General features: G+C 38.2%; 6 protein-coding genes across 9 annotated transcripts; 2 read left to right on the forward strand and 4 right to left on the reverse strand.

Moving 5' to 3' along the window:
• Positions 1–513: 513 nt before the first annotated feature.
• Positions 514–36486, forward strand: Kdm2 (Lysine demethylase 2). Of its 3 annotated transcripts, none has more exons than XM_019058725.2 (14): positions 514–673; positions 22884–23028; positions 23791–23916; positions 24475–24647; positions 25363–25563; positions 26557–26826; positions 27644–27802; positions 28651–28842; positions 29247–29504; positions 30183–30344; positions 30889–30981; positions 31841–31930; positions 34274–34393; positions 35098–36486. In XM_019058725.2, the coding sequence occupies exons 1-14, from the start codon at positions 521–523 to the stop codon at positions 36172–36174; spliced, it is 3219 nt and encodes a 1072-aa protein (XP_018914270.2). In that variant the 5' UTR covers positions 514–520; the 3' UTR covers positions 36175–36486. The 3 variants fall into 3 exon arrangements, with proteins under 3 accessions (XP_018914270.2, XP_072158101.1, XP_018914262.2); XM_072302000.1 differs by lacking the exon at positions 514–673 and adding an exon at positions 812–921; XM_019058717.2 differs by lacking the exon at positions 514–673 and adding an exon at positions 12810–13129.
• A 180-nt stretch (positions 36487–36666) lies between these two features.
• On the reverse strand, positions 36667–43927 carry LOC109042151 (1,5-anhydro-D-fructose reductase). Of its 2 annotated transcripts, none has more exons than XM_019058747.2 (7): positions 43774–43927; positions 42519–42604; positions 41337–41504; positions 40272–40469; positions 38617–38873; positions 37948–38107; positions 36667–37395 (listed from the first exon to the last, which is right to left on the reverse strand). In XM_019058747.2, the coding sequence occupies exons 2-7, from the start codon at positions 42594–42596 to the stop codon at positions 37255–37257; spliced, it is 1002 nt and encodes a 333-aa protein (XP_018914292.2). In that variant the 5' UTR covers positions 42597–42604; positions 43774–43927; the 3' UTR covers positions 36667–37254. The 2 variants fall into 2 exon arrangements, with proteins under 2 accessions (XP_018914292.2, XP_018914283.2); XM_019058738.2 differs by having other exon boundaries at positions 43590–43917.
• Positions 43928–45721: 1794 nt separating this feature from the next.
• On the reverse strand, positions 45722–50047 carry LOC109043577 (oxysterol-binding protein-related protein 11). Its single transcript, XM_019060826.2, has 5 exons — positions 49791–50047; positions 48584–48710; positions 47573–47782; positions 46988–47183; positions 45722–46057 (listed from the first exon to the last, which is right to left on the reverse strand). The coding sequence occupies exons 1-5, from the start codon at positions 49886–49888 to the stop codon at positions 45876–45878; spliced, it is 813 nt and encodes a 270-aa protein (XP_018916371.1). The 5' UTR covers positions 49889–50047; the 3' UTR covers positions 45722–45875.
• Positions 50048–53037: 2990 nt separating this feature from the next.
• Positions 53038–91115, forward strand: nAChRbeta1 (nicotinic acetylcholine receptor beta1). The gene is made up of 8 exons (XM_019060400.2): positions 53038–56389; positions 69754–69915; positions 76615–76751; positions 77379–77423; positions 78941–79050; positions 82028–82118; positions 86471–87391; positions 89140–91115. Exons 2-8 carry the CDS (start codon positions 69858–69860, stop codon positions 89302–89304), a joined length of 1527 nt encoding a protein of 508 aa, XP_018915945.1. The 5' UTR covers positions 53038–56389; positions 69754–69857; the 3' UTR covers positions 89305–91115.
• A 939-nt stretch (positions 91116–92054) lies between these two features.
• Positions 92055–96334, reverse strand: LOC109040535 (uncharacterized protein C15orf61 homolog). Its single transcript, XM_019056514.2, has 2 exons — positions 95957–96334; positions 92055–92690 (listed from the first exon to the last, which is right to left on the reverse strand). The coding sequence occupies exons 1-2, from the start codon at positions 96234–96236 to the stop codon at positions 92563–92565; spliced, it is 408 nt and encodes a 135-aa protein (XP_018912059.2). The 5' UTR covers positions 96237–96334; the 3' UTR covers positions 92055–92562.
• Positions 96335–97581: 1247 nt separating this feature from the next.
• LOC109043693 (ejaculatory bulb-specific protein 3) lies at positions 97582–101554 on the reverse strand. Its single transcript, XM_019060992.2, has 2 exons — positions 101194–101554; positions 97582–97782 (listed from the first exon to the last, which is right to left on the reverse strand). Exons 1-2 carry the CDS (start codon positions 101408–101410, stop codon positions 97589–97591), a joined length of 411 nt encoding a protein of 136 aa, XP_018916537.1. The 5' UTR covers positions 101411–101554; the 3' UTR covers positions 97582–97588.
• Between the last annotated feature and the right edge of the window lie 1821 nt (positions 101555–103375).

Below are 103375 nucleotides of genomic sequence, written 5' to 3' on the forward strand. Positions count from 1 at the left end.
CGGGACTGTGAAATTTGGATACTGTTAGGTCGATTTCAATTCAATTCAATTCAATTTATTCAAAATCTTCAATTTACAATATACAAACAATAATAAAAATTAACTTCCCTCATCCATGAGTTCACTCCGCGTGGATGAGTCAGTTATATCTACATATTTAATTTAAATTTAAATTTTCAAAACAATAACAATGTTAAATACAATAAAGAAGTTTTTATCAATTTTAATTATATATAAAAAAAAAAAAAAAATTATCAAATTATCTTGATAGATTCAAGGGTTGGATTCCTAAAGGATTTCCTATTCAATCCCGCTGTCCTTAACTTCGTAAGACCCGTAACAGCCAAGAATGAAGCCTGATACGGGCAGTCTGGAACACCCTGTATAATACTTGCGGAATATTTCGTCAGATAGAGCTAGCATAGCTCGCCACCTGCCATGCAGTTTCAATAGCAACAATACCGCACTCTAGTGGGAGTACCCGGAAACTACATCCCCAGCTGCTAATGCTGTGTGTTGTATGTTGCGTACTTTTCAGTCGCCTGTGGTTCCAGCGGCGAGGAATGTCTGTGCTCTGTGGGTCTGTGTTTTCTCATTGTTATTTCGCGTATTTTTGTTTTTGCTGAAAATGAGTGGCCAACACAGCTCTAGTCCCAGGCCCGCGAGGAAATTGGTAAGTCCAAACACTGAAATCATTTTTTGGCTAAGCTTACGGAATCGAACTTTATTGCCCTGCTTTTATAGGGTGAACGAAGACCATCGCGTCGCCATAATCTTTCGGTGTTTATGTCACGTAAATCCTTGATATCGTCTCTCCAGTCGGTTCTCGCTTTCATTAGCAAAATTACCACCCAGGTGAACATTAATTAATTTGAAATGAAGTGTTTCGGGATTCTCAACGTTGCGTAGCTCTTACTTTCGGTATATTTTTCACATTTTACTTTCACTTAGTCGTGTGTTATATGTGTGTGCAGTGTCCTGATTCTCATAAATACCTCTGAATACCTACTCAATCCCTTGTAATATTTTGCCATCCGAGAGGAAATGGTAAAATCCCGACCATCGAATCTTCTAACCAAAGGTACTGGTCGGGAAGAGTGCTAGGAATTTCCTATTGCAAGTATATCATGTTTTTCTAGCTCTGCAAGCACACATGCACTGAAGGAGCTTTTAATTGACCCCACCTGAGTGGCAACTGGTGGGTCTGCATTTCACCATCATTCTACCTCCCACTGGGAAAAGGAATCAGCTAAGAGATCATTACACCTCTAAACGGCTGTACATGTTTCACTGTGCTGTGTTGAGATTTTCAGCACCTTCTGTGCATCATTTAGCAACGTATCTTAATTTTATTCCACCCGCTGACAAGCACCTCCGAAAGTTAGTTATTGGTTCTTACATGAATTTTCCAGCCCAGTTTTCCGATAACATTCTATATTCATCTACACTGAAGTCACGTCTCCAAGTTTTTGGGAGTTGTCATACCACTTGAAATTTTGCCGCATTCATTGAAATTGACCGGGGATGCTAATTTTGCGTTGTGTAGGTTCAACCTTGATTTTGAAGATCACAGTTAACCACCTGAGTTCTAAGACAGGAAGGTTTATTTTGAAGGTTTAGAAGCTTAAAGACCCAGTGACGGGAAAGTTGTGACAACCTCATTATTTGAGTAATAGGTACCTACCCAGATTCTTTCTCGGAGGATGAGAGTTGTTATTCAAATTGCTGTGTACTCTCTGCATACTTTTGTTCCTCATAAGATTTCCACTTCAATGGGCCTAATCTAAGGATGGAAACAAAAATTAACAGTGCTGAACATGTGTAAATCATATCACTGTATTATGCCTTTGCATCACTTTGGCACTGAGTCCTTGAAATAGCGTTTAACTGCCAAGGTGGCTTCTACGCAAGCAAGACGTAAAGCTCTCAAAATTGCGCCCGAGTTACTTCAAACATGATCCTGCAGTATACTTTTTCGAGCGATTCAAATGGGTGTTTAGCTCATTCGGTTCTCTCAAAGTGGCTGCATCTTTTAAGGTGGTTGAACGCGCTATTTTATTATGTGTTTAAATGTTTGCATCTTAAGTGTTGATAAAAACAGCCTTTGACTTATTGAAAATAGCAAGAAATTCTCCTCTCTCAATTGATTCTATTGAATGGTAGGTTATGCTAGTATAATATGTAATTTGACTCGAGGCGTGGAATCAGAAATTGGGCCATAGAAATATTTCTGTCACCCGCGTATTTTTTCTTTGAAGTCGTGTTGGGCACCTACCTGTGATTTAGTCATGAGCAAGCTAGAACAAGTCTATGGGAGCCAAGGGTCTACTGATTTGAAGCCACTGCTTATGAGTACATCGTTTTGGGAAGTAGCCCCCCTACCCCCTTCCCTGGCTACGCCCATAGATTTAGTCTTTGATTCACTAAGTTTATGTGAAAAAGGTAGCTGCACATGGAGTCTGATTTTTTTTTACTTCTGCATAAGAGCCACATATGCCAGAAAAGACGAAAGTACTCAAGTAGCAATGACCCTTTAAAATATTCCTCAAAAACTCCTAAAAAAACTGTTAACATTTTCGTATCAGGAAACCCTTTTTGGCCATTTAGTAAAATTTACTAAAGGTAAAATTAAAGGGAAAAAGTGTTAAAAACAACTCTTAAAATATCTCTGTAGTTTTTTAAAAACATTTTCAAACATTTTTAGGGTTGACAAACTACAGTTGATATTTTGAGAGTTTTTCAATATTTTGTTTACTTAAGTTTTAATTGAAAATGCTTACTTAAAAAGGATTTCTCAATAAGAGAATTTTAAGAGTTTTTTTTTTAAAGAGTTGTCTTTTTGAAATTTCAAAGTATTTTATAAGTTTTTTTTTAACAGTCATTGCTGCCAGGGTATTGCTTTTAATTTCGATATTTAATGACAGCAGTTAGCTTTTTCTCCTTTTCTGCTTTTTTTTCGTCTCCAGCGAATCCTCTAATCAAAACCTTAAATTAAGCAAAAACGATCGAGAAGTCTTTGATCCTACAGTTTTCAAAACGGAACATTTCCTTCATCCAACGAGTTGCAAAGTCTATGAGCACACTAGTTATCATTGAACAGTAAATTGTCAGAGAAGGGAAGCGAAGGATTTACTTGGTATTTAGAAATCTCAAATTGCATACTTAAGTTCGTATGACACTCTTAAGATTCGTAAAGTAACAGGTGTATAATAATACTACCATCTCGGAATAAATCAGTAAATCGTGTCTCCTCAATTTCGGAAATCTTTCATATTGTCGTAAGTGTGAAGAAATACCCCTGGAGTGAACTTTTAACTCTCGTAATTATTTTAAAATTCAATTTTTCAATTTAAATCACTGTTGTCAAAGGTAATTCTGAAGAATCCCTTAGTTTTACAAGTACGTAGGATCATGCCTAGGAGCAGGCCCTCAATTTTGATTCTCTTTCTTAATTTCCAAGAGGACGTCAAAAATTACGTTAAATTTTCATTTTCGGTCGACCAGATGTGAGCACTTGAAGATTATTTGTGAAAAAAATTTGAGAGGTTCATGTATGTTTTAGGAAATAGATTCCGCAAGTCTTGATAATATTCATAAGATGAGAACAAGAGCAGAGTTTTCCCATGATGTTTAGTAGGTATGATTTCCTGTCAAGCTCGAGACTTGCAGAACACAGAAAATAGTTGCCTATGTAATATTGTTTCCAAAAGTTTTGAAAAGTTCAACGTCTGAAATAATTTACTGATTCTAAAATTTTCTCCAGATTATCTGTCGATCCGGATGACAGTGATAAATTCTGTGAAAATTCATAGAAAATTTTCACAATAAGCTGTTGTTTAGTTTTATTCCAGAAATGATAAAATATGAGCTGAAAGTAACGTTGCAATTAGAGCTGCGTCCTTTTTCAACTTACGCCATCACAGAAATTTCCATCCCAAAATGCAAACCGTCTTGGTGAAGGACAGGAACTGTACCTATTAGGGAAACGTTGGTCGGACAAGAATTCATGTATCTACATCTTCATTTTTATCCCTTTTGTCTCTTTCATTAGGTACAAGATAGTAGTTTATAAACCATACTTTTATATGAAATATGTTTTGCCCATGATGTATGGTTACATTGGTTTGAAAATCCAAGTTCGCGATCCTTCACGAACTTTAAGCTCCTTATTTTCGAGATCAATTTTATCTTTCGCCTCCTATCAAGTTGGTGTTGCCCAACGTTTAGATGACTTTGAAACCTCGGTAAATACCTCCTCAATACTTTTTGGGTGCTTACCAGGCGAGAATGATGGAAATCTAGAAAATCAGACGGAACCTTTAAAATAAAGCGTCCTTACTCCTCGTCTTATTAGGATGCGTGACATCTAGAAAAATTGTTGCTCTATCACTGTATGTACAGCCTTGATAGTAGGCTGAAGTAGGCGAAAATTTCCTCGGAAATCCTTGATTTTACTAAGTAATTATAACTCCTTGAAAAGCACTTGGATTTTGGTCTTGAAGAACTAACCCCGCCTATTCAGCTAAGTTTACCATCCTAGGAGCAGGACTCCCCCCCCCCCTCCCCTTTATTGGACTATTTGAGATTTTCCAAGTGAAAAAACACGCCAGGCTACAAAAAGCTCCCGCATACAGTGTGCGTCGTTTATACCGCACAGTCGCCAAAATTTTTATCATGGATTTTCCATTCAAGCGTTCGTAGACATTAGAGCCATGACGCAGCACATTTTTGTGTAAATGAGCGAAAGCCATCGGTGCCCTCTATATGTAGACAGCCCAGACATTTCAGCTTCGTATTTCTTTCGTTTTGTAAGAAACACGTAAAAAAATATGCCAATAATGGAAAAATACCTGAAACATCCGTCAGAACTTTCTAAAGTCTGAGATTAGCACACCTTTTCTTTAGAATCTAAATGCTAAACTATGCAATTATACCAGGATGGTCTCAATCTTTTTTTTTTACGGTAAAGTAATCTCCTGTCTCGTAATCCACCTCGTCAAGGAAGAACGCTCTATGAAAATTTGAACTTTGCCTGCAATGTCTCCGAATAAAATGCTTTCTTAAAGCTTTTTAAGGAAAACGAAAATTCTCGCACACCCACAATAGATTAAATTGGGAAGAAATGTCTTTACAAAATTTGAAGGAAGATATTCACAATGTTTGCCGAAAAATTTGTATTTTATGAGATAGAAGGCATTTGACGTTTTTCCTCAGCAAAGGAGCATTTTTTTTTTTCATTTTTTATGCGCCAGTGGCGATTTTTTGAGTTGGCCACACTGCTTTCTGCCATTTAAATCCATTAAAATCTCGATTTAAGTGAGGCAAGCTTATTGTGTGAGCAACCCGCTTCTTAATAGTCGGCAGCTATGGTTAGAACCGTTAATCAAACTTCTCATTTTTGTATAGGTAATTTTTCGTAAGCATGTGTCGTTAAGTTTTGGTTTTGTAACCAGATCCTCAGCTAAAAGAGAGCAGATATTAATGGACCACATCAAGCAGAAAAGGAACTAAGCCACATTAGCTATTGCCCTATTCAACTGGACGATTAAATTTTTCACGTGAAAACGGTTGTGCGGATTTTTGTGCAAATTTCGGTGAAATTTCCGCTTAATACGATGCAGATTCCTTAAACATTTTTAAGGAATCTGCAGAAACGTTCTCTTGTAAAAAATCAAATTGCTCGGTTAATTTGGCAGTAGCTGATGTGGCTTGGTTCCTTTCTGCTAAACGCGGTCCCAATATTAGTGGCTACAGGAGTTAGCAACAGGAACAATACTGCCGTGCTAAGGAGGAACGCCGTTTGAACATTCGAGAGTTGCCAAATTTCTTTCGATAAAATGTTTCTAATTGAGGAAAGTTATGAATATTTTTCCTTGAAACTTTCAGGAACTTTAGGTGAAATTACGAACAAAATAATCTGAAAAATTGGAAGGAAAATATTTATAAGTTTACCAGGAAATTCGCGTTTTATCAAAGAAAATTTGGCAACGCCTGAAGGTTTATACGGCTTTTTTCCTTAGCATGGCAGAACAGTAACAAGCAGTGGCGAGTCGTGAATGATCGATTATGGATTTTTCCCCATTTGAAGCTATGGTATAGAATCGAATTTTTAAGGTGTTCGTTGCGAACACACTGTTTATCGATCCTTTTCCATAGGTTCAAATGGCAGATCAATCGACATATCGCAAAGCATGCCACGTCACCGCTGATTATACATGTAGCTACGTTTACCAACCAGGTGATGAGCATTGTCAGAAATCTAGCACTAGCTACTAGATTTCCTGAGGATCGTATATAATGAGGAACTTATTTAAAGTGATTATAGTTTTGCGGTTTTTTTTTAAACGAACCTTTCGTTCGCGATGTAAATCGAACGGCGACCATGTTCTTGGCTTCGCAGTGGTTGAAACCAATGATCGTCGCTTCACTCGACGTCTTAAGCTTCAGGCCAATGTATTTTATCATTACAACTTTAAGCCCCTTTTTTACAAACTGATCGTAGTAGACGCACGATGCGCATAGACAGAAAGTTGGAAATGCGTAACTAATGTTGCACCAAACAGCATATCTCTTTGAGGGAAAATTGTGCTCCAATGAGCTTCTTCCCCTCTGTATTGAGATTTTCAGTTTACTGAAGAGTAACGCACCTTGGCTACATTTCCAACTCTCTGTCCCTTTTTTTAAGTCGAAAAAGCTGTCTTGAACTCCCTTTATTATCTCATAAAATGCGTTTCTCGCTTAAGTCATCCATCTATCACTTGCTCTCAACCAGTGTTTCTAACCCTCTGGCGCCATTGCGCCAAAGTCGTTTAAAAAATCGGTGTATGCCCTTAAAAATTGATGCAATCTTAATTTCTCTGATTGGTGATTTTTCTTGAATCAGCATAAAACTCAACTCGCATAGCAAGCAGGTGCCCTCGTACCCACATAATTGTTACTTTAAATGCGCGTATAACTATTTACTGAACCAGGTAGCAAAATAGTGCTGGGTCCACACTATTTTGCGGGGAAAGGAAGAGAAAAAGCTCAAAAATTTCAAATTTTGCTTGAAGCCCAAATTTTGTAAGAAATTGAGGGCCCTCCACATTGAAATCTTCATATTCGTGCCCCGAGTTGGGTTACGATGGGCTAGGCAACTAAACTAACTCCGAGGTGGAGCGTGGAGTATCACTGGAATTGAAGGCGCTTCTAGCCGAATTTGTGCGAACGTTGTTCGTTCTCCTTTACCAATCAATCCTTCCCTATGAGCTCATCATCACGGAACATTCGCAAATTATTTTATTCACGTTATTTCTTTCGCCTCCTTAAAAATCCTCAATGCCAGAATTAATTTAGTGCCTACCAGATAAGCTTTTTACCCCTGGCTGAGAATCGCTCTTGTTCGCTTTCATAATAAGGTTGAGAAAGCTGCAGCTCTGAATCCGTGATACGTTTTCTCAATTTTATTCTCTGCGGATCTAAAACGTACATTATTTTTTAATGACTTTCAGTAGGTGCCAAGAAATGGCTTTAATTATCCGTAATTTATACCCGCGCGAGGAAGAATTGAGCCTAAACGCTCCACTTCAAAAATTTCAAATTTTGCTTTAAGCCCAAATTTTTAACTCGAATTGAATATTTGAACTTTTTGGCCTTGCTTCCCCCGTTAAATAGTGTGGACCAAACACTATTCAACCACCTTGGTACGTATGGTTCGGGCCACATTTTTTAGTGTTTTTCTCGTTCTTTTTACTAAATGCACCGTGATGTCAGCAAACATTCAATTTGGCCCAAAAAAATTGAGCTTAAGAGGCAGATACCGCCTGAAACTCACAGGTAATTTTGAAACCCTGGCTTCAAGGCAAAACCTGGATCATACTTAAATAATTTCCCGGAAACATTGACCTAATATTGCCTAAATACTTTTCTCCTAACTGCGGACTGATTGGTGAAATTGATAGACAAAGCTATGAGACAAAGGAGGCAAAAAGGATATGGAGCGATCCCGTTGTTTGAAATGGGTGGTTCTTATAGACAAAGAGGGTAAATGATGGACTAACTGTAGGGTCTCTCGTAGGTTACCTTTAGTTAGTCTATCACCTACCGCCTTTGTCCATTGCAGCCACCTGATTCCACCAATAGGATCCCTCCATATTCCTTTGTCCTCTTGTCCATAGCTTTGTCTAGAGTACCTTTATAAGGAGAGTATGAACAACTCGAAATATGTAGCTCTTAGGGCCCAAAAGGGTAGGTAACCTTTGAAAACGAAAAATGTCACTGTCAATCTTCAGACTCCAATATCAAACGAAAATGACAAGGAAATTCATAAATAAGCATTCTTCCGCAAAAATGAGTAAGTTTATGCAAAAACCAAGTCAAGTACGTGCTTTACCAACGACTGTTCCCAACAATGGGCCTGTTGCAAACTTTTGCTAGAGCAAAAATAAGAGTTGTTTCTTATAGATAATGCCTCAAAAATCACGATGAGCGCATCGGCAAAGTCTGAAATGCACTCATAACTTCACAGTCTGCGTAAGAAATTTGCGGTTTTTTGAGCTTCCCGCTTCAAAAACGATACTACGGCACAGGTGAACATTTTGTAAGAGGAGTCGTTCCATCGTCGGCAATAATCATCATGGCCGACGCCAATCCGCCAAAACACGTTTGATGGGACGAGATAACACCTGAACTGGATTAGACCAGATAACAATCGGTGTGTTAACGTTCATATTTTCCACGCCCGAATTGATTGACCTTGAACTCTCCTCGAATTACGCGCGGAACTGCGCGCAGGCGTCGGCCATGATGAATATCGCCGACGATGGAGCGACTCCTCTAACAAAATGTTCACCTGTGCCGTAGTATCGTTTTTGAAGCGGGAAGCTTAAAAAAACGCAAATTTCTTACGCAGATTGTGAAGTTATGAGTGCATTTCAGACTTTGCCGATGCGCTCATCGTGATTTTTGAGGCATTATCTACAGAAACAACTCTTATTTTTGCTCTAGCAAAGTTTGCAACAGGCCCAATCATAGATTGCCTACCATTTTGGGGTCTGAGAGCTCATCACCTAACCTCCAAATTTTCGACATGTTCATACTCTCTCTATATAGGCACTCTAGCTTTGTCTATCAATTTCAACAATCAGCCCGCAGGTCAGGTTTTGAGTGTTCCTCTCTTCAATCGGTAAGGCTCTTCGTCGACGTAGGTGTAAAGGCAGCTTCGCTAGGGGGTCCTCGAAACGACAACGCTGGAGCCAAAGGAGTAGGAAAAAAAAGTGGGACGGAAGGGGAGCCCTGAAAGACGGCCGGGCGACCAGTAACAATAGGTCTTTTGTCGCCTTTTTCCGCATGGATTAGGGCACAGGTAAAGCCACCTTCTTCGCGTGTCTTATCACCGGGGACCGGCAGACACTTTTTTTAAATGCTTCGACAAGGAGCAAGTGCTAGAAGATCGCTCTTGGCTCTTGCTATGAGCAGCTCCACTGAGAGCTCTGCCGTGCTAAGGAAAAACGCCGTATGAACCTCCAGGCGTCGCCGAATTTCTTTAGATAAAATACGAATTTCTTGAGAAAGTTATTGATATTTTTCTTTCAATTTTTCAGATAATTTTGCTAGTCATTCAATCTGTAATATCTGAAAATATCAAAGGAAAGTATGCATAACTTTCTTACAAAATAATTGTTTTGTCAGGAGGTATTTGGCAACATTCAAATGTGCATACGGTGTTTTTCCTTAGCACAGCAGAGGTGACAAAAAGCTCCGCGCCGCGCCAAGGAGAATCAGACTTCCGTGCTGAAGAAAAACTCCCTATGAACATCCAGATGTTGCCATAAGGTTTTCTGAAATTCCGTGTTCGAATATCTCGTAGAATGACTCTTTAAAATTTCGAAATCGGTGCAAGGGTGCAGAAAAAAAACAAACTTTTAATCTCTAAAACCGACCGGAGAAACGGTAGTTTTTTAACGCTTACCAATAGTTTTAAGGACATTTAGAGCTCATCAGTTTTTAGGAGTCGAACCCTCTCAAAAATAAAAGTTCCAGTTAAAAATGTTTGCGATATCAAACCTGCTGCATCTTTGTTGGACTAATGATATCCACTAAACTAAATTTTTTGAAAAATGTATAGGTCTAGCTCTAATATCTCGGTTTTTTCATAGCATTTATTCAAATTTTATATATTAGAAGTGAAACGATCATGTTTGCAAGATTTACGGTGGAAAAGAGAGGAGATAAAATAATTAATTATCTCGCGAAAGGATCGATCAGTTTTTTTTTACTTAGTTTCTCCGAAGACGCAAGCCAGTCAATAGAACAGTCATAAATCAAGGCTGGAAATGAGATGATAGCTTACAATTAGTGCATTCGCTCGGATGGATTCGCCTTCATTTGACAAAGTAGGCAAAATGAGCTCCCAGGAGCAGTAATATTTGTATCTAAATGATGTGGGCGCTATTACGAGCCACTTTCACACTCAAGGCGCCGATACCACTATTCCGCCGCTTAAGAAGCCGCTTTTGCCTATTCTATTAAATGAAGGCGAATCTGTTTGCTTTCAGGATTCAAAGTTCTCCTCATTTCTTAGTATCGTTGTGTATTGTCTCTTTCTCTTTCCTGTCCCACTCGAAATATTTGAATTGTATTCTCTCGTGTGGTTTCTTAACCGCATAGCTATGAAACCTCTCGGTTACGTAATTGACACTACGTGTCAAGACCTTAAGGTCTTAATGTTGGCCACTATCAGGTCCTCATATGTTTTTTGCATGAATTAATCTATGCAAGTCAGAAATTCAAACGGTTTGAAACGATACCCGAGTATTCTTTTCAATTTATCTGTTCTGAATCTTTGAACACTCCGAAAACTACCTCTTCAAAAATCTCTGATCGTGAGTTGAATCCAGAGTGCCTCCTACTCCGTTGTCTAACAACGAGTAGTCCAAGGGATGTGTGTGCGGAGCAGAATTTCCTTTTTTTGCAGCGTGAATTTCGCCTTTAAGGAGCAGTTTTCATTCCTTATTCATGTCGGAGGCTATAATCAAATTGCAAAGACATGTATTGAAGAGCCTTTTATCTTCATGTCTCGATTTTTTTTTTTTTTTTTTCGAAAATCAAGAAAACTCTTAGAATTTCAATGGAAGATAGAATTATTGAATAGTGTTCAGAAGAAATGTCAAGCTTCACAGGTGATTCAGAAGTCCCGCACCACCTAGGCATCAGACATCGCCCCTGTAACTTTTAAAGGAATTGAGATAGAGAATCGTTTGTAAGTGCCCCGCAGTCAAAGGTGGGTAAGGACCGGATTTTTTTTAAATTCCAAATCCTCCTAGGGTCCTCGGAATCTAAAGACAGATCTACTGAGAGGCCCCGAGCCTAAAATTTTGAGCTCATGGGGCCCCTAAATTTTACGATTTAGGGCTTCCATCATCCAGCACCTCGGGTCCCCGAGTGCTCATCCAGCCTGGTTGTGCCCTATGGACACCCCCCCCCCCCCATTTGTAGGAATCGTTCTATAAGGGGCAATAACCCTAGGGGTTATAGAATGACCCGGAACTTTCGGATAATTCTAGTTCTCTGGGAGTGTAACAGGCTTCGAGGCGAAATTTACTCCGAAACACGGTGAATGGAGAATTTGCACGCAAGTTTTTTATTGCTTCATCTGGAAGTGTCTAAAGAGCTGATTTTGCAGTATTTTTTATAATCTGTTTTGGTCATGGGAAATAGTATCAAAATAGATTTAAAAGTGAGAAAATGCGCCGCCTAGTGACGTCATCTGGCGGCATTTCCTATTTAAACGCATGTATTTTAGCAGATTAGATCATTTTGTCATATCTCCTCCAAAAATCGTTCAATAATGAACCAAGGGTATCCTCGTGTTCAGCTCACTTGTTAGCGTCCGTTCAAACATGGAATTAATCAATTTCAGACACCTGCAAATCCCCTATTGAGTCAATGGGAGAAAAATTGAAAATGTGACGATTCAAACATCAAACTTCGTAGTTTTTGTTGAAAATTTCATGTCTGACCTCTCTGATTGACTCGATCGCAATGTGCGACATTTCTAATTGAATCAGTGAGAACGAAAACACACCAATTCGGTAACTTGAAAATGCTCACTTTTCACTAAGGACAGTACAATTTTCATAAAGGTCATTGAAGTTAGCGCATCTGTTCCAACTTGGACCTTTAAAGTATCCTTTAGTAACTGACTCACTTCTTGACACCAATAATTCTTCATTCTCAGACAATTCTTGACTAAATTAACTGTCAGTTTTAGCGTAGTATCTTAGATTATTATTGATTTTTTCAGAAAGATCTCACGGATGTGTCTTTCGGCACCAAAAATCCTTGTTTCGTGCTAACTTCTTCAACTACTGTGCAGTTTCGCGTGTGTCTTATTTTCATTTTTTCGAGTTTGTGTGTTTTCGTTCTCACCGATTCAATTGTGTTCAGACCTGTCGATCGTGAAATCACCTCACGATCAATCGGAAAAATCCTCTCTCTCCGTCTCTCGACCGCCAAAGCGAGGATATTCCGGGGCGATATCCAGGATCGGAACCTCGGAGTGTAATACGCGTGGCGGCGTTCGAGTCCGGAGACGAGAACGAGAGTACAGACGACGACGGTGGAATGGGATCGACAACGAGGATGGGAACTCGGTGCAGCTCGGCCTGACTCGCCAGCCGAGACTGAGAGCCGGGCCTGACTCACCCGCTCCGACTCCACGCTCCTCGCCGAGGCCCCGGTCCCGCAGTGCGAGCCGCTCGCTCCGCGGCCGTGGCGGTGGCATGGCGCTCCGCTCGGCCACGCCGCCGTCTTGCCGAGTCGATATTCCGCCGCCGTTGTCATGCGCCCCGGCCCGGCCCGGCTCGGCGGAGAGATGCGTGTCTGGATATCCGCCGTCGTCGTCGAGTGTCGAGTGCGAAGGAGGGAGGGTCGCCCCGCCGATGCACGGGGCAGGCACAACTTGGGGCCCGGCGCGCGTCGGCAGTGTCGGCTCGGTGGCTTTGCTGGGGAGTTGCAGCGTGCTTTCGGACCGAGCGCCGCGATCGCGAACGAACGCGCCCGCCCGCGAGAAATGGCGTCTTTCGTCGAGAAACGCCGGAAAAAGTGCCGCGTCGTGCCCATCCATGATTGTATTTCGAGGCCGGCTATGGTATGTTTATTCTAGTGTTTGGTTTACAAGTAATTTTTTTCGATTTTTACGCGTTTTTGTAGATTTTTTTCCCCACGTTTGATCGCGTCAAATAAGGGTTTTGACGATAGGTTTTACTTTTGGGGGGAAAAACTATGATAAATGGACTGCATTTTGCAATTTGGAACTATAGATTCTTACTCTTCTGGAAAACCACTTATGTGCGTAGGGAAACTAATGGCACATAAGTTGTTTTTAAACCGGGCCAGAATTTATAGTTCCAAATTGCAAAATGTAGTCCTGATGATTGTATCTCTAGGCCGGCTATGGTATATTTATTCTAGTGTTTAGTTTTTAAATATTTTCTTAAATTTTTACGCGTTTTTGTTGACTCCTTTTTCCACGTTTGATTGCGTCAATTAGGGTTTCTACGCTACGATTGGCTCTTCTTTTTTGGAGGGGGAGGGGGGGGGGGATAAATGATAAATGAGAAATGAACAAACCGGCTTTGGTATGTTTATTCTCATGGTTTGCCCTTTCGTGATTGTTTGAATTTTTACGCGTTTTTGTAATTTTTTTTTTGCTCGTTTGATCGCGTCGAATAGGGTTACTAAGGATTGGTTTTTCTTTTGGGGGGACAACTGTGAAAAATCTGAGAAAATTTGGGTGAACAAAGCTTATAAATAACTGGGAATTTGGCGCCCAACAAGTATTTTTGACGGTCGAAAATTTTAATGTTTTGTTTCGTTAGATCGCGTGATTTTGGGTTCCTAGAGATTGGTGTGGGTTTTTTTTTCTGTGGGAAAAATGACGAGAAATTTTTGGAAATTTGGGTGGAAAAATGCTGAAAAACAAATGGAAATTGAATACTTAATAAGTACCTATGGCTGTGGAAAATTTTAAAGTCTCGTCTTGTTGAACCGCGTGAAATAAGGCCTCTAGTGATTATAGGTATACCGAGAAAACTTGTCATTTTTTTGGGTAGGAAAAGCTGTAGAATATTTTAGGAAACTTGGGTAAACAAAGCTTACAAACGAATTGAAATTCGGCATCCAACAAGCACAAATGACAGTCGAAACTTTTTAAGTCTCGTTTCGTTTGGCCGCGGGGAATAGGGCTTTTGGCGATTGGATGTACCGATCGGGAAAACATTGAATTTAATTTGGTGGGAAAATCTGTGAAAAATCTCAACAAATTTGGGTAGGAATAATCCTATGACTACAGAGAATTTTGCTACTCGAGTTTCATGACGACGGTAGAAAACTTCCTAGTCGGAGAGAAACATTTTCGAAAAAATAGGGCATTTTGGCACTCGACAGTCATGTTAGTCAAAAAATTCGAGTCCTGGCCGTTCAACTTGTCTTAATGCTGAATCTCATCCTCCTTAATCTAAAGACGAACACATGCCGAAAGCCATTTTGAAAAATTCCGGAAAAACAAATAATTTTGAAATTATAACACTCTGAATTTTAGTCAAAGTTTCTTACAAAAGCATTCTCTGAACTTTGGCTTTTTGTTTTGTCTAAGAAAAAAAAAATGCAATCGACGCTTTTAATTTAGCTTCTATAGGTACGAGGGAAAAGCTCTCATGATTTTCCGAAGGGCACAAGATCTCACCTTTCTCGAAGCCGGAAAGAGCGGGAAAGAAGAAATGAGAGCATGTGCGCGAAGCTAAGAATAATCTGCACTCGATGTGGAGGGGTTACAGAGTGGCTAATCTCTTAGTAATGAATAAAAATCGCAATTTCATCTCGTCATTTTCACAACTTTTCAGGGTAATAACGCTCCTCCTCCCCTCCCCTATAGTTCTGCCATTGATGTGCAGAAATAAATTCCAATAGCTGAAACACTAAAAAAGAGATGAAAGAAAGAATATAACACTGATATGAGCAAACGTTGGGAGAATCATGAGGAGCCGCTCAAATATCGCGTAAGACATTTTATTAGCCGACTTTTTAACCCCCTTCCACCTTTTAGAGAATCCGTGCGACACCCTCTCAACCCCCGCCCCCCTTCCCCAATTAGAATTCCCAATGACCAATTCGACACCCCCTCCCCCCTCCCATGTACAGAAAATGACGTTGATAGCTTGAAAATTATCTGGATGAAATCTTTTTATCATAAAATGGACCGCGTTTAGCAGAAAGGAACCAAGTCACATCAGCTATTGCCAAATTTAACTGAACAATTTAATGTTTTACAAGAGAACGTTTGTGCGAATTCCTTTGAAAATTTTAAGGAGTTCGATTCGTACTGTGCAGAAAATTCATTGTAATTTGTACGAAAATCCGCACAACCGTTTTCATGATTGCCCAACGTTTGGCAAAATAAGATGTGGCTTGGTTGCTTTCTGCTGAACGCGGTTCAAATATACTTTTATGTATACATTTTTTTCGAGCGGGGGGCTTTTGTTAGGTAAGGTTAGGATTTGCCTTTCCTCCTCTCTCGTAAAATCCGGTAAGGCAAGCTTAGCCTCCTCCCCCAAGGAGCCCACTGTTATCACTTGAAGGTCTCCATTTTCAGCCGAAAATATTTAAAGGTGTTCTAATTTGCAAAACATTGGGGAACTTTTTCCATTTTTACATGCTATATTCCCCTGAAGTTTGTACCATTATTCAGAGAAATTACTGACGTCTACAATTTTCTATTAGAAATTGATTCATCTTCACGTAAGTAAAGAAACAAGGATTGTCCAAGTTTCGTACCTGGACGCTCAGCCTTCCAATAGGTCACTGTCCATCTCCGGCTCCACCAACGGAAAAATCCGGTTTTACCGGCCGCCAACCGTGAGCATAAATTTTCTCCTACAAAGTTTCCAGTGACGAGGCGCGAATGATCGATTATCTATATTTCCCCATTTGAAACCATGGTGAAGAATCGATTATTAAGGTTCCCCTGTTTATCGATCCTTTTCCATTGGTTTAAATGACAGAGCAATCGATATATCTCAAAGAAAGGTTCCCGCCCCCAAGATCGGAACTTGCATTATGCATTTTAATCTGTTAGAACGCAACACGGGTCTTTCTCTCAGTGTATCAGTCTTGTCTTTACTCATAAATTTTTCGTATAACAGCGTTATGGTCCGGAAAGGAAATTGCTCTTTACGATAAATGGTTCTGAGCATCCAAGTGTTTGCGCTCAACTTTGTGAGCGTTATTGGAAAACCCTCGCAGCTTTCGTGGGACCAAATCTTCAGAACTTCACTTCCGCGAATCGTAAAATGCTTTTACCGCAATATCTCTTTCTTTTTCTTTTTTGCCCCTGGCTTGATGAAGCGTCTGCCACTAGATCTGACGTAACTTTCCTCTCGGTCAACAAATTCAAACCAATGCCCCATTACAGACTATCGACATTCATTGACTTATCTAATTGCTCGTTAATGTTCCAGCATTACAAATCGGACAGATGCTGAAATTGTTATATCGCTCTTCGAGGAAATTAAAATTTTCGCGCCTTATTCGTTCGTGTTCGATGTGGGATATTAATAGTTAATGCTTGCAAACGGCAACATCTTACGTTTTATTTTTGCAAGCCTAAGATTTCAAATTCCTAATCAGGGTTACTACAGTCAGGGAATACTGGGAAATGTCAGGGAATATTGTTAAAGTCGTCATATTTATTTGCTTTCTAGAACGGATTTGATGTTTCGAACAACAAATTTTGTCTTAAAAATATTTCTAATTATGTATATTTAACCACTTGGCATTCCTGCTTTAATTGTCCGGGGATTTCGCCAAAATGTGTCAAGGAAATCAAGGAAATGTCAAGGAAGCTTATTTTCTAAATTCTGCCGTAACCTTGCCCTGCACATAATCTCTCTCGTTTATCAAATGACTCGAAGCGTCTTGAACTTACTGGGTATGTAATTGTCTCCCAGCCTCCCTGATGAAGTTTTATCCAATCCGCACAACTGAAGATGGTGTTAGGCAGGGCCGGATTAAGGGGGTGACCACATGGGCCGCGGCCCATGGCGACAAAATTAGGGGGCGGCAAATTTTGCAATTTTTTTAAATGCAGGTACAAAAAAATCGGATTCAGAATAAAAATTACAAACAAGAAAAAGTGACAAAATCTCTCATTTCCTGAGAGCTCATTAATTTCTAATTTTGTCGTATTTCGGTGATACAAAAGACTGCGCACCTTTAATTAGTTGAGTTAAGAGAGACACCAAACACGTAATTTGGCCTGGAGCGGCGCGGCGCAGAGAGAAATGATGACGTGGACTTGAGATGAAAAGAAGAAGCCCTCGGCAGTAGGCACGTAACACATATTAGCGCCTACGAGACTGCATGAATACTTCACGCATTGCGTCAAACACAGTACGGTCAACAGCGGTCGGCGCGGCGTGAAACGCACAGTGCCTACAAGACTACATGAATACTTCACGCATTGCACCAAACACAGTGTGGTCAGCGCGGCACGGCGGCGCCGGCGGCGGAAGTTAAAATTATTAAACCACATTTATGTTTGTTCTTTCTTAATTTTTTAGTTCATTCCCTACAAATGAAAGACCTTTGCCACACAGAGATAGGTTTACGGAACTGAACTTTCGCGCGAAGTTCCGTGAACTTTTGCTAGTAGTGTTGACAGGGCTTACGCAAAAAATGTGTCCAACACGAGTGAACGCGTCTTATGCACCCTTCTCCCTCCGGCACGTTCAATTGATGGTTTTTATTGATGTTTCAAAATGAATGAGAAGAGGGCGGCAAAGTACAGGCGGCCCATGGGCGGCAAGTAGGTAAATCCGGCCATGGTGTTAGGGGATTTTTCTGGAGTATTTTATTTGGAGTCGTTTTTTGCCGGTCACAACCGACCGTTGTTTTGATCTCTCTCTTTTAGGTTATCTAATCCTCGCGCTGTCACTGTTGTTCCAAAAATTGTTTTGGTTACGATAGGTAATGTGATTAGAATCTTGGTTGATCTAACTGATCATTTAGATGGAGCGTATTTGGGTTTTTTTCTACTCGAAACCCGACTTTCACCACCACCCGATGGTGAAAAATGCTCAGAATTCCAAACAATGCCGTTTTTTGGCTACTAAAGGATCTAAAGTTTCATAGTTTTGGCCACGAGGCCCTTTTTGGGATATTAACAACATGCACCAAAAGCATTCTCCAATCATAGAAAATTATCGTCTAAATTTCGTTTTTTCGTTTTCCCAATTCTTTTTTTTTCTTTCTCGGAGTTGGTCCTTTTCTAAATTGAGAGCTTCCATAGAGCTTTCGTCTAGAACGAACTCCAACGGAAGTTGGTCATCAATTGAACTCAATTAACTTCTGGTTTTGAGCCAGCATAACCTAGCTGGTGTAATTATTGCACACTGGCCGAACTGCCTCTCTTGGCAACAGTGGCAAAAATTCTGAAGATCAGTTTTGTGTCTTACAATTAGCGTCTCTTCTATATCACCGGAAGTTGAGAGCGTGGTTGGTGTCTGTGAATCTATGATATGGTATCCAAACGATGAAGTTCCTCTTTTCTTGAATATGACACAACACAGCTGACATTCCCCTTGACTCTGGTGGCATATTAACTCCCGCTCGTATATGCGACACAGGGGTGAGAAACTTTCTGAAGCGAAAACAGTGATCGGTTGCGTGAAAAATAAGAAGAATCCGAAACATGGGAAGGTTTTGCGAAGAGTGGGTAGGCCTCTTATGCCTGTGGGTGGGGTGCTCTTATTGCCAGCATGAAAAATCGCGGTAGTTTGTTGATTAAGATCAAACCAAGTCATCACTTTGAAAACTATGAGGGAAATGGAGTTTTTTAGACAAGGAAAGCCAATTTGAAAAAAAAAATGAAACGAAATTTCACGTAAATTATTAAAATCCCCCTTAATACAAGGGACTTTTTTTTTTTTTTTTTTTTTTTTTTTTTTTTTTTTTTTTTAAAGGAATTCTTCTTTGCTCTCTTTTAAACTCGGAAAAACCTCGTGTGCCGTTTTAAACGTAATGGCTCTCTTTATTTTTGCAATACTTTTTGCTGTGTTAGTTCCAATCCATGAACATTTTTATCTCGTCAAAAGTTCAGCAAGTAAATGTTGTAGGCAAGAACTACCGCCACGTTGATTTTTAAAACACTGCCAAGGGAGTCGCATGTAAAATTGAAGTTGACCCAACCGCCGGGATCATCGCCGGGATTAAAAACCTCATCGCGCCGGGTTTAGGTCCATTAGGCAACTGAACTAACCTCGGTGAAGCGTCAAGTATCTTGCGAGTTGAAGGCGCTTCACATACGACAAAATCGTGTCTCTCTACGAGGACCTGTCACATTGAAATCTTTATTTCGGTGCCTCAAATTGGGTTACGATGGACTAGGCAAGTAAACTAACTGCGAGGCGAAACGTGGAGTATCAGTAGAATTGAAGGCGTTTCAAGCCGACTTCGTACGTTCATTTCTCCCAACCAATGAAACCTTCACAATAAGCTCATCATCACAGAACATTCGCAAATTATTTTATTCTCGTTATTACTTTTGCCTCCTTAAAAATCCCCAATGCCAGAATTAATTACGTACCAGATAAGCTTTTTACCCATTGCTGAGAATCGCTTATGTTCGCTTTCATAATGAGGTTGCGAAAGCTGCAGCTCTGAGTCCGTGATAAGTTTTCTCAATTGAATTCCCTGCGGATTTGGAACGTACATTATTTTTTAATGGCTTTCAGTGAGTGCCAAAAAATGGCTTTTAATAATCCGTAATTTATATCCGCGTGAGGAAGAATTGCACTCCAATGCTCCACCGAGCGAAGTGAAGAACTTTTTTATGTTTCCCAACTTCTACATGGCTATTTAACCAGCTTCATCTACCAATCCATCGCTGAACTAATTTTTAAAGTTTTTGATTGGCGATTTAGCACTGAGGTCGTGCCGCGCCAGCCGTAATAATGTTGCTAAAGTGACGATTATTTGACTCTGTGTAATTTATTTCGGGCTGATAATAATTTTTTTCCTCTTCTTTTTAAATAAGCACCTGTATTTTCGAAAACAGATGCATTTTTGTTTGACTTGCTACGCAAAGGCCCGGGCGACATTTGCTTTCAGCCGTAAAGAGAGCTGCCCCATAATTGAGGAGCTTGGAGGACATTCTCAGGACAAAGCGTTCAAGTGCAGTTTTTGCTATTTCGATAAATACGTGTTTGAAGTTTCGAAATTACATGGATCCTTAAGGCGGACAGAAAATTCAAACTGACTTTTTGATGCTTATATATTGGATTCTGGGAGCGAATTTTCCACAGAATATGCATTACGACTAGTTTTACATGAAATCATTAAAATCTCAATTTTTTCAAAAACTGATTTAATGCTCCTTGTCCTCCAAGCCCCTCAATTTAGCGTTCAAGTTCTCTCCTCGTCTCCGAGTTGGAGAATGGAAGGAGGAAGGGTTGATGGAGGACCGTCCATACACGCCCCCTAAAACCGGAAGTTCCAGTCATATTTTCCGAAACATCCGACCGATGAAGCCGTCAAACTGGACTCGGGCCGGCAAAACGAAAGCTTCCGGTCTGAAGCGCCGCACAGTGGAGCCAGTCAATCAGAGAGGTCGGACATGAAATTTTCAACTAAAACTACAAATTTTGATGTTTATTTGGTCTCATTTTTAATTTCAAAGACTGCTTCTAGAAGAAAATTTCACGAGAAAACCAACGGAACCACTTTTAGAACCTCAAAGTTTGATATAAACGGAGTTATGAGCGTTTAAAGTTTCCAAATTTTGTCCGACCGCTCCTATTGGCTCGATCCATTGTGCGTCGCGTCAAGGCTCACATAGTCTGGACATGCGGTTCCTCAACCCACCGAGACCGCAAGACTTATAACAATAAGTACACTTTTCGCAAAAACCCGTCAATTTTCTCGACTCCTTTCAAATGATTTTAATCATTCATAAGCCCCCTGAAAAAAAGGGGAGAAGTGTAGGCTCGAAGACAGTCACCTAATATTGTCGAGTTTACATCGGAAATGGTTCAACTTCGAAGTTAAAACGCAGCCTGCTGTGGAATTCGAACTTTTTATTGTTTTGTAGAGTGCAAAAAACGCAGCAAAATGTCGATCAACCTCGAAATGAGGAAAACCAGCAACTCAAGCAGGCTTCAAGTTTTTTTTTTTTTTCTTTTTTCTTCTCATTAATTGCACTCGGCTGCGATTAAAACCCCATTCGAAGTATAATCGAGTATCACCACTCTGTCACCTCCTCCCATCCGTTTTTAAAGCCATATCATGAAGTCTGGAATGACAGCAAAATTTGGGAAGCTATAGTAACATCGGCGGAAAATTTTCCTAACGCTTCATTTCAGCAAATTATTATGGTGTTGCGGCTCTCAAGAATGAAAAAGCTTTTGAAACCCCGTATTTGAAAGGAAAGGTAGTTCGCCGAAGAGGCTAAAAACGCTGTGCTTCTGTTCATGAGAGGCTGCAAAAATTACGCTGAAGATCGCGGAGAGAAATAGGAATACTTCAAGGGAGTAGTGCCTTAATTTGTCAGGGTAGGCAACACCCCCCACGTATTGATAATAGTCACCTATCTAGCATTCCTTGCTCCAGGGCGTGAGGCAGCGCGGCTGCGATTATCGGCCAATGACCTTCTTGTCTCAAAATTAGGTACTCTTTAAAGTACGTTATTCATTCTGGTGAGTAAAAGATGTGTTCAAATTAAACAAAATTGACAGGAACATACTTACCTATATTTAGGAATGCGAGGTAGGAATGTTTTACCTAGTCAGATTCCAGGCACTGAATTTGGTAGATACGTCGAATTGAGCCAAAAAATCCATGAGAGCAGTATTTGAGGACCCTTGGAAATTTAGAAGGGGCCAAAAATATCCGCTGCTAAAGAATCGATCTGTCGCAGGCAAATAGTGAAATCAGGCATATTGGCAAATGCCTAGGCAGATAGTCAAATTTTGACGGTCCACAAAATTTTGTGAATTTATGGCGAAGAGCTCACAATTTTTCGCTATTTGTGGAAAAATAACTCGTCAACCTACGAACTCTTTTTGTCTCTTGCTCTTCAATTGCTTCTCATATTTTTAAATGTTGAAATTCCAAAAATTCTGTATTTTAAGACATGCTGAAAATTTCAAGATCAGTGTTTCTTCAGAAGCTTAAAATTGTTTAAAATACTATTATGTGTGCGAATTTTTGCTGAGAATTTTTTCTTGCAGGAACAATGAATTATTTTGTCTGAAATCAGGAAAAGAATCAGGATTTCAATCTAAGTTAGAATTTTTGACTATTTGCCTGGGCATTTGACAAAATGCCTGATTTTACTATTTGCCTGCGACAGATCCAACCGCTTTTCAACGCTTCGACTAGGTTTTTAAGACTCGCCGTGTCCCCCCTCCCTTCCCCCTACCTCCATTCATTTTGAGTTATTGTAAAATGCGTTTTAGAAGTACTTGGCCGTTTAAATCATCGTTACTGATCGGTATCTGTTGTTTTTCTTAATCAAACTTCGTGCTATTTTTTCAAACAAGTTTAAAGTTTTTTGCGTCCCTACCACACATCCTTATTTTCAACGCCATGAAGCATGTTCCTGGTGAGCTACCAGCAAGAAAGAGGCTTACTCGACGTCTTTGAACAAAATGTAGAGGTTTTGAATGCAAACCCTCTACTAATTGACTTTTCATTGACTGTTTCATTTTCAAAATGAATTTTTCAGATATTATGAGTGTTTTATTTCCTCTCATATATCTTATTTTTATGTCAACTTATATTCGTGTAAATCTATTACTTATGTGTTGATCAAACTTCATGTTACATTTCTCTTCTTCTTTCATTTACAGAGGGACAGAAAGGAGAAGAAATTGTACACAGACGATTGGGCCTTAGGCGACGATGACATTGAAGGAAGAAGATCTTTTAGTATTCAAGAGAAGTTAGAAACAGATCGATACTCACAAAATTTCGTCAAAGAAATGCAAGGCGCAGGTGATTTGGAATTCAGATTTTATATAGTTTGTACTTACATGCTTTTAATTATTAAATGAGGGCCCTCAGTCAGGACAGTGATGTGAATATGTGCACAGTGGCGTGATCAAATGTATCTAGCTCTTGATGTGCTTTTCATTCTAGACTAGGAAGCCCCCTGGCTGCCTTGCGGCCCAATCCTCTGAACCGCTTCGTGCCTCAGATGTTATGCCTTAAACGCTCTACTTGTATGATTTCATATTGAAGAGTGAGATCTGTGACAAACTATCCACCATTGATTTTAGATCGGTGAATTATGTTCAGCCTGTCCTATGAATTTCTATGAGCTGTTTGCAAAAATTGGATTGCTGCAAATTTTGAAGGCATGAAATTATCATTTTTTATTTCAAATAGCAACACATTGGCGCACTTCTTGAGACCCGAGTACTTTCCTCTCAGCTAAATCAATGCTATTCGCAGGGAGTCAAGTAAATTAACATTTTAATCTGCTTTTCAACTCTTTAGGAACTTAATCTTAAGATTGCTGAAGCTAGCCAATGTCATATTGCACATTCATCAATTCTTTTATATTTTTTACTTGCCGAAGGGGTCAAAACCATTTCTCCGTGGCTCGCTAAATTAACTGCTTCTTATAATGTACAGTTGTTGTCATAATTTACAATTCTCTCTACGGATATAATACCTGTCTCATTTCACTTAACAAGATCACTTTATTCACATTTCCTGTACCTTAATCTTCATTCCATAAATTTATGATTTCAGACTTCAATTTAGCTTATTTGCAAAGACATGGGTTCAACACTCCTCTTTTATTTAAAGAGAAGGCTGGTTTGCATCTGCAAGTTCCAAGTTCTACATTCACTGTCAAAGATGTTCGTACTTGTGTCGGTAAGTTCTACTGAAAGTTCCATTTTAAAGTTCCTAATGGAGTTAAAGGGGGAGAATCCTTTTTAAGAGGCACACAGTTTATTGAATTTAATTTCATAAAAAAGGTAGAGGTAACTACAAACGACTCAACACTGTGCTAAATCACTCTATAAACACTGCAAGATGCACTTTTCTAGTCAATAGAACCACACAGGAGCCTGCTCAAGGTACCTGCTTTGGGAATTAGTGCTGAGATATGTCCTAATTGAATTACGTTTTTGGGTAACTTCCAGATTTTTTTCATTAGTAAAATATTTCGATGGCAGACAAAAGACATTTCCCAGCTCCTATTGCTCATTTATGCATTTAACTCCAAACCATCAAAAATCGAGACTGTAGTTTCATCTTCGATATGTTGGTATCAAAAAATTAATTTAATTTTCAGAACATGCTTGCTGGCTTTCAATGAAAATAAGTCTTTTGATCAGATTGAGCATCTCCCTCTCCTAGTTGGAAATCACCTAGATTTGTAGTTGTATCATGGGCGAGTTTTAATTTTCACCCATTTTAATTTTTTAGGATCGAGGAGAACACTAGATGTCATGGATGTAAACACCCAGAAAAATTGTGAAATGACCATGAAGGAGTGGCAACGTTATTATGACGACCCGGTTAAAGATAAATTATTAAATGTGATCTCGTTAGAATTTAGTCATACAAAACTAGAAAATTATGTTAAAAGCCCAGCTATTGTAAGTATCGTCTTATTTCATTGGATTCTTATCATTATTTCCCTGAACTTTTCTCAGTTTTCTCTGAATTTTCATAGGGACATATTTTTTAATACATTATTACATACATATATTTTTATTACATTTTTTAAATCAATTTTTGTTGATTCAGTACGTAAATTAAATGATTCAGTTTGGATTTAAAATAGAGACTCTCGGGTTAAATGTTTGCAAGTTTAATCTTAAGTAAGAAGGAAATAAATGTATCCAAATGCTCTACATATTTTAAGAAATATTTTGTCTTTTCCCGGACTAAAGCGCAGGATTACATTTGATTATTGCAAAATTTTCACTCAAAAATTGTAATTTTACAAGGAAACTGTGAGGCATTTCCAATTGAAAATTTTGCTAATATGCCCTCTAATTACATGCAAAAAGCAGCAAACTTGTCGCATTATCATATTATTGGGAAAAATAAGTTAGTAATTTTGCAACCCTGGAACTGGAATTGTGTTTCCTCCTCTGGGAAACGCCGATTTATCCTTTGTAGAACTCGTTTCAGTTCCCTTTCATAATGATACTGTCCACTGCTCTGAATCCAATCTTGCCTCATCTCGCAGCAAAAATCATCCGTCCACCACCAACAATGAATCGTCCAAATTTTTTATAAAACGAATTTTTCTTTAACTAAGTAACATTTATCATTTGCTAATCTTTTTTTAATTTGATATTGCAGGTGAGGCAAATAGATTGGGTCGATTGTGTTTGGCCTCGACACTTAAAGGAAGCACAAACTGAATCTACAAATGTGCTCGAAGACATGATGTACCCCAAAGTACAGAAGTATTGTTTAATGTCCGTCAAAGGTTGCTATACTGATTTCCACATTGACTTCGGAGGAACGAGTGTTTGGTACCACATTCTTCGAGGGAGGAAGGTAATAAAGCTGATTGATTCACTCCATGGCCAAATTATCCAATCATGAATCCTTTTGCACACATTTTAAAATCCTGTATTTCATCTTCCACAGTGGCGTGTGGTGAAATTGTATTTCTCTTTCAAAGGGACCCAAGATTTCATTGGACACCACTGATCATCCACCATGAGAATATCACTGATGTGTCAAAATCTCAAGTTCCTTGAATTAAAATTAGTTAACACTTTTTTAGTGGTCTTTCATGTAAGTAATTGTGACCAACTTAGTGAGAGTATGGCAAATGCAGAATCACAAGCCATATCTTGAAAAGCAAGGAATATTTTGAAAGCCTCATTTATCAAAAATATCAAGCTTTAGTTGCTTTAGTTACATGTAGACATTTTCCCAAATTGTTTGTCATATTGCAGGATTTTTGATTGAGTTTCAGTCTTTTTTTTTTTTTTTTTTTTTTTTTTTTTTTTTTGAAAAATCTTCAAAATAAGAAACTCAAGATAATTTTTCAGGATCACTCAATTTTAAAGAAATGAATATTCTGCACTGCTATGTTCTGAATGAGTATTATTATAACTTTTCCTGACACTCAGGTCTAGACTTTAAATTGAATTGCGTTGTGCTAGAACTCGTTTTGGAAATGAGATAACTCTGAAACTAGTCTTAACACCACTTTCAGGGTTGCATAAGTATCATCAACCCAAAAAACTAAAGATAGAAGAAATAATTTCTGTGGTCTTCACACAATGCGATTCAATTAATGTTTGGTTTGGTTTCATGAGTGGCGGTAGCCACATGTAAATTTAACATTGTTTGAAAGGATATAGTTAAAAAGCTTTCTTTTGACATCCCATCTTTATCAAACTTCTTCTGGTGTTACAAATTAAACTCTCTCTCTCTTTTTTTTTTTTTGATTACTTGGCTACTCTCCAGATCACTTCAATTTTTCTACAACTTTTCTCTACAGATCATTCGTTTCAAAACTTGTTTTTTGTCCAATAGGTTTTTTGGTTGATACCTCCAACAGAGCACAATATCCAACTTTACGAACAGTGGGTTTTGTCAGGTAAACAAGGAGATATCTTCTTTGGTGACACCGTTGAAAAGTGTGGTAGAGTTACTCTGATAGAAGGATGCACCTTTTTCATTCCTACTGGTTGGATTCACGCAGTTTACACGCCCAAAGATTCACTAGTGTTTGGAGGAAATTTCCTGCATTCTTATGCAATTGAAAAACAGTTGCGAATTGCCCAAGTTGAAGATTCAACTCGAGTAAGTCTTACCAATTTATAAATCGATCATTTTCCTTTAATATGTAAACTGCCTTGGTTTGCCTTATATCCGCAGCAAGTTGAGAGGCACAAGAAACTTGCTAGTATGATGCAATTATCGCTCAGAGGCAGAGGTAGGGTCCCCTCTTGGGCGTAGATGTAATGTTAGGTTCAGATAAGTATGCGATGATAGAGGGCTCTTTCTACTGAGCGAAAATTATTTAAGAATGGCAATTGTAAAACTATGACTATTGTATTTTAATGTTAGTGAGTTAAACTTTCTCTAATCACTCTGTAGGTAGGTTGGTTTACTTTGTTCAAAACTCCTACAAAAAGGCCTCTTTTATTTTTCTTAATTTTCCAAGAATTTTAAGTTACTGGGGTGGATCAAATTATAAGAGACTCAAAGCAAATGGTGGTTTTCCCCTCCATTTTCTGATAATTTCACCTTTACAGCTGAATGTATGTGGTGATCATCCATTCTTATTGTTTCTTTTTTGCAGTCTACTTTATTCTCCCTGGAATAATTTGCAAATTGGTACATTATCCGCTGATCATAGTTTAATGAGCATTCTTTATATCATCATCAACTCATACTCTCTTTTGTGGAGCTATCATCCTTTTAGTATTTTAAAAAAGTTTTGTAGTAATGAACAACGCATTTAAGTAAGTGACTGAAAAAATTTTTGCTTCTGCCACGATCCATGTGTGGTCAATATTTAATCTTTAGGTAACCGCAAAAGACTGTTTTCGGGGAGACTCAAGTTCGCAATGATGTAGAACAAATCAAAGTAATTCTTATTTTTAAATGTTTTCAGGTTCCTCAGAAATTTCGTTACCCTTTCTTCACAGAAATGCTATGGTATGTGCTGGAGCGGTATGTTAGCTGTTTGTTGGGAGTTTCACATCTGGCTGAAAAGGACTCAGCCGTACAGCCCTCTCCGCGGTCATCAGAACACACTCATTTAACGCATCAAGTAATCATGTTTTATATTTGTAGTCAAAATTTGTTAGGATTCAGTTTAACAATTGAATTTCCAAGCCAACTCATAATGGGTTAAAGCTTTCATTTTTACAGATTCAGTAGTAAAAGGTAGGGAATCTCTACCAATTCCACCAGTTCGTATCCTAACAATTTTTTTTTTAAAAATTTACTTTTCTCATTAATAAATAACTTTTTAAAGTAAAATTTGCACCCACTCAATGGCTCTAAGATGAAAAGAGGTTCGCGGTAGAATATTCAGTTATCATGATTTTTTTTAGACCTGTGAACAGGAGGTGTAGAGGTTCTTGGTAGAAAATACAGCCATCATGATTTTTTTTTAGATCTGTGAACATGAGGTGTAATTCCGAGACTCTCAATAGTTTGTGAAAATTTTCGAAGGAGGCTAGAGACTGCTATTATTTTTTCTTATCCTCACTCAACTCAAATTTGTATGAGCCATGTCAAAATAATTAGCAATCATAAAAAGTCAACTTTCCACTTACTTACTTTTAGACGTTTGATGTACTTCATAAAAGAACATCGAGGGTACATCATCTTTATGTCTTTCATGTGCGAGAAAATCCACAATTATCTCAAACAATCTCTAAATAGGTCCCCCTTTGTGATGGATTTGTCTTATAGGGCAGGGTGGTCCGACTATTTGTATAGCCGGAAGATCGAAAATAATCACATGCCTGATTTGCAAAACTAATCTTAGAATCTAGTTTCAAATACACATGAATAAAATAAAATCTGTATTTATAAAAAAATTCATCCTAATAGTATTTCTTTGTCACTAAGATAGTTGATAATAACCCTTCTGTTTTTTATTCTTTTCAGGAGCTGCACGGACTAAAGTCAATTGTTACGTACCTCCATTGTTTACCTGCCAACAAGAAGAATGTCCCTGAATTAATAAAGGATCCAGTTGCTCTAATTAAGGACGTAAGAACTCTAGTAGAGCAGCACAGGCATGATAGTTCAGAATCAGCCGTTACTGGAAAGCCTGTTCTCAAATCCCAGTTTGAGAAAGTAAGTCGCTTAGCTCTTTGGCATTCCAAAATCGTACTACATGACCATGCAACGGGAGCAGCGCAGTTGGGTGCTCTTCAAGACCCAGATGCCATTGAAATGAATCCTCTTGTTGACTTATCCGAATCTAACTTATATTTGTTGTTCTCTAATACTATTTTAGAGCAAATTTTTATCGGTATCAATTACATTCAAAATTAACGCAAGTAGAAATTTTTCAACAGCAACAATTTCAAATTATTACATTCAGGAGAACTAAAGAATGTGGTAGTACCTCAACTAAGTGCATTATAGTTTTCAGTTGTGGTGGTATCAAGGAATTGTTTATTTTGGGTTAGATGAAGTTAAGTACTTGGTTCTCAACGTGTAAAGCGCACAAATTAATAAATGTCTCTATCCCGCAGGATTCCATTCGTCGAGCACCATTAAGCAAAACTTATCAATTTTCCCCGGGGCCTGACCGGGGTCACGGGCATCCGAATGGGAAATCCAAAATACCTCGGGGCAGTGGCAATGGACCAAGAAGACGGAGAACAAGGTGTAAAAAGTGTCAGGCTTGCAAACAGGCAGACTGCGGTGAATGTATATTTTGTCAAGATATGGTCAAATTCGGCGGGCCAGGACGTGCAAAACAAACATGTGTCATGAGACAGTGTTTACAAGTGAGTTACTCACACAGATTAGTCCCCTGTTTAATATTTCTCAAGAATTTAGATTTGTATAATTTCGTCAAAATCTTCCTTTAATTTCCCAAAGAAGTTTGAGAGACAAAGAGATAGGCTTGGAACTGACTGTCATCCCCAGAAGATTTATGAGAATATGTTCAAGTGTATTTACTGAAGAAAATACATTATTTTTTGTTTTGAATTTTGACAACTGTCTGCTAGGACATAAATTCTTGACATTTTTATCAATCATAATAAATTTCATTCTTTTATTGTGTGTAATGTGGTAATCACTAGACATACAGGGCTTATGCGCTAGTTGAAAGGAAGGGGAAGAAGAAGTAGAAGAAAAAGAAGAAGTTTGAAAGATTCAACAGTAGCAAAAATACTTTTTAAAATATTCCCACTTTCTCCAGGGACGCTCACTACTTAAGTATGTGATTAAAATGCGAAATGCACTGACAGAATCCAAACTTTATTTTTTAGTCCTGCATAATTTCCCTTGTCTGCAGAAAAGATAGGAACCTCTAGCTGAATGCCATGTGTAAAGTCTCGATTTACTGTTCTGCTAGAACAAAATTATCAACACAACCCAGTTCATATCGCTCTATTCAGAAAATGATGTCACCTTTTCATTAAAACCATATTCCAATTGAGCCAATGTTATTCTTTCAGCCAATGTTGCCTATCACAGCTGCGTGTGTTTCCTGTAGTTTGGACGGCTGGGGTCAACAGTTAGTCATACCTATTCAGAAAACAAACAAAGAAACGCCAAGTTCCTTAATGGAGTGCAGTGTATGTTACGAAATCATCCACCCAGACTGTGCGGCTAAAGTTGTAAGTGAAGTTGCTTTTGCCTTGAATTCACTCTCATATCTGAAATTTTTATTGATTCTGAGCGAAATAATTTTATGAACTTTTCATCCTCCACTCAATTTAATGCTCTGCTTTGAATTTGTCGTTTTAAATTATATAGAAGGGGAAAAGAAGAGTTTTTCTAAATTCTTAAATATTGCTCATCAAGTCCTCTGTGCTTTCGTAATATTCTACTTTTTGCTTTGCCTTCTCATGATTCATCAACGAAGAAAGCTTTCACAATCGGATTATTAATTCTTTTTGTTGCCTTTAAAGAAGAAGAAAATGAAAAAATTCCCTTTCTCTCTCTTAACTGTGACTCTTTTCATACTTAACCTTAACATAGAACAGAAAAAAAATTATTCTAATTTGTCACTGTACGGATTATTCGAGCTTTTTTTCCAAAATTAAGATACTGTAATAATATTGAGAAAGCTAATTTTCAATTGCAGCTACAGTTATCTTTTGCGAAATGCGCATCATTTTGTTTATCTGATCTATTTTCTATTCATTAATTTTATTACAGTGTGCTGATTCTGAAGGTATTGTCAATGAAGATTTACCAAATAGTTGGGAGTGTCCAAAATGTTGTAAGGATGGGAAGAATGTTGAATACAAGGTATTTATTATTCCTGTTTTATTATTATTTTTTTGAATACATTATTTTAATTTAATTTTTCAAGCATCTACATTTTCTGGAAATCAGAAGTCTTTTAATAAGCTTACTTTTGTTGGTGAGAGCTGGTAATTTTATTATTTAACAACTCTTATGCCACTTATTAAGATTTAAGATGATGAATCCTGTAGCTCTGACAACTCAGTAAGAATTTGACATCTGTAATTTTTTCCTAATGTACTGTTTCTGCCGAGAATCACTATGCGCTATACAAAGATGTAGATAACTTTGTAGGATCACGATAGCTCTTCGAAGTTAAAATGCATGATTTCAGGGGGCAGCACATTAAGATTGTCGAAATTCTCAATGAAAAATACACTTTTTGCATGCTCAATACACTGTTTGCTCTGATAATGTAATTTTCATGAAGTACACACATTGCTCATGGCCATAAGATTAGGTAATAAAAAGAGACTACTGGAACGGTCCATAAACATTTATATTACATGTACCAACAGGAATACGTTGTTTCTAGACGTCACTTCAAACTTTAAAAGCGGAATTCTTGGGATGCTCTATGTCTCAAAAATGTAAAAGGAAAATGTGTGTAAATTTATTTTGGTGTTATCTATCTGAAAGTACTTTAAAATGATGGATGCCAGAGCTCTATTGTAATCAGTATACCTTTAAATCCCCACCTGTACCTATTAATCTATCAGTAATGTTATCTATCCATACCTATAAATCTACCCACAAATTAAATTTTCACCTTTCCTGATTATGGCATAACCCTCAAGACTGTATGTTGCAAACTCATCCTAATTCCGCCTGACTCATCATTCATTTTTGTTTTTCATTTCAGCCGAGACATTTTCGAGCGCGACAAAAGTCAACTGATATGCGGAAAATGCATAGTGATGGCAGCCCTATAATGAAAAGAGAGAGAATGGAGGTAATGTTCTGTTCAAAAAGTTATTTTTGTCCCTTCTCCACATACACTCACAATAATTGTGCATAAACCTTTTGAAGGGAAGGAAGGTTTCACTTTAAATGATGTCTCTGTTACCTCAAAGTCAAAGTAAAACAAAGGAAACATCAATTAAAATGAATTCAATGCGTATGAAAAGAATTCCCAATTTCTGCTTGAAAGCTTTTTCAGGAAAAATTTGCTGAGTAGACATTTGAGAATGTTGAAAATCTGCAAGAGAGCTCAGGAAAATTGATATGAATGGCGACTATCAGTGTAACATCCCTGCAATGTTAAACTGAAGTGCATACATATTATCATTCTAGAGTTGTTGCACAGATTTTTAACATCCTGAGATGTTAATTCAGTAATTTTTTCCCCCTTGATAGCCCACTTTTCTTTTAGAATGAACAGTCCAACAGCTAATTATTTCGGTCAAGTATTTAAACCAACAAATTTATCGTTGTGATGAAAATTAGGTGGCTGATAGTACTTAAAGATAGCCAAATAAATCATGATAACCAAAGAACTATGTATCTTTAACTCTCAAATTGAGATTGCAGCTCTGGCATTTTATGTATGAATTAGCTATGTGTAATTCTAAATGAGTATTTTGAGTTAAAATTGAACACCATATCCGTACTCATTTTTAGTAGAAAGGAACGGAAACTCAAATGGTTAATGTTTATTGAAATTAAGTATGTACCTATACAGGGTGTGCCAAAAGTCCGTCCCACCCCTGCTAACTTTTGAACGAATTGAGCTAGGGTAATGAAACTTTGGGAATGTTCCTATCTCAAAGGGGACCATCTTTTGGGGGGGTCAAAATTTTGGTCCCCCCTCAGGGGGGGCGCGGGGGGCCCCCAACTTTTTTTTTTCAAATGGCAACCCCTATCTTGTGATACCTCATTTGAAAGAGCATAAAAAACTAAGAATTTTGGAGCAAACCGCAGATCAATATCTTAATTTTTGACCGAGTTATGATAGGTCAAAGGTCAAATTTGACCTATTTTCAAAAAATCATAACTCCGGTTCAAATTATCGTAAAGAAAAAAATAAAACGGGAAAATTTACCAAATTGTGTCCGCTTTTGAGTAAAAATTTCAGAAATCACTTCGATTTAATTTTAAGGGGGGGCTCGGACCCCCAAATACGTCAATTCAAAGGTCATTCAATTTTCCCGCGAAATAAGCCAATTTACCCTAGATTTGCCTCCACATTATCTCAGTAAGGCCAAAATTAGTTCAACATTACGTTGGCAAGTCCCCAAATTTCGGGAAAGGTTAAAAATATCGAAATTTAAGGTGATTAAATTTGACCGTTTAAATTTCGTTTTTTTTAACTTTTCCCGAAATTTTGGGACTTGCCAACGTAATGTTGAACTGATTTTGGCCTTACTGAGATAATGTGGAGGCAAATCTAGGGTAAATTGGCTTATTTCGCGGGAAAATTGAATGACCTTTGAATTGACGTATTTGGGGGTCCGAGCCCCCCCTTAAAATTAAATCGAAGTGATTTCTGAAATTTTTACTTAAAAGCGGACACAATTTGGTAAATTTTCCCGTTTTATTTTTTTCTTTACGATAATTTGAACCGGAGTTATGATTTTTTGAAAATAGGTCAAATTTGACCTTTGACCTATCATAACTCGGTCAAAAATTAAGATATTGATCTGCGGTTTGCGCCAAAATTCTTAGTTTTTTATGCTCTTTCAAATGAGGTATCACAAGATAGGGGTTGCCATTTGAAAAAAAAAAGTTGGGGGCCCCCCGCGCCCCCCCTGAGGGGGGACCAAAATTTTGACCCCCCCAAAAGATGGTCCCCTTTGAGATAGGAACATTCCCAAAGTTTCATTACCCTAGCTCAATTCGTTCAAAAGTTAGCAGGGGTGGGACGGACTTTTGGTACACCCTGTATGTGATAGTAAATAACCATAATTATCCAAACAGGAAGAGAAATTATTCAAGGTTTTTTTAGGGATCCTACGAATTTGAACCAAAATCATTAAAATGAATTCATGAAATGTATAAAATTCTCATCAATTTCAGAACACAGTCAGGCAATAAGATTGCAGGTATTATCAAAAGATGCATAAAAATTAAAGTGGTACCCCAATCTTTTTACATATCTGACTATTCAAAATTAACCTCTGAATGAACGCACTAAACCTAACCAAAAAATATTCAAGGCATTGTAGCAACAAATATTTTCCTCTCACTTTGGATAGTTAACCAAGCAGCTTTGGTCAACTATGCTGGGAGTATAAATTTTTTCAAGTTTATCAGGAGATCAGAATATCTTATAATGTCCGCCGTGGTTTAATTTCAGGATCATTCCGGTGGTGAAGATTCTGATTCGTCAGATAGTGACCGTACTTACCAAGATCATCCTGCAGCCAAGAGGATTAAATCTGAATCTCCCGAGGACCTTCAGAACTCAAGTGGAATGGTAAGCATACCTAAACATAGTATGACTCCAGTATTTCCATAATTTCCTCATTTTCCAATTCCCTGTATTTCCATAATTTTTTTTTGCTTTTCCCTGACTCCAAAATTTCTGAATTCCCTAAACCTTAATGAAACTGGATTTAGATTTTTTTTCTTTTTAACTATACCAACTTTGACTTAACTTTTCACAAGATTTTCACTTCTTCTAGTGATTTGAATCACAAAAAAGGCATCTGAAGTTGCTCATGCTCTCTTGAACGGCACTAGTTGAAGTTACTGAACCAATGAGCCACTTGCAAAATTCCAGGACTTTTTCTTTGATATCCCTGACTTTTCCAGGTTTTCCAGACCGCTTGAAACCCTGAATTCATTCAGCAAATGAAAGTAAACACCCCATTCTACTCATCATCTTAGAATTAAAGCTGTAATAAGACAACAGTCAAAATAATATTACGGCGCATGATATTTTAATATTAGGTGTAGGTACCATTTTTGTGCTCAATCGAAGCAGCTAAACAAACAAGCCTTTTTTATTTTTTCTGCATTTTACCAAAATTGAACACAAAAAAGTCACATGTTTGATAGATTATCAGCAATTAAATCACAAAACATCAAATCTAATTCTCTCTGTTTTGTATTTTTTTACTGCTTTGGTTGTTTCTTTCTTTGAAATACATCATTCATGTGCATTTGTGCTTTTTGCAGAAATGGTTAAATGGCGATTCAGTTCGAAGTCGGAATTCAGATGAAACAACATCCAACAATAGTGGAGCTAACATAACTGCCTCATCCTCATCATCATCAACTACGTGTGAACCGAGGAAATTAGCTTTACGAACCCAGTTAGCTTATCAGCTAAACGCAAACAGCAATAAGCCTTTACGACGGCCATTGTATGTTGTGCGACCATCACCAGCACCGTCAACCCCTACCATAAAGCAAGAGCCGGGCGTGAATAGTGGCAATGCAAATATGAATAGGACATGCTTACTCGCAATTTTCAAGTATTTGTCCCCGACAGATTTATCCATCTGTGCTCAAGTTTGTCGGACTTGGTCCCAGATTAGTGTGGATCCTGTTTTGTGGAAAACAATGAACTTGCAAAGTAAAAAACTCACTAGTTCCTGTTTGACAGGTATCGTGCGGCGACAACCTGAAACTTTGAACTTAGATTGGACGAATGTGGTCAAGAGACAATTGACATGGCTTATTACGCGGCTCCCACAAATGAGGCACTTGTCTTTGCAAGGTTGCCCCGTTGTAAGCGTAACAGCTCTCAGGACGTGTCAGTGCCCACCTTTACAGTCTCTAGACTTAAGTTTTGTTACTGGTATGAATGATGCTGCCTTAAGAGAAATCCTTTCATCTCCCTCTGATTCAAGACCGGGATTAATTGATACCAAATCTAGACTTAGGAACCTAAAAGTATTAAAATTAGCCGGTTGCAATGTTACTGACGTTGCAATACTTTACATTGTGCAAAATATTTGTAATCTTAGTGTTCTTGATCTCTCTCAATGTAACCGATTGACTGATGCTGGTATTTCACAACTTTCATCTCAGCAATCGCTTACTCTTAAAAGTCTCCAAACATTAAATTTAGCTGGTTGTAAGTTAATCACAGATCAATCTCTAGATCATTTGGTAAGGTGCGTGAATCTCTCAAGACTTGATTTGCGACACGCCCCTTTAATTACTTACTCAGCTGTACAGAAGTTCATTTCTCACTCGAAACAAAAATTAAGTATTTTTGATAGTAAACTAATCAAACTAAGTAAATAAAAGTTATTGTCTTTGTATCATCTTTTTTATCATTGTTTTTTGTACGTGTGGAATAATTTTTGTATTGAAACATGGTTGATAATGCAACCAAATCAGTTGTTATATTTTCTCGCTTAAATTTTTTCGAATCATTGTGGAGAGTAACTTAATGTGGAGTGACTTTATGAAATTTATATAGGAAACAAAATTGCTCCTATGAACAAAAGTGTGTATTTTTTGTCTTTATCTGATTTTATCAAAAGATTTATAATAACTACCTAAATTCCTGAACTTAGGTACAAATAAAAAACAGAATCTTTTAATTAAAAGAAATCTTTTTCTTTCTCTTTTTTTTGTTCCTGGATGAGATCGGTTTGAGCATATCAATTGATTGATGGTTGATACGGCGCTGAATTTGATGAAAATATAATGGATGAAGAAGCACTACGGCCACTCTTTATTTGAGATAGTTAGTATCAATGTGCTATTTAATGTTGGTAATAAAAAAAATACTTTTTGCACTACTAAGACATTTTATTACGTGAATGGATCAATAAAAACATCATTTTTAATGATAAAACAACAATCTTTGAAACTATTTATTAATAAAATGCTAGAAACAAATGTATACTAAAAGAGGCTCCCTAGATCATTTCTGGGGTCCATTTGATGGAAGGAGCCTGAAATTTCATCCATGTATGTTATACAAAAACTGTGAATCATAACGACTCCGTTTTACCCTTGTCTTATTTGCACCAAACTTATTAGGAGTTTTCACATGAAATTTTTAGAAATAATTCACTGCTCCATTATTAGCTTTCTTAAGAAGCGAAATTTGTTTTTTATGATGAAGTTATTGAGCTCATTGATGTTTGGAACAGATGAAGAAGATTATTGCAGCATATTTTTGGAAAAAGTTTAAGTAGAAGCAATTTTTGGACAAATTTTAAGTAGAAGCAATTTTTGTGATGAGAAAGGTATAAAATAGGGTTTTTTAAAATATCACAACAGTGAGTATTGCACAATCAATGTGACCTAAGTTACGAACTGTATTTTCTTACAAATCTCTTAAAGCACTCGGAAAATTAAAGTTAAAAACAATTAAAATGGAATATTGAAGGGATAGTTCTCGTCTTTTTCAACCCCAGGGAAAAATAGGAAGTCGAAAATTCGCCCAGAGGATCCTTTATCCAGGGCGCGAAGGGTGTCTACTTCTTGGTCTGAAAGTTCGAAGTCAAATACCTGAGGAGAAAAAAAAAACGATGAAGTAAAACTACACTATCTGGATCAACTGGTTTTAAAGTTGCCATACTTGATAGTTCATTTTGTTTTATTCAGCAGAGAGTAAATTGACTGTATGACATTATATTGCTTGACCAATATTATTTCACTTTTTTAGCCATTTTTAGATTTTTTGGTGAAGAGCTGCTTTCCTTTTGAGAATCTTTGTTGCGGAGATTTCAGTGTGAGCAAAGACAGGCGTAATTATTTGCCCACACCAAACTCTCCTTAACTCAGATTTTTAAATGTAAAGCAGCGCTTTACCAAAAAATCTTAAAATGGCTAAAAAAAAGTGATGAAGTATTGATCCATTTGTTCTGGAAGAAAATAAATTTTGTCAAAATTGCCAAGGCAAAACTGGTTATATTCATATCTATCGAGCAAAAGTATTTCGGCCCAGGCATAACTTGTTTTTTTGCCGAAATCAAACCTTCTATTTTAGGCAAAGGAAATAATGAACAGAATTTTTGAGGCATTCAGGTTTTCGTTGAATTTCAAAAGATCTTCGGTTACCTGTAAGTTCTGTTCTATCCGTTGGGGATTGGAACTCTTTGGGATTACGGCAAAACCTTCTTGCAATAAAAACCGTAGTAAAACTTGAGAAGGAGTCTTTTTGTGAGTTGCAGCAATTTTCTGGACAACAGGCTCTTCCAGTGGATTTAAATTCTGCAACCTGTAAACGGAGCGGATTTTTTAAATTATCTTAAAATAAAAAAAAAAAAGATGGAAACAATCTGGTATGTAAGTGACAAATGACAAAAAATGCAGATTCTTCTTTCTTTCAGGAGAAATGACAGATCGGAAGGGAAACTTTAAGAAAAGCTTTGAGGAGGGATTTGACACAGATATTGGTTTATTTGCTTCTCATCGCTTTGTTTTTAATCGTTAAACTTGATAATAGGTCATGATATTTTTACTTTACATATTAAAACTTGATCCTTTAGAACTCAGTTCTTTCCTGATCATAAATGCAAAATTAGGATGCCATTTTGCCTAAAAAACAAGAAAAATCTTAGAAACAAATTTTTTTTTCACAAAAATTGTTAAAAGTGTTTTCAAGTCTACCAGAAGGCGATCACTAAACCTGACCCCTTCCCCTCAGATGACGTCCTTACTTAGAATGAATCATGGTATATGTAAAAGTAATAAAAAACAAAAAGTAAACACTGAAAAGCTACATACTCTGTTTCACCGTTTGACACAGCTTTGAAGAAAGTTTTACTTCCGGGTGATCCAAGAGGGGCATACCCGCAAATAGTTATGCCGTGCTGTGAGCAAAACTTGGCCAGTTCTTTTTGTTGTAAATAAACATGAAGTTCTACTTGCAAATTGGCTGGTTTAATCCTTGCGTTTTCCACTATGTTTGCAATTTGCTTCGAGTTGAAATTTGACAAGCCAATACTTTTCGCCCGACCAGCATCAACTTGTGCCTCCATTGCCTGGGGGTTAGAAATTATCAGATTTTATCAACTAGAAATTCTATTGATGGTGATTAAGTCAGGCTTAGTTCACCAATTACCATATGTATCTGATATTGGGTGAAAAAAAAGAAAAGAGAAAGCTACATATATTACTTTATCTGGATGAGGATAAAAAAAGCATCAATGTAAACTTTTAGAACAATTTCTACTGTTCTACTTAAAAAAAAAAAAAACTGTCCAAAATTAAACGAAAATCATACCATTACATCAGTAATTTAAAAGAGTGATGGAAACGAGAAATGAAACGATAAGAAATTCACAGAAAATTTCTACACAGAGAGGAAGAGGGAAGAAAGCCACCCTGTGCAGAAATAAATTTCACAGAGGTATCTATTAATTCTTATTGTGTTCAAATCGTTACAAGTAGGTACTTGGCTCAGACAAATATCAGCCTGTGGAATAAGTGTAAAAAATTGCTGCAGTTTCACAGCATCTACTAACATTACCCATGAAAAGTTCAAAATTTAACGCTTTTTCTAGAACTCAATAATAACTCAGACCTCTTGGCTGCCAACAGCTAATTGCCACGGTTGCCATGCATGATTTGGATTCGATATGGAGAATTTTCTGCCACTCAGGTCTATGCAGACTAGAAAAAAAATGCAGAAGCGTTGACGGTAGATGTTAGATTGTCAGAGATAGGGAAGAATGAAAGCAAAGATAAATACAAGCATGCTTCCACTTTTGTTACAAAACTTTCACTCAACTCAAAGAGCAGCAAGTCTAAACAACGAGAAAATAAAAAAGCATACAAGAAGCTTAAAAAGCGCAGGTAAAATGAATGAAGCACAAAGTTTCATGCAATAATTATTAGTTGCATAAACTCTCCTATAATTCAGGACATATTAAATTAAAATCTTTGCTTAAAATGCAATAGTAATTTGAGGGAACTCATATTTTCTCTTGAATTTCTGCATCAAAAGAGCTAAATCATGACTGATACTTGAATTTAGATTTGAGGAAGTCCCAATTAGATGGAATAAACATAACTGCATTTCATGTTACCTAATTTTCTCTCATGCATTGACAGAGAACCGAACTACTTAATGTCTTTACACTTTCTATGAATTACACTTACATTATGAAGAAAATACCATCAAAATTACAAGAGCCGGTACCTACAGCTTAGTTTTCTATTTAAAAATAAAACAACAAAGAAAATAAGGCAACTACTGATGTGGTTGAGCTGATTTCCAGTAAATCTGTCTAATTCTAAAGTGATATGGAAGCAGAGTTATTACGTATGAACAAGGAGGCAATAGTCTAGAGGAGTTTGGAGGTAATAAGTTATTTTGATTAGTTACCCGAATGAGAACAATAGCAAACATTGAAGAACAATTATGAAGCTTCACTTACCTTCCATAAACTAATAAGATCCACCGGTTCTCTTATGATGTTCCCTTGCTCGTCTTTGGGCAAAGGATTTGTATCATCTTGCTTGAATCGTATTGGGAGATGAATTAAGTACAAATCAACATAATCAAGATTCAACCATTCAAGCTGCTTCTTTAAGACCGATTCAACGAGTTCAGCAGCGTTATGTGTGTTGGGTAGCTGGAGGAAAAAAACAAATCAGTGAATTACTAGTGAAAATATGAATGGGAACACTTTTAAAAAGAGTAATTTTTAACAAAGGCTAAGTAAAAAAAATCGAAAAATGTTTTGAAAACACTTTATGACATCCAACTTTTATGCTCCTTCGTCCCATCATACCTTCAGTTAGGCTCAATATTTTTCAAAGCCCCTTGTGCCATCATAATTTAAGTTAGGCTTGACATTTTTCAAAGCTCCTCATGACAAAATTTTCAAAGAAAAACATCTTTATCCAAAAGGAAACACATTTCAATTTTGTGTTTTACCAGCTAAAAATGATTTTTATGGGCAAAAATTGATTCTATGAACAAAAATTAAACGATTGCTAGTAAGTAACGAAATTGAATTTTTCACTTCAGTAGCATCTCATTTCAACGTTTCTTGGAATAACCTCTTTTTCTGGAGACAAGGTTTATTTTTTTCGAGTTTTCGTTAATTGTTTCTTGGTAAGGCAATTCTTGATATGCTGTTTTTCTGGTATGAAAACATTGTTAAGAGATAGGCAGGACTGTATTTGCTTAAAAATTCGAGTACGTATTAACTTTTGTCTCTTTATGATAAATTTGGTGAGAAGAGAATCTTAGGTTTCATTTGAAAAGTTGTAATCAATGATTGGCTTGTATTCAATAAACATAGAACTATACTAGTTTTAAATAAGATGATAAGCACCATGAGTAGAGATCGTCATTCTCCAAAGGTATCAAGCTTACAAAATTTGACTGCAAAAAAGGGTAATGTTGGTGAACTCAAAAAGCGCGAAATAAAGAATGGTTGCTAGCACAAAATGTTTTTCAAATCAATTTAAATATTTTTTGATGAATTACAAACCTTGGTTGTGATGAACAAGTCCTCTCTTTTAATTTTTCCGCTTGAGAGCCACTTTTTGAGAACTTTACCGATGCTTTCTTCATTTTGATACACATAGGCAGTATCAAGATGCCGATAACCAACAGATAATGCATGATCGACTGCTTTTTCGATTTCATCTCCTCCGGCCTGAGAGATATAAGAAAAAGGTGAGATGAAAGTTCTTGGGAAAAAAATTAGCAAAGAAAAAGACATTTCCGATTCCAATTGATTTCACTAAAAAAATTCTATCCAAATCAGGTTTTTAGAATGATGAGCAATTCATCATCGCTTGCGTATAAATTTCAGACAAACTTGAGAATCTGAGAGAATGGTTTGCAATAAAGGAAAAATATCTTTGCCGTACCTTGTATAAAATACACTTTGTTACCTCTCCTAGCATTGCGCCCTGCACTCATCCAAATGGGTTGAAGAGTGATGCTGCATTGGTTTTCGTTAAGCCAAAAACAAAAAACAAAAAACAAAAAATTTGCGCACAATAGTCAAGTTAGTATTGTGTTTTATAGCATAGTATAAACTCCTTGTAGTCTCTTTAGAGCATAATTTTTCCTAGCATTTATCTATATATCCATTGAAACCACAGCTGAAAATTGACTGGGACTGACTGTACTACAAATTTTCCATAAAAATGCATGAATAATGTCTCAAATTATGTGAGTGATGTGCATTTCCATTTTCAAGTCTATATCAAAAGGCTCAGTCCTGACAAAAGGGTGTTCTTGTAGTGCAACATTCGGCTTATGAGGTCCACACATTAGAACTGTCGGACACGGACAGCATACTTAATCATCTTGAACTAATAGCAACTTCATGCTAACTACAGACAATTTTTTTTTACCTTGGTTTTAAAGTGTTCATCGATTGGATGGATTGAACTAAATAATCAGCTAAACTGCATCTCACATTCCCTAATTTTCCCTCAAATTAGATTTTTTTTAAACAGAGAACTAAACAAAAAATTGCCTTGAACACTCTCTGAATTTGCCCTGAATATTCTCACAATATTTCTAATCGGACGATGAGTACCTTTTTTTAGGAACAAATACAATATAAGAGAAAATTAATGAACATCTGATGTAGTTGTTATACTTAAGTAATTGAGATGCTAACTTCTTTACTAGCTTACTGTTATCTCTTACTTACTTGCCATGTTCCTAAGCCAATGACAGGCATTTTCATTGCTCCAGAGGTGAGAACGGAAGTGGATGTTAGCTTTGACATAATGGTAGCTGAAAAAAAAAGAAAGATGGGTAGTAAATGAGAAAAGAAAGTGATAATTTTGCGTGGAATGAAGAGAAGTCTTATGAAATCAAAAAGGGCCCTTTCAAAATTTTTTTGAGAAAAAATTCTATTGATACCTACAATCATCTTTGTGACAGGCAAAGAACAAAATAATGATAAGATGCTCCTGTGATATTTTTAGAAAATCTTGGGTTTATTAATTTTTTAAAAAAGTACATAAGATAAGTAAAATTCTTCAGTGAACTTGGAACATCTTGTAAGAAACATACTAATCATATTGATGTAACAATTACTGCTGGAGAAAATTTTGTTTTACTTCAGAAATTTGAAACTTTGGCAATTCTTTCGCCACAAGACAATAAGCTTCAACCACCTGCCTCGGCTCTTTGCTCAGCAGCGTAAGACAGGATTTAGCAACCGATCGCATTTAAATTCTTTGTGCCAATTAAAAGTTGCCAATAGTAGAAGTAACTTGCAGGATGATTAGATGTTTGAATTGTGGCTCCTTTCCTTCATTTTTGGCTTTTGTCAAATGAGGCGAATAAAGAAAGGTGGTCGCATTTCTAGTTGAGCTGCCATTTTAAAGACTGTGACACGCAGAGGGTACATGTTTTGCCACGCAATCAGGATGTACCTGAAAAATATCCAATGCCGTGTGACGTTGAGAGGATACCAGATGCAACCACCAATCTTTATAGCTGCTCTGTTTGTCATAAACGCAATCTAACTGAAGGATGCAAACATACTAGCAATCTGGCGTTCGTCCAGCTAATTAAGCACTATCTGACATCTTCTTCGGACATTCGTTAAAACCTGTGATCAGAGCGTCGTTGCAAGAAGTACCTACTCAAAGATGAAGATTCCTCAAAGAATGAAACTACCTCCAGACAGACAAAAACTGATCATTCGTGCATCAATAATTCTCCCAAGAAATCGAGATTCTTTCGAGAAAAATTGAAACTCAGAGCTTACCCTTCTGTTGATTTCCACTGCTGAAGAACTCACTAGATGAAGAAAAGCTGTCTTGTTGTCACGTAAGTATTTTTTCTATCTATTCTCGGTTCCAATCAGTACCTAGCCAGCATCACCACACTTGTTGCATCACTGGAACCCACAAAGTAATGAAACGGATATTGGAAGTCACGCTAATACTTACATAACTCAACTGAAGAAAAGACACGATAGAATCCTAGAGAAATTCAGCTGCACGAAGACGTGCCGATAATCACAAGGTATGAAATAATGCCGTAATCCGTTATTCACGCATGATTGTATTCCTCAAAATAAATATGATATGATCTTCTTACGTAAACAAAACGGATGGGCGTTATCAACTTATCAACATTGTTATCAGCATCGGACGATGATTGGTCGAGTGGCGGTGTGTGGAAGGTTCCCTGATTGGTCGATGCGAAACATTCTCCATGACCGGGAAGTTTTAAAGTTTTAATAATAGTCAGCCTGCGCGACATGCAAGCCTGTTGTGGGAGTGCTGGATCAATGGAATGAATATTTTATTGGTCCATGCCGAGAATTCATTATGTCTATTAGAGGCATCAATTAACTGTCTATTTCCATAAATCTCTATCCGAAACTCCTACAATTACTTCGTAATCAAAAGGTTTAAATATTGTACATTGGAACAGATACTGCTTTGACCCTAATGACATGATGTGCCTCCTGAAAACGATTTCTTCAATCTCTATCTTTCCTCTACCTGGTGATTCTTTTTAGAAATAAATTTTTCAATACTCATGATAATGACTACTGTCAAGGTAGCATTACAGGGAGTTCCATAAAAAAAGCATTTAGCGGTGGTTGCCTGACCGTCTTGAAAACCATTGATCTTTCTTCTTCTTATACAAAGAATTATGTCATGAAGTGATAAATTACAGTTTTTGAAATGGAATTTTGTTTAAGACGAACTAAATTCTCCAAAGCACTTCAGAATATGCTTTCTAAGATTCTACTGGCATCACTTCATGATTAATTTTTCCCGACTTCGTTTTCTGAGTTTGCTCACTTCTGATACCCTGATGAAGAATTAAATGGTTTTGCATGACTGGACAGGTTCTGGGATTTGTGTTTGTCTTAAAACTCTTTCAAAATAACCAAGAGCAAGAAAGGAGTAGGTGTCTTATAATAGAACCGAGTTTTACGCATGTAAAATTATTCATTTACCATGATTTTTGAAAAGCAAGAGATGTGCTTTTTTTGAAATTTTTAGCTGATATTTTACAGGCCAGCCACTTTCATTATTAAGGGGTAAGATGAAAAAGAATTTGGTTTTGAGCAAAAATGGACAATGAATTTTTTTTTAAAGTTTCGAGTAGCTGTGTCTTGGTGTACATTTTGGATGCAGAGATACTTTCAATCACATACCTTGAAGGATCAAAAAACATTAAACGTAAGCATTAGTTCCCAGTGAAAACAGCCACAATGGTAGAAAAGGAAGATATAGGAGCTCTCAGTCGCACACTCATCTATCTTTACTTCGAGAGCCTTACAAGAGGCTTTAGATGTTTTATAGAACTTCCCTACAGTCCAGCATGTTAACTGGTATTTTCATAAATTTTGCATTTTAATTTACAAATATGAAAAGTTAGATCAAACAGCCTAGTTTTACAGACGTTTGAAAGAGGGCAGTGCAGAAAGTTATTGTTTTCCTCAAATTTTAATGATTATTTGGGCTCTTTAGAACGGTTTCACAGTTGGTCAGAGCTTGATGGTTCCAAATTATATGAAAATGGTCTTGCAAGTATTGTCAAATTTTATTGACACAACCAAAATCTTACGTTCCGATGGTAATTTTGCAGAATATCAATGGTGAAATTGAACTAAAAAAACTTAAATCTAGATCATAATGTTTCAAAATGTCTGCTCTAATTTTAATTTTTCAGACGGAAACCGACTAATATTTTTGCATTAAAATCTACAAAATTTAACAAATTACAAGCAGTTGAATTTCTGGCATTAACTTAAAAAAATCACCGGAAGTTTACTGCATCAAAAATAGGGGGATGTGTTTATTTCAATTTCAAGAGATGCCTTTTTTGATAGTACATTTTTTCATGAGAGAGAGACAAAATGTTGAGATAAAAAACTTTTTCAAAGAAGCAGCGAATGAAAAACTTTATTAAAACAAAAAAAAGAAAATTTTAAAAAAAATGTACAAATGACATTTTCGGTCTGTTCATTTAAAATTACAAGGAGGAGGGAAAGTGAAAGGAATCATGAGAGAACCTAAGCATTACAGTATTACCTTTTCCTTTGAGAAATAGAGGACATGGTATTTCTACTTAATGTTGGATATTGACTATTTGGGAAGGGGTAAATTGACTGTTGTAGGATCATCGTGCATTCGTTTAATGATGAACACATCGCTTGAGAAGCAGCTTTCAGCAACAGTAGATCTGTGTCAACATGTTTTAAAGATGATCCTGTAAAGCAAAAAAAGAAAAATGAAAAAATTACTTTCAAAAATTTAATGAGCTTAATGTGCATAAAATGATACTTTGTCGAAAAATGTCAAATGTCTTACAAGTCACAGAAGTAGGCCGAAGAGTTTGTTCCCATATTTTAGAACTTATTTGAAATAGGCTTAACAGAAACACATCAAGTTATAACACGTTACCATCTTTGAATCGAGAAAAATAGGTAAGAAGTTTTATTCCTCCATGAGATTTTGAGGATTATATTTATGTTCAAAATATTTTTCTTCGACTTTGAATATTTGACAGGAGAAAGTATAGAGCTAGTTCAATTCAAAACTACCCCTGGTTCATTTCATCCAAAATGCGACTTGAGACGTTTTGTTACACTCAGTCCATTTACTCACATTAGGTATTTTCAGTTTTTCTTATTAGAAGTAGAGTTTTCAAGAAAGCCAATTTGCTAAAACGTGAAAAAATAGAGCTTGATTTTCTCAACAATCGAACAATTGCAACAACACTCCCCAAAGGTATTTTTTTTCTTCCTGTAAAAGGGACTGTTCATGGAAGCTGCCAGTATCACGAGCAAAACATCTTATGATTTGATTAATGATGACAGTTTCATCCCCAGTATATTTTTTTTATTCCATAAATGATCAAGTTTGTTTTTGGTTCTTGAGCGATCTTGCTTTTTGGTAATATTTTAATCAAATTCTGTTCAACACAAATAAACTGTAAGAAAAGTAGCATAAAAAGTATCTAATTAATTCTTGAAACTGACGATGATGTGCAAGAAAACACCGGCACATGTAGTAAATCTTCTTCACTACACAGCATTACTGCGATGAATTTTTAAGAAACTATGATAAAATGAGTTACGGTCATCTTAGTTAAGAGTTTTTGGCCAAAAGAGCAATCCCTAGAAGGCGAGATACTTACCATTTGCTGGAAGCTCTTCTATTGCTTTGATGAGCGACTCATTGCTGAACTCAACTTGACTAAGGTGTTCGCGAACACTGTTGAATGCATCAGCAATTGCGACGGAACAAGGACTAGAGGAGGATCCGGATAGAACACCTGAACTTTGACTGCGATAGCCAATGAAAGGATCTCGGGTGGTCAGCGGTGGATTTTTCTAAAATAAAAGAGGAAAGTAAAACATGTAAGTTTCGGAGACCTGACAGTAAATAAAAAAAAGGCATTTTTCTGTTCCGCAAAAAACATTGCCAACAGGTAATACAAACAACACTGAGTGGCTTAGAAGACCGTATGAAAAAGATACAATTTAATTTCGAACTAGTCTTGAATTGCTTCATTTCACAAAGCAGATATTATAATACTTAAATGAAGATTATTATGGTCGTGCCAAATTAATTTGGATGTTAGTGCAAGGAGAAGTAACAATACCTCTAAAAGTTTTCATAGAAGAAAGTTTTTTGTCACTGTCATTGTAACTGTGAAAAAAAGGAGATAAAGAATTCATGTACGAGGAGACTAAAAGCACAGACAAAGAAAGGATAATACCTGAGCGATTGCAACTGCATGCAATTCAACCGCAGCTCGTAACTTATTCACCCACTCTTGACGAGCTCTGGCATCTGATGCTTTCAGCTTGAAAGACTCTCCATTGATTGAGTTCACGGTGAAAGTGTGCGAGTCTTCATCACTAGGTGATATGACAGCTGCAAGGAGATTTATGGAACCTCGAGGCTGTTGTTTTGTTTCACTTTCATTCTAAAAGAGAGGGCATACCGAATATTCTTAATCCAATTGAAAAAGTTGGATGACTTAGTAACTTTAGACTTATTAACTTTTTTAGATATAACTTTTATGACTTACGATCAGATGAACTCTTAAGTGCCTCCTGTTGAAAACTTGACTGATCTATAGCATGTTTCATAAATGTATGACATTCTAAGCTGCTTTAGTTGATTGTTCACATTATTAATATGTTTTTCTTACTGTTTAAACCCATTCATTACATGAACCATAGCCAATCAGCTCTCATGTACAAAATGTGCAAAATAAAATGAAATAAAAAAAAGAGAGAGAACAGTGATATTCCTGTTTCCCACATTACGTACATACTAATGTTTTTTGATGGATGAAAAACTGATTGTCAAAGGACTTGATTTATTAATCAATGACTGAATGAATATTCAACCAAAGGTCTGTAGATAAAGCCCAATTATTTATGATCAAAGTTTTCATTCAAATCTTGAATGCAACTTGTCGAATGAAAAGTTGGATAGTATGATACTGACTGGAGATAACGACAATTTGATGAAAAATTGAACGGAAACTTGAATGTGATGTCACACTCAACTTTACTTCAATTGGCGGCGCCAATTGGAAGGAAAGTTGAACGGGTAATTGAATCAATTTTTTTTGCCTTAAACTTTCCATCCAACTTTCCTTTCAATTAAGTCAGATGAGAAGTTTGATAGTGTGAATTATGCTTTAATTTTAAATTCCCATGTAGAAGGGATTCAGAAAAAACTATTGAGGAAAATAAGTATGGGTTGATATACTGACCAGATAGTAGTTTAGAACTCCTTTTTTCGGATCCAAGATGAACCACCTGTACTGGTAACCTTTCATTACATTCGTATACTTGTAAAGTTGGCCTTCAAATGCTTGGCACATGTCATTTGGATCAGACCTAGAGGATTGAAACATAAGAACATTTTAGACAAGGTATATAAATTTTCCGAATCAATAAATTTCGAAGATCAACTCAACTGCGAGGTACGCAAAGGTGGTAAGCCAAAGTCTACGTCTTGCGGCTCATTATAATAGGCTGATAGTCTAATGTGCATTTACATGTCAGGATACAATTTAAGAGAGCTGTTTTGCTGCCACCTTGCGCAGAATGTTCGCTTCAGTTAAAACGTTCCGACAGAGATTCAGGCTAGAAATTCGAACCAAAAACCGAAATATGTCAGAAGGTTGCCCTTTCATTCCCAATCGGAAAAAAAGAGACAAAAATTTAACTCTCCTCTACTTCAATGAGTGTCACTGATGGTTGAGTATCTCCAAAAATTTCATTACTACCTATTGTTTCTTCATTCACAGACAGACAGCTGAAGTCTAGAGCTAAAGTAAGATTCCTTCAAAAACGTTTCAATTCTCCTTACTTTATGTTGTCAAGCAGTATCTGAAAACACCACCTACAGAGGGTGTGAACACATATTCCAGGGGATGGTTTTGACTATTTGATAAGTTGATATGCAAAGTTGAATCGGAGATAAGATTACACTAGATGCCAAAGTGTTACATTAAGTAAGTAGGATGAATGAGGTTACTTAAAGTAAATTTAGATCAGGATGGGAAGTGCTACCCGCAGAAAGGAATCAATAAAGGGCTGATTGGGAATGAAAATTTACCTATGATGCTTGGAACCTCATTTCAATAACATGCACTCTTCAGAAAGCAGACATTCAGAAGAAGGCTTATGATCAGACTATAGTTCACAATTTGAAATTTAGTAAGAAGCTCTATTTGTTCCATCTTTGTTTTTAGTCATGCGTTGGTCACTTTGATACCTTCGTCCATGTAAAGATTGTAAAACTCCGCAAGTTCTTACAGCACTTCGCATATTTAAACATGTCTTCTTATGAGGACATGATGATAAAATTATGTTTGGCTTCTCGTTAAAACAGTGGGGCAAATACAATAAAATCCTTGTGAACTAAAGATAGGAAAAATTTAATGAGATATTAAACATAGATACCCTACTTACATTTTGAAGGAAGAGTCTGTACTGTCAATCTGAGAATCATAAAATTGCGAAGAATTGTAGGCTTTCTTCTTGGATCTTCTTTTTTTCCTATTCAACATGTTTAAAACACATTTTCTGAGAATGCTTTTGCCTTTTTTTCGGTAACCAGGCAAAAAGGACTTACTAAAAATTGATCTAAACCACAGAATTAGAGGTAGAAATCTGAGATAATTGAGTAAATATCACTCGCGTTTCTGATAAGGAAAGTTGTTTTGGATTGGGAATCAACTTTGCGCCCATGCGGGCTCTGTCGGCACAGAGCTGAACTAAACCTTAGTCATCAGCTGCATTGTATGTACATTATTGTTGACGAAACTCGGGTGTCTTACATTATGTTTTATTTACTTTGAGACATTTCTGAATCAAATTAAAACAAGGAGATGTGCACAGAAGTGTTGCATTAGCACGTAAGATAAGTCGCTCCAGTGACTTCGGGCTCCGAACTTCATGCGAATCGACAATCTCAGTATTGAAACTTGGCGGTTTTGAAAACGCCTTCAATTGAGGCGTGATACCTCCCGCATTCCGGAGAGTACGAATAGTTGTAGCGTTGCGCCTTACCGATGCGACGGAAGATTTTTTTCAAACAAAATTCTTCAAAAAAATTGTCCTAGCCTGGATGCTGGGGACTGTGGGGAACAGCAACCCCTATTATATCCCGACTCCTGTTTCGTTCATGCTAATTATTCTGTGTTCTTTCTCACGTAGCCTTCCTATCCAGTTATCCAGATAAAATTCAAATGAATTGCTGTTTTTATTTTTCATGCATATTTTACTTCTTAATTCTTCATGCATATTTTACTTCTGCATATTTTACTTCTAATCATTTGAAAAGAGACACCCTCTCCTAAGTAATGGTCATCGACAGCTAATCTGTTGGTGTTTTTTTGAGTTTTACATGCATTTCCTGGCCACAAGGCTAAAATTAAAGGCATTTCACAGGCAATCATCCACTTAGAGGTATAATTACCAGGCATCTACTACGCACGTAGTTTTAGGATTATTTTGTGACAAACTGAGTAATGTTCGTTATGTTTGTCTAGCAAAATTATTAGAAAATGGCACGATTTAGGTTTATTTACCACTTTAAGAGCCTTTTTCAGCAAAAAAGGTTGAAATTAAAGGTATTTACACCCATATCCTCAATAATTTTATTTTCCAGGCATGTTCTATGTATGTACTTAGAGGAGTATCATATAGCAAATTGAGGAATTTCAGAGTTATCCCAAGAAATGATCAAATAATGGCACAATTTTGGTGTTTTTAGCGTCTCGCGGGCCTTTAGGGGCTAAGTGGTGAAAAAAAGGCACTGAAACATGAGATCTCATTAAAATTTTGTATTAAGGGTACTCTACACCTTCTGAGGATCATTTAAAAAAAAAATCGTAACGAAAAATGTTTTGCATCTTAAAAATTACAAGAATTGGAAGGTAGTAAGGTTTTGCCCCTAAAATGAGGCACAATTTTCGGAGACATTCAAGCGTAGCCCGCGAATGAAAGCAGTTGAATTTTTTTGGTATTTTTTTCTTAAATCTGCATACTTTTATTGACTCCGTGAGTTTTTAGATTTCAGATCTAATATTTTGCAGAAGTTCAACAAAATCCGAGTCGTGGTTTTCCCTCCCTGGTTTCCTTGCTTGGTAGGTTTCATATGGAATGACCCTGAAGTCACCGAATGGACCGAATGACAGTCAGTAGCGTGGCGTGAATTGCGATGTATCGATTGTTATGCCATTTAAACCTATGGTGAAGAATCGATTATTAAGGTGTTCGCTGCGAACACCCTGTTTATCGATCCTTTTCCATAGGTTTAAATGGCATAACAATCGATATATCGCAAAGCACGCCACGCCACTAGAATGACTATTAGACTACATAATGACTGAAGGGGTGATACCACTATTCGACCACGTGGGAGCTCGGGTTGCCTGCAGGAAGAATTGAAGGCGAACTGAAATGGCGTTAAAGTGACGCCCTGTTTGTTGAAAAACTATTTCATCCTCCGCTTCCTTTCTTCAGCTTCTTTCTTCCTCATTTCTTAATTCTTTTTTCGTCTCCCGCATGTCTCTTACCTGCTTCTTGACGGTAGTGATTTTATCAAAGGCCTATGTTATTGTATTGTATGTTGTATTGGATTTTAAAAATTCAGCTACGATAAATGAGAGGCTCAGAGGACTAGGCGCATAAGTTGCAATTTCTGTCATTTTAAGTCAAGATGAAGCATTCACTTCTTTATGCTTAAAAATAAGATTTCAGCTGTAAATTTTCCACAGAAAACAATATTTTAAAAGTATTTTCAGTTATAAAATCACCAATATTTCAATTTCTCAAAACTTGCACTTGTGCGCTTTGTCCTTAATTGTGTATCTCTTGTGTGTTTGTTGTTATTGTAACTTTGTTTTACTTTTTATGAAGCGCATAAAGTGATGCATAATAATAGTTTCTCTTTCCTTTGGTTCGGTTGTTATGAAGCGTTTTTGAAACGTGTATGAAACTTTTTCTTTTTTTTTATCAAAGTAAGAAACATGAAGAAACAAATGTAAATAATTTTGACGAAGTGAATCAAATTGTAATGAGTAAAATTTGGACCGTATGATCTTTTACTTTCAAACAAAAACGGAGGGGATTGTCCTAGTTGTCCCTCATCCTCCAGACATTACAATCAAGACCCTGGTAAAAATTGGCGATAGGAGCTGCGTTTCAAAATACCATAGGAGTTCTTATAGCCGACTGAAGAGGGCGATAGAAAATCATATAGCTGGCTGTAGAAAGTGGAAAAAATCATATGACCGGGCTACACGAAGCGATAAAAAATTATACAGCCGGGCTATAGTTCCTATCGCCGGGCTTTACACTTTATCGCCTGGCTGATGCTTATTCGCCATCGGCTATAAAAGGCTATAAGAAATTGTGTAGAAATTCTTGTGCTTTGTAAATCCTTAAGTTTGTACGGAATCACCTTAATATTTACAAAACGCACATTATATTTCCCTTTACTACACATTTTTTTTTCATCAATTAAAATGAGAATAATCCATACAGAGTGTGCAAACATTTCAAAGTCATGAGTTGAAAAACGCTGACTCCGCGAGATTAAATATTACAGCCTAACACAAAGCGGAGCGGCGGCGCACTGGCGCCTACAAACCTAACAGGGATACTTCACGCATTGCGCAATGCGTGAAGTATCCCTGTTAGGTTTGTAGGCGCCAATGCGCGTTCAGCGCTGGCTGCCCGCCTGCCGCGCCGCGCCGCAGTGTACCGCGGCGCTTGAAGCAACCATTTCACACCAGAGGTATTGCACAGTATCATACGAAATTGAAGGCGCTCCAAAATATTAGGAATGGCAGGCATCCTTCAAAAGTACGGAGCTATCCTCGCAAATTAAATTAAGATACTGCGGCCCAAAAAGAGAGCGGTAGTCCAAAAACTCACTAAGTCCTAGCATCCGTAATTAGTAACGTTTAGCATACACTTTATCGCCAGGCTGTTGCTTAATCGCCATCGGCTATAAAAGGCTATAAGAAATTGTGTTGCCGGCTATAGTGGCTATTGGAAATCTTACAGCCGGTTGTAGGTCTATGGTATTTTGGAACAGAGATTCTACTGCCAATTTTTACCAGGGGAAGGCTGGATGGGCGAGGAGTCCAGGTCGGTCTTTCAATTTTACGAGGGCAAGGAGGTGTCTAAAAAGGCAAAAAGGCTAGGGGAAGTGGCAAAATTGCTTCACTCAATTTATGGATAGTCCATTAAGGTGTTATTTTTCTTTTCGAAGATAACTTTATCTCGTCTTGAATTTCTAACTACGTATCTGCCTCCTCTCAGACACTAGTCCTCACTTTCAGGGATTATCCGTACGAAATATGGATTGCATTTTGCCATAAGGAACTACTATCTCTGGCTCTTCCATAAAAGCACGTATCTGCATAGGGAAACAAATGGCATATATGGTGTTTCTAAAATGGGCCAGAAATAGTGGTTCCTTTTCGGAAAATGTAATCCATATAACAGGGTACTCAAATTTCCCAATATTATTACTGGCAGTGAGAGCAAAAATCGAGTACTTAGGCCACTCTTCGAGCTTGGCAGTTGCTTTCTAGTATCACGCAAAATTGAAGGAGATTTTTCAAGTGCCTCCTATCCGTTTTTTTAATTAGACCGTAAATACACATAGGTGAGTTTGAATTATTCTAGCGCTTTAATTTTATATTCGTAACGTTAAAATATATTCTCTAATAGAGGACCGCACGTTCTTTGTGAAATAGGTTTGAATATGTGTGTGTAAGTAGGAAATGAAAGAGTTGTAGAAATAGCGGAGATGACTTCATGTGAAAACTCTTATTTTTGATGGTGGACCACTAGAAGTGGTGAGGAATGAATCATCAGAATACACGTTACCTCATCAAAATTTCACGCAAAAAATAGTCGTCCCATTCAAAATATACAAAATTAACTCGTAAGTGAAAAATTAGCGCTTTGAGTTTCCCGTTTGCCGAAAAACCTGTAAGTTATCATCAAACAATTTTCTCAGAGTGCTAAATACTCTCTGGTACCCAGAAAAGTAACGTGTACCAAAAGAGAATGGAGATTTTCTGGACTTATCTATTTTCCAAACATGGATATCGGTTCTAAAAGGTCAAACTGATCCACGCTGAAATAAAAAGAGGGAAAATATATGACTCCTTTGCACAAAGCTTACGTTGATTTTGGTTTTCTTTCTGCGGCGGGAGATTTGACTTTATTGATCGAATGATTTATTGTAAAAATTTACTTCCGTGCCAAGAAAGAATGCCGTATGAACCTTTAGGCATAGCCAAATTTCTTTTGACAACATACGAATTGATTGGAAAAGTTGTAAATATTTCTCTTCCAATTTTTCAGAAAATTTTGTTCGCAATATACTCAAGAAAACATGAAAATTTAAAGGAAAACTATGCGCAACTTTCTTCCAAAATACATCTATCATCAGAGGAAATTTGGCAATGCTTGAATGCTCATACGTCCTTTTTCCTTACGATATTTGGACGTATTGGAAAAGGAACTATGCTCCTCGCAAGCCCTATGCACATAGTTCCTTTCACCATAAATACGTCCATTTTTTTCACTTTAGAGTTAATTTTGAGCATTCTCAACGTGTTTCACGTGAAAATTCGATGAGGGAATATGCATCTGAGAGCCTCAATTCTTACCTAGTCTAGTGGTCCATTCTGATACGATTGTAAGAGGAAAGTACTCAAAGGAAGTAAGAATAAAAGTGTGGTGTTGGTATGTGTTTATTCCGTTTCGGTGCGCGGGCCGCGATGGAAGCTATGGCGGTGTCGAAAAGGGTACAATGCGTTCGGAACTGCTGAGCGTCTCGCGCTGGCGGATTGAGCGAGCTTGAAAGGGTGGAAACTTTCGGGCCTGCGTGCTCCAGCCCTGCGTGCGCATGTGACGTCGATATTTCCATCTAAGAGGGCGTCCCCGATTCCAGTTACCAGTCCCTCATGCGAAAAGTCATCGCCTTATCACACTGTCCCTCGCACGCCAAAAAAAGAAAAACAAAAAAACAATAATTAATTATAGAAATAGATAAACATGAACCGGATTCGTCGTGAGTTCCTCTCCGCCTCGTCCTTCAGCAGCCGTGTAATTGACTGTGTCGTCGGTTTGTGTTACGTCTAGTTTTTTACAGCGCCCCGACCCTACCCCTTTTAGCGTTTTTTACAAGATTCATTTACGATTTTGCTACTCTCGCGTTTTTTTTCCGGAAACAAGAACGTAAGTCAACAATTAGTGCAAAAATCCCCGTGTCTCCTCCCGGGGTACCGTTTCGTAACCTGTTTTTTTAAAAGTCGACTCAAGTAGGATAAGTTCGGAATTCATAAACAGTGTCTTTGATTGAGATCGGTCACAATGTACACTTGGCCTCCATTCTGTGAGTAAGCGGACGAAAACTGATTGGATCTTCGGTGACGATCAAACGAACAGTGAAATGACCTATTAGTATCGAGATACGCTCGTGATTATGTTCTAACTCTGCGGTATTTGTGTACAAAATTATTCCTACTTCTTTTTGTATCAATTTTCGTATTGTGTCGTGCTGCGATTATACATTAGTATTTTTTTAGCATTTGTACCGAAGAATTTTGTTTTCTAATTTTGCGAGTTTAGCGTATTCTAGTGCGGACTTCTGTTCTGTGCGCGACGGAAAATTAGAGCTCCATTATTTTGTTCGTCTTTTGCAAGTATACTCGATAGAGAAAACGTACCTACAAAATTCGCCGCCGATTTTGCCGCACGAGCTGCTTTGTTTGAACCCGATCGGTACAAAGGTATAATAAACATCTACGATTTGTCATGTTCTTGATTATTTGATCGGTGATAAAGTTTAGTAAGAATAATGCGAATCCCTGCAACTCCCCGTTGAAGATAGCTCCATTTACTACATTTCGTCCGGCGGTTTAAGTATACTAGAATCTTTCAGATCGATCGCAATTCAATGCATCAGTATTCCTGCTTCAAGTTTTTGTGCTGACCTTTCGGATCCAGAGGCTGCAGCAGCCCTAGTCCAGATTAAGGTGAGTCAAATCATTCCGATTGATAGTGGACAAAAGCTCGGGGGAGGGTGGGAAGGGGTGAGATCGTGACACCGAATCCAAAATCGCAATTTTTGGGTCGGATGGGGGATAATGAGGGATGTGACCGAAATTTTGTCGATTGTAAGAATTAAAGAGTAACGGGCTGCTGTGCAGAAGTGGGATCAATACCAAGTCTCGGGAGGTAGCATTTGAGTAAGGAGTTTTAATTTACTATTCACTTCCTTTGAGACTCTGTCCTTAATGGCGGACGGGTGTCTCTCCGCCAATTGCGTTCGCTGTTTTGTTAGGCGCTGATGCTTTCTCGAATGTACTCACTCCTATTTAGCGAGCCAGCCATTCATTCCCGCCTCATTATTCGGTACTTTCGACTCGCGGGCCTTTGAATTTTTCAGCGCGGATGACATTCATCCTCACAATGTGTGTGTCTGGGGTCCTTTGTCTTGCACATGGGCCATGGGCGTGGACGGAATTGGGTTCAAAAGGTTTGAGATTCGAACCTCTGTATGTTTTTCTGAGAATCTTTAGTCGTTATGAACCACGGATCGCAAAATAAAGTGCATGTTTTCTGATATTCATCTGCTGGATAATCTTTTGGTTGATTTTAAATGAGTAACCTACAAATGCATTCGTGTCATCATGGAGCAGTACTGCCGTGCTAAGGAAGAACGCCGTATGAGCTTTTAGACGTTGCCAAGTTGCCTTCGAAAAATACCGAATTTACCAGGAAAATTGTGAATATTTTTCCTTAAATTTTCAGACAATCCTGCACGCAAATTCATCTAAAATATCGGAAAATTTCAAAGAAAATGTGCATGATTGTCCTGAAAAGTACATGTTTTATCAATGGGAATTTGGCAACTCTTGAATGCTCATACGGCGTTTTTCCTTAGCACGGCAGAGTAGCTTAATTGGACCGCGTTAAGCAGAAAAGAACCAAGCCATATATCGACGGTGTAAGTCGGCAATCACAGAACTTGGTTTGCGACGTCGCAGACTTCCTGTCATACTTTATTTTTTAGAGGAAAAACTACTCAACGGCAATTCTTCAAAACTGCCGTGATTTTTCTTCTCTGCGCGAAGAAAATTCTGCATGAACTTCAAGGAATGATGTCAATTTGTTCTCCTTTAAAAAATTAACTTAGATTCGGAGATTTTCAGACACCACCAACGAGTTATGTGATTGCCGACTTACACCGTTTATTATATGTTGGTGCCAAAAATTGGCAATTTAATTTTTTACAAGAGGACGGTAGTTCGGATTTTTGTGCAAATTTCAGTGAGCTTCTGCATGTTGCGGAGCAAATTCCTTAAAATTTTCAAAATAATCCGTACGAATGTTCTCTTGTTAAAAAAAACTCAACTGCCTCCTCGCGGCCCTTGCAACCCTCAACCCATTGGCTGCACCCCTGGATTGCAGTCAAAATTATAACTGTGGACGCAAAATGTATAGCCATATGTAGAAGTGGTAGGAGTTTGCAGAAATGATAAGATAGAGGATCTATCCGTCGAATCCAGATCGGTTGTTTTCTCCTTATGGACAATCTAATATAACTGTGCAAACCATTGAGTCCCTTCCCTTGGTCACCCATTACAAGGTATGACCTTTTTTGTTCAAACGCCAATGAACATGTAAGTCGTAAAATTCAAGGTTTTAAACTCCAGATTTTAAACTCCAAACGACTTTCCACACAAATTTTAGTACCCGAAGTGAGCCATTGTTGCCATTTTCCCTCGATTTCCTCTCTCTCTACCTTACTTCTTTAAATAAACACATTATAAACACGAATTCCAAAAAAGGATAGATCAGGGGTGACCGTGAGAACGTTTTTTTATTCTTCCTTTAGCAATCCAACTAAAACTTTATGCGAGAATTTTCGTTTAAACTTTGATATTGTTTTAAATTTAATCAACCCTATAATATTATGTCGAAAGACCAAGCTATCAAGATGGTCTGGTTTTCAAAAAACGACCGGTGGAGGTTTTAAGTTTTTGGGAGTAAGCCTGCCCCCCCCCCCCCCCCCCCTCTCCAACTTGACAGTGTGGCGTGAAGTATTCAATGTGATGCTAAGTACTCCGATCTAATGTCATGCGAATATTTTTCGTGTGACAACGTCAATGCATAATGTTTGGAATTACACTTGTGACGGAAGATTAGATATCTCCAAAAATGATCATGTTCATCTAAACCTTAATTCACCTGAGGACCTGGGCGAGAAAAAAAATTAATATATTTTTTTTCAAAATGCCATCCAGTAAAATTATATTTGTAAAATTCAACTATAGTTTGTGCTACATTCTTTGCTGGAGCTCTTTCTGATGCCTTCCACATTGAAAATATTCGCTTTAAGGTAGCTTTCAATGTCACTAATTGATACAAACTCAGATATGTCTTTAACAGTTGATCGATCGAACTCTCTACTTAGAGCCATCTTGGAGAAAAGAGACGAATGGCATCATAAAATTGCAGCATTTCTTTCCATATTTTAGTGTTGAAAAGTAGAATCAGCGAGAATAGCTGCATTAATCTTAGTGTGAATTTTCGTCACATTGTGAGATACGTTCTTCTAACGTTTCAAATATGATTTTGAGACATTTCGCGTTAAACAATATTACAGATGTGAATATTTTTGAACATTGAGATAAACATAATTTTCCCCCCTGCCCACCTGCTGTGTGCCCCTTCAACATTGAGCGATAACTATTCAGCCTCGGCTGTCGTCAGGTTGCATATCCATCATTCTGAAGGAGATTTTTACGACCGAAAATGAAGTTACTCTCATTTGGCTGACGGAGAGTCTCCTTTGGTTCCTTCGATTGTTCTGCGCGCATGTCTTATCGTTGCACAACACATACTATTGCAGACGTTCATATGCACCATCTTAAAGGGCGCGCCCCCTGGCTGCTATGGAATCCAACCATTCCCCAGTGATTGCCAGTGGTTGAACTCATCCACTGGGCAATATATTTGAAAAAAGTAAAACTTTCTAAAGGTGCTAATGGATGTGCATGGATTACTTCAAAGAAAAAAAATCAGGAGGGTAGCATTACAGTTGCAGAGAATTTGAAATTACGTAACGCATATTTTCTGTTTTTTACTTTCTTTCGTGATTCGAAGATCTTGGCCCGTTTTAAAGGGTATCAAACATATCAAGTTCTGTTCGAAAACGTAGAGTTTTTACGTCCTATATTGACACTAAATATAGGACGTGAAAACTCTACGTTCTCGAACAGAACTTGATATGTTTGATACCCTATACGTTTTTAGTAAAAAAAAAAAAAAAAACTACTTCGCGACCATTGCGACTGACCAATTGTGCAACCGATTGATGGTATTAGTTTTGCTCTTTTTAGAGCTTGAGCTACTAATAAATTAAAATTTGACGTCTGTATGAATATCTGTTACAAAAAACAAACAATCCGGTTGACTTAGATTCCGCTTAACGTACCAATACATTTTGAATATTTTAGGCAGTACAAAATGGGCGAGACAACGAGAGGATACCTTTCACCAATTATCTTCATCGTCACCACCCTAGACTTTTAAAGGCTATTTTGCATCTCCGCTTGTAGTACAGTGGAACAAAAATATTGAAATAAAGTTATCCAATGCAGGAAACTTGAACTTTTTTCCATCGTGGAGTTGCAATATTTTTAAATCATTTGGTCAAAAATCCCGATTTTAAACGATCAATAAAACCAGTTTCATGTATCAGAAAGATGACAATTTTCAATGTTGAGAAAACTTGTAGTTTATTTAAATTTTATTGTAACGAATTTCAATATGGAGCCCCTTCAGTTAGTAGATAAGCAACATGTGTAACACTCAGATGCAGTAGCGATAATTCAACCGTGTAATCGCAATTCATTGCAACTTGTGCTTTATGCCCGGTGAAAAGTAGGTCGAAAAAGATACTTTGAATTATAAGTTTTTAAAATATAAAACTTGGTGCGAGTGATTCCATCATCATTGGGCAAGTCCTAGTGGAAATGTTTGAAACTCTTAAGTGGTCTCACCTGGTTCGTAAATTATGCAAAAGTCGTGGCGGTGTTTGTTAAACATCTCGTTGTCTTTCACCGCTTGCGCGCGTATTTTCCACGTCCTACACATCAAAACTTTTAAGAGACTCAGCACAGATCGTGTTGTCACCGGTCTTGTAGTTAGCTAGGTTGATCACCGGAGAGAAGAATATCACTGTGTACAAGGAGATCAGTACATGTAATAAATATATAAATATTTTTAAAATAAAAGGTACATTAATTCTGATTACCGCTAGTCAAGTCGCAAACTTGCTGTTGTTGCTTTTTCCCTGATTTCTCTCCCCCCCTCTCTTCCCCTCTATCTCTTCCTACATTGAAAATTAGGGATTTTAGAAAACATACAAACGAAACGACGAGGGGAAGAAGAAGACGCCCCATGAAAGGGTGGCGACAGGGGTTTTTTGAAGAAATGAGGGTTTGCGAACTCCCTGAAGGGCTTTGGGAGGATAGGGGACTTTGGAGGCTAAGGGGTCGCAAAGCGCCAGAGAGCGCTATAAAAGCAGATTTATACATACATACAAATGAAAGTCACAAGTGTTCTTAGAGAGATTTTTTTAATCGTGAGCTCATTTTTACCATACGCATAGAAATATGTTCTAATTCAACTCACAAAATCAATAAATTACGTCCAAAAAGTTGCATTTCATAACTCAGTCCTGAGATCAAATTTGTACACAAAATATTTCTTACACAAGCAGGTCAAACTGCGGACTGATCGTTAAAATTGATAGACAAAGCTATAGACAGAGAAGACAAAAGGGATATTATTGATGGAAGCGGGTGGTTGCATTAAACAAAGGAAGTAGGTAATAGACTAACTAATGACAGCCCACGAGAGACCATAAAGTTAGTCCACCATTTTCTCCCTTCGTCTACAGGAACCACCCGTTTCAACCAATAGGATCGCTCCATACTCCCTATGTCTTCTTTGTCCATCGATTTGTCTATCAATTTCAACAATCAGCCCGCTGAGGTTACGTTTGCACAAAAAAATAATACTTACCCACGCAGATCAGATTAGTCGTCAGTCACAGGATACAGACTTTCTGATCCCAGAAGACTGAATATTGAAAAATATGCAAAAAACAATCTAGAATATCTAAATTGTGCCCCTACCTCTGCATGCATTTTCAAGAAGTTTCAATTGCAACGCATTATTTTAGTGGATACGTGCACCAGGGATGGATGTATTTAAATCCAGCGGGCTGATTGTTGAACTCGATAGACAAAGCGATAGACGAAGAAGACACATGAAGTGTGGAGCCATCCTATCGGTTGAAACGGGTGGTTCCTATAGACGAAGGGAGAAAATAATGGACTATTTATATGGTCTCTCCTGGGATGCCGTTAATTAGTCTATTACCTACCTCCTTTGTCCAATGCAATCACCCGCTTCCACCAAAAAGATCCCTCTGAATCCCTTTTGTCTGCTTTGTCTATAGCTTTGTCTATCAATTTCAACAATCATCCCGCAGATCTACCGAGTGAATTTCACGTACAACAGACCGTGTTTCGCATGTTGAAATCACAGCTCTCCTCAGACAACGAGACCGGCTCAAAAGTGAATTAAATGTCGAGGTTCTCAGTGGTGGGGAGGGGGAGGGGGCGAAGGGAAAAACTCCCCTGGCACCGACAGAGGACGCTCGGGCCTCGGGAGCTCGAAAAATTTAGAGATGCAGCGAAATTCGTTAAGAGACGCGATATAGAGAGATGACACAGAAAGATTAGGGGCGACAAACAGGGAAAATGAGGGAAAATATTCCTAGGTCCGCCACTTACTTCCCTGTGTTTAGCCCGCAGAGAAAATGGAATGGTAAAATGGAGAGAGGAGCAAACGGGTGAAAAACATTGAGTTATAGCTCTCACACATGCATGGTTCTCTGAAATCTTTTTGGCACGCCTGCAAAAAGTTGCTTGAGATCTGCGGGTCGATGTTGAATCGTTATCGAATGACCTTGATCGCATTGTGAAGATAGTTATCGATCAGAATCAGATAACGATTCAACAATCGACCTGCTGGACTGCATCAAGCGAAAAAAAGGGCTGCGCTCATTTTCGGCATGAGCCTTGGTCACGGTCCACTTTAGCGTCATTTAGGACTCTTGCAGAGTTGTAGATGACGTTCTTCAATTAGCGTTGTCCATTTCACCGTGCACTTTCTCAACAAGCACGAGGGTCATTTTTAATGCAATGATATTGATTTATTCAGCGCTTATTAACGCAAGGAGTCTGCTATTGCATAACTTTGCTGGCAAAAATAAAAACTCAAATGAAAGAACAACAATCAAATGATCCGTGCGCCACATTAGACCACGAGTAGGTACTTAGTTGCTCACCGATCTACAGTATACGATGAAATGGGTCTTTTTTCGACCATGAATCTTATGAACGGAGGAGATGAAACCTCCGGCAAGAATTACAACGTTTTCCTTTAGGAAAATAAAATATGCAAATGGCGCGAAACGAGGAGGCAGGGCTTTATTCTGCATGTCCTGCAGACTGCAGATATTTTTAGTACTTGATCGTAAAGCATTTCCATTATATTAACCCTTATCAGTGGCGTGGCGTGATTTGCGATGTATCGATCGATCTGTCATTTAAACCAATGGAAAAGGATCGATTAAGAGGGTGTTCGCAGCGAACACCTAAATAATTGATTCTTCACCATAGGTTTAAATGGCATGACAATCGATACATCGAAATTCACGCCACGCCACTGACCCTTATAGATGCCCAAGCCGGGTCAATTTGACCCGACACGTGCCCCGCGGGTTGAATGGGGTCGGCACGCACAAGGTTTAGATATAAGTCTATAAATATATCGTAAAAAAAGAATCAGTCATTAAATTGAAAACGAAGGGGAACAATAGAGTGTTGGGGAATATTGAAGACAACTACCCTTAGAAATACCAAGCCAAATTGATCCGAGTATCTCTTCTGAGGGAGTCATGGGTCATGGGTCCGACCTATAAATACAGGTCTCCAAATACACAGGGCCGGATTTAGGGGGTGGCCACATGAGCCGCGGCTCATGGCGGCAAATTTTGCAATATTTTTAAAAGTAGGTATAAAAAAATATCGGATTCAGAAAAAAAATTACAAACCAGAAACGGCGACAAAATCTCTACTTCCTGAGAGTATAGTAATTTCTAATTTTGTCATCTTTCGGTGATATAAGAAACATCACTTTTAATTAGTCGAGAAAAGCGAGGAACCAAGCACGCATTTTGGCCTGGAACGGCGTGGCGCAGAGAGCAATGATGACGAGGACTTGAGATGAAAAGGAGAAGCCCTCGCCTTGACGCCTGTGACGCGCGGTCGGCATGTAACACATATTAGCGCCTACAAGACTGCATGAATACTTCACGCATTGCGTCAAACGCAGTGCGGTCAGCGGCGCGCGGTCGGCGCGCCGTGAAACGCATAGCGCCTACAAGACTGCATGAATACTTCACGCATTGCTCCAAATACAGTGCGGTCAGATTGTTCTTTCATACTTTTTTCGTTCATTTCTTAAAAATGGAAGGCCTTATCCACACAGAGATAGGTTTACGGAACTTAACTTTCGCGTAAAGTTCCGTGAACTTTTGTTAGTAAAATTTTAACTCGTTATACCTAAGAAGAACAATTGCCGGATTTTGCCACAAATTCTGTTGGAATGGAAACAGGCCTGATTACTTGTAATTAATTCTTTCCGACAGTATGTCGAGTTTCCCTTCAAAATTTAGGAATTTTTGACACATCTTGAGAAAGAGTTACTCTACTAAAATTGTTGTCTCCATTGGCTAAGGTCTGTTTCCTTGTGGACCGTCAAACATATTCACGTCGAATGCAGCTACGGATTCAAAATGAAATTTCACGTGTTGAAGCTTCATCTATTTCTCAGAGGGCTGCTTATGCAACTTGCAAAAATATTATACAAAAATTCGACAAGAAACTTCGAAATTTGACTCATGTCTTCTCCCACAATTTGATTCGGTTCATAGCATACCAAGTACACAGCGGAAGTTTTAAAAAATGTAAAGCAATTCCAAAATATTGTCCAAGAATTTGACAAGAAACTTCGAAATTTGACTTATGGTTTTTCCCCCACAATTTAATTGCGGTTCATGGCATACTGAGTCCGTAGCGGAAGTTTTAACACATTTTGAGCAATTCCAAAATATTGTACAAGAATTCGACAAAAACCTCGAAATTTGACTTGTGGTTTTCCCCCAGAATTTGATTGCGGTTCATAGCATACCAAGTGCATAGCGGAAGATTTTAAAAAAATAAGGTAATTTCTCATGAAATTTTATGAAATTTCATTTAAAAATTTCATACAATTTTGCTTCTTTGAGTGCAGCACGTAACGTATGTTAATTTCCATTTTCATTGCCATAGACCCACTCCTCGGGGGCCCCCGAATCCGAAACTATGCACTCGAAATAGAGGCGGACAAATAAAAGAGGCGCAAATATAGGAGAGAGGCACGGTCATCCGGAAGTGCCCTTTGACCTCCACAAACTGTTACAGTAACGTCATTTAACTTTTACCCGAGCACTACCTCCGACGAAACTCGGATAAAGGGAATCATCGCGGGCTGAATCCTCGTGAGCTCCAAGCGTACATTCACCCCCTCCCCCTCGTCCCCCATCCCCCGCCCCCGCCCCGCCTGGCCCCGCGAAGTCTCCGCGCCCCCACCCCCGCCACCCCCAACCCTCTTTTCTGCCCGCACCCACTACGTCTTTTTATTACACCGAACTCGAATCGATACCGTCCGCCACCGAACTGTGTGTGCTCCCGGCGTCTCGCTCGGTGCCGTTTGACGCTTTTTAATGGATTAACCCCGAAATCGTCTCGCAGTCTTCCTTATTACCGTCTGCTGCTTTATGAATCATTGCCCCTGAAAAACGGTTGCACTTTCCGGCGTGCATTTCCACCGTGTGCCGCCTCCCGCCCTCGCACCTCCGCCGCCGCCGCCCCGCGCCGGGACTGCCGGGAGTTCGCTCCTCGGAACAAAGGATGCGTTCGCCTCTTCCCGTTCTGCCAACTCCTCGAGTGTTCGGGGACGTTACACTTGCCGCCCCCGCGCACGTGAGTCCCGACTCCGAGTGCCCTCTGAGAAGGAACGTCGTGTGGAAATTCCCACGTAGACAAATTTACCCCCGACGAAATTTTTGTTTTCGAGGGAGCTGTGAATATTCTTTCTTGAATTTCCGGATCTTGGGTGCCATTTTTAGACATTTTAGACTCAGGTGGAGCCAGGGGGGGGGGGGGGCGTGGGGAGCGTGGGGGGTCCCAACTTATGACCCTAGAAAGTTTGTGAAAAAAGCGGCCTTCCTCATTTGCAAATCAATGGCATAAGTTTAAAAACTACAGTGATGTAATTAATTCTTTCATTGAGCAACGTAAGATTACTTTTCTTTGACTTTGTTTTTGATGAACAGCTGAAGACTGAAATTTTAAAAATTGCTCTGTAGCTTCCTTTATTCATTTTTTTGATGCATAAACAAGGAAAAACCTTCAGAATTATTGCTCAAAACTCTTTGAGAATATGTATGAGGAATAAGAGCAAAATGGCAGATTTCCAAGAATGTTGTTAGTTAGCCCTCACAGAGCAGAGCGATGAAATTCATATTATTTGTAGTTCACATTAAGCATTACATTGTTGCATTTCAACATATGCTTTCTGACCCAAACTTTTGTTAAAACCTACCAGTGAAACTAAATAAGTTATACGTTGCTCTATTTTCGTCTTTCTAAGGTCCCTGTCGGATATCATTTAAACCGCCAAAGAACGATTGACTTCATAAAATTTTGTTAAGTCTAAAATAATTTGAAAAAAATCCTCCGAAACACTCCGACTATATTATTCGGCCATTTCTAAACTTTATGATTTCTTTTGAAAAAAATCAACTTTTCTCGGGTATTAAGTAAATGTGATACGAGTACAATGGATCTATGTTTGAAATTTTTCTTCGTGCATAGTCAACATGACGTTCATTTTAAACATAACATCGTGATGTACTGAGGACCAGATGATAAATGAGAATAAACAATCAATAAAATCAAAATTACAAACGTTGTCGAGATATAGATGCCATGATTCCGTGCGCACTTCCCATACACCCGAACGCAACACTCATCGTTTGTGTCAATGGGACTTTTATTTCTGACAGAAGTCCTTCGCTTTTAGGCTATTTTGATGGTTGAATAACTGATCGTGCTATTATTGTATTATTGTATTATTGTATTATTTATATTATTATAGTGATAAACGACAATTTTGAAAAGAGGAAACAAACAGGAACACAATCACGTTATTCTGATGGGGATTGAAGGTCCATGTCAACCTACTTCTTTTGGCAGGAGGGGGAGAAAAAAATACGTTTGCCCCACGTCGAATTGTATTGCTTTTGTATTGGCTGAGTGCGAGTCGTTGTTGGACCGCGCTTAGATATTTTGTAGGCAATTCATTTTTCTCGCTTGTTCCTCTTGCCAAATCATCATCATTATTTTTTCAGCATATCGATTGACTCTACAAAATATTGGAATTTGGTCTGTGGTGTGTGTTGCGGATCTGAGGTCACATATATTTTAATAATGATAATAAAAATTACGGACCGTTATTGTTGTTTTACAAAATTTCCCGGGTTTTTTTGGCCCTCGCGAGAATATTCACCAGGCTTTGTCTCCACAGGGCATTTCATGGGATATTTACTCAAAAAGAATCTTATTTCCAAAGTTTGGAAAAATATTGAGTCGTCAATAATAGTCACTGTACCAAGTGGAGTCCACGTGGAGTCCAGTGGCGAGACGTGATGCGTGAATGATCGATTGCCGATATTTTCCCATTTGAGCTGTGGTAAAGAATCGATTATTAGGGTGTTCGCTGCGAACACCCTAATAATCGATCTTTTTCTATAGGTTTAAATGGTAGATCAATCGATGTATCGCAAAGCACGCCACGCCACTGGTGGAGTCCTAAGAGCGTCTCAGAGAGAAGAAGAAGACATTTTTTTGTTTTGCTTAACGGGGAAAAATCCCGGAAGTTTTACCTCTGCGATTCGAACTTGGGAAAAATCCTACGAAACGTCCCGTGGAGACAAGGCCCTAAAAATTTTGTGCAAAAATATGTGGGTACTCTCCTCAAAAATAAAGTAGGAGCAGACATTATTTAAAAAGCGCAATCGAAAAATGAGTATTTTTGGTTTTACCATTGACATTCCGGTGCAGACTCATTAATGTTGATCAGCATACCAATTTTATCAAAAAAATGTTTAGCCATTTTTTGTCACTTTTATGAGACAATGTATTTAACTACAACAATCTGGGCATGAGCAGTGAGCATGGTTCATGTCCTAAAAAAACATTTTCTCTGAAATTTTGTTTCCAATTTTTACGGACGCAGGTTTATTTACAAAAATGAAGTATGCTAACAAAAAACAATGCCTTATGGCACCAACAAGCAAGAGGAAGTTTATCTTTGAGAGAAAATAAAAATGTAATTACGTTGCTTTTGTCTATTTCAACTTTTATATTGATTTCTACTTCTCGCCGAAGAATGCTCAAAATTGCACTGACACATGTCAGTGTATTGAGAACTGTTCACGATCAGGGCCGGATTGAGGGGGTGGCCACTTGGGTCGCGCCCCATGGCGGCAAAATTAGGGGGCGGCAAATTTTGCAATTTTTTTAAATGCAGGTGCAAAAAAATCGGATTCAGAATAAAATTACAAACAAGAAAAAGTGACAAAACCTCTCATTTCCTGAGAGTTCGTTAATTTCTAATTTTGTCGTATTTTGGTGATACAAAAGACTGCGCACCTTTAATTAGTTGATTTAAGAAAGAAACCAAACACGAAATTTGGCCTGGAGCGGCGCGGCGCAGAGAGAAATGATGACGAGGACTTGAGATGGAAAGGAGAAGCCCACGGCGCGGCGGTCGGCATGTAACACATATTAGCGCCTACGAGACTGCATGAATACCCCACGCATTGCGTCAAACACAGTACGGTCAACAGCGGTCGGCGCGGCGTGAAACGCACAGTGCCTACAAGACTACATGAATACTTCACGCATTGCGCCAAACACAGTGTGGTCAGCGCGGCACGGCGGTGGAAGTTAAAATTGTTAAACCACATTTATGTTTGTTCTTTCTTAATTTTTTAGTTCATTTCCTACAAATGAAAGGCCTTTGCCACACAGAGATAGGTTTACGGAACTGAACTTTCGCGCGAAGTTCCGTGAACTTTTGCTAGTAGTGTTGACAGGGCTTACGCAAAAAATGTGTCCAACATGAGTGAACGCGTCTTATGCACCCTTCTCCCTCCGGCACGTTCACTTGATGGTTTTTATTGATGTTTCAAAATGAATGAGAAGAGGGCGGCAAAATACAGGCGGCCCATGGGCGGCAAGTAGGTAAATCCGGCCATGTTCACGATAAAAATCTAATTCAATCTTTCGCATCAAAGGTCTAGACGAGAATGAGGAAAAGTGCAGTTCATTTTATTTTCATTTTTATTCAAATAAAAGGGGTTTTCCAATCAAATGAGCCTTACACACAGAGCAAGTGCATTTTACCCGGATAAATGTACCTATGATATATAATAAATCAGTGCTGAAGAATCATCCAAAGCTTCTTCATTTTATCGAATATGCTATTGACGCTAATTGAGTGTTAAAGTTGTCGCTCGTAGCATTGTACATCAAACTCTAGCTCTAGATCATTCTGCATTATTGGTTGGAATATGTGCCATAGTGAGTGTAGGTAATTTGAAAATTATTCCAAAAAGCACGCGATTCACATTTAAAAATTTGTAGAAATGTTTAAATATCCATCAAAAATCATGAGAGCTCAATTCTCTGCATCAAGATAGGTAAGCAGAGAGCTTCGATAAAATCTTATAAAAGTGCAAAAATCCTTTCAGAAAAATTTCTGAATCACAATGCAGAAAATACCCGCAGAAAGTATCGTGGCGTGGACTAATTTTTCTCTGCTGCCAGCAAGCAGGCACTTCTTTCCGAGTGAGGGAAGATACTTCAATTGCCTTTTATTCTTTTGATGTTATCCAAGCTAATATTAAATAAAAATACTCTCTCACATCCTGTCATAGGAAGGATAGCCTTTTTGTGGCATAGGTAGCGTATTTTTTTATCCCCCTTCGTTTAATCTGAATGAATTTGCATGTACTCCGTAGTTTCAACGCTACGGGAAACCCTTCGCTCAAGAGTGGACTTTTTGGAATATTCTCATATTTGCACACATGATGCTCCTGTTCTTGCGGATGTTTTTAAGTTAATTCGTTTGACTTTGTTGACAGGACGAGGATGGCTCTGAATTGCAGCTACGAAGGAAGATATATTCACCCCAGAATGCACTGGTGTTGACCGTCATGATACCCATTCTTTGGGTGTCACTCCAAGCATGAAAACGTCGCTAGTGGCTACTCTTAATTTGCTCATGATAGGGCTCATACTGCCATGTAAGTAGCACGATCTCCTTTCTATGCACCACTACAGAGGGTTAAAAACGGGTCCATCGCAAACTTTTACCAGGAGAAAAAGAATAGTCGTTTTCCGTGAAAAATCACGACGAATTGGATTGCAAAAAATGAACCAAGAGCATTCCGATGTTGCTACGATTGTGCAACTTACACTCTTTGCCACAATATCACGGAAATAATGCACAAAATTAAATTTACAAAGGTAAATTTTTGGTTTGAATTTATAATTTATTGAAAGTAAAGATAAAACTTATTTAGGTAATCAGTTTAATTTGCAAGATAAAAAAAGTTGCACAATCTTAGTGACATTGGAACGCTCGTGGTTCCTTTTTGCAAAATGCAATCCAATTCATCCAGGCAGATTTAAATTGATTCCTAACGTAAAATTCTGCAATAGCCGAGAAATGTATGAATTTATCTCCTAGACATCTTACTGAAAAAAGTGTTGTGCTGAATCAATACAGTTTCGTGTCCACTGTGTTCCTGTTTCCAGCACAACACAAAGGTGAATTGAATCGGGGAATAAGTTGTGTCAGGTCAAATCTATTAAATTGGGTTAACCCGACACATCGATGTTCAAAGTGCGAAAAAAAGTAAAGTATCTCCATTGCTGTGTTAATAAATTCCACTCCTATTTTATATCTTCAAAGAGGAACAAGCCAGCTTTATAGCTTAACATTTTTGCAGGCTACTCTGCTAACAGAAAAGAGATATTACGTTGACTAGTGCTCCAAAGTAAAAATAAAGTATGACAGGAGGTCTGGAACGTCTTAAACGGAGATACGCAGTTTCCCACTTGACACAGCGATACGACTAGTGAATGAACACGTTAGTAGCATGGGTTCTCTGGACGCATATAGTTGTGTTGAATCGGCACAACACTTTTTACAAAGAAAAAAATCTAGAATATTTGGTTCAGCACGAAAAGTAGTTTTCAAGTTAGCCAAAGTTCTCTTGATTTAACACAAAATTGTGAGTACTCTCCCAATACTGTTGTGTCAATTCAACACAATATGACTGAATTCCTCAGTCGATACACTATGGCTTAAACGATTTTTTTCAGTACTAGGCTTTATCTCGTACAGAAAGATTGCGAAAAATAATTTGCAACAATTGAGCGTAAATAAATATTGAATAGTACTTAACAGAACGTATCAAACAGAATGACGTGAAGTACAGGCATAACTTGAGACATAATTTTAGAAGAATGACATCATGAATGAAAACTAAAGCAAGAGAGTTATTAATAAATCCTTAACTATTTTATGCATTTGTACTTGTGGTTTGAATAATACGAGAGAAGAAATGAAGAGCACTGAGAAAAGAAGTTCGATTGCAGGAACTTATCTTCGGTACATATTGAGCAACGAGCATTATTGGTTCGAGTGACCAAATTTTCGGTTTTAGGAACCGAATTTCATTAGTTGAACTAAAGTACGGTTTTTGTGACCGAAAACTTTAGTTACCTGAACCAAAAAATTCGATATTCAATATGTAGCAAATTTTTCTCTCCGTATGGAGAAGAAGAATCAGGAAGTATGAGAAATGAAAGAGAGGAAGAGAGTACGAAGGGGCATGGAGGGAGGAAAATAGAAGACGGCAGTGAGAGAAGGAAAGAGAGAGAGAGATTCCAAACTGAAAAATGAATTTTACTCCATGTTCTTGAAGGGTATTGCATGTTGGTTTAAGTAAACTCTTACGCAGATTGTAAGGCATGCACATTCATGTCCTTTGTCACCCATCTCATAGTAAGGTTCATGTCCGCCTTTCGTCTGTCGCGAGGAGGGAGGGGGGGGGGGGGGGTCGGTGCCGCTAAGCCATGATCGATAAAACCACGCCTTAGAATCGCGGTATTACTTTTAACAGCATTGCGGACAAGGAACAACTTCATAGTTTGAATTATTTTAATGCCGCCGGCATTTCCAAAGCATTTGAACTTTTTAACTAGTCGGAGAAATCAACGTATTACAGAGACGTGAAATGTTTCCTCCTCGTCATTACGTTTTTTCACGGTCAGGCAATTCTGTTCAAACGGCGCACACTGAATCGAACCCATGCATGGGGGAGGTTGGATAAAATTTGGAAACTTTAAAAGCTTATAACTCCGTTCATACACAACTTTGAGGTTCTAAAAGTGGCTCCATTGGTTTTCTCGTGAGATTTCCTTTAAAACTCACCCCTTCTACTTTCAAATGTGAAGAAATAAACAACAAAATTCTCAGTTTTAGTCAAAAATTTCATGCCCGATTTCTCTAACTGACTCGATCTTCTGTGCGGTGGTACATGGTGTCCGTGCGTTGGTGTTCCCCCAGTGGCGTAGCGTGCTTTGCGATTTATCGATTGATCTGCCGTTTAAACCTATGGAAAAGGATCGATAAACAGGGTGACGAAACGAACACTGTAAAAATCGATTCTTTACCACAGCTTCAAACGGGGCAAATATCGATAATCGATCATAAACGCCTCGCTAGTGAACTACAGACGCGGCGGCGCGGCGCCTCCGTCTTGTGACGAGAAACGATTCTTTCGGGTATAGTGCCGAGTTTGAGCTTTTTGGAAAGTTTGAATAATATCCACGTATAAAAGCTTGATCTACAAAGTTTCCTGCTTCATGGCCGAGTGAGGGCGAAGATAGCGGTCGGAAATTTCACGAGAACATTTAAAAAGCAGAAACTATATTGCGAACGAAGTACTAAGTTCAAAGTTCAATTCAATAAATGTCATTCGTATTATGATACATAACCACTTTTCGGAAATCTCGGAGAGTTAAATTCGGGAACGTTATGATCCGTAGTTCCACGCCTGAAAACTGGAACTTACAGTCGTTTTGCACCGGAAACAAACTGTTGAGAGTGATAGCCCGGTTGGCCAAATCAGGATTCGGGATTCTTTCATAACCTATACATATTAGGACCAAGTTCTTAGTAATTGCTTGTTAATTCGTTATAATACGGCGGAATAGACCGTCTATAGATTTTTCTCTCATATAGGACTGCAGGTAAACGTTCAACAACCCTAAATTAGCAGCCACTTTGATTTTAATGATTAAATTTCAAAGGTGTGCAAAGGCCATTGATGCCTGATTTAGAATTCTCAATCTTTGTCTCCGAGGATACTTGGTTTCGATAAGTATACATTTGTTTCATAGTTAATACCCAGGTAACCAAAGTTTTCGGTCAGAAATCGAATTAAGGATTGCTGAACCAAAGTTCTGTGTCTGTGCCCAGAAATCTCCGTACCTGAACCGGAAAACTTTGATGTTCAATACGAACTGATTTTTTTGCGGAACAAAGACATAAGGCAAACCGTGCAGTTTGCCTTACGCTGTCCTTTTGAACCGAATTGCACAGAAAATATCAAGTTGTGTCAAGCTTGCGCCGAGAAAAATGACATTGAAGTTTGATTTTTCCGTGAGACTCAATGTTACAGAGAAACTTTAACAACTACTTTCTGATTACAAATGCATTATTTTCGACTCTCGACAAGAGAATATTCACAACTTAGAATTCAGTTAACTGTTATTTGTTATTCTTTTTATTATTTATTTCATTTATTTTTATTTTTTAAAATTTTTTATTTTATTTTTCTACTTTTTATTGTTTTGTATTTATTTTCAATTTTCTTCTTTTTATTGTTTTTATTTATTTTTACTTTTACTCTTTTTATTGTTTTTATTTATTTTTATTTTTCTTCTTTTTATTGTTTTTATTTATTTTTATTTTTCTTCTTTTTATTGTTTTTATTTATTTTTATTTTTCTTCTTTTTATTGTTTTCATTTAATTTCATTTCCCTTATTTTTATTGTTTTTTTTTCATTATTCTTCTTCTTTTTCTTCGAAAATGCGGCTTGGTGCGTCTCCATTATACTCGGTCCATTTCTACCGCGGGCCGACGCAACATAAACCATAAAGCGGTGACCCCCGAAAACACCGTTAAAACTACCCGAAGCCCGTAATGCGGAACCTGTAAATTATTTTGTCTCCTGTCGCAGCGGGATCGGGCGGGGGGAGGGGGGACGTGAATACGCAGCCCTAATGAGCAGGAGGCCGCGGGAGCTTTGAAATTTTAAATCCGCGCTCGCCGCGGGGTTTGTGACAGAGACTTGTGTTGTGTCAGGAGTTAAAGCGGCACACTCGGCAAATTAGCAGCTGCTCCGCTTTGAAGGCGCTGAGTTGGACCCGCCGTGAAGAGGCCATTGACGGCGTCGAGTGCTCCTCTGGAAGTTCCTCCCCGAGGCCGTGCCCCCCCCCTCCCCCCCGGTCCCCCGCTCCCTGCGTTATAGTTGGCACACATTTATAGCCCGCTCCCCGCTCGCCCTCCGACACCGTTTCTTTCTTCCCAAAAGTAGGTGACCAATTATCACAGCGTGTGCCGCAGACGGAAATACTTGTCCTGATTCGGTGTAAATTTTTACTTGGAAAGATCACGCTCGTATACCTAATGTCTTCCAACAGAGACGTTAATAGCTGGTATACTGATCGTGTTTAGCATTTGATGGTCTTGTGGGGATCAACAAAAGGGATCATCGAACTAGGTATGATCTTGTGGGGATCAACAAAAGGGATCATCTAACTAGGTATGGTCTTGTGGGGATCAACAAAAGGGATCATCTAACTAGGTATGGTCTTGTGGGGGATCAACAAAAGGAATCATCTAACTAGGTGTACGTGCGGAATCACAAAAACCGCTAAAAAGGTTTGAAATATCAATTTTTGGTCAGGAGCTTGGTTTGTTAGTTTCAACAGTGGCGAGGCGTGAAGGATCGATTATCGATATTTCCCTATTTGAAGCTGTGGTGAAGAATCGATTATTAAGGTGTTCGTTGCGCACACTCTGTCTATCGATGGTTCTCGACAGGTTTAAATGACGGATCAAGTGATTTATCTTAAATCACGCCACGCCACTGAGTTTCAATGCTATTTGATCGGATCAACATACCAGGTATGAATACGAGTAAGTAAGCTACATCTTGAGTTTATGTCGTATATTGATCACTGGAAAAAAATGAATCGACTGGTATTTTGGGAAAACTGAACAGATGAATGCTGAATAGGCCATTTCTGGAGACGGATTGGACTTCATTTTGCATTCCTGAAGAACTAAAATTTCTGGCACATCCACAGCGCCTATCTGCATAGGGATCAACAAAGTGAATATGTAAGAAATTGCAAAAAAACGCCAAAGTTAAAACCCCAAAAAGCCGAAATTTCAAGAGGAAAACGTTGTAATACGTACAAACAATCGAAGCAGATTTTGAAAAATTGGCAATGTCACGGTAAAAATCATGAATAGTTTACTTCATCGGCATAATAGGCAACGCTGGAATTAAGTTAAGGTAAGAGAAACAAGCAAAACGCCCCCAGTAAGTGTTGTATGCAATGAACTCTTGACGAATTTCAATATAACGCTTGGATGCAACTATTCGGGCTTTCCGGATATCCATGTTGCATACGCAAGGAAGAGAAGGTGTTTTTACGCTCAGGCACTGATTGCTTCACCCGCGGAGCTGCTTGGTGTTGAGCTGCACTGCGACGGTTCAAAATGACAGAGCGACTTCAATGCTTCAATGGACCACTAGACAAGGTACTAATTCAAGTATTCTGATACATGTTTCTTAACCAGAATTTAACGTAGAACACGATTCTTGCATTGAAAATTACTGAAATTAACTCCTAACTAAGATATCAACGTTTTTATTTAACATTGGTTACGAGGAATTTGAACTGCCCGCTCACAAGAAACTCAAAGCTCTACGTGAGTCAAATCGCACACCACAACGGTTTCAGCAAGCTTCTCAATCGAGCAATGTTCATTTCCCACCATGTGTTGTTCAAACTATTAGCAATTTGCTATAGCTGAGCCAAAGCGTCAAGATTGAGGTTGCCAGATTTTTATATCGCAGAGACTGTTATGATAACGTTTAGCGCGCGATATGAATCGCGTAGAGCATTGAGTTTTCATGAACGGGTGGTTTGAATTCACGCATCAAGAATTATTAAATATTTTTGTAAGGAGTTGATTGCGGTAATTTTTGTTGTGCGCATCGTGTTTTACGTAAAATTTTGGTGAAGAAACATGTATCAGAATGCTGAAATCGTACCTTGTCTAGTGGTCCATTACACTACATTGGCATTTCTTCGGCACGGCCATACTTGTGATTGCACACAGGCGTATTATGTTTGTATATCTTGTGTGCTTTTATTTCAATACCTTTGATGTGCGTAGCATGATTTTTAAAAGAACTATTTGCGTCTAAGATATGTAAACGAAGAACTGACGGCACTCTGTCCTTTCGGATCCTCGCAGTATTGTCCGCCGCTGCCCAAGGCCCAAAACGCCTTCACTCCCGCGCGTATGCAACACGGACATCCATAGAGCCCGAATAGTTGTATCTTGCATCCAGGCGTTATCATGAAATTCGTCCAGTATTCGTTGTATGCGATTTTAACTCAGGGTTGAAAACACTTGGCTTGTTTCTTTTACACCTTAATTTGATTCCAGCGTTGCCAGTTGCGCTGATGAAGTAAAGTATCACTGGTTTTTATCGACTGATTTTATCGCTGTAACAATCGGTGTGAAAATGAATATAAATGTTTGTTTTTGACCTCAAAATTTGTTCTACAGCCTAATGAGCATGTAAATAGCCCGATTGATACATATGTTTTTCAAAAATTTCAGGCCTGTGTTCAGAGGACGAGGAAAGACTGGTTCGCGATTTGTTTCGCGGGTACAACAAGCTGATTCGACCGGTGCAGAACATCACTGAGAAGGTTGATGTCCGATTCGGGCTGGCTTTCGTTCAACTTATTAATGTGGTAAGAGCATTTGTAAGAATTTTTCACTCCGAGGTTATATGTGTCATAAGTTGAAAAGTCAAGACATTTCGAAATAAAAACGGAGTCTTACAAAATGATGAAGCGTGAATCGAACTCCTCTTGCGTTAGGAGGAGTCAAAGATAACAAAAAATTGACAAAAATTCCAAGGACTGAGTTTCATGTCCAAGCTTCCTCCCAATTTGAATTTTTCGAAAAAAATTATCTGCACTGCGATCTCGGTTCACAATAGATGTTACTCTTCATCGTCATGATGCGATGCTCTGGTTAGTTTTCTGCACCTTTGCATGCTGTTTTTTCTTTAAAATGCCAAAGAAATCGATGCCCTACGATTCACCAAAATGCATAAATTGCAATTTGCCAAGCTACTTGCAAACCTTTGTTTACAAATCTTCCTCGCCAGTTTTATGTTTCGACTTTTCGAAATTGTATATTTTGGAGCATTCCGCTACTTCATCTGTTGATTTATCTGCTGACCAATTTTAATTCTATCCTGGCGTAGCTCGCAAAACTTTATTTGGTCAGTATTGCGAGAATCTATTTTAGAATATTCAGCTTTTTTTTCTTCTTTTGTGCACCACTCAATCATTCGAATTCCTTTTTTCCAGAATGAGAAGAATCAAATTATGAAATCAAACGTCTGGTTGCGACTGGTGAGTAGAACTCATGAAACAACTTACATGATGTCATAATAAACTTAAATTTGAAAATGATTTTATTCGTTGACGTTTGTATGACGTTTTCTCTTTATAGTATCTTACATACCATTATGAGGAAAGAGAAAAAATAGATAATGGGGATTATAAATGCCTTCGTTAGACAAAGGTGGGGCATAAATAAACCCTTAGTAGCAGCAGCCATAAGTACATCAATGTTTCTGAGACGAATAACAAATTCTACCACTTTTCATTCACATGTATAATTTAGACACAGAAAATAGGTTATCTTATAAATCGTGCCGATTTCCCCGAAATAAGTTTACTTTTTCAGGTGAAAAATGCAAATATTTTCAAACTCCTTATTGCCCCGTATGCCCCTTTCTTCGTATAAATAGACTTCCACGCAGTGCCCCCCTAATAGATTCAGTTGAAAAAGCATTTTCATAATTATTTGAGTGTAACATCGTTCAATTTCTTAATATTTTTCGTGATGATACCCTGGTAAAAATTGGCGATACGAGCTGCGTTTCAAAATATCATAGGAGTTCTTATAGCCGACTAAAGAAGACTATTGAAAATCATGTAGCTGGCTGTAGAAAGCGGAGCAAATCATATAGCCGGGCTATACGAAGCTATAAAAAAGTATACAGTCGGGGTATAGTTCCTATTGCCGGGCTTTACACTTTATCGCCATTGGCTATAAAAGGCTATAAGAAATTGTGTAGAAATTTGTGTGCACAAAACACACATTATATTTTCCTTTAAAACATATTTTTTTTTTCATCAATTAAAATGAGATGGTCCATATAGAGTGTGCAAACATTTCGAAATCATGAGTTGAAAAACGCTGACTCCGCGCGATTAAATATTAGAGCCTAACACAAAGCGGAGCGGCGACGCATTGGCGCCTACAAACCTAACAGGGATACTTCACGCATTGCGCGGCGACGCACTGGCGCCTACAAACCTAACAGGGATACTTCACCCATTGCGCAATGCGTGACGTATCCCCTTAGGTTTGTAGGCGCCGGTGCGCGGGTGCGCGTTTCGCGCTGGCAACATGCCGCTCCGCTTTGTGTCAGGCACTAATATTTAAACTAACTAAGTCCTAGTATCCGTATTTAGTAACGTTTAGCATAAGCATTATTATCTGGCTGTTGCTTAATCGCCATCGGCTATAAAAGGTTATAAGAAATTGTACAGCCGACTACAGAAGCTATTGGAAATCTTACAGCCGGCTTTAGGTCTATAGTATTTTGGAACACACATTCTACTGTCAATTTTTACCAGGGCACTTCCACCAACGTCAATTCAGACATCAATGCACATGAAACAGGGACGAAAAGAAAAATTATACAAAGAATGAGAGAAAGAAGAAAACGAAGAAATATAAGAAGGGAGGAAAAAGAAAAAGAGGAAATTCACATCAATGCAAAACTTAGAAAAGAACCTTTATTCAATTGAAAAGTCATTTCATTTTCATTTAACCACATATTAACTGATTTTTACAGGTATGGAATGATTACCAACTTCGATGGGATGAAACAGATTACGGAGGGATAGGTGTTTTGCGATTACCACCGGATAAAGTGTGGAAACCTGATATTGTTCTTTTCAACAAGTGAGTTAAGCTCTATTTGACACCATTAAATCACCCTTTCTTCCAGCTTTTCGCGTGTGAGCTACAACCAGCGCTAAATCCTTGTTGCTCATGATGAGCCATTATTCTTTCCCTAATTCTTCACAATGCTAGTTGTATTGAATCAAGTATTCTCAATTGCACTTTCAGAGTGTTAAGAGCTAGAAGGCCAAAGGAAGCAGCGTAATGGTCGAGAAAGGTAGCTTTTTACAAGCGTTCTTTCATTATTTTCTTTGGGCCTTTTTTCATTGTAACGACGCCTTGCAAAACAGCTGCAGCGTGTCAGCTGGCTTTGAGATGAATAAAAAAAAAAAACAGAGCGCCTTCAATTTTTTTTTTTATGCAATATGGACATCTGGAAAGCACGAATAGTTGCATTCAGGCGTTGTCATCAACGACGAGATGTCCCGATGTGTTCGTTGATCGAATATCAACTGAAAGTTGCGGTAGCTTGTTCTATCTGTGAATTTGAGGAAGCGTAACGATCCTCCCTTTTTTAATGTACGTGTTAAATCCATGCATGAAGTTTTTAAGAAAACCAAAATTATCACTGCAAATGAGGGGACGTTGCCTTCTGTTTTCTGAGGACATAATGCGACGATTCATGCTCATCAAGAGTAAATGGACGTATTTCTATCAAACGGAACTAAGCGCCAATTTCAGTTCCTTTTGAGGAATTTTGAATCCCGGACAGCGCGTTCTGTCAAACGGACCTAAGCGCCATGGAAAAGCATTGCGAGTATAGGACGGAATAAGCCGGACGCCCGATTCCGCCGCCAATCCAAGCCCCCCTCTACCTTCCTCACCCTAAGGCGCTTAGGTCCGTTTGATAGAAATACGTCCAAATAAAGAACCGGAAATGAAATAACTTTGAAATTCCAAACATCTGTACTTCTATCATTTTCTAGGATATAGTTAATTCATAGAACTATATGTATGATTTAAAAATCAAATAAAATTGCGTCATGGGCGTTAGACACTGAGTCAAAAGTCATGTAGTAAAAGAAGAAGTAGTTTTGTATATTAATTATGGTATCCATGCCTGGGAAAGGGAATATTTTTGGAAATATCCTTAGAAGTATTATTTCTGAGTTCTGCACGCTGTTACTGAAGTCTTATGAAGGATGAACCTCAAGCGCCCATGAAACATACTTAAGTAATAAGAAATCGCGGTTCCATGAGTTTCTTGCCGTTAGGAATACAAACCACACTGAATATTCCCCATAGCTGTAAATTTACGAGTAAGTCCTAGAATGAACTAAAGCTTCTGTTACAGTTCATCAGAAGTTCTAATCGATTGAGAGGTGGATAATGGAAATAAACCAGTCCAACGTAACACTGCATCGCCGGTTTATGGTTGTCGTCTCACCAATAACCTCGCAATAACTGTATCGGACTTTTTATCCCAGAAACACTTAAACATCCCTGCGAGGGACGCTTTTAGAAAACTGAAACCTTAAATTAAAGATTTATAAGGCTTAATGCATTTAAGGACTTATTTGTTATAGGTAGCAGCGCCATTCTTTTTGAGTGTCCCGCAAACCGAAGCGAGACACCGCCACTAAATTGCCAATTGCACTCCTCTCCAAGCACCCGCATTAGGGAATTTTATGTCTAAGCTGTCATACCTTAACTGATGGCGGCTCCGCAATTCGCATAGAGCTTTCAACCGCCGAAATTGCTCTATTTTTCTTATCTTTTCACCCCTCGCCCGCCCCAGTCGTGCTAACGCCCTCGCCCTCCTCGGTGATTTTCGGATCTTGTCCCTTATCTTCTGGCTCGTTTCTGGTTCGTTATCAGAACGCAACAACTTCCATTAGCCTCATTAGGGGTTGTTCGCTATGCTCCCCCCGTATGCTCCCCTCTCGCGTCTATGATAGCGAGCTCGTTGCTGCTGTGACGAACGCTTTCGGATGCGGTGGATCATCTTGAGTCTTGAAAATATCTTATTCTCGCTCGTGATAAGCGTTCGCTCCAAAATATGGTGATCAAAGCGCTCGCGCTCATGCCCGAATGAAAATTGACAAACTGCAATGTTTCTGAGTGGAGGAGTAAACGCGACTTCAAAGAATCATTATTGAAAAGAGCGGATCATTAACACAGTGCTCTCGTGCTAGGGGAAAACGCTGCATGCTCCTTCAGACGTTGCCTAATTAGTAATTTCCTCCATAATTTATTAGTTGGGGTTATAGTTCCTTATGTTTTCTCTTGCTCTGCTCATTTTGTGTTTTCTCTTAGTTTGGGGTTGCCTATCTGGTTGACTTTTATTGTTCTATCCTGGCTTAATTTTAGTAATGAATCATTTTCTCATTTAGTTCCTGTAGAAACTCTAGTAGTCTTAATTTCTTCTAGAAGCTATCTGTAATTAATTTTCAAGTGAATTTGTGAAGATTTTTTCCCGAATTTTTTAAAGAATTTTATTCGTAATCAGATCTGATTCTAACTTACATAAAAATATCAAGAGAAAATATCCGTAACACTCCTTGAAAATAAACATTTTATAGAAGGAACTTCGGCAACTTTAGAATGTTCATTCTGCGTTTTTCCTCAAAATGGTAGTATACTGCCGTGCTAAGATAAAACACCGTATGAGCCGTTGAAGTTGCCAAACTTCCTTTGTTTGTCGTACTTCATTTTCAGAAAAATTTGTGAGTAATTACCTTCCAAATTTTCAGAGAAAATTCAAGTGTGTAGAAAGAAGACGTTTTCGATTGTTGCAAAAATTACGCAGAGGGAGGTGTTGTATTATGTCCTAGGATGAGTGCTACCGATTGTTTTAAAAAAAAGAATTTCGAAAAATTGTTCAGTCTTCCGGCAAGTCAAGGACATCATTTTTAATTCATATCGAAGGTCGGTTACCTTTGGACTAAAATATAATATGAGCTGACATTCTGAAACGCCGTGATTCGATAACTTCCTCCACTTTCTTTTTAACTTTATCTTATCAATTCTGTTGCAGTGCCGATGGTAACTACGAAGTTCGTTACAAGTCTAATGTTCTGATTTATCCTCACGGAGAAGTTTTGTGGATTCCTCCTGCCATTTACCAGGTAACTTACTCCGATAGGTTTTAAACTTTCACTCGTATCCAGCACATGAAATGAATTCTGTCAACTTCCAGAATCAATATGAAAAGAAAGGAGAAACTTTGAGAAGATCGCACAGAGTGGAAACTGAACAAAAGTTTCAGACAGCTCTGGCGTGTCTTCAGAAAATTATCTTAATAATTTATAGCAAAATGATTTCCATAGCGTCTTTTCGTGGGTGATTAATAAATGTCGGGTTATATTTGAATTTTATCCATCGCAAAATGTCACGATTGAAATATTAATTTCGCAGTTTCTTTTTAATATTTCTGGATGGAATTTGATCCTAAGCAGCTTTTAAACTGAAGATTCGTCTCTAGATAATAATATTGGTGCAAAGCAGTTTAATTCTGTAACAGCGCGGCATAGCGTGCTTTGCGATATATCGATATTTCTGCCATTTGAATCTACGGTAAAGAATCGGTTATTAAGGTGTTTGTTGCGAAACCCATTCAATCGATCTTTTTCCATGTTCTAAATGGCAGATTAATACATATATCGCAAAGCACGCCAATGAAACCATTTCCTTTCGGGGTTCGTCGTTGTGCTAAGGAAGATAAGGGTTCCGTCAAGGAAGCGACTTATTACGACAAGAAATATTTGACTCGTGACAATGAAATTTTATTTGCCTATAAAATTGTTTTGGTCACTGCAAGGGCAGAACGAGAAACATTTCATAATTACATGTAAACTTTTCTTGTCAAAATTAAAAGTGTACCAAGTGAAATGAGTAGTTTCCTTGATGTAACGATCATTTTCCTTGACGCAATGAGAAGTTGTTGAGGAAGAAAAGTTCTTTGCTACCGCAAGACCGATTTTCTGATTAATTTTGGGTCATTTAAAGTTTCATTTGAGCTTCCGCGATACTGCGGAAAATCCAGATCTCCACAGGAGCCAACGGGAGCTCTGAACACGGGGGAAAAATTAGACTATTGTATTATAATCCTGGCTGGTAAAAAAAAAAAACTACGACCTCAAAACCAGCAGCCTGACGACGTTGACAGCGGGCTGATGGTTGAAATTGATACACGAGGCGATAGATAAAGATGACAAAAAGGATATAAAGGGATCCGATTGGTGGAAGCGGGTGGTTGAGATGGACGAAGGAGGGAAGTAATAGACTAGCTGACGGCAACCCGTGAGAGGCTTTATAGTTGGTCTATCGTTTTCCCCATTAGTCCATGACAATTACCTGTTACAACCAATAGGATCGCTCCATATTCCTCATGTCTTCTTTGTATCTGTAGCTTTGTCTATCAATTTCAACAATCAGCCCGCAGACCGCAGATCTGTTGAATTTTATCCCTATATTGTAGGAGGCTTGTCAGCCTCCCTAGTAAAAGTGGGACATCGTGACATCCCTCTGATGTCATAATGACATCCACTGTGTGTTTCATAAAACAGTGTGACGTCACAATGATCTCCGCTGAATACTCTGCCATCACAGTGCCATCATAGTGATGTCTGAATGGTCAGAATGATATTAGAGTGAAATCATAGAGATTTGTTTCATAAAGCATTGTGATGTCCCAATGACGAGGTCATTATGCTCCACTTTTACCAGGGGCTTGACCCAACCCTGCATGCACTGGAAAAAAAAAAAAAACACATTGGATCTAGAGTCCAGACTCTTAAAAACATCGACAAGGAAAAATACTCTTGATTCAATCAGATTTAAGCTTAAATCAAGAACCAATCCTCTTAATTTGAGCGGATTTCCTTTAGATTTAAACTTAAATCTGATTGAATCAAGAGTCCTTCTTCTTGTCAATGTTTTCAAGAGTCTGGACTCTAGATCCAATGTGTTTTTTTTTCCAGTGTGCCCCGTGTCGCTGGGTTGGAGTAAATCCAACGACCATTATCTCAGAAAGCTACCGTTCGCTCTCGTTATAAAACGTTCGAGTGTTTCATTACCTATTTACCAGACTGCGTGGGCGGGAGCGGGCGCGAGACAAGAAGTCTGGCCCGCAGGAGGCGGCACTCAGCCGTCGCCGGGAATGAGCCGCGAGGGAGGCGGATTTTCGTCAAATCTTTGATGACATGCTTTGCATAGCGCGCATTCCTGGGCCCTCGTCTTCTATGCAGGGACGCGGGAGAATGCGCCGCTGCCTCCGGGCGAGCAAGGAAAAATCCCAAGTGGAGAACGAGCGATACCGCCGCCGCCGCCGCCGAGTCGGAGATTCCGCCCGGCGAAATCAAACGCCGAGCTTGACTCCGGCCTCCCGTAGTTTCCTTCGTTTGAGCTTCCGCGACACTGCGGAAAATCCAGATTCGCTCCAACGAGAGCTCTGAACACGGGGGAAAAATTTAAATCTATGAATCTGGACTGTTGAATTATAGTTCTGCTCAGTCAAAAAATTATGCTACGATCTCAAAACCATCTGCGGGATGATTGTTGGAATCGATAGACAAAGCGATAGACAAAGAAGACATAAGGTTTTACTCCAACCAGAAGCGAAACGTGGTGGGGTTGAGGCTTGTCAGACTCCTTGCCAGACAAAGCGATAAAAAAAAGAGGACATAAGGAGCAATCCTGTTGGTTGAAATGAGTGGTTCTCATAGAGTTTCCTTCGTTTGAGCTCCCGCGACACTGCGGAAAATCCGGACCCGCTCCGACGGGAGCTCTGAACACGGGAGAAAAATTAAAATCTATGAATCTGAGCTGTTGAATTAAAATCCTGGCTGGTAAAAAAATATGCTACGATCTCAAAACCGTCTGCGGGATGATTGTTGAAATCGATAGACAAAGAAGACATAAGGAGCTATCCTGCTGGTTGAAATGGTCTGTTGAATTAAAATCCTGGTTTGTAAAAAAAATGCTACGACCTCAGGACCGTTTGCGGGCTGATTATTGAAATCGATAGACAAGGCGATAGAAAAAGAGGACATCAGGAGCAATCCTATTGGTTGAAATGAGTGGTTCTCATGGTGTTTCCTCTGTTTGAGCTTCCACGACACTGCGGAAAATCCGGATCTGCTCCAACGGGAGCTCTGAACACGGGGGAAAAATTGAAATCTATAAATCTAGGCTGTTGAATTAAAATCCTGGTCGGTAAAAAAAATATGCTACGACCTTAAAACCGTCTGTGGGCTGATTTCTAAAATCGATAGACAAAGCGATAGACAAAGAAGACATGAGGATTTACTTCAACCAGAAGCGACACGCGGTTGGGTCGAGGCTTGTCAGACTCCGGCAACATGGGGATAAAATTCAACAGATCTGCGGTTTGCAGGCTGATTACTGAAATTGATAGACAAACCGACAGACATAGAAGACGTAAGGAGTATGGAGTGATCCTTCTGGTTGAAATGGGTGGTTCTCATAGAGTGAGGGTGAAAACAATGGACTAAATCAAGGGTCTCTCGTGGGTTGCCGTTAGTTAGTCTATTACCTATATCTCCTTTGTCCATCGCAACCACCCGCTTCCACCAATAGGATCCCTGGATCACTCCATATCCTTTTTGTCATCTTTGTCTATCACTTTGTCTACCAATTTCAACAATCAGCATGCTGATGTCAATTTCACGTCCAGCAGCCTGGCGATGTTAACAGGGCATAGGCAGGCAGGAGGGAAAACTGGGAAAAATCCCAGTCGGCCAGCCGATTTTGGGATGATTGTGGACTAACTTATCTCCTCCTCACGGAAAAAGCGACTAAATTGGGTCGATTCAAGGGGACGATATACCCATCAATGGGGCGATATTCTCTGTTATTTTACGACTCCAGTCCTTCCCTAGATGTTAAGTTGAGGTGAGCCGATGGCCGGAGGAATAGTTAGGACCAGAGCATCATGCATTTCTTAAAATATAGACCCTTAATTGGTGACAAATCGTAGAGTTCAGGAAATACAGCTAGGGTGAGCCCAAAAACGGATCCTTATTCTTTTGCCCGACAAGAAAGTTTAATCACTTATTACCTCTAATCATAGACCACTGAAGAGGTAAATGTGTTTACCGAAAAAAATGCTCGGGATAGCGTCGGCAGTGCTCATCACATCTCTCATTTCTATCCGTAGCGTATCGACAAAAGTATCAAATGGATGTATTTCTGTCAAACAGAACTGAGCGCCAATTTGAGTTCCTTTTGAGGAATTCAGAATCCCGGATAGCACGTTCTGTCAAACGGAACTAAGCGCCATGGAAAAGCATTGCGAGTATAGGACGGAACGAGTAGGACGCCCGTTTCCGCCGCCAATCCAAGCCCCCCCTCTACCTTCCTCCCCCCCATGGGGCTTAGTTCCGTTTGATAGAAATACGTCCAAATTTCAACGTTGCTAACTAAATTAACGATGGTGAATTTATTTCTGTGTTCTCAGAGCTCATGCACCATAGACGTCACGTACTTCCCGTTCGATCAGCAGACATGTATCATGAAATTCGGATCATGGACATTCAACGGCGATCAGGTTTCCCTGGCCCTCTACAACAACAAGAACTTCGTGGACCTCTCGGACTACTGGAAGTCAGGAACGTGGGACATAATCGAGGTGCCGGCATACTTGAACACCTACCCGGGGGTGCCGACGGAGACAGACATCACGTTCTACATCATAATCCGCCGGAAGACGCTGTTTTACACGGTCAATTTAATCCTGCCGACGGTCCTGATCTCTTTTCTATGTGTTCTCGTTTTTTACCTACCGGCCGAGGCCGGCGAAAAAGTTACTCTAGGCATTAGTATTTTACTGTCACTGGTTGTGTTTCTTTTGCTAGTCTCGAAAATCCTGCCCCCGACCTCGCTTGTTCTCCCCCTCATAGCCAAATACCTACTATTCACTTTCATCATGAACACGGTGAGTATATTGGTGACGGTGATCATCATCAACTGGAACTTCCGAGGGCCGCGCACCCACCGGATGCCGGTCTGGATCCGGTCCGTGTTCCTCTACTACCTGCCGATCATCCTGCTCATGAAGCGTCCGAAGAAGACGCGGCTTCGTTGGATGATGGAGATGCCGTCGATGACCAACGTCTCGTCGGTCCCCCCGCATCCTCACTACGGGTCACCCACAGAGCTTCCAAAAAACCTGGCCCAGGCCTCGAGCAAGTCGAAGACGGAGGTGATGGAGCTATCCGACTTCCACCACCCCAACTGCAAGATCAACCGCAAGGCCAGCGTCGAGCGACGGGAGAGCGAGAGCTCCGATAGTCTCCTCCTCTCCCCGGAGGCCTCCAAAGCCACCGAGGCTGTCGAGTTCATCGTAGAGCATCTTCGAAACGAGGATCAATATATTCAGGTAACGCACCATTTCTTGGCATTTCCAAGTTAGGACCAAGGGCAGAAGGCATGTCCGAACGGTGGCATCGCATCCCCAGTAAAAATGGACCGCGTGTAACAGAAAGGAACCAAGCCACATTAGCTATTGCCAAATTTAACTGGGCAAGTCAATTTTTTACGAGAGAACGTTTGTGCGGATTCCTTTGAAAATTTTAAGGAATTTACTTTGTATTATGGAGAAAATTCACTGAAATTTGCACAAAAATCCGCCAAACTGTTTTTATGTAAAAAATTAATTCGCCCAATTAAATTTGGCAATAGCTGATGTGGCTTGGTTCCTTTCTGTTTAACGCGGTCCAAATGAATCTAACTGGCCCAGAGCAGAGTACCAATACGAAGAGAGTACGGACATCGTCACCTTCCGACCAAAGCATCACAAACGCCAAGCGACGTTTCAAAATTTCCGCCGCCCTTTTTATTTTTTCACAGAGAAATTTTTCAACGAAGCTGTCCGAAAATTTCACCGAATTTTCTTTGTGCTATCGATAAAATCCAGTGAAGTTTTTAGACAGATTCAATCAAAAATTTCTCTGTAAAAGAATACAACGGTGGCAGAAATTTTTAAACGTCGCTTGGCGCTTATGATACTATGGCCGGAAGGTGACGGCTTGTCGGTCATTTTTAGGTGAGGTCATGGTACTTTTAGGACCCAAAAAAGCAGCCAAACTGTGATATCAAATTATCCAGAATTATTTATCATTACATTTGTTACGACTTATTGTTTGTAAAGCATGCAGTTGACTCCGTTTTTGCATTTTACTACATTTTAGGAAAGACACTCATTTACGCACATCCTTGACCAACTTGCTTTGATATTGGAATCTGAGGATGTAGCGGCATTTTTCTAGTGATTTTCGTATTAGAGGGTTGGCTGCCCTTTTAGACCCTTAGGGCTCCATATTTCGAAATGTTCGAAACCTCCTTATTTATGTACGATTTAAGCTTTTAGCACGTGAAAAAGTGGACATGGGTCGGTGATCATGAATATAAGCTAAGGTGAAGTCAAGTCTTTGTATTTCGAGAGTTTCATCACTATGGAAGGGAAAAAGCTCAAAGGGATTGCAATTGTTCCTCTAGGAGTCATGCTGTTTGCAAATATTGCAGTTGTGGTAAATATTGGCACGGAGAACATTTTTAAACCAAATCTACCATAAACTGGATGCTCAAATTTCTTTTAGATTTTTCAGACATTATTTTCATCACTGGCATTGCAAAAACACTCAAGTCAAGAAAAATGTCATCTTCTCCGTGTATTTCCGTTATAAGTTATCAATAATAGCAGAAAATGGTGCATTACTATTTTTAATATTACATTTGTCACTAATGAAGTTCGCTTTTGTTCGTTATGCTGCATTTTCCTCAATCAAAATTGCAGAATAAAGCTACTAATGTATTTTTATCTAACTTTATTCCCGTTTTTATAGCCACGAGTTAGCACCCTTGGCAAAAGTTGCTACTTGCAAAAAATGCGCACATCATCCTTTAAAGCATCAAGCCTTTAAATCTATAATAACACCGTCTAAGTTCCCCTCTTTGTAGGAGGCAAAAGAAGCTGAATTGGAATGATCTGAATGTAGCCCCTTGATGCAACTATTCGTGTCTAGGGGATGTCCGTGTTGCATCTCCGAATACTGAAGGCGTTTTGACTTTCCTCGCCCACGCAGCACCGCGCGCTGTTTCATTTGATGACTGTTTGTTTTGTTGTAGATTCGAGAAGACTGGAAATACGTGGCAATGGTGATCGATCGTCTACAACTGTACATATTTTTCATCGTCACAACCGTAGGAACGGTGGGAATTCTGATGGACGCTCCTCACATCTTCGAATACGTAGATCAAGATAGAATAATTGAGATCTACCGTGGAAAGTAAAAATGCTCAATTTTAGTTTGTAGTTCGCTGTATTATACCATATTGTATTTTAATATTATACCGTACTTTGCCACACGTACAGTAACATACCGTACCGTACCGCATTGAGTTACGATGCGTGGTGAGGTACTGAGGTAAGCATATTGTGTCAGGGGTATACTGGATATAGAAGAAAGCTCTTCTATGTCATACCCCGCAAGCTCCATCGCGATACACTGTGTTACAGTAGCGTCACTTGGATGTTTCCTCTTTTTTTATTAGATTTAAAGCTGTGCAAAAAAGTAAGGAAAACTCTGTCCTTTCTTATTTTTTTTTTTAGGGTAAATTGCGCTATTTTCCTGCTTTTTAGAACGTAAAATCTGTTCAGCTTTTCTGTAAAAGCATCCATTTTCACAGATTAAAAAAGAGAGACTGTTGAGGTAGAAAATACACAAATGAAGACAGATAGGCAGTTTACTTGAACTTGTCACGCCATGAATAATAAAATTGGACATGATATTCGCCCCAGCATGTCGGACATACTGTCCATGATGACTGTTTCAGAGTTCAGAAAATCAAATAAAAAAACGCCGCCCAACACATTCTGCTCAAATGCACTCTAAGTGAGTGTTAGCATTGCCAGCACTACAACTTAAAAGCTATACTTTGTGTAGTTTTGAAATTTATATGCAATAGTAAACTGTTGACTTTGGTGCTAGGCAAAATTTACTGATTTATAAAGTATGAATCATTCGTTCGTCGTCATCTGTCTCCAGTGTCAAGAACTAAGTTAACTTTCATGGAGAGACTTTGCCCTGCAAATTGAATTATTAGGAATAGTTCCATGGCAAGATTGTGCGTTGGATTCCGACAATCGAGAACTAAGTAAAGCAGTAAGCGGTAATAAGTAAAAACCGAGGAGAAAAAATCGCGGAAACAAGGCTAGAAACGGACATATAAATAAATGCAGGACGTTTCGATGTCTTACGACATCACAATCAACTGCTGAAAGAAAAATAAATTAAAACTAAAAAGTAATAAAATATAAAAAACCTGGCGATTGCTACTTTTTTAACCCAGCATTTGAGTCTCCCAATAATAAAATCTAGCTATGTGTTTACATGTTTAATACGTGGTGATGATAATGATTGGATTGCAAGTATCTAGTATCCCCATATGATATAGTGATATTGCGATGATATAGTGTAATATTGAGAACTATATTTCCAAAATCTAAGATGAACGTGACTGTATCACAGTGTGCATTATCGCATTGTATTTATTGCATTGTACTTAATTGTATTGTATTGTGTTGCATTGCATTGATTTGTATCAAGAACAAGTTAGTCACTCCTGTTGTACAACATTTTTCCAGTAAGTATTTGAGATGCCAAATTAAATATTTTATAAGAGATGGGAATTATGAGACAAACATTGTACTGTTTTGTAATCACAAAAACAGTGAGAGGTTTCGCAAGTACAAGGTCAATTTTTGATGCCTCTCTCTTCCCTTACCTCATTACAATGGAGACGTTTTGCTCATTTAAATTATGTTTTTTATATGTATTATATAGGCCCTATCCTTTTTTAATGTACTTTTTTAAAATAGTTACTATCATTCGTCGCACGATTTGTATTTATCCCCAACAAAATTTACATAAAAATAACTTCTTAAAAAGAAAATATGAAGGAACGAAGTATTCGTGATATGATCAATGTAATGAGGTATTAATAAAACAGGAAAGTGGAACATTGTTCATTTACTGATTAGTTTATGCGAATAATTAATGTCAGAAAGTATATTAAGAATAAAAGAAATTATTAAATAATCAGCTTAAATCCATTTTCAATTCCGAACATAACCCAAAAAAAAGTCGTTGACTTGATTATTCATTTTTTTAATACCTGGTACGTGCTTCGATCACATTTTGCAAGCCTCTAAAAAACCAGGAGGGCGACCAAAACTCTGGTCAGTTAGACTTAAACTCTGAAAGTTGGGGTGCTTTTTCTACTACGCTACACATTTACAAGAGAACACGCTGAAACGCACGCTGAGTCGGTCCACGGTATTGACCGTGCATTAATAAGAATATCAAATCAAATTCATTGAAATATATTATTAGGATAATGCAACTTCTTCCTTAGACACCATGACATATATATTAAGTTTCATGTCATTGAGGGTAAAAAAGTAACACTTTCATTCTCAATTTCTTCATTAATCAGTGAGTATTATACTTTTAAAAGAGCACATTTTTTATTCTTCAATATGATAAAATTTCAGTGTATTTGATTTGCTTTGATAAAAATTTAGATGGGACTTCAATCAATAATTTATCGATTTATCATTTTCGCAAAGTTCCTCGAGCAAAAACATCGTTGACATGTAGGAAAATATGTTTTTGCTTGAAGATCCGGCATTAATGCGGAATTTTTTTTAAAAAACTTTCTTTAAATTGAAATTTTTACCATGGTTTTAGCCTTCTTTAAAACTAAATTTAAAGTCACACATTACTTTAGAAAGTGGCATCTGACATCAAATTATGGTAACATAAATTTTTGACCACGGTGACTTGGATCCTATTTCGGTATCCGTGAATGACATAATCACAGTTATCAGAAGTGCCGTACAGTGACTATTCAGTTCTCAATTAAAGTGAAGTAGATCCCACGTAGGGGCAAATTTTGAGTCACGCTGCAAAGATTTTAGGCAAAACTCGTATCATGAGGACTTTTAAAGAACGGGATCCAGGAAATAAAGTAAAAATAGGTAAATGGTTTAATCGTTTATTTTCAGTCTTTTTTCAATAACAGAAGATACATACTAGTACAATTAACCATTAAGAGGGCGTAACCCATCATCTCATTACTCCGCATACCTACGTGTGCCGTGTAAAATCTGAAGGAGTAAGTTTAATAACTTGTAACATCAAGAGCGAAAATCTGCTCTGAACTCCTCAAATGGTGCCCTCACATAGAAAGTTCAAAGCACATCAATATATCATTAAAAAAAATGGACAATGGGTCTAATGCTTGTGGTTATTAATTTAAAAATATTAATCACTATCACATCGGTAATTTTAAGAAGAACCTACATTAGTGGATGTATGATGAATGTAGGAGTACAGTTTCCATCATAGTTTCTAAACAAAATGTACACATTTAAGATGGATATAATTCCCTACGTGCTTACATTTTCATAAAATGATACATTTTTATTCTTTAAAAAGTAAAAGCTCGACGGCCTTTGCTACATAAAAATTAGACTCAAGTTGCACTTCAGTACATTGAGCCTTTATCCTCTAACAATAAGAAATAGATGTAAACGCTCCCATCAGGTGTTTCCACGAGTTCTTTGTGTCTAATCAACCACACAGCCGCGAGACCGTACAACAAAGTTGGTATGCCTGTAAAAAATAAAAGAGTAAAAAGATGACAGATAAATGCTGTAGCTTTGATAAGTTTTACAACGAAAGGCGAGGAAGTCATAATTTAAGAGGCTTTACATGTTGGTGCGTCAAATTAAAATCTATCTGGCAATCCAGGATTGCGCGAAACGTCTAAGAAAGTAGATGAGGATTGCGCGAATAGAAACCTTAACATCTGCTACAGGAATGCGCGAATTTAAAATTAAGTTAATTTAAGGTAGACGTTTGGCAAAACAGAAAACAGTTGGAAATAAACGAATTTTTGTGTTAACGCCAGTTTAGGTTAGTTTGTTGGCAAGTTATCGATGTCTCATACCTTCTGATGATAAAGGAAGTGAGAAGATTGAATAATGGCCGTGGACATAAAGAACTTTCCTAACTTTTCTTGGAAACAATATTTAATCGGGAGAAACCAGGCAACGTTGGAATGCTCATACGACATCGAGGCACAAAATTGATCGTTAAGGCTCTATTATTAGATGCCGCGATTATTCTTTCACGAAAGTCCGAATAATCGCGCCAAACACAGTGCGGCGCGGCGGCGATAAACGTATATTAGCGCCTGCAAGACTTTGGGAACACTTCACGCATTGCGCGCACAGCCCATATGAGCGCCTACCAGACTGCATGAATACTTCTCGCATTGCGCCAAACGCAGTGCAGTCGCTCTGTTGGCGTGAAACGAATTTTAGCGCCTACAAGACTGCGGGAATGATGTATAGGCCTGCGTGTCATCATTTTTGACCTTCTACTCAAGTTTTTACCATAATAAAAGGCAAAATATGTATCTTCAATGTAACATTTCAGTAACTTGGATGATATTAATTTTTTTTTTTTTTTTTGGGGGGGGGGGGTTATACATTAATTGAAAATAGAACAAACGAAAATATCGCAACGAAATTTTCGACACATTTATTGTGTGTAGCTTTTTCAAAACATTTATTAAAACTAAAATATAAAAGTGGTGCATATTCTTGCAATCGGATATAAATATACGCTTTCTTTCGGGTACACTCGTCGGGTTTTGAATCCATTCATCTCTTAAAAAAACTTGGAAATGGTTGCTCTATAATTTTTACGTGTAAGTCTTCTCAGTATCTTAGCGCTTGGCGGCCGCGTTGTGGTCACAGGACAGGCCCCTAGTTCACTTTTTAAATATCCATGGAAGCTCTCTGGGTCATTCGTGCTACGAGGGACATCCATCGAAGAGAGACATGCCATTAAATGAGGGGGAATGAACAGTCTTCCGCGATGTAGTTATCTACCACAAACAGTGGCGTGGCGTGCTTCGCGATATATCGATTGATCAGTCATTTAAACCTATGGAAAAGTATCGATAAAGGGAATGTTCGCAGCGAACACCTTAATAATCAATTAATTACCACAGATTCAAATGGGGAAATATTGATAGATCGCAAAGTACGCCACGCCACTGACTACCAAGGTTGCCGATTAACGCTTCCTCGTAGAATATTGAAAATTCGCGCAAACATGTGAGTTTTCAGTACCAGAATTTTAGCGTAATCCTATGCATTTCCAAAAAGGTAAAAAAGGGGGCATTCGCGCAATCCTATTGCAGCCAATCTATACCTCGTCCCACAAAATTAAAGCTGATATTATTAGTTTGACATCTATTCAAGGGAGGTGCCGATTAGATGCCTGTATAGTTAAAACTTCGAAAAAGAAAGGTCATAAAAACAAAAAATGGAAGGAAGACAAAGACTATCTGGGTTGAGGGGATGCTAAATAACTTCAAAGTAACTCAGCCCACCGCGGGGATAAAATACCTGCATTTTGTGTCCAAACCCAACTTCGTATTTTCCTCCATCGTTTTACACTCAGTGCATTATTCAAATGCCTCTTAGCTGTTCGTCTTTCAAAAAGCATCTAGTTTGTTGCTATCGCGTTACAAATCGGTGCGATAGGAGCATCCAAATAGTTAACCGAAATAGACGTCATGCTAGAGGGAAAAACTAACTGCACCCGTGCCGTATCTCTGAAGCCTTGAGCAGATCTTAAATTTTGCCTGCAAAATCGAGCGTATGCAACCCGACCCGCCGCGAAGTAAAACGAACCCAACTTCGATTATTCTTCCATTGTTTTAGGTTCCACATATTTTCCCAATCTGGACATCTTGGACAAAATTAATTGAAAATTGAAAATTGTGTAACTTAAATTAATATGTTCATTGAAAAAAATACTGGGATAATACTTGATCAGCTTCACTTAAATATGACGAGAGCCTAGAATATTAGTTCCTTATCAGAAAATGAAGTCGAATACATGTTCAATCCTTTGCTTATAAGCATGCCATGTGATTTCAATTTTTTTTTTTTTTTTTTTTTTTTTTTTGCTGAATTTCATTTCTAAAAACTTTTCTTGAAAATACACATCAGGCTGGTAGTGACACATCTGCGGAGATTGGGCTGCAGAGCGGCCACGAGGCAGATCCCTTAGTAGATCATACTTTAAAAACTGAGTTTTTTCTAATGGCAAACACAAGTGTTCAATTTTCCCTCGGGAAAAACCACCTTTTTTTAAAAAACAAAATCAGCATTAGATAATTTTTTAACTGACCGATTAGATTGAAAAAAATAAATTATTCTTGTTGCATTCGCTTATCTCACTGAGAAAAGTGACTTAATATTAGCAGAAATATTCTTGAATTCGCCGCCAAGAAAAAAATGTCTTTAAAATCAAAATGAAAGAAAGATGCACACATTGCAAGGAAATTTGTTATCTTTTTTGAAGAAGGTTTCTGCTTGACTCTCAAGCAATTTTATTCTTGTCTCAGCTGAGCAGATATTCTCGGCGGCAAATTCAAGTTGATTTTTTCGATCCAGCGTGACTGCATATGGAAGCATTTTAAGAGCAGTCCAAGGTGAATAACCCTCCTTGATGCGCTGTGGAGCGGCGCGCGGCTGCCGAGACGCATGCCTGAAGAGCAGCGCCACAACGGCAACGGACGCTAGCGCTAGCTGCGGCCAGAGTATGAAACAAACATTGAAAAGCAGGTCATATTATCATTTCACACATTGAATCAAAACAAAGATCCTGAAACTGAAGAATGACGCACCGACGCAGCGATTTTTTTATTTCTTTATGACGGTAAATTTTAGGAAGTGGAAAATCTTTCAAAAGCACGGAAATTACAGAGTCCATCTTGCGGTACCTATTAGACATAATCCTTAAAATTATGTGAGTGTTATTTATTATGAGGGATGCAGTTTCAATTGCAAACTTACCTAAATTTACTGCTTTAATAACTCGATACAAATTGTCCTCGGTTGATAAGTCTTGATAAGGCCTTTTGGTACAGTGATACTTGATGTAAGGATAGCAGCCGGTTCTTAAAATATGATAATTACTTTCATTCACTCGCCAGTTGAAATGTGAGCGGCCAAACTGGTCATCCTCAACACTACTGTATTTAACGAAATACGATGTCCACGGGGGTTCTTTACATTGTTTAAGGTAGCATGTTAGAACTGTAGAAGCCTTTGGCCTACATAATTTTTTGAACATGACAAACACACAATCATATCCTCGGACGGGAAAATGATAACACTCAATTTTTGTTAGTGATAATGAGCATCAGTTGAGGTTAGGTAGGAAAGATATGCAGTGTTGCCTCTAGCGCCAACTTCAATTTATCCCGCGCGACGCACCGGGCGGTAAAACACTTTGCCCTGATTGGTCCGGGCTTTTTTCAAAGCGAGCGCGCGTAACTTTAAAATCGTGCTCATTCAGTAGCTGTGCGGTCCTTTACCCCGATTTTTTTTTGGCTATAATAATGTAACTTTATTTTCCATATTTTGCATATATTTATTTAGGAACTCTTTTCTTGGATTATTTTTGTCATGCTCCTTCGCTTCCTGTAGGCATGGACAGTGAAAATAAAAAAAAATAAAATACAAAAAAAGTCTGTTCCACTGACTTATATGACTCAAAAAGAAACCGATTTTAAAAAATTATGTCTGTCTAGCGACAAGCATTTATCAATGGTGAAACTCCCAAACCACGTTTCTAGGTTGCGGTGTCTTAAAACCTCCGCTCCTATTTTATTTTTTGACGGAAAATAAATCAACACCATTCATTGAAGTTTTCACACAACTTTCTTCGCACAAAGAGAAAAAATGAAGGCAGTTTGTAAAGTTTTTTGTTGAGTTGTTTTCCGTATAAAAAGTTAATAAAGTATGCCATGAGTCTCTAACTTTGCAAACCGAGTTACGTGTTTTGGAGTTCCACCGTCGATATGTGAGCATGCCTAAAACCTAATTTGGGATCAGATCGAGAGCTTTTGAGGAGGAAAAGTTTTTCAGAGGGGTAGACAAATTGTCAGTTTGCTTTTTAGCCAGTATGTAAAAAACTTGGGACTTAAGATTAGTCGGCAAGACAAGGAAGCACTATACTCGGTTTTTCAGAACTGTATGACTGTCGAAATATTAGTATGAACAAAAAAAGTAAAAAATATCACATTCAAATTTTAAAATAGGCCCCCCCCCAAAAAAAAAAAAAAAAAAAAAAAAAAACCATGCATGTTTGAAATGCATGTATCCATTTTTGTCGGGTGCATTTTTTTATTTAATCGACGTATAGAGAAAGTAATGAAGTATGCACGTTAAAATAAATTAGAAAGACTTTCTCTATCCGCAAGGGGAGCGCACGAGAAGGTAAAAAAGATGTTATATACAGCCGTTACTAGCCAAATTTTATTTTTAAAAGTATATGTTTGACGATAATTCTTATTTTACGAAAGAACAATTTTAGAAGGAACAAACTTTTGATTTCAGTAAAAACATCAATAATGATGCGTCCGATCGCACAATTTAATTTTGACACTCAGACCGGGGACGGCATTTGTGCGCGGTCCACTCCTAGTAGTCATTGTCTTCGTCCATGAACTCGATGAGGTCATCGTAGTACATTTCATGAGGATCGTACTTCAGGAAAAAGTCATCCACGTCTCTCGGCCTTGTCTGGAACATGTGCTTCATAACTGTGCGCACTATCCTCCTCATTGTAGGATTACAGTTCCTACACTGTGTTCTCATGATTTCCGGTATAATTCCTGAAACAGTTTCAAATTTTAATTCAGTCGACTTCATGAAATATTTATTAATAAATCAGAAATAAAATATGATACGGTTTCATACGAACGGCTTATACAGTGGAACTAATTGTCTTGAACAAGAATCAGCCTATTAATTTAAATTTTTAAGAAAAATCACTTTCACGTTGTTTATTTCTTTTTTACCGGTCGAACACGTTTCGGTATAAAGGAAATAAACAACGTGGAAGTGAGTTTTCTTAAAAATTTAAACTATTAAATTCTTGTGCGAACCCGAACATCAACGTTATAAGAATCAGGCTCTAACGCGCATTTGGATGATGCCTGATTTATTTTTATACTTGTGTGCAGCAAGGGTGTGTTTACACACCCGCACAAGAGGAATATTCAATTTTTGCTATTTGCTGACTCTGTGAGTATTCATGGTTCTTACTAACGCGGAGCCCACAGCGAACAAAATATGATCGCGAATAAAACGCCTTCAACTCGGCAGAATACCTCCAGCAATGTCACCTTCAACCAAGCGAATTTTCCTCCCAATAAGAATAGAACGTGCTCATTTTTAGAGTGTCGGAAACGACTTAAGATGCTGGCAAAAGGGTAAGAGGATGCAGAGTATTATTTGGTCATAAATTGGCAATGAATCATTTTTATTTTAGTTTCTAAAGGATAAAATTTCTTACTCTTTAGATTTTTGTGAACCATCATAATTTAATATTTAAAGTTTGAAAATAATTGATGGGGATGGGCTATGTATATTAATATGGCTTTTCAGTGGTTACATTTATAGATATAGAATAGATGAGACTACAAAAATATCAGCATTTTCTTCTCCAAACCTGTCAATCATCATTTATTTTTTAAGGAAGAAAAGTAATTATCCTTCCAGAAGTACGTATGTTTTTTGCGACCTTTAAATGGGCATTGAAATCACTACGCATCGCTTTAAATGCCAAAAACCTCACCAAAAAATTAGAGGATTAGTCCTGACTTAGTTTGAAATCACTGGAAATTTAACCTTAGGTGACTGAGCGACTACAAATATTAATACTGCATATAGATTCTGCGATTTGAAAAATTTTCTCGGCGAGAAATATGATGGAAAAGCCCTTGATATTTTTAACAATAACAAACAAAATAATTCTAGTAAAATATCAGGAAATCAAATAAATGCCACAATATTATCTAGCCTCTTATGCATTGAGGACCCGCTGGTTATCAAAAGCCTCCACACCTTCGATTGAGTGGTTTGATACTTAAAATGCTAATGATGGAATCTTAGAAATAAAAATTCCTGCAGCTTTGATCAACTTATATACTAAAAATAGTCTCCTTAATTGAATTAGTCCAATCCAAGAGGCCAGGATATCCATTTACAGGTTGAATCGAGACAAGATATCATTATTCATCGCCTCATAATGCGTCCAGTCGTATTTCAAATATATAAGCTTGTCGATAAGCAAGTCTTCACCATACGTGTAACTTGTTCAACCTCTTTTGACCCCACAAATTTCAAAGAATTGATGGACCGACGTCATTTGATCATCGTTCCAAGTGCAAGCAGCGAATAAAAATGATAATCTAAATGAGAAAAAAAAACCTCCACAGCCTCGAGAATCGATCACTGAATCGATCAGATCCGTTGAATCACATACGTGACCTTCCTGTTTTCTTGCAATTTATTACTCTCTCCTTCCCTAATTCTACTTTTTTGCGAGTTTCGTGTTCACTTTTTTTGTTTTTGTCTCTGAGCTCCTATTGTTTATTTACTCATTATGCTGACAAATGTGATCGGAACTTATTTTTTTTACCCTATGTTACTTCAATTGTCGTTACACATCCGCAGATCCATGACCTCAAGCCGTCGGAAGCTTTTAGGTGACCAATACATCACTCTTAATTGTTTAAGGTTCATTGCATTACTTTATTTTTTAGTCTTTATAATACTCTTAGTCGCGCAATAAAGGTTAAGTTCAACTGTTAATGGCAAAAAAATTCAAATTTTCAGTGTTCATGCCTGCTCTTGTAGGTCACCAGTGCTTCATAAAAGTGACAAATTCTTGCTAAATTTTCAACGAGTGATGTGAATTTTCCAATACAAGCTGCATACGGAGTATGATAGGTGTATCGTCTTGTGGTTACAAATCTGTTGTTTACAATATTTCACTCGCTGAACTCGCTCAGTGAGCCCTTCTCGATGTCTCACTAATAGCCAACAAACCGCACACTAACCACAATCCATCAAATATGCTGTCTCGCCTAAGAACGCATTGTACACCAATATTGAATATTATTTCTTTTATGAGGCTTCCCCTCAATTCATGTAGGAAAATGAGGAAATCTTAAAGAGAAATTTGAATAAGTCAGAGCTAAAAAAAGTTGTAAGCAAGAAACAAAATGCAGTTTTTGTACTCTTTATTTTATCCGATAAGGTTTGACGTAGTTCTATCGTAGTAAAAAGTGAATCATGAAACCAATGCGATATCACTTCATATTAAAAATATCATGAGCTTCGGCTAAGGGATTCCGTTCAATATGGGATATAAATGGCTGATTCTGAAGCCCATAAAGTTTTCGGAGTTATACCAGATTGTAACAAATACTAACTAAACGAATACCCGACAAAGTAACTAATAACTAAATTTTTGGTATTTAGACTGAATGATTTTATTTTCTTTTATTTAAAATTGAAGTTAAGTGAAATCTAAAGACAAAGAATTGAAAATTTGGAACAAATCGCCAAAACTTGAGACTTTTTCTGTTTTCTTTTTTCTTTTTTCTTCTTGTGAGAAGTTACCAAAACCCCTGTTGGTCATGACGCGAGAGTGCAAGATTTTTCAACGAAGGTAGAACTTGGATTCAACCAAAATTAATGAAATCAAAATGAGAGCATAAAAAAGATCACAAATGTACCTCACGTCAAAAAGTGTCCAAAACTGGGAAAAAAAAAAAAAAAAAAAAAAAAAAAAAAAAAAAAAAAAAAAAAAAAAAAAAAAAAAAAAAATCCGGAAAGAAAAACTGAATCTAGCTGGGATTTGTTTGAATGGCATGTTTCTGGTGCGCAATTTTTTTTTCTTATAAGAGACCCTCAGCTATCTAGTTAAGTAATTAAACTTTTTCGTCTTTTAATGGTGCGATGGGAACGTTTTAGAGCTCTGGAATCAGGCACTTTTAAATACAAACCAATGTTGCGCTTACCTTTGAGTGTAATACAAAATACTTTCAAGGAAAAAAAATCACGATGCATGCATGCACCGTAAAACACATTTTTCCGCATTAAAACAAGATTTTCATTTTTTCCAAGTTGGACAGCCTTCGGACCAAGTCATTAACTTAAGGTTTGTACATAACTTTCATATCGTGGAAATTGAAAATTGAACTTCGATTAAATCAGAGAAAATCTCAACTTACTTTTGACCATCTTCCCCTCGTTAGTGCAAGGACCTTCATCCATGAAGCACTTGAAGTAACTTGACACAAGTCGGTCGTTTTTTAAAATTGGAGTAATATCAAAATGCTCCAAGGCCGGTGATGAACAAAGGGTCTCGAGCCTATATTCATCATCACTAATGGCGGAAAATACAAAACTTAACTGCCCGAGGATAACTAAAAAAACTGTAGGATTCATTTTAAATTAAGAAATACACAGCATTTCACGATTAAAATTGGGGTCGGAAATTTGAACAGTCAGTATTCCACTCGGACGGAACTAAAAAGATCGCATCAAGACGTCCAAACGTTGAGATTCTTGAAAATCTTTGCTTTGCTTTGACGTGCAGAGGATGCAGCTCTTATTGACGTCATCATTTTCTCTTGGTTTTGAATTTTTGGGGAAAAACTATGCTTGACCTTCTCCAAACGTAGACATAAATGTAAATATTTACTCTTAGCAGAGGATATTCGCAGCCGGAGAGCTAATGTTTTGCGTTTAAGAATTCGCCGTATCAGAGCTCATAGTATTTCGATCGTCCGCGCGCGTGAGTACGATAAATCGTTATTTGATGAAAGAATTCTCTGAGAGCGTTATTGTAGCAGTATTTAGGCCCATCACTCGCAATTAAGTTAGTTTGTTAGTTAATTTACCACTATTAAAAAACGTATACATATAATACATATAATATATATAACATATATAAGCTACATATATAAGCTATTTACTTCGGAGAACATGCAGGAATCGCCTAAATTTTTTAAATTTACTTGCTTAAAGAGCTTTGAAATGTCGGTATTCAAGACGAATACATAGAAATATCATTTATATACGAGACATGCACATTGCACCCCTTTATCAGATACTATCGACCATATTTTGCTTTTTTGCCCAAAATCCTATGCCACACGCATCAAAATTCAAAATTTCCTCCCTCAAAACATCCATTCTTTAAGCTCAGATGGTCCAATTGTGGTCACCGAAATTCTAAAATTCTTTAAGCAATTAAATTCAAACATTTAAGATTTCCTGGTCCCCGACGTAAATAGCCTGGTTGCTGATCGTCGTAAATTAACTAACCAAACCCTTTATCAGGAAGAATTATGTTCATTAAATTAAAAAAATAAAATAAAAAAAAAAAAAAAAAAAAAAAAAAAAAAAAAAAAAAAAATTGAGAAAGAGAATAGAAAAGAAGGAGCAGGGTTTTTACAATTTTTTAACAAAATCAACGAGTCAAGGGACTGTTCTAGTATTACGTTACTCACTTAGGGCGGAGGGGATTTGAGCCAGCGTTACAATGCGATAGAAGGGGAGGAGGGGGGCCAAGCCCAACGTTACCTACGTAACAAATACGGGGGGGGGGGGGGCTTTAAAAAACGTGCAAAAAATTGAAAATTCCGCCCCTCCCAAATGAATCTTTTCGGCGTGTGACGTAATTCAAAAGAGGGGGGGGGGGTATAGGGCTGCGTTACGGGTGCGTTACAAGGGGCGGAGGAGGTGGGGAGGTGTTAAAACCGGAAAAAGTAAGTCACGGAATAATTGAACAGCCCCCTAGGGGTAAGGGTTGATTGTATCTGTGCTTTTTAACTTAAGAGCTCCATTCATGTTCACCATCACTTACTAAGTTAGTCGTCAGTTTACACGTTAGTCACATACTAACATGCATTGATCCCATTCTCAATGCCCTGATTTTAACTCTCCGGATTTCAATTACTCCGTTTTTCCAGAGACAGGCATATACTAACATGCATATACCTAGACCCCATTCTCAATGCGCTGATTTTAACGTTCCGGATTTCAATCACTCCGTTTTCCCGGAGACAGTCACGTACTAACATGCATAGACCCCATACTCAATGCAGTGATTTTACGTTCCGGATTTCAATTACTCCGTTTTCCGGAGACAGTCACATACTAACATGCATAGATCTAGAGTCCCTTTATACCCAGAGTTAAGACAACTCGATTATCAGCTGACTGGCAGCCGGCCTTGGCTGGCCATGGAGGCCGAAACGAGTGCACCCAAACGAACGATATTGAGGGATAAGGATCAGGATCCTGCGATGTCTGTCATACAAAAACAACAACATCAACAAATTGATCAATTAAAAAGAAAATGAGATTGGTTTGTGGAATAATTTCTTATTCTCTTTTCATTTTGGA

Source organism: Bemisia tabaci, chromosome 6 (assembly GCF_918797505.1).
Source record: "Bemisia tabaci chromosome 6, PGI_BMITA_v3".
Lineage (NCBI taxonomy): Eukaryota > Metazoa > Arthropoda > Insecta > Hemiptera > Aleyrodidae > Bemisia > Bemisia tabaci.

Excerpts from the sequence above, each read along its gene's own strand:
- Kdm2 (XM_019058717.2), top strand. The coding sequence starts at position 12,821 with ATGCGCCCCGGCCCGGCCCGGCTCGGCGGAGAGATGCGTGTCTGGATA. Across the intron at positions 23,029-23,790 it reads CAAAGAAATGCAAGGCGCAG|ACTTCAATTTAGCTTATTTG; the intron begins GTGATTTGGAAT and ends TTATGATTTCAG. Across the intron at positions 31,931-34,273 it reads TGAAAAGAGAGAGAATGGAG|GATCATTCCGGTGGTGAAGA; the intron begins GTAATGTTCTGT and ends GTTTAATTTCAG.
- LOC109042151 (XM_019058747.2), bottom strand. The coding sequence starts at position 42,596 with ATGTCAAAGCTAACATCCACTTCCGTTCTCACCTCTGGAGCAATGAAA. Across the intron at positions 41,505-42,518 it reads TTGGCTTAGGAACATGGCAA|GCCGGAGGAGATGAAATCGA; the intron begins GTAAGTAAGAGA and ends TATATCTCTCAG. Across the intron at positions 38,874-40,271 it reads ATCTTATTAGTTTATGGAAG|GCAATGGAGGCACAAGTTGA; the intron begins GTAAGTGAAGCT and ends TCTAACCCCCAG.
- LOC109043577 (XM_019060826.2), bottom strand. The coding sequence starts at position 49,888 with ATGTTGAATAGGAAAAAAAGAAGATCCAAGAAGAAAGCCTACAATTCT. Across the intron at positions 47,783-48,583 it reads GAGTTCTAAACTACTATCTG|AATGAAAGTGAAACAAAACA; the intron begins GTCAGTATATCA and ends CCTCTCTTTTAG. Across the intron at positions 46,058-46,987 it reads AGAAGAGCTTCCAGCAAATG|GATCATCTTTAAAACATGTT; the intron begins GTAAGTATCTCG and ends TTTGCTTTACAG.
- nAChRbeta1 (XM_019060400.2), top strand. The coding sequence starts at position 69,858 with ATGAAAACGTCGCTAGTGGCTACTCTTAATTTGCTCATGATAGGGCTC. Across the intron at positions 79,051-82,027 it reads GATATTGTTCTTTTCAACAA|TGCCGATGGTAACTACGAAG; the intron begins GTGAGTTAAGCT and ends ATTCTGTTGCAG. Across the intron at positions 82,119-86,470 it reads TTCCTCCTGCCATTTACCAG|AGCTCATGCACCATAGACGT; the intron begins GTAACTTACTCC and ends CTGTGTTCTCAG.
- LOC109040535 (XM_019056514.2), bottom strand. The coding sequence starts at position 96,236 with ATGTTCAAAAAATTATGTAGGCCAAAGGCTTCTACAGTTCTAACATGC. Across the intron at positions 92,691-95,956 it reads TATTAAAGCAGTAAATTTAG|GCATACCAACTTTGTTGTAC; the intron begins GTAAGTTTGCAA and ends TATTTTTTACAG.
- LOC109043693 (XM_019060992.2), bottom strand. The coding sequence starts at position 101,410 with ATGAATCCTACAGTTTTTTTAGTTATCCTCGGGCAGTTAAGTTTTGTA. Across the intron at positions 97,783-101,193 it reads CGAGGGGAAGATGGTCAAAA|GAATTATACCGGAAATCATG; the intron begins GTAAGTTGAGAT and ends AAACTGTTTCAG.